The 121,896-nt window shown below is 41.6% G+C and overlaps 1 protein-coding gene and 1 pseudogene across 1 annotated transcript; both read left to right on the top strand.

Annotated features, from left to right (window-relative positions):
* The first annotated feature begins 1,777 nt into the window (after positions 1 to 1,777).
* On the top strand, positions 1,778 to 1,895 carry LOC124546051 (annotated as a pseudogene).
* A 5,256-nt stretch (positions 1,896 to 7,151) lies between these two features.
* On the top strand, positions 7,152 to 112,867 carry LOC124544867. The gene is made up of 8 exons (XM_047123579.1): positions 7,152 to 7,527; positions 7,632 to 7,766; positions 59,290 to 59,508; positions 66,664 to 66,887; positions 81,127 to 81,255; positions 91,442 to 91,755; positions 102,364 to 104,002; positions 110,654 to 112,867. Exons 1-8 carry the CDS (start codon positions 7,227 to 7,229, stop codon positions 111,080 to 111,082), a joined length of 3,390 nt encoding a protein of 1,129 aa, XP_046979535.1. The 5' UTR covers positions 7,152 to 7,226; the 3' UTR covers positions 111,083 to 112,867.
* The last annotated feature ends 9,029 nt before the right edge of the window (positions 112,868 to 121,896 follow it).

A 121,896-nucleotide genomic window follows, 5' to 3' on the forward strand; every position in this document is an offset into this window, starting at 1 on the left:
AAACGCATACGTGTAACCTTATTGATATTTGTGCCACAACAATGTTAATCCTTATATTGTTATACTAGCATCACTGTTATTTCATCAATTTATTGGTTGTATTACGTCTTTTATTTATCGTTTAGCTGGCTAAATGACCGTTAGCGCCAGGAGGCCAAATAAATAAACAATAACTCCAAGAGTTCATTGTTTCCATGGTAAGAATAACAACTGCAATAAAAGCATCTAAAATCTGGCTTTGGTACAGAAAATGAAGCATTGCAAACACTATATTATTGATAAGTAACGTTTATGTTAGTCCCTAGCAAATCACACCGTTCGTATGGGCCTCTCAAAACCAGATTTCGTAACCCGATTTCTCAATACCGAATTGGATGGTCAGGTAAACACTTGAAAATCGATACTGGAAATCCGCTTCTAGCTGCCGGTTTTCCAGTTTCTCAATCGATTTTCGCTCCCGTGTAACCGCAACTGGTTCTGAAAGTGCTTGGGCTGTGAGGTTACGTACTGTTTTTAAAAATTTTCGGCTGACACAGACGGAGCGACTTTTCATACAGTGAAGCTTCAGTAGAAATATTCGACTGAAGCTGTTTACATCTCACCTACCTGAAGAGAATTAGCGATAGTGCTGACTAATCAAACTTAACACGTAAACACGACAGCGAAAAACTGTTCCGAAATTTCGCATGCAAACGTAGTGACTTAGATAGGAACTGAAACTGAGGGTCGTCTTCCACACGAGTGCAGGAAATGTTATGTTGGAGTTCTTCTTTGTCCCAGATGGCCCCCTTCTGATTCACTTCCTGCAGCACGGGACGACAGTGAATGCCCAGCGTTACTCGCAAACCTTGACCACCCTTCGCCAAGCGATCAAATCAAAACGACCAGGCATTCTCACCCGTGGGGTCATCCTGCTCCACGACAATGCTAAGCCTCATACGGCCAACACGGTCGCGGCACTCCTGCACAAATTCAAATGGGAGGTTCTCGGCCAGCCTCCATACAGTCCGGACCTCTCTCCCTGTGATTACTGAATTTTGGTCCCTTTAAAAAGGCTTCTTCTGAGTAGCAAACGATTCACCTCCGACGACAACGTCCAGCTGTGCGTGCGGAACTGGTTCACATCGCAGTCCCGGGAATTTTATGAAACCGCCATTCACCGCCTTGTGTCACAGAGGGACAAGTGTCTGAACAGCCAGGGTCAATATTTTCTTTTTTGAACGCCCCTTTTATACGCCTAAACAAGGTATTGCTTATCGTGGAAAACGTGGAGCCTTGTACTCATTGACGGATATCGATGACGGCCAAAACAAGAATCACGGAAACTTTCTAAATTTAGTTGTCCTGTTATCGAAGTATGATCCAGTTCCTAAAACCTACATATCCTGGGTAACTGTTGAAAGTAAGAAAAGAAAAGCGCCAGCAAAAGGTAAGCGTGGTCTTATTACCTTTTTGTCCAAAAAGTCTGGAACCGCGCCACTGCTACGGTCGCAGGTTCGAATCCTGCCTCGGGCATGGATGTGTGTGATGTCCTTAGGTCAGTTAGGTTTAAGTAGTTCTAGGTTCTAGGGGACTGATGACCTCAGCAGTTGAGTCACATAGTGCTCAGATCCACTTGAACCACTTTTTCAATAAATTAATAAACATATGTATACGTCAAGTTAAACATGAGATTGTCAAAGAAATTCAGGCGGCGAAATCTTTTAGCATCAGTGTGAATTTTTGCCAGGATGTTGTTGATCAGGCTTTAATTTGCGCACGCTATGTTACGAATAGGGGCAACGGCCTTGCCGCAGCGGAAGCACCGGTTCCCGTCAGATCACCGAAGTTAAGCGCTGTCGGGCATGGCCTGCACTTGGATGGATGACCATCGGGGCCGTTATGCGCTGTTGCCATTTTTCGGGGTGCACTCAGCCTCGTGATGCCAATTGAGGAGCTACTCGACCGAATAGTAGCGACTCCGGTCAAAGAAAACCACACGCCCCTCCTATCCGCATCCTCAGCTGAGGATGACACGGCGGTTGGATGGTCCCGATGGGCTACTTGTGGCCTGAAGACGGAGTGCATGTTACGAATGGAATCCCACAAGTACGGGCGATCAGCATGGTTCCTGTTTGTAAATCAACAGGAGTAGCTTATCGAGCTCTTGTAACTCATGAATTAGCCCAAATAGGCTGAAATTTGCAAGATCTTATTAGTGTATCCTTTGATCCGCAGAAAATATGGCAGGCAGGTTTATTGTTCTTCAAGCGACACTGAAGGAAGAAGCACCAAAATTAATTTTCACGCACTCTTACGCTCAAGCTTTGAGTGCCATAGCTTCGAGCATGGAGTTCGAGCCAAAGGTTTCGTTTCAAGCGAAGCATTCATGGAGTCCTGTTTTAAATTAGAAACTAGACTGACAGCCTTCGCATTCAGGAAAATATTTGACCTATCAATCTCGGTACCCAATGTCTCCAAACTCCTACATTAGCCTACCTTAAGGCTCGGGGGCTTATCAAAAGCTTGTAGATAAATTTGAGAAAACGATTACATAATTTTGACGACGTCTTCAGAGCTGCAACTTTGATTGCACTCAAGTTCAAGAATTAATGCAAGTCATAAATACTGAGATCGACATATTGACCACGCTGCTATTACTCCGACTCTCTAAAAACAGAAAAAACACGACGAGTTCTGCCAGGACGAAGTGGCATTACTGTCTGCGGACCCTAAGAGATCATATTCTTTTCCTTTCCTGTCTACAAAGCCATTATCAACGCAGTTTTAGTGAAACGTACAATTAATGAAAGATGCCACCTGTTTGGATCTGCTGAACTTCATGAAATATCAGAAGTGGGATTCTTAATGACGCATTACGTCTGTCGATAGAGAATTGCTGTCAAAAGAATCTTTTTGCAAAAAGTTTTAATGAACTGTCGAAAATTCTTTGTTATGAACACGTTCCACCTAGGCAACAAGGCGGCGATGTCTCAAATTCTCAGAGTGAGGAACAAAACGACGAACGTAACGAAAATGTCTTAGGTGGTGGTGGTTGTTGGGATGTTTAAGGGGGACTAAACAGCGAAGGTCATCAGTCCCCCGAAAATGTCTTAGACCAAAGTGCAAGGACACCATTTGTTTTTCCCGAAGCGGATCAGACGCCTGCCAAAGTTGCATACAAGGTGTATGTAAGCTTTTGTCACAATATAACAAGCACATCAGTACGTAACTCCAACTTCTATGTTGCTTATTGTGTAATACTCACAATTTCGTTCACGCAAGTGCTGTAAAATGCATGCCCAGGCATTTATGCATTTTAAAGATTAACTGAAAAGCGGTGCTTATAAAAAGAATTTAAGTTGATATTTTGTACTGGAAAAGGTGTTTTGCAACACTGCCTCTGTAGTGGTTGTATAACCAAGTTGAAAAAGCTGCTTGAGAGTTAGGGGAGCGTCATTACGAGAAATAAATTGGACTATAAACATAACTTCTTACATTTTTAATTAGATCAATTTCTGAAGTAGTGCATAATAAAAAAGTAAAACAACACTCAAGTTTACAAGTAATTTTTGAAATAAAGTAGAGTTCATATTAACTAGCTATCATCACTCTTCAATTCAATAATATTCAGAGATTTGACACGGACTGTAACGTGTGTTACATTACAAAGGACAATTAAGTGAATTTTATCCATAGTGGATGCTATTGAACTCGTGACTGTCCTTTATAGGGTGTGGAAAAATTTCCGCTACCAGTCACAATATTGTGACTGGTAGCGAAAATTTTCCTACACAAAGGACAATGTTTTCTTAAACTGGCTTACCACTACACAGCTGTTCAACACGGTGTGTGTGTGTGTGTGTGTGTGTGTGTGTGACAGAGAGAGACCGAGAGTAAAGAGTAGAACAGGTAACACTATAAATACGTAGGTTTAAGTGTAAACATTTACTAACCTTTAATATCGGGAGTATCATCCCACTTCTTATTTTAATTGGTAAATGATACATCCTGGCAGTAACAACTTTAAGAAGTAATTTTTCTATAAATGCCCAGATTTTGGGCATTTAAACTGTTTAGGGCAAATTTCCAGGCAAATGCCCATTTATAAACGTCTCGCCCACTGGACATTTGCTCGGCCTACATAACTACTTGTGGGAGATGATATTCGGCGCTGAAGGGCATTAAGACGAGATTTCAGTCTTTTCTAGAGCAAGAACTGTTGGATTCGTTGATTATCTTAAACACATGATGGGATATAATCAAGAATGACGAAAACAGCAGCTTTTACGATCGAGTTACTAACAGCTTAGTTGAAACTTCTCCTCTTAAAAAAAGAAACAAAATAAACGTTGATTGGCCAGCTTCTGATTTGTTTATTATACGTAACCTGATCTATATTTACCTAGTAATATATATCACTGGAAATCAATAATTTGTATATTTTTGTTATTATTCGATAGTATCCCATCTACCCTTATCCAAGGCCTGTGGGGAGCCATCGGGCCCTTCCGTCCCAGTCCGACCCTGACCACACTTAACGCTTATTGTCAAAAGTACGATCATATGCGAATCAAGTAAAATTTATGACTGGACGGAAGATTTTTTGGTAGGGAGGAAGCAATATGTTATCTTAGATGAAGAGTCATCGTCAGATGTAGTAGTAACTTCGGGTGCACCCCACGGAAGTGTGTTCGGACCCCTGCTGTTCATGTTATATGTTAATGACCTTGCGGACAATGTTAATACTAAGCTCAGGCTTTTGTTGATGATACAGTTATTTATACTGAAGTACTATCTGACAGAAGCTGCATAAATATACAGTCAGATCTTGATAAGATTTCAACGTTGTTGCAATGATTGGCAACTTGCTTTAAATAGTCACAAATATAAAATTGTGGACTTCACAAAACGAAAAACATGGTATCCAATGACTATAATATCAATGAGTCACTCCTGGAATCGGCCAACTCATTGTACACTTTGTAGGGGTACGAAATGTAATGATCACATAGGTTCAGTCGTGGGTGAAGCAGGCAGTAGAGTCCGGTTTATTGGTGGAATACTGGGGAAGTGTAATCGGTCTGCAAAGAAGATTGCTTAAAAATCACTCGTGTGACCGGTTCTAGAATATTGCTCAAGTGTGTGAGACCCATACCAAATAGGACTAAAGAGGGATACTAAACGTATGCAGAAAAGGGCAGCACAAATGGTCACAGGTTTGATTAATCTGTGGGAGAGTGTCACAGAGGTACTGAAGAAACTCAACTGGAAGACTCTTGAAGATAGAGGTAAACTATCCCGAGAAAAACTGTTCACAAAATTTTATGAACCAGCTTTAAATGGTGACTCTACGTATCGCTCACGTAGAGATCATGAGGATGAGATTAGAATAATTACTGTACGCTCAGAGGCATTCAATCATTCTTCCCGCGCTCCATACGTGAGTGAAACGGGAAAAAACTAACAACTGGTACAATGGGACGTACCCTCTGCCTTGCACCTCACGGTGGTTTGCAGAGTATAGATGAAGATGTAGATGATAGACCGATTTATAAACTTCCTACTCGCGCGATTTCTTCTGGCTCATTTGCTTTCTAAATACAATGCAATGGCATCTCACAGTGTGTATAATTTCCTCGAATGTTTTAGGCTCGGTAATGCAAGATAACACTGCCTCCGACATGCAACCAAATAGTGGTTTGATTGAAGCGTGTATACCACCGCACACTAATTTAACCTATTGGCCCATAAATAACCGTTATAGTTCGCTGGAATTCCGCGGACAATATTTCATTTAACATATAGGGCATCGTACAACTTGCACTTGAGAGTATACGTTTAGTGTTTAATAAGAAATTACATTTATTCTATATTTCATCCGAATGGGTATTTTTTGTGTATCTCCTTATTCTCCGAATTATATTTAAATTGTGTCAGCCTTTCTTTAAAATCACAATAATATTCGATAGCTACATTTGGAGATGGAGCCAATCACACATCCAGCCCTGGTACCTGTTCTGACTCTCACCAATTCTGTGAAAATATTTTAATGTAATATACTCCAGCAATATTCCCACCAACCTCAAGATATCTAAGTGAAACGATTGTTAACTGGTCCTCATTAACAGATACAAATAATACAGTACGACTAAGTACACTACATCTCACCCCCTTCCCACCGTTCCTTTTTTAAAATGTTTTTGACCACACGAAACTCAAGAATCAGGGCACACAACGAACGATTACACGATTAACGCATCGGAAAATAAACAGCAGGGCAGTTAGTAGACGGAAGGAGTATATCATATGTATGTACAGTAGAATAGTACATAGGTGACGTTGCTTTAATTGATACTGTTGACGATGGTGTTGGAACAGTTTCATTTTGCAGCAGCTGTGATAGAGATAAGTCCCATTAGGTTACAAGCGAGAAGGTATTCTACGATTCACTACATAAATCTCAATTTTAATAACAAGATGTGCTCTGTGCAGAGTACAAGACAAAATAACTTCCACCACTTTTACAGTGAGCGAAACTCGAATAATTTCTACTTAACAGTAACATATATATAATATTCTTCACTATGGGCATAACAGTGGCTTCAACGACAAAGATAAATATCCAAAATTCATAGTCTTGACATTCCAGAAGCTCATCATAGCAAAATAGTAACGCAGATATGCGTATAATAACTCCGTTAAAAACAGACAAATGACGTTGTAACTTTCAAACAGTTATTTAGGTTTTGGTATAGTACAGAACAGTAAGTGAAAGCCTAAGTTAAGTAGTATAGAGATATAAATATAGATTCCAAACTTACTTGCTTGACAACGTTCTCTCTCACGTCAAAATACGTCGATTTGAAACCGAGCTACATTCCCCGACATAAATGCTGACAACCTACGGAGTGACCGCAACAAACTCACAAAACGTTACTTGGAGTATTTGAGAGTAAATGCCGATTCACAGTGATGCTAATTGAACAACATTAATCAATTTTGATACTGAATCTTACTGAATACATAACTGAAAACCATGGCTAGATTTACAGCTGTACTACTGAAATAAATAGTGTTGGCGTTATGTTGGCAACAAAACGTGGCGTTCCTGCTACGTAAACTTGGATTTGCCAATCGTATCATTATCGTAGTCTTCCCGTCATGCAACGTGTTTCTGTGTATGCGTGAGAGTGTGTTTGGTATGTGATTAAATAGCGTGTGTTTTCAGTGTAAGTTGTTGAAACATGGCTACTGGTATGGGTGTTTCTTTGCGCGTTACGGCCAGTTGTAGTCAAGGAGGCCGTCGCTATATGGAAGACACATTCACAGTCGCTTATCATCCTCTCGGAGATGGTTCCGTAGAGTACGCTTACTTTGGTATTTTCGATGGCCATGGTGGTGAGGAAGCATCGACGTTTGCACGAATTCATTTACTGAATTACATTATCGCACAAGAAGATTTCTGGTCTGATGAAGATTCTCGTATTAAGAGAGCCATAAGGAAAGGATTCCTCGATACTCACGAAGCAATGTGGCGTGATGTAGGTAAGACTTAAACACTTCCAGCGTTGTGCGACATCTTTCTTTCTACTTCCCTGCATTTTGTCGCTCTGGTTTCCGCCTGAAGTTTATGTTCACAATGTTTTCAGGTAATTGGCGAAAGACACCTTCTGGTCATACTAGCACAGCGGGTACAACTGCCACAATATGCTTCGTCAAGAAAAGCAAATTGTATATAGGTCACGTCGGAGATTCCGGAGTCGTTCTTGGATATAAGGAAAAAGGTTTTCAGTTTTTCTTATTGTTGCCACGATATTTTACAGTAACATTGTTTGCTAATTATACATGCTGTTTAAAAAAAAAATTTACTCAACGTTGTGATTGTTCTCGGACTGTTCAACGTTGATTTCCTTTTGTTACACTGTGCGAATTAGTTTCACACAGAGTTAGAAGAGTGCCTTTTATTATACGTAGTTTGTGCTTCCTCTACCCACTATAGAAACTGTGTGTCCATAAAGCTGAGATGTCGTTTGCCTATACGTGAAATTTATAACTTGTCTGTATGTATGTTTGTATTTCATTGTTTCCCTGTAAACAATCATGCATCAGTTAATTTAGACTTGATTTTGATAAGCGAATTGGAGGACAACCAAAAATAAGTTTTTAGCCACGAAGTTGTACGAATGTGATTGGGGGGAGAGGTTGTATTCTGTGTTTATTTTACATAAAAGGGTGTAACGTTTTGTTTACTGCAAACACACAACGCATTTCCACACATTCCTGGGATGATCAGCGATTCGAACGAGAGAATGAAATGTCTGGCATACTCATTCTTACTTGAAGTAATTATTTTGATGTCTCACGAAAATGTGTGCTGTCATCTGTTGGTTAATTAATGACATTTAAACCAGTTAGTTTTTTAAGTTCATATATGTTTAAACTTGCATTAAAAAGTCATCGAACTGTTTTCACTCGATTTGCTAGTCTATTTTCATTTTCGTTTCTACCTGCTGATTATCTGAAAATGTAGCTATTCAATTTTCTCTTTGCCATTGGTATAGTCGTTACATATTAAATTTCTGATTCGGCTGATTACATACTTCGTGTAGCCGAAAGAGATTTCCATTCATCTATTGTGGCATGAATTGTTCAGTAGTAGTTTCAGAATTGCCCATATTCTGTGACTTAGAATATATTTACAAATTTTCATTGCAGTTAAAATTGTCAATAGGGTATTTTACCTGTAGGCGAAGCTAAGTGTGGAGGTAAATTTGTAAATTAAACCACTTTATTTGTTAATGTAGTACGTGTACTGCCTTTTGAGATAGGCCTATGCTAATAATTTCATCATGAAATAAAATTGGTCAACCTATGTCAAGTGGATAATGATCCCCAAACTGACCATTTTCAGTTAAGTTGTAATTTCGCGCAGATGTTAGCTAAGGAATGAGAGTAAACTGCTAAATGTTATTCCAGCATAACAACAGTATGGTAGAGGCAAGATAAAGACAAAATTGAAACCAATAGCAATGCGACCAGGGCATTTTTATTAGCTGTGTAATGTTTTGTGCTCACACAAAATGTTGAAATTTCAATTCTCTGCCAAACACTATTTTTGTCCTGCATGAGGTAAAATTGAGGAAAAATAAATTGACTAAATTTCCCAATCTAGGCCTATATGAAGTGCCTATAGTTATTTCATAGAGAATTTACTTGTTATCAATTCTACCAGGCTGCTGCTGTTCTGTGTATTCAACATCTATATTTTGCAAGCCACCGTATTATCGGCAGTGGAGGGTTCTTCCAGTATCAGTATTTTTCTGCCCATCGTCCCAGTTCTATACACGAATGGTGTGTGAGAACAACAGTTGTCGATAAACTTCTGTATGAGCTCTAGTTTTTCTGATTCTCTTCTTCATGATCATTCGATAAGATTATGTGGGAGGAAGTAATATGTTGCCCAACTCAACTTGGAATATACAGCACAGACTTTAAATAAAAATATCTCTATGATGCATGTTGCCAACTATCATTAGATTTTCTCTCCGTATTCTGTTAATCCAACTAGGTAAGGGTCCCAAACTCATGAGCAGATCTCAAGAACTGGTCTTAAGTATTTTGTAACCCACTTCTTTTGTGAATGAATTAGGCATACATTTCTTTAAAGTTTATCAAGTGAATCTGCCTGGGATCTGATTTACCTGCAAATACTTGTATGTTATTATTGCACTTAGCGTTGCTCTGGTCTGTTACTTCTGGGTAGCTTTGAAATATTTTTGGGAAATACGGAAGTGTCTGATCCCACCTGTCTCCTTTGACCCATGACGTCACAAATATGGCACAAATGACCATAAAGCACGATTCCAATATGGTGCATATAAAGTTGTTACGTACACATTATGAAGACGAAAATACATCGAAAAACAAACACACACACTTTCCACAAAAAGCCTAATGACACTAACGGGACAAGTGTGGGAAATGGGTGTTTTTTGGGTGGGGGCAAACTAAATATAAACAAATTTAGGCACCCACCCCCAAACAAAACTACACAAAACGACAAAAAAACAGACATCACAAAACTCCCCAAATACCACTAAACACAATATCATCTGGAATCTGACACTTCCCTTGACCTATATAGCTCAACAGCAGCTCCCGATCCCATAAATTAGGATCAAACACTGCCCTTGGCCTATATAGCTCAAAAACATCTCTCGATACCAATACCAACATACACAGCCACACATTGTGATCGAACACTTCCCTTGACCTGCGCACTGTTAATTTTATCCGTCATATCCATTCCTGAACAAAAACAACAACCGATTAATTTTACTAAAATTACCACACGACGTACAGCGAACAACACTAAATTAACCTTCACACAAAATCATTAACTCACTGAAACGAATTCCACTACAAACACAGCCGACACTCAAACAATTCAGGATAATGAGCAAAAGCAAACTGACTCCATAACACCACACAAATGAAAACCCTGAACATACCACCAAAGAGCACAACACGACAACATCTACAAACACGCCACACTCACAAACCAAACTCCGCGCTGTCATGACGTCACACACAACACCCTTACGTCACGGGTCAAAGCCGACGCGTGGGATCGGACACTTCTGTCGACCCTATTTTTGGTATGAAGAGCTTTCATCTAAAACTATCTCACCAAATATGCATATACTTAGATGTTATATTTCTAAATATTATTACTTTTGACTTTTTATTTTCATTTCAAATAAAGAAAAAGCTTTAGTGGGTGAGAAGAGGTATTGTTTTGAAGATCCTGTGGACAAGCTAACAAAATGGCTTGAAAATGCAAAGATTCTTCGATGTCAAGCAGTGTAGCTGTCCCAGCTCAAATTTGTTGAAAACTGTGCAGACTGTATCTTCAGTAAAGTCATTGTAAGAATCGTCTATCATTACAGTGGCCAGTGTGTAGCAGCTTCATGTGCCTACCTCAGCCAATCATGTAATGTAGTTTTGTAAATGTCTTTGGGGATATCTCATTATGGTTGCAGCTATGTAAGTGATTTCTGTTTTGCATGCAGCTGTTAACGCTGTGCATTTTAAAGCTGGCAACAGTACCGGTGGCTTTTGGGAATCTTCTTATTACTCAAGTATTGGGACTTTATGAACTTCTGCCGAGTTTCGTCTCAGGCTGTAACTTAGACTAGGCACTAGTTATTTGCACGTGGTCCAGTTTCTTCAAAACTGTAAATGCTTGGAAAAAAATCAAAAGTTCAACAAGGCACTATTCCTGACATAATAAAGGTAGAACACGACAGCATCCTGTTACTGTCTTTTTACGTAGAATATAAAAATAAAACAAAGGTTAGAAAAGCAGTGTCCATGGCATGATTGCTCTTCAGGCTTGAAAAATTATGTTTGGATCAATTTTTCTGATTTTAATAATGAATAGGTAGAGAATAAAAGAAGCTGGACACATGATAATTTGTCAGCATATTGTCTGTCTGATTTGTAGAAAACTAATAATTTACCAACTTTTCTACAAATGTGTTTACCATAATATTAGCCTCTAAAGTTGCCACAAAAGCCAAATGGGCACCAAATTTTCCCTATTTTTAATACCACGTACCTTAATTGGCACCAGAGTTTATGGACCAGAAAATAATTTAGATTTCTGTGCCCATTCAGTTAAGTTGCTAACATTTGGTTAAAAAAAAAAAGAGAGAGAGAGAGATATCCTTCTGCAGGTTCATGGTGATTGTGCTGTACAACCTGTCACACGAAATCCTAATATATTATGTATATTTTACCAAGTGTGAACCCTCTGCACCTAGTCACAGCAGTTATTTTTAATATCTCATGTGTTACTCAAAGATTTCTACCAAGCCTGTGTACTTTCGCTGATTGATACCTCTGCTGCTTGCCCTATTTCATCTCTCAAAGCTACCCTTTTAACTTCTATTGTATTTCTTTTGCCTCCGTCAGTCATTGCCTAATTTCGGATTTAAAGTTTGCCAGTTCCCATCTTTCTAACTTTCTTTCCTGAATTCTTAAGCCAGTCAGCATTTCATAATTAATAAATTTTTGTGTGTCTGGTACTCTGTATACGCCTAACTCGGCCACTTTGGCGAGCATGCTGTGAACAGAATCTTGTGATTGGCTGCTTGGAAAAGCCCTGCCGCTGCCGCCGCATTCTCCCACAGCAGCCAGCTTACCGTTTATAAAAGAAAAGTGCATCACAGAAATGACACAAAAGTGAGCGTTACTTTATGCGTAAGTAATCATATATGGGATCTTATTGCTACTAAATAATGAATTCCACACCAACACGAGTGAATCGACAATATATTCATGCTGGCTGCTTATTGCCAAGGCATACAATACTGTTATGTAGATAAGGTTGGCAATGAGCATAAACATTCAAAAGTGGCACAAAGTCTGTGGACTTCCTTCTATCATAGTGGGGCCCAAGTTAAAGTGTACTATTAGTATGTGCGTCTAGAGTGATTTTTTATGGTAAAAATACAGTTTCAAAATGTTAGTGTTAACATATTATTCCTTTTGTTCCTTTCCCTTGTAATGGAGTCCTGTATTCCACGATAATTAAAATTTCAGCTTCCTTAACATACTTAATACAGTAAAAGTCTGTCACATTTCGGACTATCCCAGTCCTGGATTACTGAAAATGTCCGTCTATTGGACGGTAACTGTTACTACTGGTATATGCTTAGCAGTAAGGCAAAAGCAACTGTAACAAGTGTTTTACAGTAAAATGTTGATTAGCAGAATCAATAGGTTAATAACCGTAGCTAAAAATTAGGCCAGATTTTTATTCAAAACGTTTATTTTACATACTTGCACTTTACAACATTTTGTTGCCTCATCAGGAAAGAGGGAAGGAGAGGGAAAGACAAAAGGAAGTGGGTTTTAAGGGAGAGGGTAAGGAGTCATTCCAATCCCAGGAGCGGAAAGACTTACCTTAGGGGGAAAAAGGACGGGTATACACTCACACACACGCACATATCCATCCACACATACAGACACAAGCAGACATATTTAAAGACAAAGAGTTTGGGCAGAGATGGAATGAAATGAGCAAGACATATGTCTGCTTGTGTCTGTATATGTGTGGATGGACATGCGCGTGTGTGAGAGTGTACACCCGTCCCCCTTCCCCCCAAGGCAAGTCCCTCCGCTCCCGGGACCGGAACGACTCCCCACCCTCTCCCCCAACAACCTGAAAACAGCTTTCGCATCCCGCAACTACCCTCCCGACCTGGTACAGAAGCAAATAACCAGAGCCACTTCCTCGTCCCCTCAAACCCAGAATCCCCCACAGAAGAACCACAAAAGTGCCCCACTTGTGACAGGATACTTTCCGGGACTGGACCAGACTCTGAATGTGGCTCTCCAGCAGGGATACGACTTCCTCAAATCCTGCCCTGAAATGAGATCCATCCTTCATGAAATCCTCCCCACTCCGCCAAGAGTGTCTTTCCGCCGTCCACCTAACCTTCGTAACCTGTTAGTTCATCCCTATGAAATCCCCAAACCACCTTCCCTACCCTCTGGCTCCTATCCTTGTAACCGCCCCCGTTGCAAAACCTGTCCCATGCACCCTCCCACCACCACCTACTCCAGTCCTGTAACCCGGAAGGTGTACACGATCAGAGGCAGAGCCACGTGTGAAAGCACCCACGTGATTTACCAACTGACCTGCCTACACTGTGATGCATTCTATGTGGGAATGACCAGCAACAAACTGTCCATTCGCATGAATGGACACAGGCAGACAGTGTTTGTTGGTAATGAGGATCACCCTGTGGCTAAACATGCCTTGGTGCACAGCCAGCACATCTTGGCACAGTGTTACACCGTCCGGGTTATCTGGATACTTCCCACCAACACCAACCTATCCGAACTCCGGAGATGGGAACTTGCCCTTCAGTATATCCTCTCTTCTCGTCATCCGCCAGGCCTCAATCTCCGCTAATTTCAAGTTGCCGCCACTCATACCTCACCTGTCTTTCAACAACTTCTTTGCCTCTACACTTCTGCCTCGACTGACATCTCTGCCCAAACTCTTTGTCTTTAAATATGTCTGCTTGTGTCTGTGTGTGTGGATGGATATGTGTGTGTGTGCGAGTGTATACCTGTCCTTTTTTCCCCCTAAGGTGAGTCTTTCCGCTCCCGGGATTGGGGTGGCTCCTTGCCCTCTCCCTTAAAACCCACTTCCTTTTGTCTTCCCCTCTCCTTCCCTCTTTCCTGATGGGGCGGCAGTTTGTTGCGAAAGCTTGAATTTTGTGTGTGTGTGTTTGTGTTTGTTTGTGTGTCTGTCGACCTGCCAGCGCTTTTGTTCGGTAAGTCACCTCATCTTTGTTTTTATGTATAATTTTTCCCACGTGGAATGTTTCCTTCCATTATATATATATATATATATATATATATATATATATATATATATATATATATATATATATATATATATATATATATATATATATATATATATATATATATATATATATATATATATAATGGAGGGAGGCATTCCACGTGGGAGGAATTGTGTATGAAGGCAAAGATGAGGTGACTTACCGAACGGGGGCGCTGGCAGGTCGATGGACGCACGGACAAACGCAAACGCACACACGCGGGATTCGGGCTTTCGCAACAAGCTGTTGCCTCGTCGGGGGGGAGGGGGGGACGGGGGGAGGTGGGTTTTGGGGGAGAGGGTGGGGAGTCGTTCCGGTCCCGGGAGCGGAGGGACTTGCCTTGGGGGGAAGGGGGACGGGTGTACACTCTCACACACGCGCATGTCCATCCACACATATACAGACACAAGCAGACATATGTCTTGCTCATTTCATTCCATCTCTGCCCAAACTCTTTGTCTTTAAATATGTCTGCTTGTGTCTGTATGTGTGGATGGATATGTGCGTGTGTGTGAGTGTATACCTGTCCTTTTTCCCCCTAAGGTAAGTCTTTCCGCTCCTGGGATTGGAATGACTCCTTACCCTCTCCCTTAAAACCCACTTCCTTTTGTCTTTCCCTCTCCTTCCCTCTTTCCTGATGAGGCAACAGTTTGTTGCGAAAGCTTGAATTTTGTGTGTGTGTGTTTGTGTTTGTTTGTGTGTCTATCGACCTGCCAGCGCTTTTGTTCGGTAAGTCACCTCATCTTTGTTTTTATATATAATTTTTCCCACGTGGAATGTTTCCTTCCATTATATTGATATCATTAATTTGAATCCAACAATTACGTTTGTTATTGTCACTGTTCCATTTCGAAATCTTTTCTGTCGTCTTATTTTCCTCTTTCTGTTTTTGCCAGTAGTTTCACTTTGTATTCACCTTCTCCTTTTTACCGTAATCTGCTATACTATTTTATCCCGCCTATATATATACTCAACAATACGTAACCCACTTCCAAACCATAACCAAAAAATTTTTTTGCCGCTTTCAGCACTACCGCCGCTATAATATCCACCGTTTCTAGTTCACAAACAGCTCCTTTCACCTTTTAAACAACCATTTCGGCCAGTTCTAATAACTTTCGCTTTATTTCCATTTCCGTTTTCCCCACGTCACCGATCATTTTCAGCCGCTTCCCACAGGTTTTAACGCCATTATTTCTTCGTCAGACAATTGTTAGCCTCATTTTCATAATCTGCCACCACAATACCACTCCTTTTAATATACTACACGCAGTTTTTTCGAAATTTTCCCGAATTTCTCCGTCCTTTAACGTGTTTTGGCGGCAACACAACCACCTAACCTTTATGCACATCGTTGTCTACCAACCCAAGTCCAACATAGCCCAGCTGTAACCAACACCTTTTCGCCTTTTTTCATTCCAGATCTCCAGTTTCTTTCCGGTTCACCTTTATCTCTCCCCATATATTTTTATTTTCATTTTCATTTCACCTCAGGTTACACTTTCCACCTTCTAACACCATGTCACCCTCACAACACCCCCACAATGACCCCATTAAGTTTTATTTACATTCCCTCCGCAAACATGCCTTCGCCCTAGCCAGATTACGCTCGCATATTTTATTTTCTCAGGCTTGTCTGACATTTGGCATTACCCCCAAAGGCCTCACACTCAAAGTTCCCATCTCTGGCTGCAACCCTTCCTTCCATCAGTCCCTATACCAGTTCCAAACTGAACAATCCATTGCCCTCACCCACCTAATCCTTTACCTACACATCAACTCAGCCAATGAACACACCCGTCAACTCCTATCCTTAATAAAAGTCCTTAATCTTTCCTCCCCCACATCCACACCGGCTGTTCAGAGCATCCTCCTACAGGCCAACCGTAAATTAGAACAGCATGCCACCCTCCACCTCAAAAAACTATCCAATCTCCTGGTTTCCCACCTCCGGAAAGGCAACTCACTCACCCTTCACAACCTTTCCAGCAAACCTCAACCTCCTCTCATTGCACACAAACCCAGTCTCTCCCATATACTCAATCTCCCACTTCCAGCTCCACTCCCTCCAAAACCTCAAAATTCCGATCAACACAATCTGGAACCACAACACCCTAATTCAGTAGTTAACCTTTCCTCCAAACCTCTCTCCCAATCCGAAACCTCTGTCCTATCCAAAGGCCTCACCTTCAGCCCCACTCCCAGATTCAACCAAACAGCCCTCGTCAAAGATTTACTGTCCTACACCCGTACTCTCTGCTGGAAGTATCACTTTGCCACGAAGAAAAATGATCCTAATCCTACTCCTAATGATCCGACTCCTCAAGACACCATCCAAATTGAACCCTGCCTGGAACAGTTCCGTCCTCCGTCACAGCGGGACCCACCTCCTCTTCCTCAAAATCACCCTCTCCAAACCTTCCAGGAATTTCTGACTTCCAGCCTTGCATCTCAATCCTTCTTAAAAAACCTTAATCCTACACCCAACATCACCACTGCTGAAGCCCAGGCTATCCGTGATCTGAAGGCTGACCGATCCATCGTCATTCTTCCGGCGGACAAGGGTTCCACGACCGTGGTACTTGATCGTCGGGAGTATGTGGCTGAGGGACTGCGTCAGCTTTCAGACAACACCACATACAAAGTTTGCCAAGGTAACCCCATTCCCGATGTCCAGGCGGAGCTTCAAGGAATCCTCAGAACCTTAGGCCCCCTGCAAAACCTTTCACCTGACTCCATCAACCTCCTGACCCCACCGACACCCCGCACCCCTACCTTCTACCTTCTTCCTAAAATCCACAAACCCAATCATCCCGGCCGCCCCATTGTAGCTGGTTACCAAGCCCCCACAGAACGCATCTCTGCCTACGTAGATCTACACCTTCAACCCATTACATGCAGTCTCCCATCCTTCATCAAGGACACCAACCACTTCCTTGAACGCCTGGAATCCTTACCCTATCTGTTACCCCCGGAAACCATCCTTGTAACCATTGATGCCACGTCCTTATACACAAATATTCCGCACGTCCAGGGCCTCGCTGCGATGGAGCATTTCCTTTCACGCCGATCACCTGCCACCCTACCTAAAACCTCTTTCCTCATCACCTTAGCCAGCTTCATCCTGACCCACAACTTCTTCACTTTTGAGGGCCAGACATACCAACAATTAAAGGGAACAGCCATGGGCACCAGGATGGCCCCCTCGTACGCCAACCTATTCATGGGTCGCTTAGAGGAAGCCTTCTTGGTTACCCAAGTCTGGCAACCCAAAGTTTGGTACAGATTTATTGATGACATCTTCATGATCTGGACTCACAGTGAAGAAGAACTCCAGAACTTCCTCTCCAACCTCAACTCCTTTGGTTCCATCAGTTTCACCTGGTCCTACTCCAAATCCCATGCCACTTTCCTTGACGTTGACCTCCACCTGTCCAATGGCCAACTTCACACGTCCGTCCACATCAAACCCACCAACAAGCAACAGTACCTCCATTATGACAGCTGCCACCCATTCCACATCAAACGGTCCCTTCCCTACAGCCTAGGTCTTCGTGGCAAACGAATCTGCTCCAGTCCGGAATCCCTGAATCATTACACCAACAACCTGAAAACAGCTTTCGCATCCCGCAACTACCCTCCCGACCTGGTACAGAAGCAAATAACCAGAGCCACTTCCTCGTCCCCTCAAACCCAGAATCCCCCACAGAAGAACCACAAAAGTGCCCCACTTGTGACAGGATACTTTCCGGGACTGGACCAGACTCTGAATGTGGCTCTCCAGCAGGGATACGACTTCCTCAAATCCTGCCCTGAAATGAGATCCATCCTTCATGAAATCCTCCCCACTCCGCCAAGAGTGTCTTTCCGCCGTCCACCTAACCTTCGTAACCTGTTAGTTCATCCCTATGAAATCCCCAAACCACCTTCCCTACCCTCTGGCTCCTATCCTTGTAACTGCCCCCGTTGCAAAACCTGTCCCATGCACCCTCCCACCACCACCTACTCCAGTCCTGTAACCCGGAAGGTGTACACGATCAGAGGCAGAGCCACGTGTGAAAGCACCCACGTGATTTACCAACTGACCTGCCTACACTGTGATGCATTCTATGTGGGAATGACCAGCAACAAACTGTCCATTCGCATGAATGGACACAGGCAGACAGTGTTTGTTGGTAATGAGGATCACCCTGTGGCTAAACATGCCTTGGTGCACAGCCAGCACATCTTGGCACAGTGTTACACCGTCCGGGTTATCTGGATACTTCCCACCAACACCAACCTATCCGAACTCCGGAGATGGGAACTTGCCCTTCAGTATATCCTCTCTTCTCGTCATCCGCCAGGCCTCAATCTCCGCTAATTTCAAGTTGCCGCCACTCATACCTCACCTGTCTTTCAACAACTTCTTTGCCTCTACACTTCTGCCTCGACTGACATCTCTGCCCAAACTCTTTGTCTTTAAATATGTCTGCTTGTGTCTGTGTGTGTGGATGGATATGTGTGTGTGTGCGAGTGTATACCTGTCCTTTTTTCCCCCTAAGGTGAGTCTTTCCGCTCCCGGGATTGGGGTGGCTCCTTGCCCTCTCCCTTAAAACCCACTTCCTTTTGTCTTCCCCTCTCCTTCCCTCTTTCCTGGTGGGGCGGCAGTTTGTTGCGAAAGCTTGAATTTTGTGTGTGTGTGTTTGTGTTTGTTTGTGTGTCTGTCGACCTGCCAGCGCTTTTGTTCGGTAAGTCACCTCATCTTTGTTTTTATGTATAATTTTTCCCACGTGGAATGTTTCCTTCCATTATATATATATATATATATATATATATATATATAATGGAGGGAGGCATTCCACGTGGGAGGAATTGTGTATGAAGGCAAAGATGAGGTGACTTACCGAACGGGGGCGCTGGCAGGTCGATGGACGCACGGACAAACGCAAACGCACACACGCGGGATTCGGGCTTTCGCAACAAGCTGTTGCCTCGTCGGGGGGGAGGGAGGGGGAGGGGGGGACAGGGGGAGGTGGTTTTTGGGGGAGAGGGTGGGGAGTCGTTCCGGTCCCGGGAGCGGAGGGACTTGCCTTGGGGGGAAGGGGGACGGGTGTACACTCTCACACACGCGCATGTCCATCCACACATATACAGACACAAGCAGACATATGTCTTGCTCATTTCATTCCATCTCTGCCCAAACTCTTTGTCTTTAAATATGTCTGCTTGTGTCTGTATGTGTGGATGGATATGTGCGTGTGTGTGAGTGTATACCTGTCCTTTTTCCCCCTAAGGTAAGTCTTTCCGCTCCTGGGATTGGAATGACTCCTTACCCTCTCCCTTAAAACCCACTTCCTTTTGTCTTTCCCTCTCCTTCCCTCTTTCCTGATGAGGCAACAGTTTGTTGCGAAAGCTTGAATTTTGTGTGTGTGTGTTTGTGTTTGTTTGTGTGTCTATCGACCTGCCAGCGCTTTTGTTCGGTAAGTCACCTCATCTTTGTTTTTATATATAATTTTTCCCACGTGGAATGTTTCCTTCCATTATATTTACAACATTTTAGCTTGACTTAAAGAAAGAAAACTCTCAAGTATCTTTTTGTTTTAGAGATTGTTTTTACTAGGAATAAAAGTTACTTCTAATGATGTGTAAATCAGGCATTGTATTTAGCATTATAAACAGAAAAAGTAATGAACTTATTTAGAGACACTGCGGCTCTTGTACAGCTGATTCTTTGTTTCCTTGTCTGAATCACTCTCTGTAAGATTGTGTACAGGTTGATTACACTTTGAATAATGTCCTCATCAGTTAACGCCTGCTCAATAGTTTCTTTGATATCCATTGGAATCCACTGCAAGAGTTCCTCTTCAGGGTCATTCCATGGTAACTCACGTTACAAAGTGATGTTTATATTACAAGTTTTGGACAATTAACAGAAGGAAATGTTTCTATTAAATATTTTTTATACTGTATAAACCTATATCACACTAATTTTTACTTTACCATATTTATAAAACCAAATCTTATAATTATTCTTGATAACTCGTGTTACATTTCCAAGAAATGGCTTTTGCATATGATAAAGAATATACAAAAGTCTGCTCTGTTTTATGTGAACATTTCTTGTAAGTTTTACACACAGTACCTGAAGATTTTGTAAGTATTTTAACAAAGTTCCAAACCTTTAATCTCCAACAAAATAAATATTAAAACACAATGAACAGGTAACTTGCGTTAAAACGTACGGTAATTCACGTTACACTGTCACAGATCGTAGTCAAACCTGAAATAACCACGGGAATTTAGAACACTTGGAGGGTTCACTTTTCTGACAAGCTTGTATTTAGTGTAGTATATCTCATCCTTAATTTCTGAACACTTTCAAAGCTTCCCATTTTCATCGTAACATCAACTTTAAACTCACCATTTTCAATTTTAGTAACATTACCAGGAAAATATGAATTGTCATATTTCACCACCACCCAGTCATCTAATTGTATATCTAGTGATTTTTCTGTTCTGTTAGTGTTTTCCTCTGCAGCTGATGAAGTGGTGTGTCCTACAACTACATTATTATAGAGTTCCAAGTGATGAATTTTAGAAACGTTCAAGAAGGGCTGCAGTTCGTGATTAAGGCCGAGAGATGTAGTTTTTTGCTTCTTTGGGTAAAGTCTTCTTCACCCATAAGAACTACTGTCACATTAAGAAGAATTCAACAATGATTTTTCAAAATCTGTTGTATTGTTTACAACACATTTCCTGCTTTTCACACAAGACAAAACTTGGCGTTTGACAGCCCCACCAATTCCATCCACTGGCCCCTTCTCATGAGAAGTTGCAAAGTACTTCCATGTAATTCTTTTGGCATGACTCTTACTTTGAACTTTTATAGCCTCTGCAATATATATGTTTTTAACTTCTCTAATATTTTTAGTAGTTTTTCAAGAAGTCTATCAACGTAGGGAATGACAGTGTTTTTTGTGTGGTCCAGATTATCAGATACCAACACGTAGGGGTGAGAAGTACCTTACTGCCAAATCATGGCAGTAAAAATACTAATTTGATTTTGCTGCCAATGTGCGCTTTGACTTACACATGTAAAATTTTCGGAAAAATCTATTTGCATCATGGCAGTTGGCATTGCAGAAGGCGGTGATTCCTTATCACTCTGATAGTCCTTTGATTGTTCTCTCTTAAAGTAGCAGTGCTCTAAAAATTTAGGTCCCATGGTAAGAATATGACCAATAAGATTCTGTAATGTACCTTCTTCCTCTACTTTCAAAATTCTGCCATCACTTTCCTACCACACATACCGTTTCACGCCGTACTCTTGTACGCCAGTACATAAATCAGGAAGTTTAACTGGCCAATAAGTCTTTACATTTCATGCACTTTCCCAAACAATAGTCGGCTGTAGGCTCTGCACATGGAAAAAATTCTAGCCAGTTACTGGTGTATTTGAGGTACTATGCAATGAAGAGAGTTAATAGCACAAATGAAATTCTCGTGATATCTGCAGAGACACACGTTGTGTTGAAGTTTATTGGCGAGCATGACATGCTTGGGTCTTAATTCTGTGAATTTACTTGGTAATCGATTTTCCATTTTCTTCACAAAAAATTGCATGGGCTTCTTTCAAAGAAAACATTGAGTGTCGTACTTGCATCTTACTCTTACCATTCTCAGCTTTTACCATCACATCATCTTTGCGTCCAGGGGCCTGGCTGCTAATGTCATCCCTTTTATAGAATTTGCTCACTGCACTTATTATTTCATCACTTATTTTTTATTTAAAGATTCTTTCTACTGCTAAAGGTTCAACAAATGTATGATACAACCTTCTAATAACACATTTTTGTTTTCTGGGGGATGCTGGAAGTAAACGTTTCACTTTTGATATGACTTTTCCCAGTGAAGACCATATTTTTATATGGTGGTGAGGCAGAACTACTTGGTGTAGCTGAAGATACTTCTACTTCTACATCTACATTTATACTCCGCAAGCCACCCAACGGTGTGTGGTGGAGGGCACTTTATGTGCCACTGCCATTACCTCCCTTTCCTGTTCCAGTCGCGTATGGTTCGCGGGAAGAACGACTGCGGAAAAGCCTCCGTGCGCGCTCTAATCTCTCTAATTTTACATTCGTGATCTCCTCGGGAGGTGTAAGTAGGGGGAAGCAATATATTCGATACCTCATCCAGAAACGCACCCTCTCGAAACCTGGCGAGCAAGCTACACCGCAATGCAGAGTGCCTCTCTTGCAGAGTGTGCCACTTGAGTTTGTTAAACATCTCCGTAACGCTATCACGGTTACCAAATAACCCTGTGACGAAACGCGCTGCTCTTTTTTGGATCTTCTCTATCTCCTCCGTCAACCCGATCTGGTACGGATCCTACACTGATGAGTAATACTCAAGTATAGGTCGAATGAGTGTTTTGTAAGCCACCTCCTTTGTTGATGGACTACATTTTCTAAGGACTCTCCCAATGAATCTCAACCTGGTACCCGCCTTACCAACAATTAATTTTATATGATCATTCCACTTCAAATCGTTCCGCACACATACTCCCAGATATTTTACAGAAGTAACTGCTACCAGTGTTTGTTCTGCTATCATATAATAATACAATAGAGGATCCTTCTTTCTATGTATTCGCAATACGTTACATTTGTCTATGTTAAGGGTCAGTTGCCAATCCCTGCACCAAGTGCTTATCCGCTGCAGATCTTCCTGCATTTCGCTACAATTTTCTAATGCTGCAACTTCTCTGTATACTACAGCATCATCCGCGAAAAGCCGCATGGGACTTCCGACACTATCTACTAGGTCATTTATATATAGTGTGAAAAGCAATAGTCCCATAACACTCCCCTGTGGCACGCCAGAGGTTACCTTAACGGCTGTCTCTCCATTGATAACAACATGCTGTGTTCTGTTTGCTAAAAACTCTTCAATCCAGCCACACAGCTGGTCTGATATTCCGTAGGCTCTTACTTTGTTTATCAGGCGACAGTGCGGAACTGTATCGAACGCCTTCCGGAAGTCAAGAAAAATAGCATCTACCTGGGAGCCTGTATCTAATATTTTCTGGGTCTCATGAACAAATAAAGCAAGTTGGGTCTCACACGATCGCTGTTTCCGGAATCCATGTTGATTCCTACATAGTAGATTCTGGGTTTCCAAAAATGACATGATACTCGAGCAAAAAACATGTTCTAAAATTCTACAACAGATCGACGTCAGAGATATAGGTCTATGGTTTTGCGCATCTGCTCGACGACCCTTCTTGAAGACTGGGACTACCTGTGCTCTTTTCCAATCATTTGGAACTTTCAGTTTCATCTAGAGACTTGCGGTACACGGCTGTTAGAAGAGGGGCAAGTTCTTTCGCGTACTCTGTGTAGAATCGAATTGGTATCCCGTCAGGTCCAGTGGATTTTCCTCTGTTGAGATACTTCCTTTAGCTGCTTCCTGTACTTGGCAACTCTTTCTCTAACATTCAATCCTGTCTGCAGCAATCCATTCTTGTTCTCTTTTACTCAAACATTTTTCCTGTTCCTGCTTATTTTTCCTTAATTTTTTCAAAGTTTCCTTTTGTATGATTTTGTACTCTTCATATGTGATTTCATCTTTCAGTTTCTGCCTTCTTATTCTAATCTTTTCAGCATGCACTTAAAGGCATGCTGCAAAAATTGCAAGTTGTTGCAAAGTAGAAATAGCTATTCCGTATGGGATTTTATGTGGCATATGGAGATGAAAAAACATTAAATATGTTGAAATATATTGTTAGTTGTGTTGTATGTGATTCAGAACCAATCTGACTACTCAGAATTATAACTAATCCTTCAAAAACTATGGTAACTCACATTATATAAATAAAGGTAACTCATGTTGTGTGAATTAAGTACCCTATACCAGAAGAAGGCTTCTAGGAGGAAATTTTAAACACCAAATTATCGGTACACTTATGTGAAGGACAGCTTGGCATATAAGTTTCTGTACTCCAATGTATTTTGTGAAAGTTTTAAAAGTATTGGCATTTGGTAACTCATGCTAAACATTTTGGGTTAGGTTATATAAATATTTTTGTATTTATCATGCTTAAATTGTTTGCTTCTAGAAATATACCAAAAACAATAAGAAGTTATGCACTTTAAAGTGATATATAAACCATAAAGGATTATTATAAATTTCATTTTTTTTTTTTTTTTAAAAATTGATCGAATCTTCTGCATGAACAAACTGGACAATATAGTCTTCAAAACAATGGATCCTACAAGTAATCAATAGGTTTTGGAGGGAAAAATCAATCTTGCCAACAAAATTCAATGTCCAACCTACATATGTAACAAGGGAAAATACCATCAGAAAAATTAATTTTTGATAATGATTCCTCGTTTACAGGGAATGACCCTTCACATGTTTTCGAAAGGATTGTTTTTGATTACACTTCTTCCAACATCCAAAACTTCGAACACTGATTTGGGATGTTATCCCTCATCTATAGTATGTGGTGTAGAATCAGATGTGGGATTTGCAGTTGGCAAAATTTTTCTACAGGCCCATTGTAAAGTAACCTTTTGTACTTGAGCCCAAAACAGTGCGACATCATAGGTGGCATCTCGTACATTAAACTTTTTTTTGAAAGTCAGTTACATCACACTCGGCATTTAAATGTGAAAACGAAAGAGCTTCAATAAAAGCATTAAACATTATGGTTTACCTCTTGAACTATTGGTTGAATCAGAGACTAACGTTAGATGAGAGAAGTGTACAGTGTGTAAACTTTTAGATGGCAGACCTCTCCCTAGTCCTGAATCGGTAGAAGTCGGTAAACATCGGGAGGCTTCGGTAGGCACGCAGTTTCAACTGATGCCAACATTACGTTGCTGACTGTGTTGTACAAGGTAGCAATTGTTGTCTGCTTCGTTATTGTTTTACGCTGTACTGTTTTGCGTGTTTTTATTGTGCAGTTGTGCTAAACATTATCAAAATCAGTGAAGAGGCAGTTGCTGACCCATCTCGGGAGTCGCCAACAACCCCTACCAGTAGGCCTACGGTTAGAAGGAAACGCAGTATTACGTAGCGATGCTCGCAAAATGCAGACAAACATACATACATTCATTATATCTAAAAACAAAGATGATGCGACTTACCAAACGAAAGTGCTGGCAGGTCGATAGACACACAAACAAACACAAACATACACACAAAATTCAAGCTTTTGCAACAAACGGTTGCTTCATCAGTAAAGAGGGAAGGAGAGGGAAAGACGAAAGAATGTGGGTTTTAAGGGAGAGGGTAAGGAGTCATTCCAATCCCGGGAGCGGACAGACTTACCTTAGGGGGAAAAAAGGACAGGTATACGCGCGCGCGCGCGCGCACACACACACATATCCATCCGCACATACACAGACACAAGCAGACATTTGTAAAGGCAAAAGCCTTTTCAAATGTGTGCTTGTGTCTGTGTATGTGCAGATGGGTGTGTGTGTGTGTGTGTGTGTGTGTGTGTGTGTGTGTGTGTGTGTGTGTGTGTGTGTGTGTGCGCGTGCGCGTGCGCGTGCGCGTGCGCGTGCGCGAGTGTATACCTGTCCTTTTTTTCCCCCCTAAGGTAAGTCTTTCCGCTCCCGGGATTGGAATGACTCCTTACCCTCTCCCTTAAAACCCGCATTCTTTCGTCTTTCCCTCTCCTTCCCTCTTTACTGATGAAGGAACTGTTTGTTGCGAAAGCTTGAATTTTGTGTGTATGTTTGTGTTTGTTTGTGTGTCTATCGACCTGCCAGCACTTTTGTTTGGTAAGTCACATCTTCTTTGTTTTTGGATATATTTTTTCCCACGTGGAATGTTTCCCTCTATTATATACATACATTCATTTTTATATATATAGATTTTAATGTACATGACGATTTCAGTTTCATTTACGAACAACATTTAAAGCAAGTTTTACTTCCGAGCCTTTCGTCTGCTTTCGTTTAAGCATGACGCGCAATTTGTAGTGCCAGCACTGCAACTGGTAGGCGTGCTTTGTCCCCCTCCCCCCAACGGCTCCTCTCCCCTCGCCAGCCCATGCTTGCTTCCTCCTCTCCCCGCACTCCCCTCACAACTCTGCCGTCTTACAGTTAACACACTGTAGCAAGTTTGTTTTCAGTAACTAACTTGGCAGATGTACTTTATGATAGTCCAAAATGATGGCTTTGCTGTCTTCTGGTAGACCAAGGTTTTTGAAGCTTTGTGTGAGTTTGGGCACAAAATAATGAAAAACAGGTTTTGGGAAGGGTTGTGGTCACACAAGCATTTGTTTGAGTGTCATACTGGACAGGCAAGTTTGTAAATGCCTCTGGTTTTCCAGATTTACCAATTACAGAACGAGTTATTTGGTGGCTTCCACAAGCCTTAGCACATTTTTTAATCCTTTAGCTGCCTTTCCCCTCTCACAGTTCAGGTAGACGGTGGTAAGTACTGCCATAGCAGGCCTGTTTCATCAACATTGTAAATCTGATCAGCTGTTACATTATTACCTGTGATTGTTTCTTCATACTCATCATTGTACTTTTCTGAGTTTTGGTTTGCTGAAATTGTTTCTCCAGTTACATAAAGTCTGAATTCCATGCCAAAACTTGAAAAATTCTGAGCGAGCCGTTAGAAAAATTGCATTTGCTTTCTGTAACATGTAAAACTCATCCAAATTTCTTTGCTTTTAAATAACCATTGACCCTGAGATTTCCACTGGAGCATACTGCACTGAGCCATTTCTATAGTACACTGTTGAATTGTTCCAGGTTCAGGTTTTTAAATGGTTGTTTTTTTTTCCCCCTGAGGCCAGTTTCTCATGTGTTACTGATTGAGAAGCAAATTCCATTAGTTCATCTTTTTGTTTTTCTATCTCCCCTCGTGGTCTCGCGGTAGCGTTCTCGCTTCCCAAGCACGGGGTCCCGGGTTTGATTCCCGGCGGGGTCAGGAATTTTTCCTGCCTCGAGATGACTGGGTGTTGTTGTCGTCTTCATCATCATCATTCATTCCCATTACGGTCGGAGGAAGGCAACGGCAAACCACCTCCATTAGGACCTTGCCTAGTAAAGCGGTGTGGGTCTCCCGCATCGTTCCCCTACGCTCTGTAAAGAAGCATGGGACTTCATTTCCATTCCATGTCTTAAATGGTTGATGAGCCAACATTAAATCTATTCATCAGAATATTTGTATTTTCATGTTTCTGCAGGTGTGTGATGATCTCAAGTTTATGGTCGATGGTCAGTTACATGTTTTTCTCTTGGTTTAGAACTTGAAGGAAGCTTCGGTTTCAAGAAAATTATCATTTTTTGTCAATAAAACTTCTACAGGTTACTACTATATTTACGTTCGCTACTGTAATACATGGGATGGTGCCAGACCTTCACACGTTCCAGGCTGTTGTGTGCCAAACTGATACATTTTTCCATTCTTTGTACATGCCGAGCTAGTATGCATACACACTTGTACTACTGTGGTAGGTCATGGCCTTTCGTCTTTCTTGGCCGAGACGATCCATTTACTATACTGAATACCCTCACATTCCTGTTTTTTGGTAATAATTAGACTTACGTGCATTACCCTTCTTTGGTTTCTTCGTTGGTAAACGTATACTCACCTGGTCGGAAAATCGATTTTCCCTGTCCTTGCAGTGCATAATTTCCCACTGTATCTAATTCTTAATGTGCCCATTTCTCTTTCCAATCTTTTTAATCTACCTACACACTTAAGGGATGTCCCATTCCATCCTGTAATCATTTGCTCTTTCTAATTACATCCTTCTGAGTAGTCTCTGTACAGTGATCTGAAAGGGGCTCTGTGTGTCACCTTCAAATTGCCTATTAAATGAAATTACAACTTTTGGTGCCTGCTCGTGTACTAAAACATAATGTTCATCTTGTTCTTGTACGCAGAAATTACTAATTTCTTGATTAAGATGTGAAAAAGGGAATAGATTATTTTCACCTGTAGATGATAAGCAATGAACACAGTCACAAGTAATAAACAGCAATCACACAAGCCTTCCTACAAAAGTATTTTTTCAAGCATTAGTGGAAACCACACAAGTTCATAGACAGCATTGCAGTTGATTTGTTGGTAGTTTCCAACAAATATCATATGAATGACCAGGTTGCATTCAGAATATAATCTTCTAGGCTTTCAAGCCACAATTCGAATAAAATTCTCAAGCTTTCGACAGCTATTCACGCCATCATCCTCAGGAGTAAAACCACAGACTGCCAGTGCTCGCTCAGTTTTCAGATTATGTAGGCATGATTGCAGCCTCTGGCACCAGTCAGAAAGGGCCAAATGGTGCATGCCTGGAAGGTGAGTTAGCAGGATTGTTACAAGTTTTGGAAATGGGGGAATTCGAAACTTGTCAGGGAAATCAGAGAAATTTGGGGAAAAAACTGGGAAAATCTCATTTTCTTAGTAGATGAAATGGTTTGTTTATGAAATGTCATGCATCGTCACTGGCTTTCTACTACCTACTCCCTCATTTTTACTGCTTCTCCCCATCTACCACTCCCCTTAGCTTGCAGTCAATGCTGCCTCCACTTCTTGCTGCTAGCCTAGCAGCTGCCGATGGGAGACAGGGAGGTGTGAGCAGTGGTTTGTTTGGATCTGGTTCTCAGAGATTGTTGATGCAGCAGCCGGAGTCAGCGGTCAAGTGTGCATGAGTTGTATCTGAGAGATTGTGAGATTATGTATGTGGTCTTGTTTTCTGACAAAGGCTATGGCCAAAACTTCAGTTTTGAGATTGTGGTTGCGATGGTTGCTGAGATGCCAGTCTGCAGCTCAGCAATCATCTTTATGGTGAGTTGCTACCTATCCTCATTAATACTGATTCTCACAGTATTTGCGCAAGTTATCTGTTGTGTAGATTAATCACTGCGGTCTCATTTTATCAACATGGTGTTTGTGACACATGAATAGCTGGCCACGCGAGTGGACTTCCACAACACTCCAAAACTGTAGGCCATTTCTGCTGATCCGAAGCCCATCGTTTCCCAATGGGTAAGCCCTGCCCATTGAATCTAGTGTCAACTGATCTACCTGCAGACTGGTTCTGTTTGTGTGTGACATAATGCGGCGGATTATGGACCTTGGGACAGTGGTGTTCCTCGACAGGCTAGAGGCCATAGGCAATGAGTTTCAGGAATTGCGACTGTCTCGCCACAAATACAGTGTACAGTGTGGCGTTTTATAGGCATTTTATTTATTCTAGTACATTTTGGCACCTCTAAAGTAGTTTATGTATTAGAAAGTATGGATGATAAGAAGAAAATTGCGGTAGACACTGGCAGTTTATAGGGTACATACTCGTATATTTCTTGAAAGAAAAATCACACAATACCTGTAAAATAATAGACGTAACACAGTGAGTAATAACTGACAATAACAAACATAATGGAATCCTCATTTTATTGGTGGTCATCTATAGTGTTGGTTTACACAACTCTTCCCCGCCTTATGCACTTCTTTCAAGATGCTTCTGGTATGCATCATCATCTAATAAATGTAGCACCTTCATGTGGTAGTTTTCAGTGTTCAGAACCACAGTAGCATTTCTTTCGTTGGCTGGCAAGACAGCCAAGTCCTTGCTCTCGTGCAATATACATGAGCCACATCGTTTCTCGTGGCTCATATTAGATTTCGGTTGCTTAGCTTTTGCCAATACACAGCTGGTGGTTAGTCTGACGTCTTTAGCTGCATCATACAAGAGATACCAAATTCTCTGCTCTGTTCAACTAATGTTATCCGAAATTGGCAAACGTGGCAGGACTGGTGAAAGTTAGGCTTTTACTCAGTTCTGCCATAGTCGTCATCCAGTTCTTGGTTGGAGGGATTAACAACTATTCTATAGGCCTCATTATTCTCCACGTCAGGTCCTCCGTGAGTTAAGTGGTCAAACTTCTTACATTGCTTAGATGTTTTGCATAAACTGACATGCTGTTGTGCTGCTGTGGCTATGCACCCACTTGCAGTTGAATGGCAACAAAGTTCATGACAAAAATTGATCAGTCAAATAGGTTTCCGGCATTAAGATCACCCTCCACTGTCTCACTATGGTTTGACTTGTCCTCTTCAAACTTCTGTCCACTGCAGTAGTTCGAATGTGGTACTTAACTACAGCAAAACGTGAAGTCACTGCCTTATCCAAGTAGTGTTGCAAAAATGTTAAAGACTAAAGAACTTAGCAAATGTGATTTCCTTTTCTGTAATTTTTCCGGCAGTCTCTTGCTGTGCATTATGTCCTCACCGTAGAGGAAAGATGTGTGTCCTCAGAGTCTTTCGCAGTGGCGTGACTGATTAAAATCTCGATTTTCAGGCTGCATCGATTCAAATAAAATTTTTGAGCTATTGATGGCTAAGGCTACGACAAGGGGGATTTTGCAAACACTTCATGGTGCCACTGAAGGAGGAGTCCTTGTGAACTGGCAGAAGAGGCCAAGCTGATTGCTTTCCTGCAATACTGTGAAGCAACAAGCAGGAAGTTAGGACATGTGCTGCAGAGACATGGACTGAGACCCTTGTTCTGTCCCACTCTCAAGATAAGAGATGCTGTACTCTGTTACAGACAACACAGCTCTTCGTGTTCCCAGTGTTTATGGTGTCCTTTGCGAATGTGGCAGCATCTTTATAGGTTAGACAATTCGCACCGTTACAGAGCATTGTACCGAGCACAAGTGACATATTAAATGAAGAGAGCTTGACAAGTCAGCCATAACTCAGCATTGCCCGGAAAACTGACACAAAATACAGTTTGAAAACATGAGAGTCTTGGCTCATGCAGCAACACGTTGGGATTCCGTTATAAAGTAGTTGGCTGAGATTAGAAAGACCCACAGCAGTTTTAACAGAGAGCAGTGGTACACACTTAGTAGGGTGTGCGGGCGGCCTTTGGATGTCGAAAAAAAAGCAATGGCGGATGCTTGACGCTTGTAGGGAGGCGGTAGTGGCAGTTTCAAGTGAGGCACCGGTCCCTCGTGCCACCTGACTTCGTTCGGTTCTGCTATGAGACGCTCAACTCTCCTTCTCCACCTTCATCATTCTGGCCCTCTCCGATTGGTGCCAGAGGCTGCAATTGTGCCCATAAAAGTGGAAAAACATGCCAGCGCTAACAGTATGTGGTTTTACTCCTGATGACAATGGTGGAAATAGCCATCGAAAGCTCGAATTTTTTTTAATTGACGCGGCTTGAAAGCTGAAGTCTTTAGTGAGACATGCTGCCAGGGAAGACTCATAGGACACGGTTTGCAGTCAGTCAACCATCCATACAACAATACATTGTGTTCCATAGGCCCCATTAAGAAGGAGAGCCTGTAGGGATGTGAAATAAGTCACGTTATTTATTAACAAGAGACAAAACAAAAAGTAGACAAATAATCTCTATGCTGTATTAGCAGTAAACAATCACTATACTGCTTGATGCTCTTTGTGCTTATCTCATTTAAATTCAGTTGATTAAATTTTAAACTAAGCTGCTACTTTCAAAAAACGGTTGCTGCCTTCTGAGTTACACTGGGGGGCTGCTGTTTATGTGCTATTAGTAGTGAATTAACTTCGTTGCAATGGTATGTCCCAAAGAGAACATCGACATACGTCTGTAAATACTGAGTCTTGTTTACTGTACATTGCTACCAATTCATGGTGCTTTACAGTGAATATAACTACTTGTTTTAACTAAGCTTACTTTCCAGTACCTGAATCTAAATATTCAGATAACCCATAGAAAGGGTGTCTACCAAGTTATATTTTGAATTTTATTTTGAATTGGCAGAGTTTTCCAGTTTCTTGCTGGTATACTCAGATGAAACTACATTTGTGATGGGCATATAAGAAAGTTGTGGTAGAGGCCAGCTGCACGCCAATTGTTTTTTCTTAAGCACCACATGCTCGCTGTGTTGCCATTCTGTAGGTACAAGCAGAGCCTTGTCAAATGGGGCTGGCTGCATACCCACTGCCCAGCAGTGCTGTCATCTCCCCTTCACCTTTCCCCTGGCGCTGCAGCCTATCAATCACAAAGTTATTTTATTCAAGCTATATCAACAGTTAAGTTAAAATGTAGCTGTTATTAGTCACACAGGCAAACGAAAAATTTTTTTGGAAAACTTTTTTTCCTTTGATAGCTGATCTCTCTAGATTTTTATGAGCTGAATCCAAATCTAGCCTTAGTTTTTTTTTGTATCACCCATAGTTTACGAGCAATATGCTTTTTATTACATAGCATAAAAATCGTATGATACACGGTAAATGGGGAAATTTGTGAAACACTTTGTTACAACATAAGCATGGTTTGTATTTACAGTAAGCTACTTAAAACAATGATGTGTTAATAGAGGTTTCAGTTGTCAGCTGGAATTGGTTTGTATTTTCTTTCTCTTTTTTCTTTGAAGCTTCTTGTGTAGCTTTTTCTACGATGAGTCGCTTGCTGAACTTCTCGGTGAAGTGACCAATGGTAGTCCCCCATCATGTTGGTGTTCTAGCATTTTTCCATCACTTAAATGTCCTGGTTAAAACACTCATCTTGCTCCTCACTAACATCTCCCATATTGTCCGGGAAGTAATCAAAGTGACTGTTCAAAAAGTGAACTTTCAGGCTCATTAGACATCCTAAAGTTTTAAACTTCTTTAACATTGAAGCTATAATAGAAACCTATTCTGGGTATTTTTCATGCCCTAAGAACTTTGTAATGACTTACTGGAATGATACCCATGCTTCTTTCTCATTTAAGGTCATTGTGGATTCAAAGTTAACATCAAACATCAATTTTCTAATGTCAGGTCCGACAAAGACGCCTTCTTTTAGTTTTGCTTCTGAAAGGTGTGGAAACTTTTGGCAGGGATACTTAAAGCATGGTCCATCTTTAGGCAAAGCCTTTACAAACTGTTTCATTAGGCCTAACTTTATATGTAGAGATGCTAGGAGTACATTTTTTGGATCTACAAGGTTTTGGCATAGAATGTTTTTCTCACCAGGTTTTAAAGACTTCCTCACAGGCTGTTCTTTCTGCACCAGTGTTGATTCCTAGCCCTGCTCTCCCATTCACACAAGAAACATGGAAATTTGGTAAAGCCACCTTACTGACTAAGGAGCATGGATGTTACTTTTAGATCGCCACATATCATCCAACCATGAGCAGAATAGCCTATTTTATTTTGCCCTATTTCTAGGTTTTCATAGCTTTCTTTCATATGTACAGAATGTCCAACAGCTATAGATGCATACATGTTACCATTGTGTAATAAAAAAGTCTTGAAACTAGTTTTGGATGAATCAATAAACAACCTCCACTCTTCCTTTTTGTATTGAATACCAAACTCGTTCATCTGATGGGGAAAGTCTGAACAGTACACTAAATCACCTTATGTTGAAAAAGCTTGAAAAATTGATGCTTTCTCTTTCTATACATATATATGATGGTTCCAGCTGCCAATAAGTTCTTCTCTTTTAATCTAGAGCCCAGCAATTCAGCTTTTTCTTTCGTTAAGCCCAGATCGCTAACAAAATCGTTAAGCTCGGTCTGAGTAAACAATTTGGGCTCTAGACTTTCTGAATTACAATGGAATTCATCATCATCTGGTTCATATAAATCACATTGTACATCAGAAAATACTTCTGTTGGAATAGAATTTAAATCATCTGGTGGTTCAGGAACAGTCAAATATACACCATGCACTGCTGGTCGTCAGATGGCAGATGGAAGGTTAGGATAGCTTATGACCACCTTGCTTTTCGAATTATGACCAGTAATATCAACACTGCAAAAGTAGCAATCATCGGAATGATTTCTTGGCTCCCTCCATATCATAGGAACAGCAAATCTAAAGGCTTTTTTCCTCCTATTTGCTCCATTTTCTCAGATCTTCAACACACATGTAACATACCTTATGTGGCGCCCAAGATTTATCTTCATTACCAAGTTTAGACCCAAAGTATAATAGATAAACCTTTTTCACAAAGTCTGTAATCTTTCTTTGGTGTTTTTTAATCACAAATTCACCACAAATATAACAAAAACTGTCAGCAGAGTTTTTAGAACTATGATTAGACATTGTACAGAGCACATGTACATGTGAGGTTAGGTTGACAGTGAACAAAACACCATCTGTTAACACAAAAATAGAATCAACCTTTTTTTGCCAGCAAATGTTTTTCAGCAGTGATACCAACATCATCTACATTCATTAACCTCCTTTTTAAATTATTTTAACTATATAAAAGCTGTTAAATTCTTTAAAAAATTGCTAAATTTAAAAAATTTAATTGTAAAATGTGAAGAAACGAGGAGGGGGGGGGGGGGTGATACAGTTTTTTAAGTATCATATTTGGATTTCCCACCCTGAAAACGTAAGACTAAGGTATTTTCAGCAAAAAAGTTTTTCCATTGTTGGCCTGTGTCATTGTAGGTCTGAAGTTGACTGTGTACTGAAATAATATGTTGAAAATTTTGATTCTGAAACCACACAGCTGTCAGGAAATAGTACAGAGTGGTGGGAGAATGTCTGTCATCAGCTGTTTATGTGTCATTTTTAGTTTCATCTGTGGCATGGTCTGGTGATTGTCGTATGTATGCATGTAGTTGAGGAGTTCATTAGAAATGGGAAAATTGTTGATAGCAACACAGTGATGTTTTTGTGTCCACTTTAGTCTTGGTCAACATGACCCCCTTCTGATAAGAAAATGATTTACACAGGGATTCAGAATTTTAGAGAATCAAGTTCTGCTTTGAAAAAGACAACTCCTGGTCGCCCTCACACTGCATCAGGACAGGAAAATTAGGCTACAGTAGGGCAGAGAATGTGCCAGGATATTATTCAAAATGTGCACTTAAAGTGCCATCTCTTTACTGACAAAGCCAATTTTCATCTTTAAGGTGCAGTAAAGAAACAAAATTTCAGATATAGGTCGAAAATAACCTCCGAGATGTCCACTTCATAGACCAAAAGTAACTGTGTGGTGTGCAGTTTTTTAATTGGGCATGTTGGGTCCCTACTTGTTTGAAAATATGCCTAGCTGAAAGTGGATATTATTATTGGTGAACAGAGAGCTGAAAACATTTGGTTGCCCATCGACAAAGACAAAAAAAGGTTGACGGGGGGGGGGGGGGGGGCGGCGTTAGTTGCAAATTTTTAAAGTTTTTTAAATAATTTGAGAATCACGGCTTCTAGTGAAAATGTTTCCCAATATAAAATTAAACTACATAAAATTTCCTATAAAAAAAGCCCAATTTTTTTTTCTTTAGGACTAACATTTCCGGGTTACAGGTGATAGGAAAAGTGTAGGTTATTAAGACTACTGTTTTAATGGTATGAAGTTACTGTTTACCTTTAAATGAAAAGAGTTAAGAACAAATGTTAAATGTGTGCACCAATATTAACACTTATGAATAGAATTGTAAATCTCTAAGTACTATTCTACACTGTTAAAGGGGAAATTGACTCTTAGTCATCCTGTACCACAGCTGTAGTGGCCTTCTGAAGGAAGGCAACTGCATGCACCACGAGTGTTTTTCATTTTGCACAAACTATACCTCCCCTGCATTTCCTGTCTAGTTCTTTATGTGAATAGACAAAATTATTTCACTGAGCTTGTGTTATGTTTATGTAGTGGAATTATTTTCATTTTATTAAATCAGCACTTGTTTGCAGTTGCTAAATGAGCTATTGTGTAAAAAGATTCATCAGCTGGAGCTGTCAGCAATCTACTGCTGTGAAGAGGGGGGGGGCGTTAGTTGCAAATTTTTAAAGTTTTTTAAATAATTTGAAAATCACGGCTTCTAGTGAAAATGTTTCCCAATATAAAATTAAACTACATAAAATTTCCTATAAAAAAAGCCCAATTTTTTTTTTTTCTTTAGGACTAACATTTCCGGGTTACAGGTGATAGGAAAAGTGTAGGTTATTAAGACTACTGTTTTAATGGTATGAAGTTACTGTTTACCTTTAAATGAAAAGAGTTAAGAACAAATGTTAAATGTGTGCACCAATATTAACACTTATGAATAGAATTGTAAATCTCTAAGTACTATTCTACACTGTTAAAGGGGAAATTGACTCTTAGTCATCCTGTACCACAGCTGTAGTGGCCTTCTGAAGGAAGGCAACTGCATGCACCACGAGTGTTTTTCATTTTGCACAAACTATACCTCCCCTGCATTTCCTGTCTAGTTCTTTATGTGAATAGACAAAATTATTTCACTGAGCTTGTGTTATGTTTATGTAGTGGAATTATTTTCATTTTATTAAATCAGCACTTGTTTGCAGTTGCTAAATGAGCTATTGTGTAAAAAGATTCATCAGCTGGAGCTGTCAGCAATCTACTGCTGTGAAGAGTCTGTCCCAACTGTAACAAACATGTTGTCAGTATGTATTCGACATGTCAATTTTGCTGTACCAGTTACCACTGAATGGAATACTTTTCACAGCATGGATGGTATCAAATGCGTCACCCCAGTCTCAGCTCTCCAAACATCTGGAGGGGCCCAGAGGCTTAAGTTGTCTCCCTCTGCAGCAGAAGTAGGTCACCTAGGTGTTCTAGAACTTAAGATATTTAGCATATGTCAATCAATGTGTTACAGCAGATTCCTATTTTAAATGTGAACATGATCGGTCCCATACGATCAGAGATAGTCACACCCATCTTGGAAGATATTCTGTGGATGTGTGGCAAGTAGTTCCACCGAGTTTAGCTTATTCTAAAAGTGCCGGCAATTCCTGAATGGAAGAGATTTATGCAGTCTACCAATAACACAGTTAATGGTGAGAGAAATGCAATAACTTCCTGTCATTCAGAAGTTCACCACCAAGCGACTACATCTACTTACGTGGCTCCACAATACGCTGTCAACGAAAGATGCCATCATGGTACCACATTTACAAATCCAGTCCCTTTTCCAACAACACCACAAAGGTCACTGACATCATCACACTTAAATATTATAGACTTCTCACCATTGTTCATAAGAACCTATTGAAGATAGGAGCTCACTTAACAGCAGCAAATGCATGCTCATTTAATAAACTGAAAATAAGTGCACCATATACATTATGTGATAAAAAGTATCCAGGCACGTGTCTGAAAATGACTTAAAATTTTGTGACGCCCTCCATCGGTAATGCTGGAGTTCAGTATGGTGTTGGCCCACCCTTAGCCTTATGACAGATGACAGCCTCCACTCTCGCAGGCATACGTTCAATCAAATGCTGGAGGGTTTCTTGGGGAATGGCAGCCCATTCTTCACGGAATGCTACACTGAGGAGGGGTATCGATGTCAGTCAGTGAGGCCTGGCATGAAGTTGGCATCCCGAAACATATCCAAGGTATTCTGTAGGATTCAGGTCTGGACTGTGTGCAGGCCAGTACATTACAGGGATGTTATTGTCATGTAACCACTCTGCCACAGGTTGTGCATTATGAACAGGTGCTTGATGTTTTGAAAGATGCAATCGCCATCCCCGAATTGTTCTTCAACAGTGGGAAGCAAGAAGGTGCTTAAAACATCAGTGTAGGCCTGTGCTGTGATGATGTCACACAAAACAACAGCAGATGCGAGCCCCCTACATGAAAGACACAAGCACACCACACCACACCATAACATCACCGCTTCAGAGTTTTATTGTTGGCACTACACTCGCTGGCAGATGACATTCACCGGACATTTGCCATACCCACACCCTGCCATCAGATTGTAACCCCACATAGCATGTTCTACTGTTCAATCATCCAATCTTTATGCTCCTTACACCAAGAGAGGTGTCGTTTGGCATTTACCGGCATGGTGATGTGTGGCTTATGAGCAGCAGCTCGACTATGAAATCAAAGTTTCGTCACCTTCTACCTAACTGTCATAGTACTTGCAGTGGATCATGATGCAGTTTAGAATTCCTGTGTGATGGTCTGGATAGATGTCTGCCTATTACACATTACGACCCTCTTCAACTGTCGACGGTCTCTGTCAGTCAACATACGAAGTCAACCTGTACACTTTTGTGCTGCACGAGTCCCTTCACGTTTCCACTTCACTGTCACAACAGAAACAGAGGACCTGGGGATGTTCAAGAGTGTGGAAATCTTGCGTACAGACATATGAATCAGGTGATACCCAATCACCTGACTATGTTTGATGTTGGTGAGTTCCGCGGAGTGCCCCATTCTGCTCTCTCAAGATGTCTAATGATTACTGAGGTCGCTGATATTGAGTACCTGGCAGTAGGTGGCAGCACGATGCACATAATATGAAAAATGTATGTTTTTGGGGGTGTCCGGATACTTTTGATCATATAGTGTAAACATGAGCTCTTTAAAGTTAATTAATCTGCTCACATGACAGTACTTGAGAGAAGATGCTGGGGAGGTACAAACAACCTATAAACTAAAAAGCAAGCACTGCTTATGGGAGGGAGAGTTGTCTATTACAGAAGAATGCTGTCCACTACTTGTGGTTCTAGTGGCTAGCGTTGCTGCCTCTGGATCGCAGGGTCCCAGGTCCGATCCCTGACCGGGTTGGGGATTTTCTCTGCCCAGGGACTGGGTGTTTTTGTTGTCCTCATCATTCATCATCATTCATGAAAGTGGCGAGGTTGGACTGTGTAAAGTTTGGGAATTTATACAGGCTCTGATAGCTGCGAAGTTGAGCAGTCCACAAGCCACACATCATCCCGGAAGAATGCTAAAGCTACCATACAGTATGACTAAGAATCAGTTTCCTCTCTAACATGCAGAACAGTGTGCAGAGATCAACATAGGTTCTGTTCATATGCATTTGTCGCATTAGTATTGTTAGTAAGTCCTTATTGTATTTCATGATGCAGTGTTACACACTTTTTGAAAACAAACATGACCCCCCCCCCCCCCCTCCAGTGGGTCCGGGGGTTAGAGTAAGCCCGAGGTATCCCTACCTGTCGTAAGAGGCGACTAAAAGGAGTGTCTCACTTTTCGGCCCTATAACTTCAGGTCCTATTTTATGGTTTGACTTGCCACTTTCCAAATTCTACAGAAGTGCGGGCCATATGGGGAAGGAGCTTTTAAAGAGCAGGTTAAAACTTCGCAAAGAAATGTTTTTTTTCTTATTAGTGTCCAGAAGTGGGGTTGACTAATGATGAAATATAGAGTATCTGAGACTCTGGAAATCTTACTACTAAATACCCCCACCCCCTGCAGCTTTTTTTTTTTACAATAATTCAGGTTATTATTTAGAAAAATTGTTTCATGGTAGACATCTTCTGCAAAGAAAACACAGTGGAATTTGCCAACTGACGGCAAACATTAGTTATCGTTAATAAAGTTTAATATTTCCTGTTTAGAAATTAGAATGCTCATCAGCAGAGGAAATCACTGTGGGAAGTAATAATATAGCAGTAATTGCGATTAATAATAAGTCGTAAAACATAAATAATAATTATAGTATTAAGAAATAGAGTTCACTAGAGCTAAAATGTCTGACAAAATAGAATCTGTTAGTTCGAGAGGCTAACAGAAAAGTGCTAGAACAATAGAGAGCGCAAAATCGGTCACGCATCGTAATTTATAGCAATAACAGAAATGTTATTGCTGTGCCGATCACAGTAAGCTTGGCATTAACACTCAATCAGCATTACATGATCGCTTTAGTTAATGCAAAACATATCTTTCCTTTGACATAAATAATTAATTATTTCTACTGAGTCATGGGAGGCGTTATTTCACAACCTGCAATTCAACTATTTGGTCGTGGACACTTTCCAAGGTATGTCATCTACCGGTGTCTCCTGGAACGCATGCATCCTGTACGTATGACCGTCTAATGCCGCTGCTACAACATTTCTGGCACCATCAGCTCCTAATGTGAAAATTACCGAACAATTAGTTTAATAAGTCACGGATGCAAAATACTAACCCGTATTCTCTACAGACAAATGGAAAAACTGGTAGAAGCTCACCTTGGGGAAGATCAGTTTGGATTCCGTAGAAATGTTGGAACACATGAGGCAATACTGACCCTAAGACTTACCTTAGCAGCTAGATTAAGGAAAGGCAAACCTACGTTTCTAGCATTTGTAGACTTAGAAAAAGCTTTTGACAATGTTGACTGGAATACTCTCTTTCAAATTCTGCAGGTGGCAGGGGTAAAATACAGGGAGCGAAAGGCTATTTACAATTTGTACAGAAACCAGATGGCAGTTATAAGAGTCATGGGACATGAAAGGGAAGCAGTGGTTGGGAAGGGAGTGAGACAGGGTTGTAGCCTCTCCCCGACGTTATTCAAAATGTATATTGAGCAAGCAGTGAAGGAAAAAAAGAAAAATTCGGAGTAGGTATTAAAATCCATAGAGAAGAAGTAAGAATTTGAGGTTCGCCAATGACATTGTAATTCCGCCAGAGACAGCAAAGGACTTTGAAGAACAGTTGAACGGAATGGACAGTGTCATGAAAGAAGGGTGTAAGATGAACATCAACAAAAGCAAAACGAGGATAACAGAATGTAGTCGAATTAAATCGGGTGATGCTGAGGGAATTAGATTAGGAAATGAGTAAGTATAGGAGTTTTGCTATTTGGGGAGCAAAATAACTGATGATGGTCGAAGTAAAGAGGATATAAAATGTAGACTGGCAATGGCAAGGAAAGCGTGTCTGAAGAAGAGAAATTTGTTAACATCGAGTATAGATTTAAGTGTCAGGAAGTCATTTCTGAAAGTATTTGTATGGAGTGTAGCCATGTATGGAAGTGAAACATGGACGATAAATAGTTTGGACAAGAAGAGAATAGAAGCTTTCGAAATGTGGTGCTACAGAAGAATGCTGAAGATTAGATGGGTAGACCACATAACTAATGAGGAAGTATTGAATAGGATTGGGGAGAAGAGAAGTTTGTGGCACAACTTTACCAGAAGAAGGGATCGTTTGGTAGGACATGTTCTGAGGCAACAAGGGATCACCAATTTAGTATTGGAGGGCAGCGTGGAGGGTAAAAATCGTAGAGGGAGACCAAGAGATGAATACACTAAGCAGATTGAGAAGGATGTAGGTTGCAGTAGGTACTGGGAGATGAAGAGACTTGCACAGGATAGAGTAGCATGGAGAGCTGCATCAAACCAGTCTCAGGACTGAAGACCACAACAACAGCATGCATTCCCAGTCTCAAGATGTCGTCCTCCAGTGGAATTGCAGCGGTTTTTGTCCACCGCCTGGCTGAGCTACGGCAACTGTTAAGCTTTACACCTCCTATCTGCATTGCCTTCCAGGAAACCTGGTTCCCAGCAATATGGTCCCCTCCCCTCTGTGGCTGTAAGGCATATTACAGGAACCGTAGTGACTATAAATGAGTGTCAGGTGGAGTTTGTGTCTATGTCCTAAACTCGGTCTATAGTGAACATGTGCCCTTTCAAACCCCTCTTGAAGCTGTGGCTCTCAGGATAAGGACGACACAGGAAATAACTCTCTGGAATGTATATCTTCCTCCAGATGGTGCAGTACCCCTGAACGATTGATCAACTCCCTAAACCTTTCCTACTTCTGGGAGATTTTAATGCTCATAACCCCTTGTGGGGTGGTACCATGCCTACTGGCTGAGGCAGAGATGTCGAAACTTTACTGTCGCAAATCAACCCCTGCCTCTTAAATACTGGGGCCGTCACACATTTCAGTGTGGCTCATGGTAGTTACTCGGCCATTGATTTATCAATCTACAGCCTAGGACTTCTCCCATCTGTCCACTGGAGAGCACATGACGACCTGTGTGGTAGTGACCGCTGCCCTATCTTCCTGTCACTGCCCCAGCGTCAGGCACACTGACGCCTGTCCAGATGGGCTTTGAACAAGGCAGACTGGGGAACTTTCACCTCTGCTGTCACTGCTGAATCTCCCCCACACGGCAACATTGATGTGATGGTTGAACAGGTGACTAGCACAATTGTTTCTGCGGAGAAAATGCGATCCCTCGCTCTTTTGGGTGCCTGAGGCATAAGGCAGTCCCTTAGTGGTCACCGGAAGTCGCTGAAGCAATTAAGGAGCGTCGACGAGCTCTACAGTGGCATAAGCAGCACCCTTCCCTGGAGCACCTCATAGCTTTTAAATGGCTCCGTGCCCGTGTTCATTACCTTATCAAACAACGGGAGGAGGAGTGTTAGGTGAGATACGTCTCCACCATTGGGTGCCACATGCCACCTGCCCAAGTCTGGGCATAGATCAAACATCTTTTCGGGTACCAGGCCCCAACAACTTTCCCCGGTGTTACCATAAATGACTAGTTATGTACCGACACAAATGCGATTGCCGAGCATTTTGCTTGAGCCTCTGCGTCTGAGAATAACCCCCCAGCCTTTCACACACTCAAATGGCGGCTGGAAGGGAACGTCCTCTCATTCACTAAGCAGTGCAGTGAATCCTATAACGTCCCATTTACAGAGTGGTAGCTCCTCAGTGCCCTTGCACGTTGCCTGACACAGCTCCTGGGCTTGATTGCATCCACAGCCAGATGATTAAACATCTCTAATCTGACTACAAGTGACATCTTTTCGTCATCTTCAACCGGATCTGGTGCAATGGTGTCTTTCCATTGCAGTGGTGGGAGGGCACCATCATTCCGGTGCTCAAACCCGGTAAAAACCCGCTTAATGTTGATAGCTATTGGCCCATAAGCCTCACCAACATTCTTTGTAAGTTGCTGGAACGTATTGTATGTCGGTGATTGGGTTGGATCCTGGAGTCAATGTGGCTTGCTGGCTCCATGTTAGGGCGGCTTCCGCCAGGGTCGCTCTACCACTGATGCTCTTGTGCCTGTCGAGTCTGCTATCCGACCAGCCTTTTCCAGGCAGCAACACCTGATTGCCATCTTTTTTGACTTACTTAAAGCATACAACACGACTTGGCGACATCATATCCTTGCCACATTGTATGATGTGGTCTCCGGGGGCCACTTCAGATTTTTATCCGAACTTCCTGTTGCTCCGTACTTTCTGTGTCCAAGTAGGTGACTCTCATAGTTCCATCCATATCCAGGAGAATGGAGACCCGCAGGGCTCTGTATTGAGTGCCTCTCTATTTTTAGTGGCCATTAACAGTCTTGCAGCAGCTGTCGGGCCCTCCGTCTCGCCTTCTATGTATGCAGATAACTTCTGCATTTCATACTGCTGCTCCAGTACTGTTGTTGCAGAGCGGCACCCCCAGGGAGCCATTCACAAGGTGCAGTCATGGGCTCTATAGCCCACGGCTTCTAGTTTTCAGCCTCAAAGCCGTGGGTCATGCACTTGTCGGCATCGTACCGTTCATCCAGGACCTGCACTTAACCTTGGAATGATGATTCATTCACTATAGTGGAGACAAACCAATTCGTAGGACTGGTTTTCGACGCTCGGTTGACTTTGACTCCCTCATCTTCGTCAGCTTAAGCAGAAGTGCTAGCAACACCAATTGGGGTGCAGATCTCTGTACGCTGATGCAGCTCTACATAGCCCTTGTCCAATCCCGAATTGACTATGGGAGTGTGGTTTATGGCTCGGCAGTGCCTTCAGCATTGTATTTACTTGACCCTGTGCACCACTGTGGGGTTCGATTGGCAACAGGAGCTTTTGGGACGAGTCTGGTGACCAGTGTCCTGGTGGAGGCAGCTGTCCCTCCACTGCAGATCAGACATGTGCAACTGCTTGCACAGATTCATAGTGAACATCCGAATTACCGTCTCCTTTTCCTGTCCGTGGCAGTCCATCTCCCGCATCGGCGGCCCAGATCGGGGCTAATGATTGCAGTTCACATGCGGTCCCTTCTTTCCGAACTGGACTCCTTCCCCAAAAGGAAGGTTCATGTACTCCTCCATGGTGTATGCCTCAGCCGCAGCTTCGTCTGGACCTTTTGCATGGCCCTAAGGACTCCGTTAACCCTGTGGCTCTACGCTATCACTTTCTTTCGATTCTTGACTTGTTCCGGGGTTCCGAAGTGGTTTACACCGATGACTCATTGGCTGATGGTCACATAGTCTTCGCATATGTTCATGGAGGACATATTCAGCAGCACTCCTTGCCAGTTGGCTGCAGTGTTTTCACTGCAGAGCTGACGACCACATCTCGTGCTGTTTAGCACATCTGCTCGTGCCCTGGCGAGCCATTTCTCCTGTGTACTGACTAATTGAGCAGCCTACAAGCTATTGACCAGTGCTACAATCGCCACCCTCTGGTAGCGTCCGTTCAGGAGTCCATCTATGCCTTGAAACAGTCCCGCCATTCCATGGTGTTTGTGTGGACCCCAGTTCATGTCGGAATTCCTGTCAAGGAACTTGCCGACAGGCTGGCCAAACAGGCGACGCGAAAACGCTTCTGGAGATAGGCACCTCCGAAGCTGACCTGCGTCCTGTCTTACACCGCAGGGTTTTCCGGCTTTGGGAGATGGATGTGGTGCGATAGTGTCTTTCCATCGCAGTGGCAGTAGAGCACCATCATTCTAGTGTTCAAACCCTGTAAAAACCTGCTTGATGTGGATCAGCCTCACCAATGTTCTTTGTAAGCTGTTAGAATGTATGGTAAGTCAGCAGTTGTGTTGGGTCCTGGAGTCAGGTGACCTACTGGCTCCATGCCAGAGCAGTTTCCTCCATGGTCACTCTACCATTGATAATCTAGTTTCCCTCGAGTCTGCCATCCGAACAGCCTTTTCCAGATGCCAACACCTGGTTGCCGCCTTTTATTATTTACGAAAAGCATATGACATGACCTGGAACATAATATCCTTGCTACATTATATGAGTGGGTCTTGGGGACCCGCTCCCGATTTTTATCCAAAATTTCCTATCACTGTGTACTTCATGTGTCAAAGTTGGTGCCTCCCATAATTCCCCCAGAGCTGGCTGCCATTTCTTGTGCTCTTGAGTGCATCAGCTCATGCCTTGGCAAGTAGTTTCTTCTCTGTACAGACTCCTTGAGCAGCCTACAAGTTATCGACGCCAACTTTTGGTAGTGACCATCCAGGGGTCCGTCTATGCCCTGGAATGGTCCAGCTGTTCTGTGGTGTTTCTGTGGACCCCAGGTCACGCCAGAATCCGAGGAAATGAACTTGCCAACAGGCTGGCCAAACAGGCTACAGGGAAACAACTTCTGGAGATCGGCATCCCTGTAACTGACCTTCGATCATTGTTACGCATCAAGGTTTTTCTGCTTTGGGAGACGGAATGGCATAATCTCAGTACGCACAAGAAACTGCGTGCCCTTAAGGAGACTATGAATGTGTGGAAGACCCCCATGCAGGCCTCTCACAGGGACTCAGTCTGGTTCAACAAGCTGAAAGTGGAGTGCTCGAACAGCATGACGTTGAGCAGTTTTGTTCATGATTTTGGAGAGAAGTTCTTCAGCACTGGCGGGGGAAATATTATTTTGTAAACAATATGAAATTAGTGCAGGAAAGTGCTTTAATGTGCTATAACACCGTAATGTTGCCAAACAGCTCCACTACAGATGCAGAAATCAAAGGAAAAAACACTTTCAATGCCAAGAATCAAGTGCTGTCAAAACTATGGAAGAGGTCTTCATAGGTACCTTACCTGGAAACTTTGAACATATCAGTGCTAGCTTTTTAGTGATATCAAAAGCTGTCATATGACTTGAAGCTGCTTGCAACCAACTGTTCTGATCCCTGGATATTGTGCAACATGTGCAGATATGGGTTGAGCTCATGGTCATGTGGTTGTCAAAGTAAACAATAATTTGCAAAGTGAAACTTGCTGGCACCTTAAAACTGTGTGCCAGGTAGAGACTCGTTTCTCAGGGTCTTTGCCTTTTGTGGGCAAGTGTTCTACTTACTGAGCTACCCAAACACGACTCTCAAGCTGTCCTCACAGCTTTCCTTTTTCTGGTACCTCCTCTGTTATGTTCCAAACTTCACAGAAGTTCTGCAAAACTTGCAAGCCTCATGGAGAGCAGATATTGCGGAGACATGACTTAGTCACAGCTTGTGGAGTGTTTACAGAATGAAATTTTCATGTTGCAGAGTGTATATGAAAAGCGTATGAAATTTTTGTATTTTTTGTTTACTCTGTGGGTTCATGCTATGTGGTAACTATAACTTGGCATACGGACTCCGTAGTTCTGATTTTAGTTCAGATTGGCAGCAGTCAAGAGACTTTGTGACATAGTGAACTGCAGATGTTCATAGCCACCTGTGCAGCTTACCATTCACTGGTGTTGATTGCGTTGCCATCTGCTTTGTTGATGATCTGTGCTTTGCTGTCACTGTCTGTGTTTTGTTGCACTATTTTCATCCACATCTACAGCTATACTATGCAAACCACCATGAGGCACAAGGCATAGGGTACATCCCACTGTACCAGTTATTTGGGTTTCTTCCCATTTTGTTCACACGAGGAGCACGGGAAGAATGATTGTTTGAATGCCTTTGTTCATGCAGTAATTATACTGATCCTATCTTCATCACCTCTATGTGAGCAATACATAAGGGGTTGTAGTATATCCCTAGAATCATCATTTAAAGCCGGTTCTTGAAATTTTGTGAGTAGACTTTCTCGGTATAGTTTACGTCTATCTTAAAGAGTCTTCAGTCTTTAAGTTCAGTTCCTACACTACATCTGTGACACTGTGCCACAGATTAGAAGCATGTAACGATTCGTGCTGTCCTCTGTGTACATTCAGTATCCCTTCTAGGTTCTATTTTGTACGGGTTCCACAAACTTTAGCAGTATTCCAGAACAGGTCGTGGGCATAATTTGTAAGCAGTCTCCTTATTGTGCTTCTCCAGTATTCTACCAATGAACCGAAGTCTACCACCTACTTTACCTACAGCTGAGCCTCTGTGGTCATTCCTTTTTGTGTCCCTGCAAAGTGTTGCACCCAGGTATTTGTATTGAGCTGGCTGATTCCAAAATTGTCTCGTTGATATTATAGTCACAAGATACTACAATTTTTTGTCTTGTGAAGTTCAGAGTTTTACGTTTCTGGACATTTAAAGCAGCTTACCAATCTTTGCGCCATTTTGTAATCTTATCAAGATCTGACTGAATATTTATGCAGTTTCTTTCAGATAGTACTTCATTATATATAACTCCGTCATCTACAAAAAGTCTGAGGCTAATATGAATATTGTCTGTAAGGTCATTAATATACAACATGAACACTTAGTCTCGGCACCGATCCCTTCGACACACCTGAAGTTAATTCTACGTCTGACATTGTTTCTCCATTCAACATATCATGCCGCACCTCCCTACCAAAAGGCCTCAATCCAGTCACGTATTTTTTTTGATATCCCATATGGTCATATTTCTGACAGTAAGCGTAGGTGTGGTACTGAGTCAAATGCTTTTCGCAAATCGAGCAATACTGCGTCTATCTTGACTCCCTTGATCCAAAACTTTCAGTGTATCATGTGAGAAAAGTGCGAGTTGAGTTTTGCTAGATTGTTATTTTTGGAATCTGTGCCCATTGGCATCGAGGAGGTCATTCTGTTCAATGATACCTCATTATGTTTAAACTCAGGATATGTTCTAAAAGTCTTCAACAAATTAATTTCAAGGATATTGGATAGTAGCTCTGTGGATCACTCCTACTACCCTTCTTGTAGGCAGGTGGACCTGCGCTTTTTTCCAAGAACTGGGTACGGTTTTTTTGTTGAAGGGGCTAACTGCCGCAAATTCAATATAGATTCAGATAGCGATTCCACTAGGCCCTGAAGCTTTGTGCAATTTTGATGACTTCATCTGGAACACCACGGACACTAATACAAGGCTTAAATTGTGGTATTCTCGTGGGTTTTTCATTCTAAAAGAACATTTGAAAGCAGAGTTAAGTATTTCAGCTTTTATTTGCTACTGTCAATTTCAGATTCCATCTCATTCGCTAAGGACTGGACACTCGCTTTGGTTCTACTAACAACCTATACTTACGACCAAAATTTATTTGGGTTTCATGAAATATCATTTGACAGTATTCTGCTACGTTAGTCATTGAAAGCAAGTTGAAACCTGAAATTTATAGCAGTGAAATTTTTGGGGACAATTTGAGCATATGTTGAAAGGATAGGCAAATAGGTGTATTTGTCGCAGTGGACAAGAAACGCAAATCCGCTAAGATACAAATTGAGGCTGCATGTGAGATTGTTTGGACAAGACTCAGTGTCGGGGATGGTCATAAAATAATAGTCCTTCAGTCGCCCACCAGACTCATCTCCTGATGTAACCGGGAACTTGCTATAATCCAGGGTGGAGACTTTAATCATCCAACAATTAATTAGAAAAATTAGTTTTGTTAGCAGTGGGCATGATAAAAGATCGTGTGAAACATTACTAAATGACTTCTCAGAAAACTATGTAGAACACATAGGTAGGAACTCCATTCGTGATGGATATGTATTGGATATAATGGCAACAAATAGGCCTGACCTGTTTGAAGATGTCCACATCAAAACTGGTATCAATAACCTTGACGCAGCTGTGGCAACAGTAAGTACAAAAATACAAAGGACAACTGAAACAGATAGAAAGGTAAATATGTACAGTAAACTAGATAAAAATTAGTAGTGTCATGTCTCAATGAGAAACTCGAAACTTTCAGCTCAGGGTGGGAGCATGTAGAGGAACTACTGCAGAAGTTTAAAAAAAAATAGTTGACCATACACTGGATGGACTCGTATCCTGTAGAACATTTCTTAGTGAGAGGGAACCTTCATGGTATACATTAAACAGAACTGATAAATGAATCTCCACTGATGAGACATACACACCTTAACAAAAGTTTGGAATGTCATAGTGTTTACTACAATGACTTTTTATAGTACACACGTTGAGGTTTGTGCAATACCTTATTAACAAAGTAAACAAATTCTTTCTGAAGAGAAGAACAGTTCTGGTTAGTTACAAAAAATTATTACAAAACAAAACAGGCTCTCTCCTTAAAAATAAAAACAATGAAAATCTTTATCTCATGATGATGATGATGATGATGATGATGATGATGATGATGATGATGATGATTACGATTACAATGACAATGACAATGATTATCAGTCTCTAGTAGTGCATATGCTCGCCCTGCACACAGAGGAGTTCTTCCACTCTGTGAGGCGTGCTCTGAGTGAGACTATAAAGTTTATGTTGGGTATGAGGTCCCACTCAGACGCTGTGCGATGGCCATCTTCAATAGGTCTTGTGCACGCTCAATTGCATTCATGTCTGGGGACTCTGTTCGCCAATGCATTTGGTTGGTGCTGCATCTTTGAAGATAATGAGATACTGCTAGACTACAATGGGGTCTTGCATTGTCATTGACTAGGATGAAGTTGTCACAGACTTCACATGTGTAAGCTGTGGCCGAGCAGTTCCAGGTGCTTCAGTCCGGAACCGCACTGCTGCTACGATCGCAGGTTAGAATCCTGTCTCGGACATGGATGTGTGTGCTGTCCTTAGGTTAGTTAGGTTTAAGTAGTTCTAAGTCTGGGGACTGATAACTTCAGATGTTAAGTCCCATAGTGCTCAGAGCCATTTTAACCATTTTTTTCACGTCTGTAAAACCTTAACAATCATTTATGGGAGCTCACAGAGGTATCAGGGATTAGTCAAATTGCTGTAGATGGGAATTAGGTGGTCCCCCATCCCATTATTATTGCCGTCCAGAGCGTTACACTTCCACCTGTAAACGGATGGCCTTTTTGAACATTTCAGCATTCCTGATGTTGTCTACTGCTTCTCCAAACCCTAACACATGTAATGTCCAGCCACAAACCAATCCTGTTCTCATCAGCAAACATGACATTAATCCAATCTGCAATGGTGCAGTTTTGCAAGAGATATGACTCCTTCTTACTTGGGAGAAGTCATTTCCAATATTTCTGACTGTTGATGTTAGTCACCTGCAAGTAGACAGTTGTAGGAAACTATCCTGCATTGGTGTTGTCATATGAGGACGATCACTGCAATATCTATCGTTCACATTTCCCATCTTTCTGTACTTTCTCCACACCTTAGATACACCACTTTGAGCCCCCCTGCGGGTCCGTGGTAAGAACAGGCCCGAGGTATTCCTGCCTGTCGTAAGAGGCGACTAAAAGGAGTTTCAACCATTTCAGCCTTCAATGTGATGGTCCCCATTGGAGTTTGACCTCCATTTTTCAAAATTCTACAGATGTACGATCCTTTTGGGGAAGGACACCTTATGTGGTGTATCACCGGTCCTCAGCGTACTAAGACTTCGGCACTCATCATCGTAACTGCACCCACTGTTGATCAGTTTGGGCCTAAACACCTGATGGGTTGCACAAGTTACGACCATACTGCGTCCTCATCTGCACCTATGATCATGATGGACTTTCCATGGCACCCGAAATCCAGCACGGTAGCCAGCCCATTGTGGTGGGGTCGCCATGTACCCTCTAGGTTGTAGCCCCTGACAACGCAGGGATCGTACTGCCGATACCTGAGCTGCACCCTCCCCACATCAGCCAAGGAGTAGATGCCCGTCTACCTGGGGCATCAGGACTCCCGGCAATGGTCATCCTGCCAGGTGGCCCTTGCTGAGGCTGGGTGGCGCCCGTGGGGAGAGCCCCTGGTCGGAGTGGGTGGTATCGGGGCGGACGTTACGTAGATGAAACGTCAACAAGCATCAGGTTGCTCTGCGACCGCGTATTCTAAGAGGAAAGGTTCTGTCTCTGTCTCTTGTTCTGGTACTTCTGCCTTTTCCCCCTTGGCCACTTCCTGGGAGGAAGGACAGGCCCGCCGGCTTGGGGTGAAATACTTCCCCCACTATTTAGTCTGTTCTCGGACCGATGGGGGGACATTCGCCACCTCCAAGCCCATGTTCTTTGTACAGCATATCGAGGCTCTTAGTAAAATGCGTTCGGGGTCCATTCTCATAAAGACCACCTCCGCTACACAGTCGGCGGCGGCATGCGACCGACTAGGGGACATCCCAGTGTCCATTGTCCCACATCTGGCGCTCAGTCGGATGCAGGGGATTATTTTCCATCGGGACCTCCTGCTGCAGTCTCCTGAGGAGCTCAGGGCCAACCTGGAGCGCTGTGGCATGCATTTCATCCGGCGAGTTCAGTGCGGCCCCAAAGCCTGTTGCGTCCACACTGGGGCCTTTATCCTCGCCTTCGAGGGGATGTTCTCCGGGATAAGGTAAATGTGATGTGCTACCGGTGTGACGTGCAACCTTACGTCCTGCCTCCTATGTGATGCTTTCGATGTTTGCGCTTCGGGCACATGTCATCACGGTGTGAAGCTGAGCCCCTTTGTGGCGATTGTGGACGTCCTCTTCGTGAGGGACATACATGCACCCCACCACCTCGGTGCGTCAGTTGTCCTGGCCTCCACTCGCCTACATCTTTCGACTGCCACGCATATCAGAAGGAGAAGAAGGTACAAGAATTGAAAACCTTGGACTGTCTGTCTTATTCTGTGGCCAGGAAGAAATATGACCACCTCCATCCCGTGATGTTGACAATGTCGTTTGCTTCGGTCATGTCCACTCCTTCCGCAGTATCCTCACCCCTATCCTGTTCCCCCTCCACCTCCTCACCCCATCCGGGGTCTATGCCTCCACCTCCCAAATCCCTCCCTTCCAAATCCTCGTCCCTCGCAGCCCCTGCCCCCTCTGCCCCAGGGGCCACCCTTCCTCCTCCTCCTCCTCCTCCTCCTCCTCCTCCTCCTCCTCCTCCGCTGCCTGAGAAGTGATCCTCTTCTCAGGCATCCATCGGGGAAATGTTACGGACCCTGGCTTCTGAAGTCCGGCATTCCAAAAAGGACCCCGAGCGTGAGGACTTTCTTCGGGTCCAGCGCCCACACCCCATCATCGCTATGACACATTGGTCTTCCAAGAAGGCCTCAAAGAAGTAGTCTTTATCCCCCTCTCCACCCTGGCACGTTCCGTCTGATGCTCCATCCGACAGTCGCTGCTCCTGGCCGTCCTCAGTTTCGCCGGGACGCTCTGCTGCCAGGCACTCAGCTGGCCTGTTGTCGGCGGACGATGCTGCCCCTCTTGCGCAACCCAGGAATGCAGCCGCAGCTGACGACGACTCGATGGAACAGGATCCGCCTCCCCGACTGTTGTAGCGATGTTCCCTCAAAACCTGGCCCTCCGCGGCCGTCGAGGTGACCAGCTCTTCATCCGTTTCGTTCCCACTTTCTCCGATTCGCGATGGCTCTGTTACATTGGAACATAACAGGTATTCGATCTAATCGGGAGGAATTACAACTGCTCCTCCGCCTGCACTGTCCACTCGTCATTGGTCTTCAGGAAACGAAGTTATGTCCAACTGACCATATTGCTTTTACCCAATATACCTCCGGGCGATCTGACCTAGCTCCTGTGGATGGTATTCCAGCTCATGGTGGGGTCATGTTGCTCGTTCGGGACGATGTCTATTACCATCCCATCCCATTGACGACTTCACTCCAAGCAATAGCTGTATGTACTATTCTTTCTACCTTTACTTTTTCTGTTTGTACTGTTTACACTCCATCCGCAATTAGTCAGGCTGACATGATGCATCTGATTGCTCAGCTTCCTCTGCCGTTTTTATTGTTTGGTGACTTCAATGCCCATCATCCCCTTTGGGGTTCTCCTGCGTCCTGTCAGATAGGCTCCCTCTTGGTGGATGTTTTCAACCATCTCAATCTTGTCTGCCTCAATACTGGCGCCCCGACTTTCCTCTCGGACTCCACTCATACCTACTCCCACTTGGACCTCTCGATCTGTTCTACCACTCTTGCCCGTCGGTTCGAGTGGTACGTCCTTTCTGACACCTATTCGAGCGACCATTCCCCTGTGTCGTTCGTCTCCTGCACCACACCCCATCCCCACGTCCCTCGAGCTGGAACATACCGCAAGCTGACTGAGAACTTTACTCCTCCCTGTCGACCTTTCCGGACCAAGATTTTCTCAACTGTGACAGTTAGGTTGAATACCTCGTGGCTGTTATCATCAATGCTGCTGAACGTTCCATTCCTCGTAATACCTCTTCTTCACGTCGCGTTTTAGTCCCCTGGTGGAATGAGGCTTGCAGAGACGCTATCCGTGCTCGACTACATGCTTTACGCATCTTTCGCCGCTATCCTACGCTGGCGAATTGTATTGATTACAAACGACTACGAGCGCAATGTCGTAGAGTCATCAAAGACAGCAATAAAGCTTGTTGGGCCTCTTTCTCAAGCTCCTTTAACAGTTTTACTCCCACTTCTGTCGTCTGGGGTGGCCTGCGCCGGCTGTCGGGCATTAAGGCCCACTCCTCGATACCTGGCCTGACTTCAGGTAATGAGGTACTTGTGGACTCTGTGGATGTCTCCAACGCCTTCGGGCGCTTTTTCACGGAGGTTTCAAGCTCCACCCATTAGCACCCTCCCTTCCTTCCCAAAAAAGAGGCAGAAGAGGCCCGGCGACCTTCCTTCCACTCGCTGAATCTGGAAGATTATAATGCCCCCTTTACCATGCGGGAACTCGAACGTGCACTTGCACTGTCCCGGTCCTCTGCTCCGGGGCCAGATGCCATTCACGTTCAGATGCTGACACACCTTTCTCCGGCAGGCAAATGCTTTCTTCTTCGTACCTATAATCGCGTCTGGACCGAAGGTCAGGTCCCCATGCATAGGCGTGAGGCCGTTGTTGTTCCCATACCCAAACCTGGGAAGGATAGACACCTTCCTTCTAGTTACCGCCCCATTTCTCTTACAAGCTGTGTCTGGAAGGTGATGGAGCGCATGGTAAAGCTCGGTTGGTTTGTATTCTTGAATCTCGACGGCTACTTACCAATGGTCAATGCGGCTTTCGTCAACGCCACTCCGCTGTTGACAACCTTGTGATCTTGTCGATGTTCATCATGAACAACTTTTTGCGAAAACGCCAAATGGTAGCTGTGTTCTTCGATTTGGAGAAGGCTTATGATACCTGTTGGAGAGGAGGTATCCTCCGCATTATGCACAGGCGGGGCCTACGTGGTCGCCTGCCCCTTTTTATTGATTCATTTTTAACAGATTGAATGTTCAGGGTACGTGTGTGTTCCGTATTGTCAAACGTCTTCCTCCAGGAGAACGGAGTGCCTCAGGGCTCTGTTTTGACCGTAGCCCTTTTTGCCATTCCACCTAACATCTCGGGCTCTCTTTTCGTCGATGACTTCGCGATCTACTGCAGTGCCCACAGAACATGCCTCCTGGAGCGTTGCTTTCATTGTTGTCTTGATAGCCTATACTCATGGAGTGTGGCTAATGGCTTCCGGTTCTCTGAAGAGAAGACGGTTTGCACCAACTTTTGGCGATATAGAGCTGTCCTTCCACCATCCTTACATCTTGGTCCCGTTGTTCTCCCATTCGTGGAGACAACAAAGTTTTTAAGGCTCACACTGGACAGGAAGCTTTGTTGGTCTCCGCATGTCTCTTATTTGGCTGCCCATTGTACACGTTCCCTTAATGTCCTCCGTGTTCTTAGTGGTTCATCTTGGGGAGCGGATCGCACTGTCTGCTTCGCTTATATCGGTCCGTAGCCTGATCAAAGCTGGATTATGGGAGCCTCATCTACTCGACTGCTCGGCCATCCCTCTTACGCCGTCTCAACTCCATCCATCATCGGGGGTTACGTCTTGCAACCGGAGCATTCTATACTAGTCCCATCGAGAGTCTTTATGCTGAAGCTGCCGAATTACCATTGACCTACCGGCGCAACGTACTGTTTCGTTGGTATGCCTCCTGGCTGTTGTCAATGCGCAACCCCCCCCCCCCCCCCACCCCCTCTTATCAGTCCTTCTTCGCCGATTCTCTCGACCGTCAGTATGGGTTGTATGTGTCTGCCCTGCTGCCCCCTGAAGTCCGCTTTCGTCGTCTGCTTAGACAATTGGATTTTGCCCTGCTTACTACCTTCAGAGAGGGTGAGAGCCCGATACCACCTTGGCTCCAGGCTCCGGTTCATATTCATCTTGACCTCAGCTCGCTCCTAAAGGAGGGTACTCCGAATGCAGTGTATTGCTCACGGTTTGTCGAACTTCGTGTGCGACTTGCCAGTAACACCTTTATTTACACTGATGGCTCCAAAGCTGACGATGGTGTCGGCTGTGCCTTTGTCATTGGGCACGTCACCTTTAAATACCGGCTCCTCGACCAGTGTTCCAGCTTTACGGCCGAGCTTTTTGCTCTTAATCAGGCCGTTCAGTATGTCCGCCGCCACCGCCATTCTCTGTATGTACTCTGCTCTGATTCACTCGGTGCTCTTCAGAGCCTTGGAGCTCCATATCCGGTCCATCCCTTGGTGCAACGGATCCGGCAATCCCTCCATTCTTTTGCTGATGGTGGCTCTCCTGTTAGCTTTATGTGGATTCCAGGCCATGTAGGAGTGCCTGGGAATGAGGCTGCTGATGCTGCGGCCAAGGCTGCAGTCCTCCTGCCTCGGCCAACCTCCCTTTGTGTCCAATCATCTGACATTAGTGGGGTTGTTTGTTAGAGGCTTGTGTCATTATGGTGTGATACTTGGTCGCCACTTCAAGAAAATAAGCTCCGGGCCATAAAACCGTTCCCAACAGCTTGGAGACCTCCTCCCGACCATCTCGGCGAGAGGAGGTCCTTTTGGCCAGGTTGCAGATTGGGCATTGCTGGTTTAGCCACCGCTACCTGCTATCCGGTGACCCCGCCCCGCAGTGCCCTTGTGGTCATGCATTGACAGTGCGCCATGTTTTATTGTCGCGTCCCCGTTTTAATCAATCTCGTGTTGTCCTGTCTCTGCCATCTACTTTACAGGAAATTTTAGCTGATGATGCTCAAACAGCTGCTCGTATTCTTGGTTTTATTACGTTGACAGACTTGTCCAAAGACATCTCTTTTAATTATTTTATCTGCGTCTTTGTAAGAGCTTTTTGGTGTGTCCCCCCCCCCCCCCCCCTCCTCCCTCTGAGTTTTACCAGATTATATGTGCACTTACATTTGTGACTGGGCGCTAATGACCTCAGTAGTTTAGCACCCTAAAATCCCACAAAAAACACTTTGAGCGACGTGTAACCAATTTGCAACATCTTGCTGTGTATGACATGCTGAAACTTGAGGAATGCTATGTTAGAAATTGGAATATCCCTACCTTCAGTTTTCAACTTTCAGGAAAATATAGTTGCATGATTACGACATCATTCATCTGCAATCCTGTGTGTGTGTTCCTTTAAATGTGGTGCAATGTAATCAGTCCAGTAAGATGAGAGTCCTGTATACTTTTATCTGCCGTGTTGTTAAAATCTTTAAAATGTTGTAGGGTATTCTGCCTTTGCGCCTCACAATATCCCCCCTCCCTCCCCAAATGGGGACGTCTTGGACTTACCGGCTTTCTTGGAAATAATAAGAGACTAGTATGCTTTCTGTGGAAGGGCAATATGTTCAAATTGGTATTGATTTGTATATGTATGGGTGTAGCAATAACAATTTCCATTGTGAAATATAGGTGGTGAGAGAAAAGTATGTTTTTCGCAGTGGCGGCTGTTGTGTAAGAGCACATGAACACCTTAACTACTGACACCTTGCGTATTTATTCATTATTTTTCTTTGACTGCCGTTACACACTGTCACAACACAGATGTGGTAATCTGAAATGCAAGGCACTCAACCTACTGCACAATGCTAAGTTGCTGTTCTTCTAGATATCTGTGAAACTTGGCATCAGGATAGCAAGCACACCTTCAGTTGTGCAGGTTTTAAGGAGCTTTCGGGCATGTGCAGTTGGCGTGATGTGATTGCCCTATGGCGAAATACCTAAGGATTTGATAAACAATGTGCATGGTTGCCAGCTTGCACAGCTTGTCCGAACTACTCAGCTACCAGTTTACATCAATGCCACAAGATGGTAGCACACTGCAACAGAGTTTATCCCCATTCGCTTCACATTAATCCCGCTAAACGGTAGCGCACACCTCTGATATACCAATTCACTCAGTGTGTAGTAAAATTATATCGGACATCAGTATATTTCAAATTCTAATAGAAAAATCTATTTTGTGAGTGTCTGAATGGGGTGAAATATATTAAGTTTTGGCTTTTATCATACAGTAATCCATTTGAGGCAGTGAGAAACATGAAGCACATCACTGTCAGTTGTGAGACTGTAGCATTTATTCATGCATCTGACATCTGTTGATCTTTGGGGGTGTCAATCTGTGCTGTAGGCCCAAGGCCCACATTGTACATATGAACGTTCACGAAAAGCAAAAAGCTGTCTCACTGGTTTCTCTGGTATTCACTTCAATGTGGGATGGAAGATCGTATGCTTTTGGCCGTTACGGTTCTCAGCACCTCGTCTACTTGCTAGCCACGTGCCCATGTTGGTAGACAGTACTATGACTGTAGTTATTTCCGTGAATGGCAGTTTCTGTTTGCGTTGGTTGTTTATTGCAGGGCTTGGCTTTTGTGTGCAGTGTAAACATGAACTCCATTGAATCTGTTTTTAAGTGCTGAATATATTTTTTATGTGCTGACAGAAAAGATTACCAGGAAAACTTAGACACAGAGGAAGTAGGGCCTCTCAGACCAGATCGTTGTCTGAGGATGTGACAAAATCAAACGAGCATGATTACAAGCAAACATTTAACAAAAAAGTGTACAATAAGTGTAAGTTGTTGTGGGTGCAACATAAGTGTGAATCATTTTGAGCCGAGAAGTTTATTCGTTAACTAATACTTGTGGTAGGGATCTTGTACATTAGTCTGAAAAAAATGAGAAAGCACAAAAACTCCTGTTGGCGCAGAAATACGAATAGGAGAACATGGGGTACTTAAACATTATATCATTCTTGCCTCAAAGTGTGTTTAATTTTGTACAAAACAATGAAATTCCATAAAAACGGTTCTTTCTTTTCTCAAACAACTTGTTCATGATGTTGTTGTTGTTGTTAGTATTAGTGGCAGGGGCTGTAGTTGTATAAATATACTGACAAGCATAACTGTTATACAGCAGATGCTATTAATTTCACACTCTTATATTCGTCTGAATCTAAAAATTTGAGAATGTCCAGAATGTATACTCATGAGCCACCACTGGTTTTGAGACTTGTCCAGTTTTTGTAACAAGCCTCTCATTAATTTAGTGTTCAACATTCATGTTGATAGGTGTTTGTTGGTGATTACTCTGTTACCTTAATTGCATCTTATGTGATAAAAATATGGATCGTGTAGTAGTTTTTATTATACTGTTATTCTATTTTGTTCTTTTTAATTTTGTGGCTGTGTCCACAATTGGGTAGTATTGAATCCATCAACATGTCTACTCTGCAAGCCAGTTTCCGCTCTTCCTTGCTGCATTTGCCAATGGTTTTTGGGTAGGCCAATTGTTGGTAACACTAAATGTGAACTTGAATTTCTCTGATTTTACGAACGTAACTGTTTTGCAAGATATATATGGGAAGAAGTAATGTGTTCCTTCATCATTCTTGAACATACATAATTGGAAATTTATAAGAAACATCTCAACAGCTCTCTTTTATTGTCTCCCAGTGGAGTTTGACGAGATCTCCATGACATTCATGCACATACTAAATGAAATCATCATGAAACTTGCCCCTCATTTTTCTGTCTTCTCTATGCACCTATTAGTTTTAACAGAGTAAGGGCATGACATGTGACTTTGATATTTCTTACTAGGAGGATATATCCATTCATTTGTGTACTACCAGTAGTGCTAAAGGAGGTATTCATTTTAACTGTACAGCATGATTGAATAGAATCCATATGTGTACAACACAAACTAATCATTCTGTGTTGCAAACAAGACTGTTCTGCACAGAAACAAGTGAAAAGTTTCACTGAGGAACAACTATTGTTTTGAAAGTGTTTTGGCAATATATATGTGTATGCACACACACACACACACACACACACACACACACACACACACACACACACACTCTGTATTTAGGAAAAAACTATGTATTTTTGTATCTTGTACAACTAATCTTCTTTTACCAGGGGAAGCTGAATGGAGAGGGAAACCCTTAACTAGAGATCACAAACCTGAAGATCCGGAAGAATATAAGAGGATAGAAAGGAGTGGTGGTAAGGTGCAAATAAAAGCTGGAATTTGTCGAGTGGTTTGGAATCGTTCTCGTGTTTGCCATACGGGTCCTGTGACACGTTCTGCACCACCCTGCGAGGAAATACCTTTTCTTGCTGTTGCAAGGTCATTGGGTAAGTAGTATTTTGTAAACTGAGGTGAATTGTGATATAAACTGTAATGTGGTTGTGTACACAGGGAAGAACTTGTCACTTGCTTCAGAAATTACTGGAGATACAGTTGCTGTGGGGCACTTAGGTAGTACTGGCTTTGAAACTGAAGGTGTGTGTAATTATTACGGTGTGTAATAATCAAATAATCAAATGAAGATAGAGGTGTGTAAATCGGAGTACATTCTGTAGTCCATGAGGCGAATGATTGGTAAGAACAGTTCTCACAGCCTGAGACCAAAATTTCCAGTTCTGCTACCTCTTCCGTTGTGTGGCCCAAACTCTGATTGCTCTCTGTGACCAACATCCATTCTCCAATTTTCGACCTAACCATAGCAGACGATATCACTGTGGACCCCATTGCTATCTCCAACACCTTAGATTGGTATTTTTCAGAGATTTCGAGCTCCACTCGCTGTCACCCTACCTTCCTACATCAGAAATGTGGAGGCGGCTGCTAGGGTGATACCATTCTCCTTTCAGAATCATGAATGCCACCTGTATTGTGAAGGAGCTAGATCATGCTTGCACTTCATCCCAATCTTTTGCCCCAGGAACGAACGATGTTCACATTCAGATGTTGCAGCACCTTTCTCTTGCATGCAAGCTCTTTCTCCTTCATAAGTACAATTGCATCTGGGCAGATTGAATGTTTCCCAGACACTGGTGTAAAGCAACTGTCATACTGAAACCTAAGCACTGTAAGGATTACACCTTCCTTGTACCTACCACCCCATTTCTCTCACCAGCTGTGTTTGTAAGGTGATGGAATGTACGATTCATGCCCGGCTGACAGGGTGGATCAAGTCCCGCTACTTACTAACCACTGCACAACGTGGATTTCGAGCGTGCCATTCTGCAGTTGACTATCTTGTCACTCTGTCAACCCATGTCGTGAAGAGTTTTCTGTGGAAATACCAGACTGCAGTGTTTCTTCATTTGGAGAAAGCTTACATCATCTGCTGGAGGAGTGGTATCCTCTGTACTCTGTACAAGTGGAGCTTCTGAGGGTGCCTGTCCCATTTCCTTCAGGAGTTTTTAAAAGACATGAGTTTGTAAGGTACATGTGGGTTTAGCCTTGACAGACACCTTTATCCAGGAGAACAGAGATCCTCAGGTCTGTCATGAATGTCGTTCTCTTTGCTATAGCCATTAACCCTACTGAGGTCTGTCTGCCACCAGCTCCCTTTGACGATTTTGCTATCTATTTCAGTTCTCCACGGACTTGTCTCCTTGAGTGGTGCCTTCAGCGCTGTCTCTATCACCTTTACTTGTGGAGATCGACAATGGCTTTAATTTTTCCACTGACAAAACAGTTTGTATGAATTTCTGGTGGCGCAATGGGTTTCTTCCACCATCTTTACATGCCACATCTGTTCCTCTTCTGTTCGCTGAAAATATGAAATTCCAGGTGTTTATGCTTGATAGAAGATGTTCTTGGTCTTCCCACATCTTACCTGGCTGCCTGCTGCACCCGGTCCCTCAATATCCTAAGTATCTTAACCATTACTTCCTGAGGAGTAGATTGGACAACCCTCCTCCATTTATATCGATCCCTTGTCCATTTGAAACTAGGCTATGGCTGTTTCGTTTATCCATCTGCACTTTCATCCATCTTGTGTCGTCTAAATACAATCCACCATCATCGAGTTCACATGGCCACTGGCGCCTTCTACGTTGGCCCAGTTGAGAGTCTATGCAGAAGTGGCCAAACTATCACTGTCACACCGGCGTGTTGTTATCCTCAGCAGATATGCATGCCATTTGTCTGCCATGCCCAGCCACTCATCATATACCGCCACTTTCGATGATTCCTTTGCCCACCAGTTTGGGGCACGTCCTTCTTCTCTGCTACCTCGTAGAGCTCACTTTTGGGAATTGCTGTAGCAAACTTCATGCTACCCGCCACTTTCCTGATGAGTGTAAACCCATCACAACCTTGTCTTCGAGCGGTGGTCCTTGCTTACCTTGGACTTCATTCGTTTCCTAAGGATACTACTACAAATTCGATCTATAGCTGTAAGCTTCTTGACCTTCACATGGAACTTAGCAGTAGTACCTTTGTGTACACTTTTTTTTATCATCATTATTATTTAAAAAAAAACAATTTGTGTTCTGTTTACTGTCTGAGTTATCAGCTGTTTTAGCAAACAATGCATGGGCTGTTGACTGTGTTTTACTTTTTATCCATCGTAGCAACACTTAAGCAGATTCAGAAGGATGTAGGTTGCAGTAAGTACTGGGAGATGAAGAAGCTTGCACAGGATAGAGTAGCATGGAGAGCTGCATCAAACCAGTCGCAGGACTGATGACCACAACAACAACAACAGCAACATGGCGAAGGTCATTTAATCTTCATTCTATTGAAAGGGCTTAACATGTAATCATTTTTAACTCCTTTTTTCATATTCCTGTTCTAAGGTTCTGACATGGGCGCATATGACCTTGGTTGTTTTTATGCCTGAAAACAAAACAAACGAAATTTCCATATGTGGTGTACAGCACTGTGGTTGCTTCATGCTGCCAGAGACCAGTAGTGCCTCATATGGTGTACAGTACCCTGGTTCCTTCTGTTTGCATACTCGAGTTGCAGAAATAAACGATGCAACATCAGTTGTATTTATGTGCATATATTTATTTGCAGTTACTAGTACTAATTTATTAATTTCAAACATTGAAAATTACCATTCAGTATATAGTATGCTGAAACATTGGAAAGGTGTTATACTCCGTGCTTGAAATGCATACTGTTTTTGCAAAATTGTGGATCATACACAATTTTGTTTTTTCATTATTCAGTGTTTCCATTTTAATTTATTTCACAATGTGCAACCAACTAATTTATCAGCATATTAATACATTTAATCAGAAAAAACTTTGCATGCTGCGACATTCATGAGATCATCTTCTTTCAAGTGTATTGCAATTACAGTTATGGAAAAACATTACCAACATCACTGTTGAGATCTGATTTTGAATCATTCTTATCTGTACTTTTCATGTTATCTATGCTAATTTCCAGTTCTCACTAGTCATTTGATTGACATCTTCCACAAGGAAATTTATCGATTTCAGTGATGAACTTTTTGTTGTTTAGGGAAAGGTATTGTTCTAGTTGCACCCATACACCTCTAATAGCTTTGAAATGATGTTAATGTGGAGGAAGCCAAGCAATTTTGTGCCCATGTCTTACAAAAGTTGTTTTCTGATTGTGAACTGCTGACAAAGATAAGGGACATTATCCACAACAATTACTAACTGGCCTTGTGAGAAGTGTCATAAACCAGTTCTGAGAAGTTGGACTATTCATGTCTTCATGAAGGTAATCAGTCTTTCTCGAATGAAACATTAACTATCGGGTATACCTGTAAGTAAAACAACAATTAGTCCTTCCCCCCCCTCCCCAACAGGGATTGTAACTACTTCCTCGTGTGTTCAACCACTGCAGCTTGTATACAATGAATGACTTTGCAATAACATAAGTTTTGTCTAGCCACACAATATTATTTAATGACATGCTCATCATCCTCCACAGAAATTTGCATCCTCGTGCAACTGTATCTGTCCTTTCCATTTATACACGTTGGTTTGCAGAACTTAAGCATGAAAGTAGCTTTCGCATGATACGCCACTGCCAAGTAAAATATCTCGATGAAACTAGAACCATACGTAGAAAGAACTGCTACAGTACAGTACAGTACAGAAGGTAACTGAAAGAAATACACAGTGAAGTGACCAGAAATGACATAATTAATTTCACTCGCAGCAATTCCTGGTGGTCCCCTGGGCATTACAAAATGCAGGACACGTCAACACAGAGACCACCAAAATGATTGTTAGGCAGTGCATCACGTACCTTATATGGTGAGAGGTGGGAATGCATAATGCACCCAAGAACGTTGTCGAACTTGGTAGTTTTGGTTATCTAGGCATTAGTATGTGGGAAGGCATAATGTTGCGTGTGGGTATTGACCTACAAATCTTTGAACATGGTACAGTCGCTGGTCATTGTCTTTGTGACACTAAACCCCTTCCCCACGTGGATCTTTTCAGGGGTGCATTTGTGCCCGATTTCGTTTTTATGGGTAATGATGCGTGATGCATCGAACAGCGCAGGTAGAAGAGCTCTAGAAACAAGAGCATATTCGCCAAACGGGCGGTCTCACTATTCCCCCAACTTGAATCCCATTGTGCATGTGTGGAATGTGTTGGGCAGACATGTTGCATCACATCTACATGCACCAATAACCATCCAACAGTTTTCAACAGCATTGGTGGAGGAATGGAATATCCTATCACAAGAACTCTTTACTAACCTTGTGGCCGGCAAGGAAATGTGTTGCAGAGCAGGGTTTGCAACTCCTTTGTGATGTCACACCCTTTTAAGAACTATGTCCTGCCTTTTCTAATGTCAGGAGGATGACAGTTCAAACTCTTGTCCGGCGATCGTGATTTAGATTTTCCGCGATTTCCCTAAATCACTTCAGGCAAGTGCCAGGATGGGTCCTTTGAAAGAGCATGGCTGATTTTCTTCCTCATCCTAACCTATTCTGAGCTTGTGCTCCATATCTAATGACCTAGTTGTCAATGGGATGTTAAAACACTAATTTTGTAGTCATAGTAGTAGTCGTCGTCGTCATAGTCGTCGTCGTCCTCCTCCTCCTCCTCCTCCTCCTCCTCCTCCTCCACCTCGTCCTCCTCCTCTAATGTCCACGGTACCAACATGACTTGTGGTGACTTTGGTGTAATTATGGCCTTTGAATAAAAGTGTTATTTCTATTCGTCTCATTGCATATTTCTTTGTTACCTTCTGTACTATACTGTAACAGTTATTTCTATGTATAGTCAAAGTTTCATCAAGCTGTGTTACTTGGCAGTGACAAATCATGTAAAAGTTTTTTTCGTCCTTACATTTTGCACACCAGTGCGTGTCGCCCATTAATAACTGAACAGTAGCAACCTATGTCTTCAAGCTTTATGCTAAATAAAAATTTGCTACCACTAAAAAGATCATCTTCCTGAAGCAACACGAGCAATTTTGATGAAATTGCTGAATGTTCCTTTTTATAATAGTTGTGTGATGACATTAGTCATACATATGACAGCAAATGACATATTTCTGAAATGCATCTTACTTCATCACCGTTCTCCTAGTATCTGCAGCTTTGTAATGCCAGTGTCATCACAGCATGTATTGTACTGTTTTTTCCCTATTGTTACAGTTGTGTGTTTGCTTGCTTTCAAAGATACTGCCACTCTCTTTCCAATGTGAACAGCAGCTAATTAAAGTTTTCCTTCTCTTTCTGAAAGTATTCCTTTTACTGAACAAATAAAAGCACCCTTTTCACATCAGGTATTAAACTTGCACTACATGTCACACTGGATATGGTTTGAAATGAAATAAAAGTGGACATTAACACAAAAACAATGAAAATGAAATAAACTGCAAACTAGCCTTCTAGTTGAACAGTGTTGACACGACAGCACCAGTTACAAGTGAGAATTCACTGTAGAGTTTGTGTATATTAAAAAAAAAAAAAAAAAACAAAAAAAAAAAAAACACACACACACACACACACACACACACACACACACACACACACACACACACACACACACGAGAGAGAGAGAGAGAGAGAGAGAGAGAGAGAGAGAGAGGGGGGGGGGGGGGATGGTGTAAGTATGAGAGAACTCAACTGCCTTCCCCTTGTTTCTACTCATATGAACTGCTAGAACACAACATTTGATATACAATTAAGTGTATTCTCCGATAATGATATGATTATTAAGTAGATACACTAAATAGCTGCTTATAATAAGTAATCTTTATTTACGACAGACTATTTTGGCTTTATCGGCATTTTCAAGTATGTCTAGATTGATGTAATGTCCATATTACGTTGTTAGTGGGCTGTTTTACAACTGTCACTGCTGTAATAAGACAGTAAACAGTGAACAGTGTCAAGATGTTGAAAATAAAATGACAGTTACGATGTGAGAGCAGTTTGACAGTTGAGAGTGGAGCTGTCAAATTGCTGTCATGTCATATTAACATTTTATTTTAAACATCTTGACATGATTTACCATCTTAATGAAGCAGTGACAGTTGTAAAACAGTCCACTAATGACATAATATGGAGATCACATCAATCTAGACGTACTTGAAAATGGCAATAAAGCCAAAACAGTCTGTCGTAAATAAAGATTACATATTATAAGCAGCTATTTAGTGTATCTACTCTAATAATCATGTAATTATCACACACACACATGCTGCTGGCCCTAAAGAAGGAAAAAAGTTTATTCTCGTAATACCTTACAAATTGCACAAAACACATGTGAGCTGCAGCATTTGCCTGACTGACGCATAGATCTATTCACTGCACAGTATTGCAGGTAACTGCTGCATACACTCACTGCGGCCCCTTCGCAGCTGCTGTCTGCCCTGAACAGAAGGCCAGCGAGGTGCTCACAAATAGAGTTGCAAAGTTCCCGACAGGGATCAACTTAACTGGACAAGCTGACCTGATCAGTTTGCAAAATGCCACTGGAAGTGACAAAGTTGTTTACAGAACTCAATAGAATGAACGGAAGAATTGTGACAACTATAAACTCGGAACTTGTTGGAGCCTAGGGAAGCTGCACAAATGAAAGTGAAGGCATTAGCAACACTAAAATTTTGGATTATTGGAAGTGACAGGCTGGCATTAGCCATGCATTTTCCTTTGGTGCCCTCCCTCACCTATACATTCTGCAAATCTTCCATTTAGTTCATTACATGTCTTCGTTCTTTTGATTACCTGCAGTGGAATGTTGTTTGATTGGAGATTTTAAACTGTTTGTTACAGCCTTCTTACTTTCTTTTCCAGGATCTCAGATTGCCATTGACTCAATTATACTACCTCTACCTATTCACCATTCTTGTGAAATAGTTAATAATTTTTAGTCTTTGCTGTTGAGTTTGTTCAGTCATTTGTAATTTAGTGTTTCGGCAGTTGGTAAGTTGATACACAATGTTATTCATTGTTAGTTTTGAATTTTGGCTTTTGTAATTATGCAAACATTATTTCATTATGAACTTGTTTTCCCATTGCTGACTGACAGAAAACTGTGTTTCAGGTGATTTATGGAGTTTTAATCCAACATCAAATACTTACGTCGTGTCTCCTGATCCGGATGTAATAGTCTTACCGTTAAATGTTTCTGTACACCACTGTTTGGTTTTTGGGACTGATGGTCTGTGGAATGTTGTCACACCTGATGCAGCAGTAGCCGTGATTCAAACTTGTGAAATACACAATAGTGCAGATGTTGTTTTGGATGGAAACCCGAAACCTGACTTCGTAAGTTGAATTCCATCTTTATTGCCAGAAATACATGGTGTTTCAAAAAGTGCTTTATAACTTTAAAACATATAAATTTATTGAAAGAAGATCTAGAGTTGGGTTTAGTGTTTCCATATGGAAACATACAAAGCTTTTTTACCTTAAACTGAAGATGTTGTATGTTGCTTCTGGTGGTTATCATGCCTACACCCCATCAGACGTCAGTTTCTTCCCAGACTCACTATAGCATTGCAGGTGTAACTTGCTCCGTGGCAGCATAAATTCTTGCTCTTAAGTTCAGGTAGAGAAGCCGGCATGGGAGGTACAAATACGATATCCTTGATGAAGCCCATAAAAAAAAAATCAAATGGTGTCAGGTCTGGGAAATGGGGCCATGCAATTGGCGCACCTGGAAAGCTGTCGCTGAGAAAATCCCGGACTTCAGCCAGGTAATGCAGTGGTGCACCGTCTTGCATGAAGTAAACATTTTGTTCTTGATCATCCTCATCGATCTGTGGTATCAAATATTGTTAAAATATATCCAGATACACCATCCCGTTGTTGGTTCCTTCATGGAAAACAAGGGGCCGTACACTCTGTTCTTGCTCAGTGTGCAAAAAATGTTCAGTTTAGGACTATCACAAACATTTTAAAACATTTGATGTGGATTGTCACTGCCCCAAATCCTACAATTATTAGTGTTAACATTGTCACTTAAGTGAAAAGTCGACTTGTCAGAAAAGATGATTTTGTCCAAGAAATGTTCATCCTTGTGTAATAGATTTAACATATCCACAGGGAAATTCTTGGAGCAATTGTATCAGTGTCTTTTATTGCTTGTATGATCGTCAGTCTGTATGGTTTCAAATGCAAATGGTTTCTTGACACACGCCGAGCTGTCGCATGTGGGATTTGCAGTTTGTGAGATACATGCTGGGTCGATTTTGTAAGGCTGCTGACAAAACGTTGTCTCACTTGCTCCATGACGTCATCGGATGTGCTAGGATGACCTGACGACTTCCAATGTCTTTCCGAGCTCCCTGTTTTTATAAAATATTTATGCCACTCTTTAACTTTTAGGCCTATTAAGAAGATCTTTAGCATACTTGGCATAGACATTACGCTGGACTGTTATTGCCGATTTAGATTCTTCAAACCAAAACACACAGCTAGCAGGCTCGGTTCCAGAGAAGGCAGGCATCTTTAGCACCCCCTGCGGTGCAGTTTGGCACTAGCAAACTACGCGAGACAAAACTTAATGTTTCCCTACAAATTGACACTACAATCAACTTTGTAGGTACTAAGAGTTAATTTATATGAATTTTAAAAGTTGTAAAGTCCATTTTAAAACACCCTGTATTACATTACTGTGTGTAAATTAATTTGTCTGTCAAAAATTAGATGTTTATAGCAAAAATTTTGTTTGGCAAGTATGAACAAAAATTTGTCTTCCATTGTTGGAAAACGTAATTCATTAAAAAGGTATGGGTTTGGATTCTCTGATTTGAGCATCTGGGATGCAAATTAATTTGTGATTTGTTATTCCAGTTCCATGCCCTCTTTCTTAATTATTGTTAAATACCTGCATGGTATTTGTATGAAACGTGTATCAAAACTGTGGGCCTTCTGTATGAAGAATGTTTTCTTGTGTTCAGAGAAGAAAAAACTTGTATTTCTTTCATCTCATTTTAAATGTTGATCTTGCAAGGGCAAAATTTCTCCTCTCTCTCTCTCTCTCTCTCTCTCTCTCTCTCTCTCTCTCTCTCTCTCTCTCTGTATATCACCAAGAGCTGGGACAGAACAGAAACAGTATTACGTGATTGACCACCACCTGTTCCAGTGAAAGCAGTGGTGCCAAATATTCTTTGTGCAGGTGGCTTCTGGGCTGACGCCATACTAATGCGTACATCACTCTTGAGAAACCCTGTATTACAAACCTCAGCTATAATGTAATAAAGTAATGCATAATAAACAGATAGATGGCATAGTATATTCAAACACAAGCAACTTTAATAACGATACTAGTTACAATAAGGTTAAAGAACGACAGAACTAAGTTCATTCTGTCAAACTTGAACTATTTTTCTGAAAGTTTTTAACATGCACTGTCCTCTTTCCTTTACAATGCAATTTTGAGCTTAAACTTCCCACTTCTCATCACATGAAGGACACATTTGTTCCACTCTTCTGCAATTACTGTTCTCACTGCCTGTTCTAAAAATTCTTGAACTTGTTAATTTTTTATGTCCTGTTTTTTGCTGCAACACAGCATTTGACTCTGGCCCACACTAACTTGGTGACTCTGAATTCACAGTGATACTGAGTAATTCAGAGAACAGTTTTCCTTGCATTCTCAGCCATTTCATTTACTGTGTTTTCCATGTGCGCTACTATTTTAATGATATCTTTTAGTTCTTATTTACCATACCGTCTTCAAGGGAGATGATTTTTAGATTTTAGCTGTTTAATGTATCTTGGTTATTATAATTTGCATTAGTAACTTTCTCTTTTCTACAAAAATGGTATGGTGCGCTATCAAGAACAGTCACTATGATTTTCCTGATGCCAAGGAAGAAAATCTTGAAACTATTTCTCAGAAGTATCGGTGCACTTCTCCTCATGATAATCTCCACTCTTCTGGGATTCGAAAGTCCACAAATAGCTTTTGACAAAACGCGTCTTGCTCTCAGTGAGTGTAACAATAATATTATTTTTCACCTTACCTGGTGGGTCATTGTTTTCAGTGGTTAATCTGGACAGAAACGCTTGTTTCAAGGATTTTATGCCTTTGTTTACCCAGATATTATTTTTGATATGTCCTGAGTTTGACCATCTCTTGTCTGAATAGTTATGGGCTTTCCTTCATCTCTCAGCAAAGTGATGGTTTGGACAAACTTTACATTTGGTATACTTATGATGTGGCAAAAGCCCAGAGACCTGTCAAGTGATTGTTATTTTTGTATAATGAAAAGTCAGGCTACAACAAGAAAAACAAATGTAAAATAGAGTATGGAAATAGGTCTGGTGAAGAGCAGATTGATTCCAAGAACGAAGATTTTGATACTGAGATCATTCTACTCATAAGGAATTTCAGCAGCATGAGTAGAATAATTTGGCGTGAGATATGGGACTATCCAGAAAAGCTTCAGAACTGTTAGCATCAAAACTGCATGAGAACGACTTGCTTGAAAAATGAGGTGAGGTACCCTACTTTCAATCAAGAGAAAGTGCATTACTGCAGTACTATTGAAGTGATGCAGATTTATGTCGCCGCTAGGTGTGTGGTTTAATGGAAGAGTTGGAAATTTCAGCCTATAACGGAGCTGAATGGTGGTTGTTCATTGTTAGCTCAAAGTGGAGTGTAAAGTGTGTTTTCCTCTACAATGGAAATTTATTTGGTGCAGTTGCAATTGGCCAGTTAGTTTGCTTGTGTGATGAGTTTGAAGACAGTCACTGATTGGTTGCAGTATCACATGCACCAGTGGATCATCTGTATTGACCTTAAAATGGTCTGTTTCCTCCTTGGTCAGTAACATGGAAAAACCAAGTATCCCTGTTACTTGTGTTTGGGGGAAAGCAAAGCTCATGAGAAGCATTGAGTGCAGTCAAATTGACTGCTAAAATCTGACCTGAAAAGTGGTGATCGAAAAATTCTACATCAACCACTTGGTTAACAGAAAGAATATTATATTCTCACTTCTGCATATGGAACTGGCTCTTATGAAGCAATTTGTTAAAGCTTTTTCAATAGGACAGAGTTTCAAATACATATTATTTCGGCATTTCCTAGCCCGTTATGTGAAAAGATAAAGACTGATGTGTTTGATGGTCCACAGATTTGGCAGCTCGTTAAAGGTGAATATTTCATTTGAACAATGACAAAACTTGAAGAAATGTGTGGTAGGCTTAATTTAGACACCACCTGTTTCTGGGAAAGGCCTAGCTCCATACACTCGATATCACAGAATATTAAGTCTATGACACGTACACATGCACAGCTTCATTTCAAGTCTGAACAACTCCTTTTGGAGAGAGCACTTTTTTCAGTGAATAAATAAATTTATACTTCCTTGTTTAGGTATGGCACACTGTTAAATGAAAGTATTAAACAAACAGGTGGACTAGAATAAGACTTCCAAGATAACTGACCCTTTTAAAGCCGTGCCACTCCTCTGCAAAGTATTTTGTAAAGTGTTGAGACAAATTTTGAGAATTGTGTGCACAAACATGAAAACTCGTATGGGGAAAGAGTAAGTTGCTGTTACATGGCAACATAATCATTGCTAATAAAAATAGACTGCAAAAATAGCAAGATGTCAGTCAGTAAGTAAAGCAATGAAGATAATTACTAACTCCATGTCTTTTCCCTACAATATTTATTCTAGCTAATTGCTGCACATCATAGGTTTTTCATGTTTTGTCACTAATTCCACATACATTTCATCATCATATTATTAAGAGCTGTTTAAATATCTCAGGTTCATATGGTGTGTCCCATTTTACTACTGAAGAGTTTCATTTGTTGCCATCTACATGTGGCAGCCACTGATCTTTCGCATTTAATGCAAAATCCATTTTATTACCCTTTCCTTTTTCGAGTCGGCACACACTGTGTACTAGAACAACAGTAGTATGCCTTCTTTTCTTCAATTTACTTTTGATCACACACTCATAATTTTCACAGTAGACATTTTCGTCACAAGCATCAAGGGGAGTTGGAACACCCTATCCTGACCATGTTAAATTTAGTGTCTTGGCTTCCCTGTATTTCAGGAACCACTGTAGCCATTGATATGAAACTTTTACAGGACATTAAATTGTGTGTTCTGTGTCTACTGAACTACAATAATTGCATTACAGCCACTGCTTGCGGAAATACAATTTTTTTAATTACTTGGTTAAAATTTTGTGTACTTTTTGTACTTTATCTTAAATAATTTCAATTATACATAATATTATGTTCTTATTTTAGTTCAGTAGACTCACAATATGTATGTTATTAGTCACTGAAAACTTTAATACTCTGCTCGAAGTGGTTTCTGAGATTTAGGGAAAAATGAAACAGAAAATGTTAATTTTCAGGAACGGCTTCTACAGTTTCAAAAGACTGTAACTCACTTAATGTATGCTTAATTCTTTCTTTTTAGTTACTCAGAAGCATCCTCCACCATACTGTATATCATCTTCTTGATCTTTTTCCAAGTTTTTTCTTCTTTCTGGACTCCTTAGTGGCCAACTGTGCTGCATACTCTGCTTTGTCAATGCGAACCTTGTCCATCTGTTAAAGTTCTTTGATGCAGTTTGCTCCAGGATTAATTCCCATATGCTGTAGCACTTTCACCCTATCAGTACTGCCACCATTGAAAGCAATAACAGCATCACTGTCCCCCTTAGTTTCTTCATTCAAACCAAAACATTTTTTGCTAAGTGAGTACATGTAAGATTACTGAACGATTCATTGGGATTTTGTGTCTGACAATGCAGACACTTCTTCAGTAATTCAGGATTTGACAGGTCTCTGTAAATAGGTTTTATGATATTCATGACTGCTGCTGGGATGGAATGTTTATGGCCCTGGTAAAGGCCAGGCCCGGGGAGGGGTGATTGCCTGAGCTGATACCTTCTGACCATGCCGATTGGTCCCTCCGTCTGTTTCTCGGGAGGTGTGACCTGAGGTGTAAACATTCACCTAAGGCGGGAGTGCCCTCTGAGAGGGTCCCCACAAGGAAGGAGCGCGCCATCGGAGACGCTGGCAATCATGGGGGATTCCTCCGCAATGGATTCTACTCCATCTCTTTCGACTTCGACCCAAAAACGGAAACGTGACCAGCCAACAGTGACAAAAGTACTACCGCCTGCCCCACAGTTCCTCGTAGTTTCTCGAACTGAGGACGGAAAGGATTTTTCCTCTGTCAACCCTTTCGTTATTCAGAAGGGCGTAGATGCCATAGTCGGATCTGTCAAATCCTGTACCAGGTTGCGTAACGGCACCTTATTACTAGAAACTGAGAATGCCTTTCAGGCACAAAAACTGCTTCGGGCCACCCTCCTGTACACGTTCCCTGTCCGGGTGGAGGCCCACCGAACTTTGAATTCGTCTCGTGGTGTGGTCTATACTGGCTCCCTCGACGGATTGACTGACGAGGAGCTTCAATCATTCCTCGCTGAGCAGGGCGTGACGGCTGTCCATAGGGTCATGAAAAAGGTCAACAATGACCTTGTACCGACCCGGACAATTTTCTTGACCTTCGATAGTGTTAAGCTGCCATCGCGCATCAAGGCGGGCTACGAGGTTATTTCTGTTCGCCCCTATATCCCGACACCTACGCGCTGCTACCAGTGTCAGCGTTTCAATCACACTCGACAGTCTTGTTCCAATGCGGCTAAATGTGTCACCTGTGGCAGGGATGCCCATGAGGGTGACTGTCCACCTCCGTCTCCTCGTTGTGTGAACTGTCAGGGTGACCATGCCGCATCCTCCCGCGACTGTCCTGTCTATAAGGAAGAACGCTGTATCCAGGAAATTCGGGTCAAAGAGAAAGTGTCCACCTCGGCTGCTCGCAAGCTATTGACTAGTAGGAAGCCCACGCTGCTCCCAGCGGGGAAATACAGTACTGTCCTCGCCTCTCCTCGGACTACCCGGGAGGTAGCAACCCAGACATGCGATCTGACTTTCAGCACCACGGTCGTCCGTTCGGCCAGTGCTAAGATCGCGCGGTCGACGTCTCCTCTTCCTCCCATCACCCCACAGACACGAGCACCTTCCTCAGCTTCTGCTAAGACGAAGACACCGAAGTCAGATGCACGGGCCTTCAAGAAGGAACCATCCCGTGCAGACTTCCTCCGTACCTCGACCTCCCAGCCTTCGACCGGTACTTCCACTACACGTCCTTCCAAAAAGGCGCATAGGAAGCACAGTTCTCCTTCCCCGCCACGGCGCATTTCTTCTCTTGCGCCACCCAGCGGCTGCCGCCCCAGGCCGTCATCCGTTTCGCCTGGCCGCACCGCTGGTCGCCGTACATCTGGCCGTTCACTGGCGGAGGAAGCTCCCCCTCCCGGCCATCCTCCCGAGATGGCCGATGACCCTATAGACCCAATGGACGATGACTGTCCGCCTACTGATAGCGGCGGCAGTGCTCGCTCGAAGCCAGGCCCTAAGCGGCCTTCGAGGTGACCACTTCTCTCATCATTCTTTTCTTACGATGGCACTTATTCACTGGAATATTCGCAGCATTCGCTCCAACCGAGAGGACTTGAAGTTGCTGCTCCGCTTGCACCGTCCGCTTGTCGTAGCCCTCCAGGAAACGAAGCTACGCCCATGCGATCAAATTGCCTTGGCACACTACACCTCTGTGCGTTTTGACCTACCCCCTGTGGTAGGTATCCCAGCTCATGGAGGGGTTATGTTGCTGGTCCGGGATGATATTTACTACGATCCCATCACGTTGCACACCGGCCTGCAGGCAGTTGCCATCCGCATTACTCTCCCCACTTTTACGTTTTCCTTTTGTACCGTTTACACTCCATCGTCATCTGCCGTTACCGGGGCCCCTTTGGGGCTCTCCAGCATCCTGCCCGAGGGGCTCCTTGTTAGCAGACCTTTTCAACCAGCTCGATCTTGTCTGCCTCAATACTGGCGCCCCTACTTTTCTTTCGGACACATCTCACACCTATTCCCATTTAGACCTCTCTATATGTACTCCCCAACTTGCACGCCGGTTTGAGTGGTATGCACTTTCTGATACATATTCGAGCGACCACTTCCCGTGTGTTATCCATCTCCTGCAGCATACCCCCTCTCCGTGCTTCTCTAATTGGACCATCTCCAAGGCAGACTGGGGGCTCTTCTCTTCCAGGGCGACCTTTCAGGATCAAACCTTTACAAGCTGCGATCGTCAGGTCGCACACCTCACGGAAGTCATTCTCGCTGCTGCTGAATATTCCATCCCTCACCCTCCTTCTTCTCCACGTCGCGTACCGGTCCCCTGGTGGACCGCAGCATGTAGAGACGCTTTACGTGCTCGTCGACGTGCTTTACGCTCTTTTAAACGCCACCCTACAGTGGCGAATTGTATCAATTATAAACGATTACGTGCTCAGTGTCGTCGTATTATCAAAGAAAGCGAGAAAGCCAGCTGGGCTGCTTTCACAAGCACCTTCAACAGTTTTACTCCTTCTTCTGTTGTCTGGGGTAGCCTGCGCCGGCTATCTGGCACTAAGGTCCACTCACCAGTTTCTGGCTTGAAGGTCGCGAATGACGTCCTTGTGGCCCCTGAGGCTGTCTCCAATGCCTTCGGCCGCTTTTTCGCAGAGGTTTCGAGCTCCGCTCATTACCACCCTGCCTTCCTCCCCCGCAAACAGGCAGAGGAGGCTAGGCCACCTAACTTCCGCTCCTCGAATTGTGAAAGTTATAATGCCCCATTCACCATGCGGGAACTCGAAAACGCACTTGGCCGATCACGGTCCTCTGCTCCAGGGCCAGATTCTATTCATATTCAGATGCTGAAGAACCTTTCTCCTGCGGGTAAAGGTTTTCTTCTTCGTACATACAATCGCATCTGGATTGAGGGACATGTTCCCGCATGCTGGCGCGAGTCTATTGTTGTCCAGATTCCTAAGCCGGGGAAGGACAAGCACTTGCCTTCCAGTTATCGACCTATCTCGCTTACCAGCTGTGTCTGTAAAGTGATGGAGCGAATGGTTAACTCTCGATTGGTTTGGCTGCTCGAGTCTCGACGCCTACTTACCAATGTACAATGTGGATTTCGTAGGCGCCGCTCTGCTGTTGACCATCTGGTTACCTTGTCGACCTTCATTATGAATAACTTCTTGCGGAAGCGCCCGACCGTGGCTGTGTTCTTTGATTTGGAGAAGGCTTACGACACCTGTTGGAAGGCGGGCATCCTCCGCACCATGCATACATGGGGCCTTCGCGGTCGCCTCCCTCTTTTTATTCGTTCCTTTTTAATGGATCGACAGTTCAGGGTACGTGTGGGTTCTGTCCTGTCCGACACCTTTCGCCAGGAGAATGGGGTGCCACAGGGCTCAGTTTTGAGCGTCGCTCTCTTCGCCATCGCGATCAATCCAATAATGGATTGCCTCCCAGCTGATGTATCAGGCTCCCTTTTCGTGGACGATTTTACCATCTATTGCAGCGCGCAGTGTACACGTGTCCTGGAGCGCTGTCTTCAGCGTTCTCTTGACCGTCTTTACTCCTGGAGTGTCGCCAATGGCTTCCGTTTTTCTGCCGAGAAGACGGTCTGTATTAACTTCTGGCGCTACAAAGAGCTTCTCCCACCGTCCTTAAGACTCGGTCCCGTTGCTCTCCCAATCGTGGAGACAACCAAATTTTTAGGCCTTACATTTGACAGGAAACTTAGCTGGTCTCCACATGTGTCATATTTGGCCGCCCGTTGTACCCGTTCTTTAAATGTCCTCCGTGTTCTCAGTGGTCTGTCGTGGGGAGCGGATCGAACCGTCCTACTTCGTCTATATCGGTCGATCGTCCGCTCCAAGCTGGATTATGGGAGCTTCGTATACTCCTCTGCACGGCCATCCATCTTACGCCGCCTCAACTCCATACAACATCGGGGTTTACGACTTGCGATCGGAGCATTTTATACCAGTCCCGTAGAGAGTCTTCATGCTGACGCTGGCGAATTGCCACTCACCTACCGGCGCGATATACTGCTTTGTCGGTATGCCTGTCGGCTACTGTCAATGCCCGACCATCCGTCTTATCGTTCCTTTTTTGACGACTCTCTTGACCGTCAATACGGGTTGTATGTCTCTGCCCTGCTACCCCCTGGCGTTCGCTTTCGTCGCCTCCTTCAACACCTTACTTTTTCCCTCCCTGCAACCTTTCGAGTGGGCGAGAGCCGCACGCCACCTTGGCTCCAGGCTCAGGTCCGCGTTCACCTTGACCTCAGCTCGCTCCCAAAAGAGGTCACCCCCGGTTCGGTCTACCACTCCCGTTTTTTGGAACTTCGTTCGAAGTTCATCGACATGACTTTCATTTATACAGATGGCTCTAAGACCAATGACGGGGTCGGGTGTTCCTTTATTGTCGAGGCACAAAGTTTCAAATACCGGCTCCATGGCCATTGTTCGGTCTTCACAGCTGAGCTCTTTGCCCTCTACCAGGCTGTTCTTTACATCTGCCGCCACCGGCATTCTGCTTATGTCATCTGCTCAGATTCCCTGAGCGCCATCCAGAGCCTCAGTGATCCGTACCCGGTTCACCCTTTCGTACACCGGATCCAACGCTCTCTTCAGCAGCTGGTGGACGTCGGTTCTCCAGTTAGCTTTATGTGGGTTCCGGGCCATGTCGGTATCCCTGGGAACGAAGCTGCAGATGCCGCGGCCAAGGCTGCGGTCCTCCAGCCTCGAACAGCTTCTTGTTGCGTCCCTTCGTCCGATTTTAGTAGGGTGATTTGTCGGTGCATCTTATCTCTGTGGCATGCCGATTGGGCTGCACTTACCGACAACAAGCTTCGGGCCTTAAAACCTCTTCCCGTGGCTTGGACGTCCTCCTCACGCCCTTCTCGGCGGGAGGAGGTCGTTTTAGCCCGGTTAAGAATTGGACACTGCCGGTTCAGCCATCGCCATCTGCTGACGGCTGCGCCGGCGCCGTTCTGCCCATGTGGGCACTTGCTGACGGTTAGACACATTTTAATGTCCTGTCCAGATCTTAACACACTGCGCCTCGATCTTAACCTGCCAAATACTTTCGATGCCATTTTAGCGGATGACCCACGAGCAGCTGCTCGTGTTCTTCGTTTTATCAATTTGACACACCTCGCTAAGGACATTTGATGATGCTGTTTTTTAATCCTATGCCTGTCAGTCTGTCTTTTATCGTGTTTTCCCTTTTAGTTGTTGTGGTCAACTTGTGCCTCGCGGTGCATTCTTAGAGTAGTCAGGGCGCTAATGACCATTGAAGTTGTGCGCCCTAAAACCACAAAAAAAAAAAAAAAAAAAAAAACCTGCCACTTATGGTTTTACCATCAGAAAGTTTCTTGTCTCTCAAACTTTGTTTCAACTTCCTCAACCTGATGCCCATCCTCTTCTGGAGATGACCAATACAAACATGTAATTTAACCTTTATAACACAGGCTTCTATATAAAGAATTACTGATTTTATTACATCTCGAAGTAATGCACATAAAAATTTTAACATTTCCAACCGTTTTAGATTATATTACAAAAAAAAAAAAAAAAAAAAAAAAAAAAAAAAAAAAAAAAAAAAAAAAAAAAAAACTTCTCATGTGAGGTATACACGCGCGCGCGCACACGTCCGCACATATGTATGTGTGGATGGATATGTGTGTGTGCGCGCGCGAGTGTATACCTGTCCTTGTTTCCCCCTAAGGTAAGTCTTTCCGCTCCCGGGATTGGAATGAGTCCTTACCGTCTCCCTTAAAACCCACATCCTTTCGTCTTTCCCTCTCCTTCCCTCTTTACTGATGAAGCAACCGTTGGTTGCGAAAGCTTGAATTTTGTGTGTATGTTTGTGTTTGTATGTCTATCAACATGCCAGCGCTTTTGTTTGGTAAGTTACATCATCTTTGTTTTTAGATATATTTTTCCCACGTGGAATGTTTCCCTCTATTATATTCACACACACACACACACACACACACACACACATATATATATATATATATATATATACGGAAAATTGCAAATTTTATGATGATATAAAAAACCAAAAATGTGAAAAAAAAAATTCCATTCTAACTCCTCTTAACACTCCTGTTGTAAAAACTTCGATTCAATTTTAGCTCTCTGAGCTACTGGGGAAATTACTGAATCAGCCAGCTATGATTTTTGACAGTAGTATTGCTTACAATGTGTATTACCTTTTCCAAAGATCGACTGTCATCATGGCGTTCTTGTTTTTATATTATAGCATTATGAAAGGGCAAGCAAAAGCTGTTCCTGCAGCTGTTGAATTGCTGTAATCTCCTTAGTTTCTGACCATGTGATTCTGTTAAATGAATAATCATTTTTGCTGTTATTGTAAGTAAAGTATGCAAAACTATCCGTATGGAGTCCACTCCTAATAGTACCCAAAACAGTGGTTCACATAACAAAATGACCACAGTCAGATACCCTTATGGATTTTATCGATATGCTAAGTTGTCTTTTATGGCTTAGCAAGGCCATTGTATTTTACAATCATCAGTGCTGTTCACTATGAGAGGATTAGGCCAGCAGCTGGGGCATATGAGATCAGTCTAATTTCTAGCATCTTGTGTTGAGGCTAGTGAGTCACCACTCTTCAACCGGTAGCAGATCATCATATTGTGACTTGTTTAGCCTGCAAGTAACCTGCATTCCATACCATTGCTTGCCCTCCGGTGGAGTGACTATTCAGAAATAACTAAATAACCACAAGCGACGACGGCAGACAGGCTTTGTGCTGAGCAGGTACTAATGGTTCTTAGTGAAGACCATATTTGTGTTAGTTGGAGTTGTTCACCACCCTGCTTGATAAAGACTGTGTTTTGAAATATATGTTCTACAGAATTTTATCTGAACGCTGCATGTATGTTGTGGTTTACACTGGTAAGTATAAGCAGAATTCCATTAGCTGCAATGTTTTATTTATAGACTGTACTCTCAAATTCGCGTACCTAGTGCATTCACAAAGTATATTCAACCTTGAGGGCGGAGGAGCAGATATGCTACCGAAGTCCTCATCTGCACAAACTCCCTCGGAGCCCTTCATGTTATCTGTCATGTGTACCCAGCAGAAACATATTTTCAGATGATCCACAACATGCCTACAGAGGCAGGGCAAGGAGCTGTCATTCTGCTGGGTATCAGGACACGGGGAAAATGAGGGTAATGAAGCAGTTACGGATGCTTATACTTTGCTGTCAAGATGCAGGATCCTGTGTCTGTGTGTGAGGAGTGTTGGTTGTAGTTGAGGAACAAGAAGCTGAGGTTGGGGGGGGGGGGGGGGTGCAATTGCGTAGGGCACTGTCCTGGGATGCGTGGATTCCTCCTATGATGAGAGGGCTCACCAGCGTGCAGTACTTGCAGTGTACCAATCACTGTACATCACATTGTAATTGAATGTATTTCTGTAATCAAGAGTCAAAGGCTGCATTTGTATTACCAACTGATCTGCCCTCTATTTTAGGAGATGCTGAAATGAATGTGGTTCATGTTTTAAGGTTCTGTGTAATCTACGATATTAGACGTAGGTTATTAAGTAGAAGATTTTAATATGCTTTCAGTATGGCTGGTGTTCATATTTGTGCATAGTCATCAGCCTGCGCCCTTTATATTATTTTGCTATTGCGTAGTTATAATCTGTATTTTAGCACTGGGTTTTGTAGAAGTATTTGGTTTTTTATGTGTGTGTGCATAAGTGTGTGTGTGTGTGTGTGTGTGTGTGTGTGTGTGTGAGAGAGAGAGAGAGAGAGAGAGAGAGAGAGAGAGAGAGAGAGAGAGAGAGGGAGGAGCAGAGTGCGTGAAACTCATTTCATACTAGCTGACAAACCCAGCAGTGTTGTGCCAATTTTCTATTAGAAATGAAAGCAAAAAATGAACTGTGTTTGTAGTGAAATATTAAAAAAAAAATTATTTTTTTTTCTGTGTATTCGTGAAAACACCTTTGAAATTGTGAAGTAGTCATACAAAGAAATATGCATAATATACAAATGTATAAGTACTGTATCAAAATTAAGAAACATGATTGTGGATGGTTTTTGTATGCTGACTCACAGCTGTCTTCTGTGTCTACAACTCAATTTTGTAAATGTCCCTATGGCAACACCTTTCACAGCTCCATAGATGTCTTATCGTTTTTGCCTACAGCCATATGTGCTTCACAGTTGAAAGCTGTCAAAGATCCTGCCATATGTCAGGGACTTTCTGAGGTTGAGTTGACTGAGTGTCTTAGCGGTAAAGAATAAGTGTGTTAAAATTTCACACATGATGTGGCATTGTTTTCGTGGATCCTGGCATCTTGATGTTTGACGTCAAAATCTCTTGTACTGTGTGTGGTACAGTTGTATACTTTTGTAGGTGCATTTAGCAACATATGCGAATACTGCCCATGAAATTCATTGCATATGCAGTCAGTAGCACAGAAATAATATATTTAAATGTCATTCATGATGTGGCAATTTCTCACGTGCCTCATTATTCATATATACATATATTATCTTCACAAATTAACGTTGCCATTAAATATCTACAATTCTGTATGTGAGTAATAAAAATTTTATTTTGTCCTCCATAGAAAAAACTTGGTTGGATTAACCCTGCAAGAAAGCTGGTGGATGTTGCCTTGCAACGATGGTCAGAAAATCAGATGAGAGCTGATAACACTAGTGTAATTGCGGTGATGTTAGACCATCCCCTTGAGGAAGTAAGTTTCATCTGCAATATTTTTATAACAGTTTTGTTCAATGTAATAAAACACTTTCTGTGTTTCTTACGAATTATAAATACATAAAACATTTAGTCGTATGGGAACAAGAGAAGTTTTTCCCCTTCCTCCAACCTGTGAAATGGCCCATCCATCTAGTTAAGGGACCTACAATTTGAGGGGATTAGAGTTATAATTATGTATCTATAAAATTCTTGTTTGAGATGAACGCAACAAAAATTTTATAATAGTAGAAACACTATCACTGCTTCCACCAAATTCATATTGCTGATAATTGTGATACCTCATTGTTTTTAGTGTTTGTTTATATTCATTCTGCAATTCCCAGCTTTAACATTAAGACAGTGGTGAAGCAGGTATGTCAGTATGGCCAGATTGTAGATAGTTCATACGACTCTAAACCCCCACATTTGAGTAGAGATTTGAAACACTGTTTCATGTTTCTCACTTCAGTATCTCATTGCCTAAGATTGCTCTTAATACTATGCCATCTGGCGACACCACAGTGGCATTGTGCACGAAATAGTGGTCAACAGCTGGTGACACAACAGTTGTGTCGTGTGCATAGCAGCGCTCAGTGGCCGGCGACAACACAGTGGTGTCGTGGACATAGTATAGTGCAGTGACTGGTGACAGCACTTTAGTATCTTTTGCATTCTGTTTGTGTTTTGTTTAGGCAATAATAAGTTACACACGTCAAAAAGTATATGCCCTTTCATCATGGCAGACGGAAAGAGATGATACAATTATTTACGATGAATCCACGGACGTCTTGGCTGACGTTATGGATGACGTGGTCGAGTGGGAAGGACACATTGAATATAAAAAATATGAAAGTGAAGCAGAATCGCCAGAAGATAGTGAAATACGTCCAAGAAGAATTCGGCGAACGCTGCGGTTGCCAATTGATTCAAATGAATCAGAAGACGACAACACTGCACGGTGATCAGACTTTGATTTACCTAGGACCAATAATAAATTTGAAGGATCTCCCGGTCCAAACATATTTCCCAAAGATACACAGAGCGTTGAGGATATCGTAGAATTGTATATGGGGAACGATCTATTTGAATATATTAGCAACGAAACCAACAAGTACTTCAGTCAAAATTGCAATAGAAGAAACTGAATTAAAAAATGCCAAATTTGTTGACGTTACGGGACCCGAACTTAGAAAATGGTTTGGGCTTGCTATCCTTATGGGAATCGTGAAAAATCAAGGATTGATGATTATTGGTCAGCAAATCTGGTGTCACACACACTGATATGTCGCAAAACGATGTCCCGCAACCGATTCAGACAAATATTATCATTTTTACATTTTTCTGACAACAACAATAAACCGGTTAATTGCGACCGGCTTTTCAAAGTGCAATTCATAATTGATTATTTTTCCAAAAAGTTTAAAGGAACCTTTAATCCAAGTCAAAACATCTCAACTGATGAAGGAATGATACCGTGGCGTGGACAGTTAAATTTTAAAGTTTACTATTCGTCAAAAATTAAGAAATATGGCATACTCTTTCGGATGCTGTGTGATTAGAGTATGGAATAAATTTCCTCATTCAAGATATATAGCGGAGCTAGACAGCCTTTAGCAAAAACAGTGGTAGAACTATAGACACCTACTTACGGAAAGTGGCATCATCTCTACATGGATAATTATTGTAACAGTGTAGAACTTGCGGAGAAGTTACTTGAAAAGAAAATTAGAGTTTGTGGAAAGATACAGCAAAATATAGGATTTCCGGAAAAATTAAAGCACGCAGAAGTCCTATGTGTTTGAAGCTTGTCATCAGCTGACAGGTGAAGTACTCGCACAGGTATGGAGAGCTTCGAAAACTAAAACGATACAAATGATCTCTACAATACATAATGTCACTTTGACTGTCACTCAAATAAAATGTAGAAAAACCAATTACACAATAAAAAAACCTGAAAGTGTATTAGACTACAACATATACATGAAAGGAGTGGATAGGGCAGACTAATATTTGAGTTATTGCCCTGTATACAGAAAAACTATAAAGTAGTCAGAAAAGGTATGTATGTACCTCTTTAACTGCGCGTTATTTAATGCGTTCCGCACATGGCAATATTTCAATACGGACCAAAGCAGTCTCCGAATTCCCAATTTTTTAAAAAATTGAAAGTGTCCGATTAGTGGATAAAAGACCATGCTCCTGCTTATGAGCAAAACTTGGGGTTTGCCACTACATCGTGTACATCTCATGATCCGGTTGACAGACTTTGTAGTCACATAAAGCAACACCAGCTAATACTTATTCCCAAAACAAATAAACGAAAATGAAGGAACTGCAATGTATGTTCCAAAAACAAAAAAAGGAGAACAACAAACTTAATGTGCAAGTCTTGTGGAGTTGCGTTACATCTTGGAGACTGTTTTGCTGCATATCATACGAAAGAGAAGTATAAAGTACCAAAGACAATGCAAATAAACAAATATATGAAACAAACAAATTATGTATTTATTTACGTGTGTATATCTTCGAAATTGATGAAAGTAGGGGAACAGGGTTGTGATCTTAGAGAACTAACGACGAAATTTGCAAAACTTAACAATTTATAATCTCCCAATAATGTCAAAAATGGCCGGCGACAAGCCAAGTAATCCGAACTAGTGCTGCCGGTGCCAGGCGAATACATTTGTACGAGACGTGCGGACGGCAAAGTGTTAAGTACCTGAAATGTTGACAAGTTAGTATTTCTTCTCATGATGGGTGGTTTATATGTTTCAGGCTCTACATATTACTGCTTCTTCACTTACATATTGTATGTTAATTGCGCTACTTAATTTTTGTGTACAATAAAATTTTGCTACGACACTCTTAAGAGTGTGTGTGAATCCCATATTGAAGCATAGACATCTTAAGCAGAAAGTACCATAACAGCTACTTCTGTAAGAAATAATGTAAATATGCATCTACATAAAGAGATGGCAGATAAAAGAAATGTGTGCAGTTACAAACAAATTTTAATCAATTTGTTTAATAAAACACAAACTACTACTACTGGAGCACAGAAATTAAATGTTAAGTTTTGTATATTATTAAGCATACAGTTAATGTCAAGCAGATTCAATGCATCTGCAAATCATTGTAATTGAATACCATACTAATCTCATCCAAGACTTCATGTTTCAAAGGAACAGGCTTATATTTGCATTCCATCTCTGATTGTCAACATAATCATCTTTTGCATCATTGAGATAGCTTAACATTATCATCAGCTGAAAAAAAGTCTTTAAAGGAATTTCACCAACTTATTGTGACCTGCCTGCCAGCCTTCATCATTGGAATCTGTCTGTTATAAAAAATTTATGTAGTCAGTTGTGCACGATATAGAAACTGTTTTCTCGAAAACTGCAATTGACTAACAAATCCACCTCAAAAATTCTGGCCTTCCAAAAATATTTTTGTTGATTTCGTTCTGCAGGATCCCATCCACACAGCTGAAATAAAAGTGCAGGAGACATTCCGTAGCTTTGCAGATTCCAGGGAATGAGATGCTTACAATGCAGTTTTTCTCACTAGTAATTCCTTGATCCATAAGCGGAAGTTTTTTTTCTGATTTTATTGGGAGGAAGGAAAGGAAGGGACACACACACACACACACACACACACACACACACACACACAAATTACGCATGCACAACTGCTGCAAAACTATGCTTTTTATAGACAGCTGTCTCTAAAAAGCATAGTTTTGCAGTTTCCTTTGATAATTGCTTTTATCCATGTAACAAAGGCTTGTCACAGATTCGTGTATTCAGGTGACAATTTAAGCATGTGTTTGTAGCATTGAGGATTTGCAGCTTTAACAGTTGTGATCATGTTGTTTCTCTATCATGTCAGCAATGTCACAAGTGAGTACCGTCACGCTGTCTTTGCTGAGCTTTCCACCAAGGAAAGTTTTATTTTGTATTGTGGAAGACTTGTCAGGCACAAGTTTGAAAATGGGTACAAATTCATCTACATTAAATATGCTACACTCTTCATAGCATCCCATTTTTCCTTGTAGTAACATTGCCTTCATACAGAGATTTGGCTTCACAAACCAAATTGTATGTGAAGAGTTCCAGTGTATCCCTTAAACTTATCGAACTAATCTGTAGATAGATTTAGTAACATTTTTGGTTTTCATTTCCCTCATTCTGGAGCCATAGCTTGAATTACTGCTCCACTTAGTGATTGACATAGAGCTAACTTAGTGTATCCATTGGATTAAAACATTTTCTTTCTCAGTATATACCCAAGCTTTCACTGTCTGGCGCTTCATTGGTACTTCACAAGCAATTTTTTCAAGGTTGTTCAGTTTGTTGACAGTACCTTATTTGAATTCCTCTCATAATACTGTTTTTTGAAACTTTGGAAGTAGGCTTCGATGCAGTAGTTGATGTCTAAAGTGTCCATGAGTTGAGGTCTTTCAGCATATTCAAGATTATCAAACAAACCTGTGACCATTCATTCTACTATTATGCATTGCACATTCCTGGTTAGTCTTATTTGGTATGGGTCCCATACAGTTCAGCAAATAGTTTACTGTAGGTTGTACGAGTTTAGGCAATTTCCTTTTTAGATTGATTGCATTTTCCAAGTGTCCTACTAATGAAGTCTGCCACCTGCTTTACTTAACACTTGAGTTTATGAGGTTATTCTGTTTTCCATCTCTACAAATTGTTACAACCAAGTATTTTTATGAGAACTGATTCCAGTTTTGACGCATTGACATTGTAGTCATAAGAAACATAAGTCATGTATGCTTACAGTTTTAAGAAATTGGTAACCAAGCCCGAACATATGTTGTGCCACAATGCTGTGTTCAAAATACTGCACCCAAGTATAAATTGGGTCACGATTTGCTCGATGTGAGCCACCAGTCGCTCAAAAACTGCACTCATTTCATAGGAGAACAATGTATAGGCATCTTGCTACCTGTCCTTTGGCAGTTGCTGCCTTCTGTGGTCAGTTTCTAGAATTACATAGAAAGAAACATTAGCGAACCTAACAGTTGCTGTTGTGAATCGCTGAGCCAATAACTGATTATGATGGCATAATTTTGGGTGTGTACACATTAGGCTTTACAGTTGGCTGTAATTCTGCTACAAATACATCATATTTCTTGAGTGAGGAAATAATTTTGAAACCTCGAGAAGATTAAATTTGCTCAATAACTCAACTCGCGCTTTTTGAAAGGGTGGTGGTGATACTTCCTGGTGTAGTAGTAGTAGTAGTAGTAGTAGTAGTAGTAGCAGCAGCTTTATTCATCCGTAGATCCTTTTTTACAAGGTTGTAGGACATGTCAAACTATTTACAAGTTTATACCAAATAAATTAAAATAAGCTAATTCGTATACACATACACGTACACTTACAGACTTCTAGTTAGACAATCATTAGATTTACTCCTGGTATACAATACTTTCTTTACAAATAACTTATTAGATAATGTAATGCCTCACTGCACATGCTATACACACATTGTTTCGTAACACTTTATATACACACACACACACACACACACACACACACACACTAGTGATCTCTGGGCCATTTTCTGTACTGTAACTCCCCATTTGCTATACAGAAAGACTGAGTCAGCATCCCTCTATAATAAGTGAGATGTTGAGGTGTTAGTATTGTGCTACCCATAGATTGGGGATAAGTTTTTCTAGAAAAGGAAAAAAGAAGGGAAAAACATAGTGTGAAGGTGTTATGTGGAATGTTGGATGTTTTATAATTATTATTTTTATTTATTTGTATAACTTTTTTTTTAACCAAACCCCAACTCTGTTTTGTCTAAGTAATCCTTCAATGTATAAAATATATTGCATAACAGGTACTTTTTAGCTGCTTTTTTAAATAAGTGTATTTTTGCAATTACCTTAATCTCTTTTGGTAATTTATAGTACAGTTTTATTCCTTGGTAGAAAAAGCTGTTTTGAGTTTTATGTAAATTTTTTCTTGGTAAATGTAATTATTTTAAAATTTATAGACTGTCGAAGACTAAAGTAAACATGAAAAATTAATCTTAAAGCTTGATCTTTTTTAGTGTGTGTTACTCCTTACAATATATCAATTACATATGTGTCAGTAATGCTTTAAATAATGACATAAATGGCTGCCTTTCTAGGCCCAAAATTCTTGTAAGTGGCCAGTCTTCAAAGTGTTAAGGTCTCCAGTATTTTTCTCATGTATAAAGACATGAAGGACTCAGTTTGTCGTTTGAAGGTTCATATTACAATACCACTTATAATTTTATATGCTCATAAATATTCTGTCAGTAAGGTGGTGAACATGACGTTTTAGATCTTGTGAATACATTATATCCTTAGATTATTATACATTTTTGTACAATAAAATGTACCCTTTTCCTATTGTCTGTAACAGGCGTGGGCAATCTTTCGTGACCTACGAGCCTATTTCGTGTTCTTATTTAAGCTCGTGGGCCAGCTTATCACGTGATGTGACACCAGCATTTCTATTAATAGGTTTGTTTATAAACAAATCTTCTTCTATCAGTCACAATTTTTCTTTATTTTGTTGCTTGAGTAGTCTCTTCTCTGCTTTTGCTAACGTCCCATTTCTAGGGATCCAGTTTCTGATGACTTCAAAACCTTTCTCCAGAATCTCACAGTTTTCAAAGTTCTGTACTTCCTAGTAAACTACTGTATCGACAGCAAATAGTCATTATCAGAAACAGTGATGGCTATAATGTACTGCCTTGTGATGTACCTTTCTCTATTGTCGCTACCTCCGATCTGAAGTCTCATACCTTCACACTCTCTTTTCTGTGTTGTAGATATTCTGACATCCAGCATACTACTCTTCCATCCCAGCCCTTGCAGTTTTGTTTGCAGTACCATGCCATTTACGTTATCTAAGGCTTTGGAAAGATCAGTGGCTGTGCAGTCAAATTGCCGTGTCCTGTCAGCCACTTCCTACTGAAAGCCAACTAGCTATGAATCACATGAAAGCTGTGTTGTGAATTCATTTTGTCTCTTAAACCAGTGCCCCACTTCCCTGCAAACATTCATTGTACAGGGTGTCCCACAGAAATTCAGTACGCATTATATCCAACTTTCAAGTAACAGTGAACTAACTAAAAAAGAATAGGCAAAAGGAACATTAAAAACAGTTACTTGTTTAGAAGAGATGCTGGAACTCATGATCATGGGCGTCCAGGCACTGCTGACTTCATGTGACGACATTACCGGCAACACGCTGTAATTCTGCAGGTGTGATATTAATTTCTGTGGTAATGTTGCATTTAAGATCGTCTGTTGTATGAGGATTGTAAGCATACACTTTGCTTTTTAGTGTGCCCCATAAATAAGTCACACAATGTTAAGTCTGGGGACCTTTACTGACGTGCTTGTCTGCATATGTTAATTGTGTGTAGAAAGAGTCAAAAAGCTCTTAAATATGTTGCAATGTTTCAAAGTGCAATTGAAAAATATGGGGCCAATAACAAGCATGCTGGACAGCGCATGCCAAATGCTTATCTTTGAGTGGAGAGGGTCTTTGTGCAGAATTTGTGGGTTGTCCTTTGACTGTTATCTGCAATTTTGGTAGTTTACATAATCTGACAAATGAAGCCAGGCCTCATCTGACATGAAGTAAAGCAAGGGGTCCAAGTAACCATTAGCAAGTGATATTAAAAGTCAGTCGAAATAATGAACTCTTTATCTCCTGATACTCAAATTTCGGCTATTGCACAACACTCGCATGAAAGGCTGTTCCTTTCATATTATTTAGTACATGATGACACAATGTAAGAGATACACCAGCCTTATGCGATAACCTCCTTCCTGACTTTTGGTACTTCTTATAATGTCCATGCGAATTCTGCCTGGAGTTTCAGGGTTCCTCAGTGTCTGTCACCTATTCCTCTGCTCATTCTGAACAGATTCTACAACTCTCTGTACCTTGTACCGATCTCGAATAGTGCTGGTTATGGGAAGTTTCCTACCAGGACACTTCACTTGAAACATTTCTTTACATTCCTTGATGGAGCCTGTGTTAACGTAACACTTCACTGTATCAATTCACTGTTCTAATGCAAACTGCGCCAGTTCTCTAACTGCATGAGCTGCTCACAACTACTGATGTGTGAACACACACAGCTGCACTCAACTTTGCATTAAAATGCAGTGTAGCCAACTTTCGAGACACTGTTGCCACTTCACAGGAAATTCAACTAGAGATAATTAACCGATATGTGAGGTATGCTGGCTTTAAGTGGGACACCCTTTATATTTATCGATGGTCTCTCAGATATTTTACTTACATTACTGGTTAACTGGTCTGCAGTTTTTGACATTGTCTCTTGTCCCTTGTTCCTCTCCCCTTGTATACAGGTGTTACTACAGGGTGTTTCAAAAATGACCGGTATATTTGAAATGGCAATAAAAACTAAACGAGCAGCGATAGAAATACACCGTTTGTTGCAATATGCTTGGGACAACAGTACATTTTCAGGCAGACAAACTTTCGAAATTACAGTAGTTACAATTTTCAACAACAGATGGCGCTGCAGTCTGGGAAACTCTATAGTACGATATTTTCCACATATCCACCATGCGTAGCAATAATATGGCGTAGTCTCTGAATGAAATTACCCGAAACCTTTGACAACGTGTCTGGCGGAATGGCTTCACATGCAGATGAGATGTACTGCTTCAGCTGTTCAATTGTTTCTGGATTCTGGCGGTACACCTGGTCTTTCAAGTGTCCCCACAGAAAGAAGTCACAGGGGTTCATGTCTGGCGAATAGGGAGGCCAATCCACGCCGCCTCCTGTATGTTTCGGATAGCCCAAAGCAATCACACGATCATCGAAATCTTCATTCAGGAAATTAAAGACGTCGGCCGTGCGATGTGGCCGGGCACCATCTTGCATAAACCACGAGGTGTTCGCAGTGTCGTCTAAGGCAGTTTGTACCGCCACAAATTCACGAAGAATGTCCAGATAGCGTGATGCAGTAATCGTTTCGGATCTGAAAAATGGGCCAATGATTCCTTTGGAAGAAATGGCGGCCCAGACCAGTACTTTTTGAGGATGCAGGGACGATGGGACTGCAACATGGGGCTTTTCGGTTCCCCATATGCGCCAGTTCTGTTTATTGACGAAGCCGTCCAGGTAAAAATAAGTTTCGTCAGTAAACCAAATGCTGCCCACATGCATGTCGCCGTCATCAATCCTGTGCACTATATCGTTAGCGAATGTCTCTCGTGCAGCAATGGTAGCGGCGCTGAGGGGTTGCCGCGTTTGAATTTTGTATGGATAGAGGTGTAAACTCTGGCGCATGAGACGATACGTGAACGTTGGCGTCATTTGGACCGCAGCTGCAACACGGCGAACGAAAACCCGAGGCCGCCGTTGGATCACCTGCTGCACTAGCTGCGCGTTGTCCTCTGTGGTTTCCGTACGCGGTCGCCCTACCTTTCCAGCACGTTCATCCGTCACGTTCCCAGTCCGTTGAAATTTTTCAAACAGATCCTTTATTGTATCGCTTTTCGGTCCTTTGGTTACATTAAACCTCCGTTGAAAACTTCGTCTTGTTGCAACAACACTGTGTTCTAGGCGGTGGAATTCCAACACCAGAAAAATCCTCTGTTCTAAGGAATAAACCATGTTGTCTACAGCACACTTGCACGTTGTGAACAGCACACGTTTACAGCAGAAAGACGACTTACAGAATGGCGCACCCACAGACTGCGTTGTCTTCTATATCTTTCACATCACTTGCAGCGCCATCTGTTGTTGAAAATTGTAACTATTGTAATTTCGAAAGTTTGTCTGCCTGAAAATGTACTGTTGTCCCAAGCATATTGCAACAAACGATGTATTTCTATCGCTGCTCGTTTAGTTTTTATTGCCGTTTCAAATATACCGGTCATTTTTGAAACACCCTGTACCTCTTCTTTCCATTCATCTGAGAGCACACTATTATTTATAAAGAACTCAAACAGGAATCTTAGGTCAGGCACAGCGCACACTCAAACATTTTTAGTATTTCTCCACTTATTCTGTTCACCCCTGCTGCCTTCCTTGCACCTATTGCAGTGATTGAATGTAGTAATTGAATTACCAGTTTAATTGCTGTAAACTGAATGAACTATTTTCTGTTGCTTGTCCTTGTAGGTAAAGGAAAATTGTGAACATGTTGAGACTAGCAACACTCAAACTGCTGGTGCTTCGGTTTCACGAAAGGGACCACAGCAGCGTTGTGCTGATGGCATCAGAGAAACTGATAAAAATTCCAGATTGCCATTTGCCACTCCTGGTGAATGGGTTGGGCCTCCACCTGTAGCTGCAAGAGTGAAAAATGAACCTTCATGGAGTCCTGTTGATGGTGACGTTGATGCCTCTGTAGTCCCTCCAGCAGTGCGAGACACTAGTTCTGTGGCAGAAGATACAGCTGGTCGTGTTGTGAAAGTTGGAGATTCACTTTGCAGGTATGTTGAAAGTTATGGGAATGTAGGGGAGTGTGGAAAACTGAATTAAGATCATTGCAGTTGCAGAAGACTTGCACCAAGAATGTAATGTGCAGGGAAAAAAACTATTAATTATTACTAATTACATAAGTTAAATACTGTCTTTTGAGACTGTAATGAAAGTCTTGTTAAAACCAAACGTGTTCCCCTTTATTTTAAAACATCTTCAGTGGTCACTGTAATGATGTTTTTTCCTTGCTTGCTTTTGTTTGCTTGGATCACCAACACTTCTCACACTTTAACTTACTGGTGTAAACTGTACAATCTTTAATCTCAGGTTTTTTGTTGCTTATGTCATTCTTTCTTGCTTCTGTCATTCTTTCTTGCTTGTGTCATTCTTTCTTGCTTGTGTCATTCTTTCTTGCTTGTGTCATTCTTTCTTGCTTGTGTCATTCTTTCTTGCTTGTGTCATTCTTTCTTGCTTGTGTCATTCTTTCTTGCTTGTGTCATTCTTTCTTGCTTGTGTCATTCTTTCTTGCTTGTGTCATTCTTTCTTGCTTGTGTCATTCTTTCTTGCTTGTGTCATTCTTTCTTGCTTGTGTCATTCTTTCTTGCTTGTGTCATTCTTTCTTGCTTGTGTCATTCTTTCTTGCTTGTGTCATTCTTTCTTGCTTGTGTCATTCTTTCTTGCTTGTGTCATTCTTTCTTGCTTGTGTCATTCTTTCTTGCTTGTGTCATTCTTTCTTGCTTGTGTCATTCTTTCTTGCTTGTGTCATTCTTTCTTGCTTGTGTCATTCTTTCTTGCTTGTGTCATTCTTTCTTGCTTGTGTCATTCCTTCTTGCTTGTGTCATTCCTTCTTGCTTGTGTCATTCCTTCTTGCTTGTGTCATTCCTTCTTGCTTGTGTCATTCCTTCTTGCTTGTGTCATTCCTTCTTGCTTGTGTCATTCCTTCTTGCTTGTGTCATTCCTTCTTGCTTGTGTCATTCCTTCTTGCTTGTGTCATTCCTTCTTGCTTGTGTCATTCCTTCTTGCTTGTGTCATTCCTTCTTGCTTGTGTCATTCCTTCTTGCTTGTGTCATTCCTTCTTGCTTGTGTCATTCCTTCTTGCTTGTGTCATTCCTTCTTGCTTATGTATTCTTTCTGTCCTTCTATGCATAACTTTACTAACATAAATTATATTAACGTTTTTATTTTGTGAAGAACCATTGCCATCTCACCATTTCATGTGCTTTGTTTTTGCTATCTGAATTAGTATGTCCAGCTCCTTATTACAGTTGTTTGTCAAGTAGTACTGTGATAAGTTTGTAGAGCATACGTCTGGGAGCTGATTCTGTGTGTGTTTAGATGCTTAGTGTAGTATTGTGTATGTTGCGATGTTTTTGCTGTAAGTTGTGAATGAGTGTTGGTTATTTTTTGTTGTGATCAGATGCTATCAGACGACAGTGTGGTCATGGTGCACCCGATCTCATTCGTCAGTTTTTGACGGGTGCAAGCAGGTTAGGTTGGATCAGAATCTAATCCAGGGCTGGGCAAATACAGTTTCGCAACCACGGGTGCTCGCAGATGTCCGCAAGGCCTGCCCTCGGCTCTCCCACCAGCCAGCAGTACCCCCACCATCTACTCGCCTAGCCACGTACGTCACTGCACCGTGCGGAGCCACTAGGTCCGTTTACTTACCGCCGTTTTATCGCATTCGGTGTTTGTGATAAAACAGAACTACTAGGTGGAAAATGGCTTTGGAGGAGTTAAAATCGTTGAAACGTAAGTCCTTTGATCTGTAATCCGCAGTGGGAAGAAGAGTACTTTTTATTGGAACGCAAAGCTGACCTCGGTAAATGATTTGCAATGCAACATTGTCTTCATGGAAGAAGTACAATGTGATGTGACATTATCAACTGCTTCACGAGAAGGGTATAGTCTGTTTCAATAATGAAGAAAGAAAAGCCAGTCTTATCAAACTGAAATGGAAAAAGGAGAAAGACTTATGAATGCAAGTGGATAATTATGACTTTGATTCACATTATTACTGTTATTAATAATATGTTATGTGCATTTTCCATCATTTTTATCTTTTCCTGTAAATATTTAATGTACGAAAACCTCATCATCCACAATGATGCAGCGATGACACTAAGCTATCATGTAGCTCTTATAATAGCTAAAACAGAACGGCCCTTCGGCATTCGAGAATTTGTGAAAGAATGTTTTGTTGCCGTCGCAACAGTTTTGTGCCCAGCATGTCTTCCTGTTTTTGGAACTGTTCCTCTTTCACGGAGAATGGCTTGCAGGTACATTGTAGAAATGGCACACAATGTGGAAGGTCATATGAGAAACAGGATCAAAGATTTGGTGGTCTTTTCATTAGCATTGGACGAAAACACTGATGTATGTGATGTTGCTCAAATTGCAGTCTTTTTGCGAGGAGTTGATGTTCAGTTTAATGTGATTGAGGAACTCCTCGATTTAATGCCAATGTGTTAAAAAACAATGGCCAACAATATATTTTCACACATTGAACATATAGTAGAGAAATACGAGCTGTGTTGGGAAAAACTTTCATAGATTGCGACAGATGGGGCTCCTGCAATTATTGGTCGTAATTCTGGTGTCATTGCTTTTATGCAAAAAAATGGGTGAAAGCCGTCAGTTTTCAGTGGGAACTACCAGCAGTGCATTGCGTTCTTCACAGTCTTAGTTTGCTAGCAAAATGTGCCAAACTGGTTGGCGTCATACACGTGGTTATAAAAAGTTAACATTATCAGATCGCAGAATTTGGGACACAGACAATTCAAATCGTTCCTGGCAGATCTCTAGTGTGAATATGGTGATGTTCCATATTTTTGTGAAGTACGCTGGTTGAGTGGAGGTGTTGTTTTAGAACGATTTTTTAATTTACCTAAAGATACGGCGTTATTCATGGATGCGAAATGAAAACCGGTGCAAGAATTGGAAGACTCTCAGTGGATTTTAGACTTTGCGTTTTTATCTGACGTAACCAAGCATCTGAATAGTGTGGATGAAGCTTTGCAAGGTTGAAATAAGGTAATTAGCAAAGTGTTTGACCCTGTTTTGGCTTTCAGGAGAAAACTGCTTTTGTGGGCAAAGCAACTGTCAGAAATGTCGGCTGTACACTTCCCGAGCGTTGCACTAGTAGTTAGTGAAAACAATTCGGAGCAGGAGGGGCTCAAAGAAATTTTTGATGGCTTTGTAACGATGTTACAGTCTAGTGGGTTTGAAGACTTACATTGACTGGAATGCAATGTCAACCTATTTGTGACTCCTTTGGCAGTTAATGTTGAAAATGTGCCTTCCGAAATTCAGTTGGATCTCATAGACTTTCAATGTAAACGTGTGCTGAAGGAGAAGTTTCACACTGCAGAAACCTTGGAAAACTTTTACAAATGTTTCACACGTTAACAGTTTCCATTGTTATTTAAAATAGCCGCTCGTGTATATAGTTTTTTTGGAACAACATACTTGAGCGAAAGTATTTTCTCCGCAATGAAACTGACAAAATCGAAGCTTAGGAGTGGTCTTACTGATGCTCATATGACTGGTGCAGTGCACCTAATAACTAGTAATTTCACACCAAATATCGAGATGCTAGTTCACAATCATTGTAAAAACATCCAGGATGATGTAAATTAATGCCTATGTCCTATTCATATGTAGTCTGAACTACATATGTCTGTTTAAATATAACGTAACATTTACAATACAAATCGGTTCGTTTCGTAATCCTTTATGTCTGTATCCTATTTGTGGCCATGAAAGTAGAACACGTTACAATGGTTCAAAACTGTTTCATCTGTACGTGGCCAACCATTGCATGGCACAGGATACACAAACTTCGGGTAAGCACATTTTACACTTATGTCCCACACACGCATGTTGTGCACATATGATAGGCCCCCGACAACCGTGTACTGGTGCCGAGTTCACGGACACCACATGCGCGTGAAATGACCTCTGAAGTATGCGTGCTGCACCTTCACTACGTACGTTAGCTGGTCCATACTCTGCTGTGTGCGTGATGCGCTCTCGCAGCAGCATCCCCCCCCCCCCCCCCAATGGACAAAAAATTAGTATGGTCTCACTCTAGGAGAATGCATCTGGAATCTGCTCTCACATTAGGAAAATAAATCTTACAGGTTCAGGAGATTTTGGAGGTGGTATGTTGGCTGTAATTACATGGACCTTCACAGGTTTTGCAGAGCCAAAAATCACACTGGACTGGCTTTTGGGAGCAGCTGAGTTCAATCTCAGTGTACTCAATCAGATGCAGTTCTTCTCTAGTATTCCAAAAAAGTTGAGGCAGATGCTTGGATGTCTCAGTTGAAGAAGAGACAGATGTTCTCCTTCCTGGCCGCATCCAATTGAAACTTTCTTTTTTCTGTAACGACATGTCAAGCATTTTCCTACCTACCTCTCTCCTTTAACTTATTTTATTTACTTATTGCAAATAATAGTTAACAGTGTAGAAAAAGATAGCTTGCTACATCATAAAGAAGACACATCAAGTTGCAGACTGGCACAATATCATGTGGGATGCAAGCAGCAATCTGGAGGGGGTGGGGAAGAGGAAGGCATAGTAGTGTATGGGTGGGGAGAGAGACAAATGCTAACTGGTGGAGTGTGCAGGGACTAGGCGGCCAACAGGTGCAGCGTCAGGAGATTGTAGGGCAGGGAGGTGGGGGAAAAAGGAGAGGAGCGGAGAAAGACAGGTGGACGCATTGGCAGAGGGCTACAGAGTGGGAGACGAAAATGGGGAGGAAGACAAGAATGGGGAGGAGACAATAGGACAGACGGGGTGGAAGCTGTTTGGTGGAGAGTGTGGAAACAGTATGTTACCTTAAGTTGAGGCTGGGATAATTTCGGGAGTGGAAAATGTGCTGTAAGTGTAACTCTCATCTGCACGGCTCAGAAAAGCTGGTTGTGGAGGGAAGGATCCACATGGCTCGGGTACTGAAGCAGCCATTGAAATAAAGTGTATTATGTTCAGCTGCATGTTGTGGTTTACTTCACTCTTGGCCACAGCTTGTCAGTGGCCGTTCATCCTGGTGAACAGCTGGTTGATAGTATACCGATATAAAAAGCTGGGCAATGATTGCAGCAGAGCTGGTAAATAACTTGGCTGCTTTCATAGTGGCCCAGCCCCTGAGGGGGTCGGATAAACCTGTGACAGGACTGGAATAGGAAGTGATGGGTGGGTGGATTGGGCAGGTTTTGCACCTGGATCTTCAACAGGGATATGATCCTTGTGGCAAGTGGTTGGGATTAGGAGCAGTATAGGGATGTAGTATGATGATGTGAAGGTTGTGTGGGTGACGGAACACCACTTTAGGAAGGATGGGAAGTATCTCAGGTAGGATGTCTGTAATTTCAGGACACGATAATAGGTAATCAAAACTGTTTGTATTGGTATGACTACCAACCAGCTGTCCACCAGAATGAGCAACCACTGCCAAACTGTGGCCAAGAGCAAAGCTGAACATACACACTTGATTTCAATGGCTGCTTCACTACCTGAGCAATCTGGAGCCTTCCCTCCGTCACCAGCTTTTCTGAACTACGCAGATGATTGTTATGCTAACAACACATTCTCCCCTCCTATAATTATCCTGGCCTCAACATATGGTAACATACTGTCCCCACACCCTCCACCCAACAGTTTCCACCCTCTCTGTCTTACCATATCCTCCCCATTCATGTCTCCCACCATATTTATTTCCATTGTTGTGCCAATGCATCCATCCACCTTCGCCCACTCCACTCCTTTTTTGTTACTTTTTTCCCCACCTTCCTGCCCAACAACCTCGTGACGCTGCACCTGTTTACAGTCTGAGCCCTGCAAACTCCACCGTACATCTTTTGTCTCTCCCCCCATCCTTGCACTACTATCCCTTCCCCTTCCCCACCCCCTCTAGATTACTGCTTGCATCCCACGTGATGTTGCATTCTGGCCCAAGATGCTGGAGTTGGGGGGTCGAGAGTGTGTGTGTGTGTGTGTGTGTGTGTGTGTGTGTGTTCACTGACGAAGGCTGTGTCTTTTAATCGTGCCTGCCTGCAATTTGACGTGTCTTCTTTGCGGTAAGTAGCAGTCTACCTTTTCCTACATTGTTGATATTCTTACCTGGAGTTTCCATTGTAAATAATAGTTATATTTATATAAAGCTTTCGTTAAGCACTGTCATTTTCATGCAGTTAATTAAACCAATGTTTTGTCAGTCACAGGTTCTTGTTCACAGTGCTACAATTAAAGTTTTCCTCAATTGCTTCTAAGTTGTTTTGAGAGGATATTGTGTGGATCTCTGGAGTGTGTATGGGTATCAGTGCCTCCAATCTAATTTAATGTGGTTAGATTGAAACATGAGAGGAGTTCAAGAAAACAAGACAAGCACACTGTGGCACACTTGATCAAGAATATAACAGTCTGATAAATCAGTGTCTCATTAATATTTCCTGCTTCTTTATTAAGATTTTACTTGTAACATGTGAGAGCTTGACCTTTACAGCAGCGTATATGAGAAGATACAAATTATTAATTTTATGGGTTTAATTGTGAAAAGACATAATTCATATGATAGTCTCTTTTAAAGGGATATAGAGCTGGACCGTACTCTCAAATGGGAAGTTTTCGGTTATTGCGGTCTCCAGTGCATATTGCATGGATGAAGAAACCTATCAGATGACTGGTTCAAGAAATGCCATGGACAGACCAAAGGATAGGGTGGGGAATGGGTTCTTGCGGGGGGGGGGGGGGGGGGGGCAGTTATGGATCAAATAGTATATGAAAAGTCAAGGTGGACTATATATAGTTGTGGGAACAGCAACTCACAGTCTGATTGGAATCCAGGCAGCTAAATTGCGTAGGACCACTGTTACATAGCAATTGGTGGTGGTGGTGGTGGTTATTGCCTATTTCACATGAAAGCACCCAGTGGCTGTTGCCCTCCTATCACAGATGTAGATGAAATTTTGGTATAAGAAAGTATGTTGTAAAAGGAGGTTAAAATATTATTTCCAGAAGTTTTTGATCAAAACTATATTTAGGGAGACCATTTTGAAATTTGAAACTGACATAGAGAGACGGGGTGGCTTTTTAAATTTATTAATCAGTTTTATTCAATTTGGTGTTGCTGGAAAGATGAAATTTTCAATATAATGCTGGATTTATGCATGCAAATATTTACAAGTCTGTGATGATGATGATGATGGCTACTTCTAAAGACTCCCCCCCCCCATTCGCCAAAATCATAAGTTACACCATCTTAATTTTTATTTCAGATAATACCTTCACTTTTCAATGTTAAAAAAAATCAGAAGGGTGTTTTAGCCTTCTTGCTAGGACTCATACATTGAAATAAATCTGTAATGATTGTTGCTTTGAATCGCTAAACAGTAATATGTGAAACAACAATGAAAAATTCAGACTAGCAGCAGCACTAGAAAACACCGCGAGCGAGAGAGAGAGAGAGAGAGAGGGGGGGGGGGGGGAGGAGTGTCTCTGAAGGACTTTTTTGTTTTTTGATTTCGTACTTTCTATGTGCCTTTCTGCTCCTGTCAATGATGCCACTTTAGTCGGTAAGTTATTTAAAAAAAAGGGAAGAAGGTTTGGGGATTTCATAGGGATGAACTAAGAGGTTCCCTACCCTCTGGCTCCTACCCTTGTAACCGCCCCCCGGTGTAAAACCTGTCCCATGCACCCTCCCACCACCACCTACTCCAGTCCTGTAACCCGGAAGGTGTACACGATCAAGGGCAGAGCCACGTGTGAAAGCACCCACGTGATCTACCAACTGACCTGCCTACACTGTGACGCATTCTATGTGGGAATGACCAGCAACAAACTGTCCATTCGCATGAATGGACACAGGCAGACAGTGTTTGTTGGTAATGAGGATCACCCTGTGGCTAAATATGCCTTGGTGCACGGCCAGCATATCTTGGCACAGTGTTACACCGTGCGGGTTATCTGGATACTTCCCACTAACACCAACCTGTCCGAACTCCGGAGATGGGAACTTGCTCTTCAATATATCCTCTCTTCCCGTTATCCACCAGGCCTCAATCTCCGCTAATTTCAAGTTGTCGCCACTCATACCTCACCTGTCATTCAACAACATCTTTGCCTCTGCACTTCTGCCTTGACTGACATTTCTGTCCAAACTCTTTGTCTTTAAATATGTCTGCTTGTGTCTGTATATGTGTGGATGGATATATGTGTGTGTGCGAGCGTATACTCGTCCTTTTTTCCCCCTAAGGTAAGTCTTTCCGCTCCCGGGATTGGAATGACTCCTTACCCTCTCCCTTAAAACCCACATCCTTTCGTCTTTTCCCTCTCCTTCCCTCTTTCCTGATGAGGCAACAGTTTGTTGCGAAAGCTTGAATTTTGTGTGTATGTTTGTGTTTGTTTGTGTGTCTGTCGACCTGCCAGCACTTTCATTTGGTAAGTCACATCATCTTTGTTTTATATATATATATATATATATATATATATATATATATATATATATATATATATATATATATATATATATATATATATAAAATGATTCTATCATTCTGGGAAAAAGAGTGAATAATTTTTTCAAACCACTAAATGAAAGCAAGCTGCTGATAAGCATGTCTCATCTTCTACTAAATTCATGCAAGTTCACTGCACTTCCAAGCAGGGTCTTAAAAAAAGGCCTCTGTCACTGTAAAAGAAGAAATGTTAGCTGTGGTTGTCTGTGATGACAGAACATAAGTGGAGATGGAGAGTTCAGGTTCTTGAGACCAAGTGGATCTTCCTCACTTGATTCGTGACCACTTCATACTAATACATGCTGTATCCCGTATGAAAATATTTTAGTGACTTTGCATATTCCTAACACAAGCACCAGTAGCTCATATACTTTTGGATTAGACACAATATTCTCTATTGATAGCTTGCTTAAAAGAGTGAACACTTTTTGGAATGTCACCAGTGTGTTTTATGTCAGTTGCACACTTAATAATTTACGTTCTTTCTGTTTCAAATCGTTAAAATGGAGCAAACATCCTTCTGATCTTTTTTTTTTTTATGTTGAAAAATATGATAATGAACAATATGTGAAACAAAAATTAAGATGATGAAACTTGTGATTATGGTGAAAAAATCATGAAATTTACAAAAATGTTTAGGCAAGGCTAAAGGCTGTCATTACAGATGTGTAGTATTTGTAAGCATAATTCCAGCATTGTAATGGTTTTCTATCGTAGTTGATCCTTTTTTTTTCCGACAAAAGCCAGTTCAATAAAATTTATTTATAAATTAAGTTACAGTGGTTACAAACATACCCATTTTTCCTACAGATGCTATTTTGCGAAAATGAACTGAATTTCAGAATTACCCCCATAACCACAGTTTTGATCCAAAAGTTAGGGAAAAATTATTTTAACCGTCTTTCATGATATACTTTGTGACAAGAAGACGACAAGATTTACTTATTTTGTTCAATTTCTAGTGAAATTAATCTTACCTGTTTCATAATTATGGACTTATCACAGCTCCCTTAGACTCTCCAATGCATTGCAGCTTGGTGAAGTTAGAGGAGTGTTGTCTTTCTTTTCAGCTGTAAATGTTATGTTTTGGTTGGTAATTGTGAAATTTCAAATACTGATTATGAAGTGTTTTATGGAGTCACGGAAGTCACACATTCGTCTGAACATTCTGAAAATGTAACCCTTAATCGTACATTGCCAGGTCTAGTACCGTCTCCTGATTAGTAGTTTTATTGTAATCATCCTGAATGTAGATCATTGTTACACAGTGCTACTAACATGTGTTTAATGTCCCTGTTGCTGAAACCTTGAACACCATTTACTTATATATTCACTGTTGCGGATTCTTGTTGCTGTAAATCAGCTTTGTATCACTGAAGTCTGGTTCCCGTATGTTAAAACTGCACTTAGAACATTGGGCATGAAAATACTATGGATCTTTTGCCATTTCCCAAAAATGATGTAATAAATATTTTCTCTTAAATATGTGTATGTTTGTGTGTTCCTTTTCAACCAAACAATAATGTTCACGCCTGAAATAAGAGAACACTACCGTTACCATTACACAATTCTGTTAAGGTGCAGTACACTGATGGTCAGTATGCAATGGAGCCAGATGTTGAAGAACAGTGAAGGGCCCATAGTTTTGAAATGACTAATATGCTAGTCCTAGAGATATTCAGCACAAAAATGGAATTGTCAGTTTGGCTGAAAACACACCAATATAACATCTACCATGTATTCTTTGATTGAAGATAGTCACAGCTGCCATTCATATGGTAGGACAGATTGCTAGGAAAATAAAATTTTGTATCAGATTTCTGTTGATTCCTTTCATCAGTGAATATTCTGTCAACATTATTTTAGTATACTGTGGAATCATTGCATTTCCAGTTATGCATATACTCAATTTAAATGTTGGGCATGTGTATTACCTTCAGGTTGGACATACAAAAACATTTGCATGTTAGGAACCTTTAAGTTTGCTAAAAGAACAGTAATTTGTAGGAATGTAAAAAGAAAAAACTATATGCAGTAACTGCACTTCATGTTACTCTTTTACAGTTATTGTGTCTAATTAGGTTGTATTTTGTTTGTTTCAGTGATCCTGTATGTCTGACAATTAAGGACAATTGTTCAGTGCGAAGAGATGGAACATCTTTGGCTGCGGCACGAGTAGAGGAAATTAAAGTGTGTTCTGATGAAAATAAGGCTACCACTACCACAGAACAACAGGTTACCACGTTTCCAACATGCTACACAGCAAAACTTGAGAATTTTTGTCCGGATTGGCAGCAGACTGTAACGAACAGCTCTTTAAATAATGTCGATAATGATACTGTTTTGGAGGGAAGTAGGGTGGAACCACTCCAGAAAAGTAAGAGGAATCAATTGAATGACACAGAAGCTGTTACTTCACTTTTAACTCGCCCAAATATGAGAGACCATTCAAATGAGAATGTACCATTTGCTTCAAATTTGTTGCAACAGAAATGGTGGGCAAGGCAGTCTGAGGATACGAGTACAGTCCTTTCATCTCACAGGAGCAGATGGGGTAAACATAGTATCAAGAATATGAGTTCACCAGTTACTGTTGAGCATAAGAGGAAACGGAGTCATTCAGATGACAGAACACTGGTTTTATCACGTTTAATGCAAAAGAAAAGTTTTAAACCCCAACCTAATGATATTCTCTCAGATGCAGGTCCCCCATCACCAGAGAAGAGCTCTAGGAAGCTATGCAGTGATGCAGACACACTTAAGTTACCTTCATGTTCAGTCCAAGAAGTCTGTAAGGAGAATTCTGATGATACAGTTACTACATTCACATCCAAAGAGAAGAGGATAAGGAGCCAGTCATATGATAGGAAAAGAGTCACAACAAATTTTGCCCAACAGGAAAAGTGTAATGGAGATGCTGGTGATGAACCTACAATGAATGTTTCTCAAACACAGACCAGAAATTCTAAGAGGCACATAGACAGTGAACAGTCATTTGCTTCAGCATCATCATCATCTCAACAACAGAAGCGGAGGCGAAACCTATCAGAAGACACAAATGGTGCATCATCTGTGAATCAGGAAAGTAGTACTAAATGTCAGATTGATGAAAGATTAGTTGCCACTACAAAAGATGGGAAGAGAAGTTGGAGCAAAGAGTCTGTTCTCAGGCAATCGGTTGCTTCATTTCCAAATCAACTTAGAGGGAGGAGAAGCCAGTCTGATAACAGAAAGGTAATCACATCATCTGTTATTCTTAAGAGGACTCGCAGAAGCAAGTCTGTTGATGCATGCAGAGATATTTCTTCTTTGAACAAGGACAATAGCTCCAAGATTGATGCTGATGACAGGCAGTTACTAGCTACTTCTACAACTCCACAGAAGAAGAGGAAAAGGAGGAGGAGGAGCCAGTCACATGACACCTTATGTTCCTCAGCCTTGCAGGCAGCATCTCTAAACCACACCAGCAATGACCAGTTAATTATTTCTCCTCATGTTAACCATAAGGGCATTAGGAGGAGTAAGTCTCTTGATGGGAAGACATTCACATCATCAGTAATGCAACGTAGGGATTATAGGCGACACTCTGTTGCTTCACAATCTCTTGCTATGCCTGTAACACAACGAAGTAATTGGGAACAGGCCATTGACAGGCAAACAAACGTATCATTTCCATACCAACAGCACAGTTTGGGAAACGAGTCTGATAACAGACATGCAGTTACCTCATCGCGAGTGAAGGTAAGAAAATACAATGAGTACATGTGTATACTAATGGAAAGTTCTGGCAGAATGTAAACAACTTGAGAACAAAGCTAACAACTCACCGAATAGTAGAGGTGGTGTTTAATTGATAGGAATGTAAACAAGACTGAAAAGTTACTAACTTTTGGCTGAATCCTTTTCTTGTGCTAGAGTACGTGTACACACATAAGCGTGCGCATGTACCCCCACCCCCCATGCAACTGCTTGTCTGCAGGTTGACTGAAATGAGGAGTTTTATTGGGTAGAGTGGGAGGCTGGAGAAAGGAGGGTTGGAGGTTTGAGGAAGGATGACAGATAATGTGGGGGAGGCGACCGATGTATTGGATAAGAATAGGTATGTGGCAGGTGCACATGATACGTTAGGAATGTGACACATGAGAACCAACACCTGTGAGTTTGTATAACACACATTGCTGATGCTCTGGAGAAGTGGAGTGGGAAGGAGAGCAGGGGGTGAAAGTACAGGAGGAGATATTGTGAGGAAGAGGTTGAGGGGGTGGGCTTAGTGAAATTAAGGTGCTGAGGCAGTGCAGAGGTGAACGTGAGCCGGAGGCTAGTGGAGTTTGTGGGCAGGAAGATTACAAGAATAAAGGTTGCATTGCAAGGACAACTGCTGTCTATGTAATTCAGAGAAGCAGGTGTTGAAGAAAGTTTCCATATAGTATGCGTTGTGAAGCAGCCATTGAAATTGAGGACATTGTCCTCAGCAGCTTGTTCTACTGCTGGGTGAACTCTATTCTGAGTCACAGTGTGGCAGTGGCCATTTGTTCAGGTGGACATGCACATACATTGTGCCGTGGAGAAATTTCAGCAAAGCTGATATGACATGGCTGCTTTAACAGGTGGCCCAGCCTCTGATGGAATGGGGTAAGCCTGTGATGGTAATTGAGTAGGATATACTGGGTGGATGAATTGGATAGGTCTTGCATCTAGATCCTCCACAGCGAAATGACTCGTGTGGCAAGGGTCTGGAAGTGGGAATGTGATAGGGATGGTCCAATATGTTTTGTAGATCGGATAGATGATGGAACCCACTTTCATCCTAAAGCTAGCAAGTTTTCAGTCTTGTGTATGGGCCTGTCAGTGACTCAGTGCCTCCACTATTCCACATGTTGTTACATTTACTTTTTAAGTTAGCAAATAAATTTGTGTTGTTTGATATCCCATCATTATTTTTATGCCGTGACTGTTAGCAATACAGCATTTTACAATATCCCTTGCTATTTGTAAGAGAACGAGTGTATCATTTAATAAGAAGTTGAAGCACAGTGGGGGGGGCCGGGTCGGGTCATCAGGTACCTGCGTGGTGGTAGCCCCCTGACCACACCTAGATCCTACTATTGGTACCTGCATTGGAAATTCCCCATGTGATGAGAAGTCTGAGCCCTTCATGGCTGGAGCTCGGAGACTATGGGCAAGGCATAAGAATAATACGAATATAAACATGACACGATACATATATTCTTCCGCGTTTGCTGTTGTCTCACTCTAGTTTCGTAGTTTATTAGCCAGACAGGATTTAAATGAGATAGCAGCAAACACGAAAGAATACATGGCAAAATGTTTATATTCGTATTATTCCTACGGTGAAGACAATACTGGATGTGATTCACAAAAGTTCCCATTAGCAACCATCTCTTCTCACAGGTAGGAAAAAATTCAGAACGTAGAATTGGCCATACTGACAAACGTCGCAAACAGTCTTGCCAGTCAGACTTTCGTAGTACATTGAAAAGCTGCTACATTCGAAGATGAACAATACGGAATTTGTATTTACTTCGTTGGATAATGTATGAAAATGCAGTGGTCGAAATTCGGGGCGGAGAAAAAAGCTCGTCTTCCGCCTTTTTTTTAAATTTATTTACTGACGCAGAGGTTTTGGCGCCAGTATTTATCTTTGTGCCTGCAAAGCATGCCTGTGTAGCACTACATATATTCGATGGCAGAAGTTAGTTGTGGCGGCACCTACCAACATATTTCAGAACTTCCGCTTACTTTGCACTCAATTCTAAGCCGCAGGCGGTTTTTTGGATTACAAAAACTGGAAAAAAAGTGCGGCTTAGATTCGAGTAAATACGGTATACATGTTCAACGAGGAGCAGATGGGAAAAAAAAGAATTCATTTCAACAGTGCAGTGTTGTTAGAGCGTAAGCAGTTTTAATTCATGGAATATCATAAAGGAGTAAAATCATGACAGAAGACAATACAAATTTGTGAATAATAGCAGAAACAGAAAATATATATACAAAGCTGTTTTATATATCTAATTTTTTTTAATAAAATTCTTGAACAAAATGAACAGTTGTTTTCCCACCCACTTATGAGACTGTAAATAATTCTTTTGACTAAGATATACCAATTTTGCATTACATTCACTCAACATCAGCAATCAGTTTAAATTTTTAAGTGTCCAGGACTTTTTTTACCTTGAGAGTAGTTATTTCTGACGTAAAAATTTCTCAAATCCATAAGTACTATCACCAACTAACATACCATGCAATTTTTAGAATATTCAGGATGGGGGTTTTAGAGAAAATAATTTATTAAAGAATCGAAAAAATTTCATATTCTTCCATGTAAATGTAAAAATGTTTTAACAGTCTAAGAATTTCAAGCATTAATGTCATGGCTGACAGCAGTCCTTCCACTTTATCATTCTTCAAGACAGTTAACATTCTGTGACTATTCATATTTTCAAAACTTGATTTTGAAGTTAACGAAGTTAAATTTTCATAGTTGAATTTTCCAAATTAAAAATGAGAAAAAGCTCGGAAGTGTGCTTGTGTTAATCATGTCTGACAGTATTGTGAACAAGGTTTTTATTGAAAATGAGTTCAAATCTCGGTTGCTTGCAGCTTTTTATTACAATTTTTTTATTTTCCCTTTTGTTATAATATATCTACAAATACTCTTATGTAGAGAGGTTTATAATGTTTAACAAATCACCAGAAAATCAAAATATTTCAGTTTTTGAGAGGTGTCTTGAGAAACCTTTAACATACATTTTATTCAGAAAACTTTGAAATAATGTATGACATTCACTCGTGACCTATATGCTTTGAGATGAACTCACCGTGCGTACTAATCATTTGTTACATAGAAAAAGTGACTGATGGTGTATATGCTTTACACCAATCAATCAAAGGGGGGGGGGGGGGGGGAGGGAGATAATACTTGATTATGTTGTGCTTCCACAATGATTAATGTGAATGTTAGAAAGCCACTTTGACTTTTTTTATTTGATGTGTGTTTATTAAGCCACTGGTTTCATTCTGTAGGGAGTTCCTCAGATGACAAATTAGCACAAATGTGGTAGTGTCACAAATTCAAATGCTAAATTTCCCAATAAAATGTTAAACAGCACATGCTGAAATACAACAGGTATAATGTTTCACTTTGATGGCTCTGCTTGGTACTTCTTGTATTCCAGTATGTGCCTTCCAACATTTTATTGGGTAATTAAGCATTGTTAATTATGACACCTACGCTTTTCTGCCACTTTATCTCTGCCGAACACACATACTTAATGACTTGTACATCCACACAGCAACCTGGTTCTCTTTCCCTTGCCAGTGCTTTGCTAATTCTGCGTCAACAATCCATCTCTATTGAAGTGAATTACTGTCAACAGAAATGATTGTTCTTGTTTTATTATATATACTCATATTTGTATAGAACAATAGTGTGTGCGGGCGCCCACACCCACACACACACACACCCACACACACACACACACACACACACACACACACACACACAGTTGTTCCACAGATACGAATTGAATAACAGTAAATTAAAAGTTAATGGAAAATGCGTAATAATGTTGACATTATCTATGTCAATTGTTATCTGCCATAGTTTAGTACAATTTTTAAATGATACACTGAAGAGTGCTTCATTGGTACTCATTAATTTCATTTTAACAATAGTTTTATGAACCAGCTTGCAAAGCAAGTGCAGTTGAGATAACAGTTAGCAATACAAATAGCAGTAAAATAAAATGTATTTCCATATGTTCTCTTTCGAATGCCATCATGAAATTGGGCACATACATTACGTGGTAGTGTATGATTAACATACTTTTTTTCCAAAACAAACAAAATACCTGATCATGAAATTTTCAAAATTTGCAGGTGGTTTGGTTTGGGAAAAATTAGCATTTTACTGAAATTGGTCAAACAGCACATATTTATAAAGCCTGTAATAAACAGAATAAAGTGGTACAAATTTGACATCTGTATGTCAAATAATTTCGTCATGTGGCCATTTTAAAATCCCACACTTCGGAAACTTTAGAAATGAACAATTCAAAAATGAAATGTCCAGAAAACCTTCATAATTTTGGATTTCCTTATTTTGATAGGCAGAATAAACTGGCAAAAAATTACAAAATGCTATATCATCAAGGTTTCTTTTTATTTTTTATTGGTGGATTTCACATGGAATGACTTAGAAAGTGTAATTTAAGACTTCAGATTCTCATGTTGTCTTGGGTTTTCAGTCACGTTAAGTGGTTAAAACACCACGAGCTTTCAACTGGGCGTCCCTTGGTCATTGTCAAGTGTAATGACAGCTTCTAGGCTCCTGGTATGCCCCTATGTACTCCAGCTTTCCAGCTGTGATGTCACTGCTGCTAGTGGAATTACCATATGTGGCCATACCTTGGCTCCACATTCAGTTTGCCTGCTTCAGCCTCATAATTCCTGGATCTCATGCCACCCTGAGCTGTAAGGCACACTCTCTCTGATGAGTGTTAGCAGTGATTTTTATTTAAAAATCCTGTAACTACACAGCACCAGAAGCCGTTAGTGCAAACTGTGACACAGCTTTTGTCAGATTTGATCTGTATAGCATTACTAACTAAAACTATTTGGGGTAGTGTAGGCGATAAAGCTTCCCATACTCCTTCCATTATTGTACAGTGAACACTGTTTGTCGGACAAAAGATTGGTCATACTCGCAAGTTATCTTGTAGAACTCAGGTGTTCCAAGACTTGTCATATCTCTAACTGTTTTAAGTAATTGCCACGTTTTTTACGAAGGCTCGAAAATGGACTTGATTTTTGTGTCTCCTCAGCACATGACTGTCTTATATGACACGGAGCTGCAGAACAGCTAGAAAACAAGGTTGGTTTTTTTTTTCCTGCCCTTGTGCATACTTCTGTGGCAGATGGTAATAGCTGAAGCACTGTGTAAAAACAGTGGTACATCTGTTACAGAACGTAACAGATGCAGGTAACCTGCCCTTATGACCTGAGCCATCTACGCAAGGTCTTCAGGCAATAGTTCAGCAGATACCAAACAAATGAAGTGATCTCGAAGAAGAATCACAATTTTTGTCATTGTATGGCTCCCTATTGGCCAAGATAAGCAGTCTGGCAAAAAGCCACCAAATCTAGTTGATTCTTAAGCCTCCAACTAAAATCCAGTAATTGCTGAGATCAGTTATGGCTGTGGCACGTCTTGGAACACAGGATGTCTAAAAGACACCATCCGGGGTGGCTCTTACGTCGGACAAACTCTGCACACTTAGAACAGTGCAAGAAGGTAACATTCGTTTTAACAGTGGGCTATAGAAAAGGTCATGGATCAATTTTGAGATGATCTCTGTTGTAGCTCACGCTAACAGCTTCTGGAACTATGTAATCAAAGAAGCCATTGAAATATCATCAGATGCCACCCTAAATAGAGATAGCAGCCTGTAGCTCAGCATGACATGGGATCAGGCAATCATCAGGTTGAAAGATTAGTCAACATGTGTCTGTATACACAGTGAAGCTGCAAGCACCAGTGATGTCACAGCCAGCAGATCGAGTATAATGTAAGGGCATACCAGCAGCCCCTCTTCATTCATTCTGCTTGATAATGACCAAAGTGTGCTCAGTCAAAAGTTTGTGGATTTTTAACCACCTGACATAGCTGGAAAACCAAGAAATTTTTATTAACGAAATTCAGTTCATCTGTGGAAGATGACACAAAACACTCATTTGACTAAATCTTATGCTTTGGTAATCACTCAAAGACCCTTGCCTGTTTGAATCAATAGAAGAGATAGAGGAAAATCCAGCAAAATGTGGCACATTTCGGTCACAGGATCATTTAATAGGTATGAGAGCATTAGAGGCTCTCGAAAAACTCTGTGGCAGATGCTACAAGAAATCTATGTATTACAGGGAGGTTTGGTGTTGAAATTATGAGTACAGAACTATACAGAGTGGTACAGCTTTGTTTGAAAAAGCTATGAGACCCCTCCCTCAACCCCCACCCTGCCATCTAAACCCGTATCTGCCACTTCCCTTTCCCTTTATACTGCCTTACCTTCCAGCCCACTCTGACTCTTCCCCTCCTACACGGTCATCCCTTCTCCAATGCCCTCTACCTTTCTTTCTTCGCTCACTCTTCCTTCCTCCTCCACTCTGTCTTCCCCTCCCTCATAGATCCCTTCTCCCAATCTCTCCTGTATCCCCATTCCCTACTCCTTGCCCCCTCCCTACTTTCTCTTTCCTTCCTAACTTGGTGGTTGTCTCATAATCACCAATAGTTAAATTTTATTCAGTTGAAATGTGTGCTCTTTATGATTCATATGAATAACATTACAAATGTCATCCATTTTTTTTTTCTTTCAGTCTGGATTGAGTTGCTCAAGAAATGGGCACAATTGTGGGAAGCGCTGGGGAAAGAGAAGAAAAATGACCTCCACACATGTTGGACAACTACGCCGAAATGCAGCTGTGACTCGTAGAAGGCCTTCTGCTTCTCTGATGGTCACATCAAGTAGGTCAGTGTGGCCACAGAATTCATCATCAGACTCTCATAAAGCAACTGTTGGTTCTGTCAGAGAACCAGGGAGAATTCTGCGTTCTGTAACGGCAGCTGTTATTGCGGAATCGCTTCCAATTGCCAAAAAGTTGCGATCTTCTTCTTGTCAAGCACAGCCAAAATGTCACTATGGGTGTGGCTTGACATGGAGAAAGGTCTGTGACCACTGTTTTACAAAACGAAGTAATGTGCATAGCAGGAATGTACCTAGTGTATGTAGATACCATTTTAAGTGACATAGGAGGTGGGTTAGTGTATGTAAAACCAGTAGTCCAAAGTACATAAAAGGAACATGGACATTTTGGTGAAACACGAAAGTGAAGGAAGCAGAGAAAAATACCTTGTAGTCAGCCCACAATAAACATTTAAGGGTGTCTCCAAATGACATGAATTTCCTAAAACAAAAATACTACTGCATTTGTGCATCAGTTATGTATATTTACAATTAAATTTATGTGCCTACATGTTGCCAGATATTACTCTTCAACTCTTGAACATTTATGTATGAGAGATTTTGAATCGGTGAATAATGGAGCATATTTGATGACCTTTCTCACCTTTGTTCTTGGTACGTATTTCCATAACTGTACAAATATTGCTATATACCAGTTGATATTAAGAAATATATGTGTATAAAACATCTGATATTTTTAGATTTTTGTGAATTTTCATTGCACTGATAGTACCAGATATTGAACTATTTTGATTAAAAAATTGTACCAGCATACATAGTCTCAGTTTAGTGTGTGTGTGTGTGTGTGTGTGTGTGTGAGTGCGCGCGCAGGCAGGGTGGGTGCACGCACGCAGTTTGAGCCATAAGTGGTTCCGCATGTTGTAGTACTGATCATTTCCCTTTTTCCTCAAGCCTTTCACCAGATAATAAGCTGTACTATACTGAAATGAGACAGTTTTCACTAGACAAATCAACAGTTGCTTCGTGTAATGAGATATAAATTGGCTGCAACTGTTCACTGAAAGACATACACAAGGTGGTACAAATAGTTACTGAAGTATGTAATTACAATTTTAATTTATACTGATGAATTATATTCTTTATATTTATGACCAATGAATTATATTCTGTATATTTATGACCAATGCCTTAGGAAGTTTTGTGTGTATGGTATTATGTACGTGTATATATAAATAAAACATAATGTATTTTTGCTGTTTGTAGAACAACTTACCAGTATGTCTAGCTACCAAAAATGATACAGTTTTTATTACTACTTTCTTTCAGAATTGTGATATTTGTCAGTGATTTTAGCTTGTAAATATGTAGAAATATAGGTTGGTGAATGTTTTAAATTCTGCAGTGATTTTTTGTAAATCAGAGTATACATACTAGATATACCAAATTTAATTTAATCTGAATAATGTACTGGTGGTTTTTATAGTTTCTGAAAATACTTGCAGACAAATTATTTACCAGTGAACTGTGAGAAATAGACTGATTGTGTAATGAAGTAATTCAGCAATTACTGTTAAGGTAAATTTTCTGATGTGACTGTCCTGCCAGTTCTGTATATTTTGGCTTCATGATATTTATGATTTTCAAATAGGCTGTGAACACTAATGTCAAGTATTTATATGATATCATACTTCATTCGTTTGTTCCTTTCTGCTGAAACAGCAGCAGTTACATTGAAGCTGAGCCAAATGGTTAAGTAACATGCATGTTCCATTAAAAAATCTATTCGAATTTTGTTCTTTGCAAATGCACAGAAAATTGCAATTACTCATATTTTAAAAAGTGACTGTATGTTTCAGAGAGAACCTTATGTTAGACATGAAATGTCTTCTTTTCTCGTAAAAGATTATTGTGCATTATAAAATCTACAGTATAGTGTGCACTGGTGCTGTTCTCCAGATACTGTGTTAACTATTGCATTTTCCTGTGGGTGCGAGAATTTAATAATATTTGAAAACTGCCAATTTTCTCCTTGAAAAATACTGTAAATAAATGTAATGTGTACATTTACAAATGGAAAAAAAAATGGAAAAAAAATGTGGACTGAACTACCTAAATCAGTTATTTGCCCGTACAGTTACTATACAACTTCCTAGATTTTTCAGTAATGCTAACACACAAAAGCAGAATTAACCTGTTAATTCCAAGCAGTATTGGTTAATTAGTTTGTGTTTGGGAGATGCACATTATACATTCAGTACATTTTCAAGAATGCCACATCGGTTCTATGTGGAAGCTTAATATAGACAGAGACTGAATACTTTATTTAAAATGGAATCTAAGCCGGAAGACATTGCCTTCTGACATGTTGACCAGGCCAGGCCTATAATAGTCTCTCTATATTGTATTTTTAAATTTTGTACAGTTTAATGTATACAGGAAGAAAAAGTATATGGCGAATTACAGCTGGTGTTAAACAAAAATTAGTCTGTATAATATGAAAAAGTGAGGTGGTCATTTCAGAGTACTCCGATTAAAGAACGTGGAAATGCATCCTATAAAACTATATAATGTGCACTCCCTGATTGCTCATATGTAACTGCAGCTCCTTTTGGGAAAGAGATAGTAAGGGACCAGATTTGGGCTACAAAACTGATGGAAAAAGTGTCTGGCTGTGAGGTGATTCACAAAATGCTTGTGTTTTGTTTCTCATAGAGTATTGTGACAGTACTAACCTGGTTCAAGCCTCACCCTTATGTTCTGAGCAGTGAGTAATTTTTTTCTCTCAGCTGAAAATTTTTTTGTGTAGTTGTCAGACAATGACATTTATTCATACATTTATTAAATTTGTATTGAATTGAATTTTGGGATAACAAGTTTCTTAAACCAGATTAACTCCCACATTCAGTGGCAGTTAGTGACAACACTCATCATGAACCTCGTCTCAAAATCACAGCTAATTGATCTAGGTTGTTACTAACAGCACTGTACCAGAGGGCCACAAGTCTGAGACACATTTACAAAATGCGGTCTGTTGAACACAGTTTTTGTTCGTCACAACCAAAGAAACTCTTGGAGATATTCCACACATATGCATTGTTAATGAGATAGTTGCAAGCTTGTGGAGTAGGAGATGTGCTGGGACAAGAAATGTTAAACATCCTTCAAAAACTTTTTTGTTTTACTAAATACCCAAAGGCTGGTAATATCTAATCAGCAGTTATTGACATCTATTGGACTGTAGGCAAGTCTTTCTTTTACTTGAGAAACCATGACAGTTTTAAGTTTTATATTTATGCAAGGCCTTTCAATAAAACCAAATCTCAAAAATTAAATAACTTTATAGAATATTAAAACAAGCTTCAAAACTTCCATCAGTTTTAAAATTTCTTTAGGTTAACTTGATCATAAATTTTGAGGGAACAAATATTCAGTTATCAACAAATTAAATCACTCGAAATGTAAGCAATGCAGAGGCAAATAGGCCAATCCCTTTTATAACAAGTGAACATTAAGTGCCTCATTTCCAAAAGAACTCCATTTACATGGCATATTAACTTTAGATTGGGCATATGGCTGGTACCACCTGTACACGGCATCTTCATGCTGGCCTTACATCAACACATTTTATGCACATAATAAATAATAATGATATGATAATAATAGATCTTGCAACACATCAGCGGTTGAGCAGTTGTTATAACCAAGCAACATGCATAAAGTACACTCCTGGAAATTGAAATAAGAACACCGTGAATTCATTGTCCCAGGAAGGGGAAACTTTATTGACACATTCCTGGGGTCAGATACATCACATGATCACACTGACAGAACCACAGGCACATAGACACAGGCAACAGAGCATGCACAATGTCGGCACTAGTACAGTGTATACCCACCTTTCGCAGCAATGCAGGCTGCTATTCTCCCATGGAGACGATTGTAGAGATGCTGGATGTAGTCCTGTGGAACAGCTTGCCATGCCATTTCCAGCTGGTGCCTCAGTTGGACCAGCGTTCGTGCTGGACGTGCAGACCGCGTGAGACGACGCTTCATCCAGTCCCAAACATGCTCAATGGGGGACAGATCCGGAGATCTTGCTGGCCAGGGTAGTTGACTTACACCTTCTAGAGCACGTTGGGTGGCACGGGATACATGCGGACGTGCATTGTCCTGTTGGAACAGTAAGTTCCCTTGCCGGTCTAGGAATGGTAGAACGATGGGTTCGATGACGGTTTGGATGTACCGTGCACTATTCAGTGTCCCCTCGACGATCACCAGTGGTGTACGGCCAGTGTAGGAGATCGCTCCCCACACCATGATGCCGGGTGTTGGCCCTGTGTGCCTCGGTCGTATGCAGTCCTGATTGTGGCGCTCACCTGCACGGCGCCAAACACGCATACGACCATCATTGGCACCAAGGCAGAAGCGACTCTCATCGCTGAAGACGACACGTCTCCATTCGTCCCTCCATTCACGCCTGTCGCGACACCACTGGAGGCGGGCTGCACGATGTTGGGGCGTGAGCGGAAGATGGCCTAACGGTGTGCGGGACCGTAGCCCAGCTTCATGGAGACGGTTGCGAATGGTCCTCGCCGATACCCCAGGAGCAACAGTGTCCCTAATTTGCTGGGAAGTGGCGGTGCCGTCCCCTACGGCACTGTGTAGGATCCTACGGTCTTGGCGTGCATCCGTGCGTCGCTGCGCTCCGGTCCCAGGTCGACGGGCACGTGCACCTTCCGCCGACCACTGGCGACAACATCGATGTACTGTGGAGACCTCACGCCCCACGTGTTGAGCAATTCGGTGGTACGTCCACCCGGCCTCCCGCATGCCCACTATACGCCCTCGCTCAAAGTCCGTCAACTGCACATACGGTTCACGTCCACGCTGTCGCGGCATGCTACCAGTGTTAAAGACTGCGATGGAGCTCCGTATGCCACGGCAAACTGGCTGACACTGACGGCGGCGGTGCACAAATGCTGCGCAGCTAGCGCCATTCGACGGCCAACACCGCGGTTCCTGGTGTGTCCGCTGTGCCGTGCGTGTGATCATTGCTTGTACAGCCCTCTTGCAGTGTCCGGAGCAAGTATGGTGGGTCTGACACACCGGTGTCAATGTGTTCTTTTTTCCATTTCCAGGAGTGTATCTTGGCCCTAACATCATCAGAGCTTGGTATAATTAGGCTATTTAAAGACAGGCTAGACAGGTTCTTTGCCAAGACAATCAACAAATTTAAATATTAAAAACAAATACTGCAGCCCAATTACTTGGTGCAGTTTAATACAAGGAATTTAAACTGCCAAAAAATTACTGAACTAGAAACAAAGCTAGACAAACTCCAATGACAAATTTAAATATGAATAAACCACACTTCAGTTACTTGGTGTACTATACTCTTTAAATTGAAGGTGGTATTTCTGCCGTGTTACTATATGGTCACTGGAACTAAATCTGTCTCTGATAACCAATATGATGAACTTCACAGAGGTTTGCTTTAGTATGAATTTTTGTGGTAGGTTAAGTGTTTATAAATGTAAAACTTATTGTGTCCATTTTTAGTGCTGCTTCTCATATACATCAGCTGAACTAAAAGAATCATTTAAAGCTGAGCATGTTGCACGCACTAGAACCAATAATTTGTTACACAAGATATATCTATTATTATATATATAGTTATAATAGAGGGAAACATTCCACGTAGGAAATATATATCTAAAAACAAAGATGATGTGACTTACCAAATGAAAGTGCTGGCAGGTCGACAGACACACAAACAAACACAAACATACGCATATATATATATATATATATATCTCAATGGAAAGTGAACAGCAACTGCTTTGCTGAAATTGCGACCCACTCGTGGTACTGAGCGAAGCTATCTCACACTACTTGCAGACACTGCAGCATTGTATACTCCACTCAGCCTGGCAGGACCAAAATGGCACATACAACTGCCTGTCCATAAAGCACATCACTCACAGTGGCTCTACCTACAGCTAGTTGCAGTATGTCTCCACCTCTTACCTATGCAAGGCACCCCCCCCCCCCCCCTCCGCCCAAGCCAATGTCCATGTCTGCCACCGTGCATGCCTTTTTTGAGGCTAGTCACATGGATAGCAAATAGCAACACGGGGATGATGACGTGCGGATTCAATACATAGATGTTAACACGGTAATGACTAGCTGCAGACTGCAGATTTGGGGATGGGGCAGGCTATATAAATACTTGTGTGCAAATATATTCAGATTTGGTAAATACATAATTGTTTGTAAACTATGTGTTAGAAATTTAAGGGTGGAACTGGTGAGCTATGAATTCAGGCAATCATTTGGTTTACACAGTAAGTAGTTAATTTGTAAATTACAAAAGGTTACAGAATTATTTTGTGTGTTTATGCTGAGACTTACTTATTTTCAAGTACGAGCAGAAAAATGCTCGCATCAGAACACATAAAAGGTGAGAATGCCCCTGTTTAAATGGCTGTGATGTGAGTGTAGAGTACCAGCTGTCTCATGCTATCTTCCTGATCACTTTTAAAAAAAAATTTCAAGAAATTTGGACAGCAAACATATTCATGCTCTTCATAATGTGCACCTCAAATCTTACTCCCACAAGCTTCCCTAGCTGTAATTAACTCACTCACACCCACCCAAAAGTTCATCACTATAACTCCATCGTACCCATCTATTCCCACTTGTCCATTCTTGCTTACTCATTCAGCCCAACTCATTATCATATCTCTTTGTTTCTCTGTCACTGTCTTCTGTCTGACAGCCACAGTCTCCCCAATTCTGTCAACCACTCGCTTTGTTGCTTTTTCATTCTTTCCTTCTCACTGTTGCTGTCTCTTCTCACTGTTACTATATCTACCTTCCTTGTTGTCATTGTCATATACTCAGTGTCTCATTATCACTGGATCTCACCCACTTCCACTTTCTCCATCTCTTCATTCCACTGCTTCTCCCTCAGCATAAAAAAGATCAAATATATTTAAAATGTGCAGAGGAAGATAGAATGAGGCAGCTGTTCCCCATTTTTTAGTCAATGTTTTAATAAACTGGAGCATATTCGCCTTTTTAATGCTACAATAGGAGCATTTTTTGGTTGGTTCCCTTATTTTCCTTGCTGTGGCAGGGCATCTTATTGATACGAAGAGAGTTTGTAAAACTTTGGTAGTTCACTTATGTGAAATTCAAATAACACAAAACTAATTTTAGACCTTGGACCAAACTTTTACAGGTACAATGTAGGACATATTACAACATAGGATTCCCAGAACCCTTCTGATGATAACAACCGACATATTTTACAGCATATTTCTCGGTGCTGTGTCACTTCATAAACGATAGTGACTCTAAAATGATCCTTCTATTGTGTATACAAATGGTCTGTAGCCCAATGACTATACAAAATCACTTGACTCTACCTTTCCATCACCAATAGAATCTGAAGTATGAGCTATGGGAGAATCCAGTTTTTATCCGTAGTGTTTTGGAAGATATTAGGTAGTGCGTGCTGTCGCATGTGTAATGATACTTGAAAGTATGACAGTTTGTGCAAATTTCTGATAAGTGTCTTGATTGTATCATGAAGGATGTCATTCTTTCCAGAGAAATTAGGGCAAGTGAAGCACACTGTCAAAAAAAAAAAAATCGTAACACGAAGAAGGTGGTGTGCGACATCAACAAAAGTTGGCAGGAATGTTTCTGTATGTGAAAGATGATGTCTGCTCAGATTTCATGTCAGTTGCAGATCTTTGGTGCTAGTACTGTGAGGATGAAAATTCAGGTTTGCTTTAAATACACACTGTAATGATCATGAGTTTTAGTTACCTTTGATGGTGAGTTGGTAGTCAAGAACACCTTTGAAGTGACAAAGATGCTATTATCAACACAACACTGAGTTCGAAAGAGGTCGTGCAATAGGGCTACTAGAAGCTGGATGTTCCTTCTGCTATACTGCAGAAAGACTTGGCAATAATGTAACCACTGTTCGTGACTGCTGGCAGTCGTGGTCACAAGAATGTACGGTCACAAGAAGACTGGTCTTTGGATGGCCACGTGGCACTACCAAGAGGGAAGACCATCATGTTTGGCGTATGATTCTGGCACATTGTACTGCATCTGCAGCAGTAGTTGGCACCACAGTGACAGAGCAAACTGTTACAGACTGGTTACTTCGAGAGCAACTTCGAGCCAGACGCACTGAAGCGTGCATTCGACAGACCCCAAATTGCTGCGATTTGCGACTTCAGTGGTGTAAAGCGAGAACTCTTACAAGGGAAGGGTGAAGGTCTGCTGTGTTTTCTGATGAAAGCTGGTTCTGCCAAGGTGCTAGTGACGGCCGTGTGTTGGTGCAACCAACATTCCTATGTGCTAGAAACATTGGATGTACACCTCGAGCTGTGGTCAGGGGTCTGATTTCTTATGATGGCAGGAGCACCCTAATGGTGTCCTATGCAATCCCAGTGCAAATCCATATGAGTGTCTGATGATCTGACCTGTTGTGGTGCCATTCATGAACAGCATTCCAGGAGGTGTTTTCCAACAGGATAATACTCGTACACATCTTCATATACATTATTACTCTGCAATTCACATTTAAGTGCTTGGCAGAGGGTTCATCGAACCACAATCATACTATCTCCCTACCATTCCACTCCCGAACAGCGTGCGGGAAAAACGAACACCTAAACCTTTCTGTTCGAGCTCTGATTTCTCTTATTTTATTTTGGTGATCATTCCTACCTATGTAGGTTGGGTTCAACAAAATATTTTCGCATTCGGAAGAGAAAGTTGGTGACTGAAATTTTGTAAATAGATCTCGCCGCGACGATAAACGTCTTTGCTTTAACGACTTCCATCCCAACTCGCATATCGTATCTGCCACACAATCTCCCCTATTACGTGATAATACAAAACGAGCTGCCCTTTTTTGCACCCTTTCGATGTCCTCCGTCAATCCCACCTGGTAAGGATCCCACACCGCGCAGCAATATTCTAACAGAGGACAAACGAGTGTTGTGTAAGCTGTCTCTTTAGTGGACTTGTTGCATCTTCTAAGTGTCCTGCCAATGAAATGCAACCTTTGGCTTGCCTTCCCCACAATATTATCTATGTGGTCTTTCCAACTGAAGTTGTTCATAATTTTAACACCCAGGTACTTAGTTGAATTGACAGCCTTGAGTATTGTACTATTTATCGAGTAATCGAATTCCAACGGATTTCTTTTGGAACTCATGTGGATCATCTCTCACTTTTCGTTATTTAGCGTCAACTGCCACCCGCCACACCATACAGCAATCTTTTCTAAATCGCTTTGCAACTGATACTGGTCTTCGGATGACCTCACTAGACTGTAAATTACAGCATCATCTGCGAACAACCTAAGAGAGCTGCTCAGATTGTCACCCAGGTCATTTATATAGATCAGGAACAGCAGAGGTCCCAGGACGCTTCCCTGGGGAACACCTGATATTACTTCAGTTTTACTCGATGATTTGCTGTCTATTACTACGAACTGCGATCTTCCTGAGAGGATATCACGAATCCAGTCGCACAACTGAGATCTTTACCCCATAGGCTTGATTAGAAGTCGCTTGTGAGGAACGGTGTCAAAAGCTTTCCAGAAATCTAGAAATACGGACTCAACTTGGGATCCCCTGTCGATAGCGGCCATTACTTCGTGCGAATAAAGAGCTAACTGCGTTGCGCAAGAACGATGTTTTCTGAAACCATGCTGATTACGTATCAATAGATCGTTCCCTTCGAGGTGATTCATAATGTTTGAGTACATGCTGCTATTGTAATCCAACATGCTCCGTAGAGTCTCGACATGTTGCCCTGGCCCACTCAGTCACCAGATGTGTGTCCATTCAAGCTTGGCTTCATCAGATGACAACTCCAGCACCATCCACAAACAGCATTAACCATTCATTTATTGACCAACCAAGTGCAACAGGAATGGAACTCCATCTCACAAACTGATATCCAGCACTTGTACAACACAGTGCATGCACATTTACATGCTTACATTCATTGTTCTCGTTGTTACAACACCAGTTGCCAACATTTCACATTTGCTGTGGCTTATCTCGTGCTTACGCTAACCTGCAATCTTTCAGTGTTATATTTTGTAGACAAAAGTATTCCAGAAATTTCATTAATTTACATTAATTATTTGTTTGGTGCAGTTTTTTTTTCAGTCAGTGAATAATGTCAAATTTAGGAACCAAGCAGGTGTAATTGATCAAAAATCAAAAGTAATACTAGGTGTGTCCAAACTTTAATGCTTAATTACTGTAATGTTAGTTTCCAGTTTTTTGTGATGGGGTTGGGGGGGAGTAGCCGGCACTCAAAAAGATGATATTCCAGCACCTTCCATATTTTTAATATATGCTCTGATGTACTCTCCTAGTTTGCAGACCATTCTTGCTTTTGCTATCAACTGCAGAAGGATGAACATGAAGCAGCCATGACTACATGTTTATTAGTCTTGAACTGAGTGAGAGGAGGCCCTACCATCCCAATGAACAGCAGTGCAGCTGTTGTCTGTGCAAGCACAGTGACCCATTTGAAGTCATTTGAGAGAACTCACTTTCACATTCACTGGCAGGTATTGCAGCTGTGCCAAAATTGTGCTTCATAGTAAGTAGTGGAAGTGAGAATTTGTTTTCTTGAAGATTGTCACAGAAATGACGAATTGCTTCTTTTTTATACAAGCAAAATTTGCTGGCTAACTTCCTAAATCCTGCTGAACAAAATTTCAGATGCTTCCCAGGATTTTCTGGTCAATACTAGAATCTAAAATCTTGGCACTTTCAGACAGACCATCATCATCTCCTCAAAGCAGATGCTTTCCAACAGTTTCTTTCAAACATTTTATAAAAATCAGATGAAGCAGTTGCATGACTATCTCTTTCATTTTTGTGCAGTTAATTGTCTTTCAACTTCATGGTCTACTTACTTTGAAGAGAGATACTGTGTATGGGCCAGGACTATGGAATATTTCTTCAAAAAATTTGACTCTGTTCACTGTTCTCTTGTGTGCTTTGTGTAAGTCAGTTTTCTCTTTTGTAAACCTAGACTTAGTTCTTGGAGAGCACCACACATGAGGCCCAAATAAAAACAGCT

This window comes from Schistocerca americana, chromosome 8, assembly GCF_021461395.2.
Source record: "Schistocerca americana isolate TAMUIC-IGC-003095 chromosome 8, iqSchAmer2.1, whole genome shotgun sequence".
Taxonomy (NCBI): domain Eukaryota; kingdom Metazoa; phylum Arthropoda; class Insecta; order Orthoptera; family Acrididae; genus Schistocerca; species Schistocerca americana.

Excerpts from the sequence above, each read along its gene's own strand:
- LOC124544867 (XM_047123579.1), top strand. The coding sequence starts at position 7,227 with ATGGCTACTGGTATGGGTGTTTCTTTGCGCGTTACGGCCAGTTGTAGT. Across the intron at positions 7,767-59,289 it reads TCTTGGATATAAGGAAAAAG|GGGAAGCTGAATGGAGAGGG; the intron begins GTTTTCAGTTTT and ends TTCTTTTACCAG. Across the intron at positions 91,756-102,363 it reads GTTGGAGATTCACTTTGCAG|TGATCCTGTATGTCTGACAA; the intron begins GTATGTTGAAAG and ends TGTTTGTTTCAG.